Consider the following 144,179-nt stretch of genomic DNA (forward strand, 5'->3'; position numbering starts at 1 on the left):
ATTTCAAACGCAGTTCTGTAATATCATTCCCTTGCTTGAACATGTGGATGGTTTCTGCCCTGATCCACTCATACTGCCATAGCAAAATATCACAGGCTGATGGCTTAAATAACAGAAATCCATTTTCTCACAGTTCTGGAGGCTGGAAGTCTAAGATCAGGATGCCAGCATGGCCAAGTTTTAGTGAGGGTTCTCTTCCTGGCTTGTGGATGGCCACCTTTTGCTGTGTCCTCACATGGCCTGTCCTCAAATGGGAGACATCGCTCTGTCCTCCTCTTCTCATAAGGACACCAATCCTATTGGATTAGGACCCCACCATATGACCACATTTAACCTTAATCACCTCCTAAAAGCCCTAGGTCCAAATACAGTCACATTGGAGGTTAGGGCTTTAACCTACGACTTTCAGGAGGATACAATTCAGTCCATAGTAGTCACCAAGATAGAGCATAAACCTGTTATCATGATATATAGGGAGAGTCAAAGCAGCATAGCTTTCCTGTCCCATTGCCAGTTCCCTCCTTCACAGCCTGAACCTCGGTCTTGCCAAATGCCTCTTTATTGATTAGAGACAGCAGACACTGTTACTTTTCCAGACCTTTTGTATACTTGTTTCCTCATCCTGGTGTGTCTTTCTCCCTTCGTGTGTCTTTTTGCCTAAAGACACTCATTGCTCAAGAATCAGCTGGAATGTCATCCATGAGAAGTTCGCTTCACTTCTTCCTCCCCGCAGTCAAAAATGAACAGCTTATTCATCTAGGTTTCCACAGTATTCTTATGAACTCTTATTATAGAACTGTCAATATTCTAACTATTTATTTATATGTTTACCCTCCAAACTAGATATGAGATTTTTAAGGCCAAGGACCATCTTTTCGAATTTATTTTTGCCTGTTTGAGTGTATATATGGCCCAATTCCTGGCATATAGTAATTGCTTGCTAATGGTGTTTAAATAAAGCAAAATTCAGCAAAAACTCCTGGTGTCCTTCCTGTGACCAGCCAAGCCCAAGCTTGAACTTTTCTTTCTTCATCATCTGATGCCTTTAGATCAAACTAGATCTAGGAAATTTCATAGCCATCTTCTGGATATGCAACTGAAGGACTGCAGAGGAACATTTCTGACTATACATTTTGAATCCGACCCACGTTCAGACAAATGTGGGTAGTGGCGCCATCAATCTGTATAAATCACAAGATTTATACAAAGGCCTAACTCCAGGTCTTGCATTAAAACAATGACAACAACAAACAAACAAGAAACCCAGCTTATTCATATTTCTTAACTGCACAATTCTAAATCAGTCGAGAAGCTATCATACTCTATAACAATTATGCAGACATAGGTTCAAAGTAAAGAGGAAAGCCAACATTAATTTTTTCCATATTCAGTCCAATTTGAATTGAATTGATGGTTCAGTGTTTTTCTGAGGTCTGCATCTCTTCTTTGTCTTCTTCAGCTGCTGTCTGCCTGAGATTGGGAGCAGGCAGAGGCAGAGACTCCTCCTTCATCGTGTTTTGTTGTGCTAGCTCTTATTGGCACAACAAAAGAGCTTTTTTTTTAAATTTTTTTATTTTTTTTTATCAAGTAAAAATAGAGGATATAGAATAACACAGTGGTTCCCAGCAAGGGGTCCCTGGGCCAGCAGCCTCACGTCCCCTGAGAATTGCAAATTTTTAGGCACCACCCTGGGACCTCCTGAATCAAAACCTTTGAGGTGGGACCCAGATACCTGATTTCTAACAAAACTTCTAGATAATTCTGATGCTTCATATTACATTTGAGAATCACTGTTATTGGAACCACCATGAGCCATCACTTGACCCCAACAATAACCAAGCTATGGCAAATACTGTTCTCTCTATCTTCCCCGCTTCCTTCTATCTCACTGGATTATTCTGAAGCACACTCAGATATCATATCCTTTCATTCGTATTTCCACATGCGATAAGGGCTTTAATATGGATGGAGATAATACTTCATCGTATACAGTTGTTAAATATCTGATTTATCCTTAGACCATTCATCCTTAGAATACTCAGCAGCCTTAATATGGTAGTTTTGGGTCAAAAAAGACAGTTCAACTGGATAATAGTGAAAAAGGACCTCTTTTTTGGAGGATTAAAAGTTTATTATTTTAAAAAGGGTGAGTTTGATCCTTATTAAAAGATGAATCTGACAGTCTTAGTCTGTTCAGGCTGCTACAATGGAATATCATGGACTGGGTGGCTTAAACAACAAATTTATTTTTAGTGTGTTGGAGGCTGGAAGTCCAAGATCAAAGTGCCTTCAGATCCAGTGTCTGGTGAGGGCTTCCTGGTTTGCAAGTGGCCATCTGGATCCTCATGCTGCAGAGAGAAGAGAGAGGAAGCTCTCCCGTCTGTTCTCATAAGGGCACTAATCCTATCTGTAAGGCTCCGCCCTCATGACCTATTTACCTCCCAAAGGCTCCACTTCCTAATACCATCCCACTGGGGTTTAGGATTTCAACACATACAGTTGGGGAAACACGAACATCTAGTCCAAAACAATGGGGAAGAAAAATGAACCCACAAGAAGCAAGTCCTCAGTTGAGACCCTGGCAAGATAATGCATGTCTTCACCTTGAACGAGACCGACTCCTTACCGTTTATAAAGGTATTGCACTACCTCCTATGCATAGAGTACGTCAGCTGATTGTTTCCCCAGAACTGTGATAGATTCACAGTCCTTATCTATACTCTTCTGCCTGATCTTCTGTCTGATCCATTTGCATTTGTATAAAAAGTGGTTAGAGTTAAAATGCAACCCATGACTTGACCTAATCTTACCTGAAGAATCCAGGGGTAAACCCATGACCCTCTTCTCATAGGCTGAGTGTGCAGAGATTACAAGGTAGCCAGTTAGGCTCATCACAGGCCTATGTCACTCCCTGGTCTGCTCATGTCCTATTATAGTCTACTAGTACTTACTACACTCTGAGAAACTCAAGAGAATATTTGCTCTCTTCTTCAGATGTCTGTGGCAAAAACTGACACTTGCACGGAGCATGATTTGATAGCAATATCTGCAAAGTGTCAGAAAGGGGAGGGGATCAATACACTTAATTTACTTGGAATAATTCATTGCCTAACTGGAGTTTTCAGTGAGGGCAGACAAATTCCACACTAAACTAACTCACCCACCTGGATCGGGAGGAGGGCAGTGAATCCATCTTTTGAATGAGATGTAAAGCTGAGTTTCTTGCTTTCATTAATGACTCCCTTGGTCCTTCCTTCCTTTCTTGAGAAGAGGTGTTCATCCAGTCAGCCATGTTTCAAAATGGGGGATGGATGCTACTGACTGACAGCTTCCTTGCTTTTCCCCTGAGCTGATTACTTTTGCAATCTGCCCTGATATTTGGGTACGTTGCTTGCTCAGAGGCTGTCAGTTTGGAGCTACATTCCACCTCAAGAGGAAGGAAAAGTGTAGAAAGATTTTCTGTGCTGGGGAGTGATGGTGATTTTTCTTTCCTTTTAAGGCTAAATAATAGAAAGCCCATTTTTCATGAGATGGGAAGTTAGAAATAATGAAGAACTGTGTATGACAGCAAGGGGAATCCTTGGGATGGTTTAGTGAAGTCATCGAGTCCCTTTGTGATAAGTATTCCAGAGGCACCTGGGTTAAATTGCTCCAAGGTGATCTCTCAACTTCCCATCTCATTGATCTGGCCAGTGTGTAAGATGATTTGAACTAGAGTTTTCTGTGTGGTGGCAATGATAGACCATGAGTTCTGAGTTTTTGAGAGACAATCCATTGGAGTGTTTCTCCCTTATTAAGATACAACCATCTCCGGTAAATGCCTGGCCCAGGCATTGCGTTGACATGGGACCGGCTGTGGACAGGAACTTGAGATCCCAGTCAAGGCAGCTAAGGAGCTTGGGGAGGAGGCATGTAATTAAAGGCACTTCCAAATAATTATGCTATTACTACCTAATTAAGAAGTGCCACTTTCCACTTTAACTACCTGAAATTCTGAGATCATCTAGCAATGGACCCTCTACTGAACTTTGGCCAGCTCCTCATGGGAGAGGAAAAGGCGCATAGTCAGAAAACATTGGGCTCTTGAGGGGGCCACAAAGGTCCCCAGAGAGTAACCTGAAATGGTCAGGAGGTGAATCTCCCTTCTCTTCATTTGTCAAACGTCTTACCTTTCTGTGCCTCATTTGAATTTGAATTATCTGCAAAATGAGGGAAAGAATGCTTCTCTCCCTGGCTTGTGTGTCAGTAGGCTGGTAAACAAATCAAAATATAAATCTCTGTGAACATGTTTTATCATCTGTTAAAATAGGGAAATTGATCAACAAACATTTGTTGAATTTTTACTTTCTCAAAGTACCGTAGGGGATGCGGGAAGTTCAAGACATATAGTCCTCTGACTTCAAGTACCTTTCAACCCAGTTGAAGACCCAATACAGAGGCATTGATCGTTAGATTCAGCCAGCCATTTATTGATTCATTCAAATGTTCATGCTACAAATATTTCTTGAGCACCCACTTTGTGTAAGGTGCTTCATATAGGCACTTGCAACACAGAGATGAAAAAGATATCTATTCTGTCCTCAAGGAATCTGTTATGGTCCGGTGAGCTACAAAATACAACAGTGTAAGCTTTTAAGGGAAACGAAAAGTGATCCAGTGACACAGATATTCTGAAAAGGAAGCATTTTCTGTGTTTGGACAGAAGAATTTCACCAAGGGCCTCAGAGCAGAAAGAAACAGGATTCAAATCTGACATTAGTCCCAGTTAAATTAAAGACCCCAATACCCACTGCCCCATGGTTCTCCATTTCATGTTCCATCTTCCAAAACGCAAGCATTAAAACCCCATGGGAGAAGCATCATTGTGGTAATAGAGGAGAAGATTAATTCCTAATTTTGATTTCCTTTGAACCATTTTTACTTGACTGAGTCAAACTTGCAATGGAAGATGATTCATTACTATCTATTTTAAATCATGATCAGGAAGCACAATGACACCCCAAAATGACAGAGGATGTGTTTCAAATGAAGAAATCTTAATTTTTAAAACTTTCTTTTTGAATAATTTGGTCCTTCCTTTTAGAACATAAGGGAAAGAAAACACTTAAAAAATTGTTAAAAAATTCACTACTGGTGATGGAATCCATATATTACTTAAGTCAGCAAAAACTTAAAAGATAATCTCATTTTGAAAAAAATCAATGATTACAAAAGAATACTGAATAAAACGTGAATGCCTTCTTTCGCTCACCCTCATTCCAAATCCACTCCCGGGGTAACCACCACCAGCACTTTGGTGTGGACATTCCTAATCTTTTGTTATGTATTTGAATTCATATATAAGAAGGAGTTTTTACATGCACGTGCATAAATAGAATCAGAAATAGGATGTATTATTCTGCAATTACATCTTCTTCAAATTTAGCATATCTCGCAGGTTTTTCTAATGATAGCCTGCTTAAATGTGCCCGAAAGAAACAGAAATTGAAGTCTTCATTTCGTTTTGTGCTCTGCTTTCCCAGGGTAGACTTGCTTCTTTCATCCATCCACATCTGATCCAGTCTCCCAAGAAAGCAGTAATTGCTGTCCAGGTCAGCAAAAGGGGGCAGAAGGGAAAAGGTGAGGGTGCAGAAAATAGTATGAGCCACAATGAGTCTCCAGCCTCCCCCAAATACAGGGAATGCAAAAAGACCAAACATTAATTCTTGAAACTTTTAGGTAAACAATGATTAGCTGGCCTCAGGGAGTAAGGCAATCCTGACCTCTAACTAATCATGATCAAGCCCACATTTGTTGGTCAGTATCTACATCCTAAAATGTGCAAGTGCTTTAATGGTATGCTGCCCATTACTGCCCCTTTGCTGACAACAAAAAGGAAGAAAGGGAGGAAGGAGGGGAGGAAGGAGGGAGAGAAGAAGGGAGGAAAGAAGGAAAAAGAAAGGAAGCAAGGAAGGAAGGAGGAAGGCAGAAAGGAAGGAGGGAAGGAAATAAGGAAGGAAGGAGTTTTAAGGTGCTCTTCTTATGGAGGGGTTGGAGGTTCCAGGAGCACACAAACAAGGCACAAAAGGTTTTATTCTGAGTTTATGGTATGATCATCTGATGTTTATTAGGTAAATGCTCTATACTCAAATTATTCCACTCTGGAGTGAGATGGTCTTTGAGGAAGCATTTTTTTATTTGGTTTCAGACCCAATGAATCAGATACCTTGTCATCCACTGGGTCCTTATCTACTATCCTCCTCCCCATCTTCCAAAACATAAGCAATAAAATTATACAGGAGAAATGTTATTTTTGTATCAGAGAAGGAGATTCCTAAATGTACAAGACTTTTTGATGCAGTTGTAGGAACAATCAAGTCTTTGCTGACGATTCACTCAGTCCTGGGAGAACACAAGAAAATCACTACTCAGGGCTTCTCTGGAAACCATCATAGGGTATGTGCTTATGGAGCCAGTTCAAAAATTCGGAATGATTCTCATCATGTGTCATCCAGACGTAAGTCTGGAGCAAAAGCCTTGGTGGCCATGTCAGTCTGCTTCCTGGCATAAAATAAGGTGTGCTCAGATGAGATTCTGAATAACATTTCATAAGGTGACTCTTTATAGAGGTGTGGGCAGGGTTAGAGTGGGTGTCGAGGCACTCAGGGATGAGGAACAATCGTAAGCCCTGGAGTAGTGAGGGAGGAATGAGTGTTATTGGAGCCTGTTGAGACTGTGGCCACTGGGGAAGGGCCACCGGCCAGGAGCTATAGTCCTGGAGGGACAGAATGCAGCCAATGGCAGAACTCTGCACTGAAGCAGGAGGGGAGCAGCGGGGAGAAATACTCCTGCCTCCTCCTCCTCTGGCATTCCTATCTCGCTTTGTGACTGATGGCTGAGCCCAACTGGAAATCAGACAGAAAGGAAATCTGGAGCTAATTCCACAGGATCAGCACCTCAGGGCACAGAGCCAAGTGGAGAAGGTCAGATAATGAATTTTGGTGGTGGTAGTGATGGTGTGATGGTGGGGTTGGATACAGAGAATAGCCATCATTTCAGCCTAATAGAGATTCAGACTAGAGATGAAAACAGATCGGGAAACGAAACCTTGGCAGAGTTTCATTAGGCTCAGGATTAAATCAAAAGGGCAAAGAAGGTGTTGTCTGTGTCGCCCTCATGTCCTTAGGGCTTGAAGGGTGGAGAGTAAAGTACCAGTCACTGAACCTGGAGAGTCCTGCTCTTTTGGGTGTTGACACCATCGTAGACTCCCTGGGCTGGGAGAGAATCCCGGGGTTCATCCCCCTGCCTCTAGGAGGGCACTGATAGACTATTCCAGGGAGATGGGAGTCTCAGTCTTTTTATTCACACTATTTTATGAGCTGTACGTTTTGATTCATTATTCACCATGCAAGTAAAGTGAAAAAAATCATTTAAATTATAAACACTTGGAAATTTACTATGGGACACACAAAATTTTAGACTTTGCCCTGGATATAAACAAGATATGCTCTTTGCTTTTCTGAAGCTTATATTCTGCTGAATGAGACAGATATGTGCAAAGCAAATTATAATTTAAACTGAGATGTGATTAGTGTTGTAATGCAGGTAAATACAGTATATTACGGGAGAATAAAAAAGTGGGAGGTCACTCTTTATGGCGAATGTTAAGGAAAGCAGAGTGATATTTCAGTTGGGTCTTAAAGAAGTAGGGGCAAGGAGGTGGGCAGAAACAGAAAGGCGAAGAAGCACAGCACATGTGTGGGAGATGTGGATGGCCCTGGAATGGTTGGGATACAGAGTGAGTGACTGGGGGTGAGAAAGGGCCTGGAAAAGTCTACTGGGGTTGGACCATAAAATACTGAATATCAACGCTAAGGTATTTGGGACTGAGATTCCAGTTGCCTATTCAATATTCATTCCCTGCTTCATCCTTACTAACAGAACACCATCCATGGTTTTTCAGAGTGGCCTCATGTTCATTTAAAATGATGAACTTCCCCAGCTACCCTTGCAGGTAGGTATAGGAGTATGATGTGACCCAATTCTTACCTACAAGATATACACAGGTATCTACTAGGTAAGGTTTCTGGGAAAGCTGTAGTATGACTGCTAAAAAGGGACTCAGACAGCGCATGGCTTTTGTCCTTTGTTCCTCTTTCCATCTTTCTGTCCGGAATGCAAATCCAAGGCCTGGAGGCAGAACAGATATCCTGTGACCTTGAAACAAAGGCTCATGGTTGGGAGGGCAGGAAAGGAATGAGAAAGAACGTGTTTCCTGATGACTTCCTGTAACAACAGTATCCACCCCAAAAGGCCCACCTTCAGACTTCTTAGGTGAGAAAAGTAAAGCCCGATTTTTTCCAGCCTCTGTGGTCATATTTCTGCTATATGAAGCCGCATATAATAGCTCAGGGCTTGATTTTATGCTATAGGATGTGTGGAACCACTGAAGTCTAAGAAGTAATAGCACAGACATGGGGTCAGGGGCCTTAACCTGTAGTCCAGCTCTATCCCTAGACATAATAAGTAAAGACCTGGTGTTTGGTCATCTGGCTGCTTTGAGTTCAGCTCTATTCCAGGAGCGCCAGGTAACTCAAGGTGATTCACTTAGCTTTTCTGGGAATTGCATCCTCATTTAGAAAATACGGATTTTCTTAGAAATTCTCTGAAGGATCATCTAGCTCCATGGTTTCCTGACTGGGGCAACATATTAGGAAGATGGCAGGTGGAAATGTGGAGGCTGCCTGCGGAGAGGAGAGTTCAGAGCAGGAAAGCCAGTAATGTGGTTATTATGCTTGGATAGGTAGAAGGTGGTGAGATCTTGAATCAGGGGCATAGAAATGCAGAAAAACATGTTGGTTGTGAAATCATTGGGTCTCCAAGATTGATTGGGTGGGGGCTGTGCTGTGTAGAGAAGTTGTAGTTGACTGACCCAAAAAGTGATTAAAACATAAAGAATATAAAGACTGAGTCTTCTTCAATATTACAAAGGTTTTAAATACATTTTTGGAGATGTAGAAATTGCACATGACTTTATTTATTACTCTTAGGAAGCCATAGACGTAGAAGCGAACGACAATACAAATAACTTCAATTCATGTTAACACTTTTCCCCTCAGGAACTCCAGGCATGTTTATATAGTTGTTGCAAGTTTATCATTGCAATGCCCTTGCACTGTGAAGAAGGGAGGTGTGTGTCATCTCTTCCCATTAGCCCGACGGAGAGACCGCCATCTGAAGAAGCAGGGATCTGCCCAAAGTGTGAAGGTGAGCCGGGGCAGAGCTGGCACTAGGAATTAAGCCAGCCTCACCCCTGACCGGGTGCTCCTTGAGGCCTGTGAGACATGAGAAAACCTAGGATTTGGGAGCTCCCTCCCCCAACACATTAATAGTTACAGAGTGCATGCTCTAATAAATAATATCTTTATCTCTTTTTATGTCACTTGACACATTATGTTTCTCTCTGGTGTCAGATCTGGAGGCGCTAGGACATGAATGTCTTATTCAAAGCATCAGAGTTTATATAGAAAACAAGAGCAAAGGTGCCCTGCCTCCGTTTCCCACATTGATGAGGCGTTGTAAGGCCACCGTGACCCTTGAAGGTGTTTCTTCTTAGCTTGCTCTTTCAGTTTGCTTACCTGCCAACTTTGCCTATTCTGGGACTTCAGGTCTCTATTCCTATTTTTTTTTTAACCTACATTTCAATTTGGTACAATCTCAGACACAACTCCTTTCCCAGATCTCTCTTATAAACAATGGTGCATAACTGGTATATTTTGATCCCAAAATGGCATCCGAAAGCGTTCTGCAATGCCGCCAAGCCAGCACTTTCGGAAGCATCTGACGATATTAATTTCAGTCTATTTCCTGAGGTTTGCAGGAAACTAAAATGAAGAAAGCGCTGTGGCAAAAAATTAAAGCTTCATGGAAAAAAAAAAAAAAGAAGATTGACAGGAAACGAGGCTTCAATAGGACAGCTTGCACTGAGTAGTGCTGTCCTCCTTTCTGCATATCAACATATGCATAGGGAAAAATAGCTCTCTCTCCTACTTGCAGCACGGAGATTGGGAAGGGGCCTTGCCCACATGCTGTAGGTATGTAACAACTGGGGTAAGTATACACAAAAGACTGAACCTCGTGTCCTTTAGACGGGCTTGAAAATTATCCCTGGTGGCCAGACTTTTTCAGGAGAACCAAGATGCATTCAATGTTTGTCCAATTTTTAAAAATCTAGGGAGACAATACGATCAGTTTTGTGCTAAAATCCATAATTTTGTGGTACTTGATTTTTCTACCTTCCCTGTTTTTTATACATTTGAATCTGATGTTTCAAATTCAGGCCTTTTGGGAAAGAAATTCCTTCTAAATCTTCCACGTGCAATGATAACTCGAAGCAAATTCGACCCCCAAACACACTGTCTTTCCTTTCAGAATATCTTTCTTTGTCTGGTTTTCTTTTATTCTGATGATCCATGTCCCAGTTTTCTTGACGGTTTCCTGCATGGCATGAGCCTTCCCTCGCTGGGCTCCTTCGAGGGTCTCTTCCTGTTTCTCACCAGTAGGTGGACACAGTCCTTCTCAGCACTGTGAGATTTCTAACGTTTTTACTGATAGACCCTGCACAGTCTTAGGAATCTCCAGGAAGAATGAACAAATGAGTCATCGGTCAGTTACCCCAAAGCGTGTGAAGATAGGAGGTGGTGAGGAACAAGTGCTGTATCTTTCAAAGAAAAAAATACTTCAGGTGCTTACCTCCACTGTGACATGCATTTTTGAAAGTAGAGCCTAGTCCCTCGTGTCTTCTGCAGCTGTCTTTGCTCGTTGCGATGACACCTGCAAGAAGGAGGTGGCAAAACCTGGAGGCATGCGTGGGTCTGCAAATTCGTGGCTACGACAGGACACCTGGGATTTTAGGGAAAGACTAAGGAGTCATTGTGGATCACGCAAGGGGCATTGGACCCTACCAGGCTGGACTTTCAGAGGGGCCACACTGTCGAACAGGTGAGTTCCTAAAGCAATTTAGTCAGGGAGTGAGGGAAGAGAGAAATGTGGAAGGTGCCCAGGCTGGGCTGAACTGAGATATGACACAGCCTCGAGCTCTTCTCCGTCCAACTGTTTTACAGTCCAACTGAGACTTTCCCTTCTTTCTTTTCTTCTCAAATCTGTAAGTGCAAGACGTGCCCCAATGCCACCACGGATAGTGTTAAGCCTATTATGATTTGTTGTTATTGAGATGAGGTGAGAGATGGGGTGGTGAGAAAACAGTTCTACCTCACTCCTTGCAGTAAGTTTTAATAGAGATGGGGAATTAAATTCAGCACACGCTTATGCCTGCAGTGGCGGTTTTTTTTTTTTTTTTTTTTTTTTTTTTTTTTTTTTTTTAAGACGGAATCTTGCTCTGTCACCCAGGCTGGAGTGAGTGCTGTAGCTCTATCTTGGCTCACTGCAACCTCTCTCCTCAGTTCAAGCCATTCTCCTGCCTAAGCCTCCCAAGTAGCTGGGATTATAGGCACCTGCCACCACACCTGGCTAATTTTTGTATTTTTAGTAGAGACAAGGTTTCACTATGTTGGCCAGGCTGGTCTTGAACTCCTGACCTCAAGTGATCCACCACCTTGGCCTCTCAAAGTGCTGGGATTACAGGTGTAAGCCACAGCACCTGGCCACAGTGGCCCTTTTAAGGACGCAATATGTTATCTCTTTCAAATATTCCAATACCCATATGGGGTCTCTGACTATTATGATCCCCACAAAATGGATGAAAAATAGAGGCTGGAAGAGGGAGTGGTTTGTCCAGGGCCCAGGGTAATGGAGTAAGGAGTGGCCACTGGAATGAATTCTTAAGAAAGTGCATGGTTAAGTGTAAATCACTCTGCAAACTTTGCTTGCTCTTGTTATTCTCAGATCAGATGCCAGGATGGGTGGTAAGAAATAACAATGGCAATTGGGCCCACTGAGTGAGTAATAGGGTTAGAACAAGACTTTGGAACAGTCACCTGGATCCCTACAACCTTTGTTCCTCTATGATGTGGGCCCAGATTGTGTCACGGTGGTAATCTGGATCCTGGTACCGCCTTGGAAAGGCTTGGTGACATGCCAGACCCAAGGCAAGGGCACGGGTGGCCCCCAGCAGTGCTTTCAGGGGGAAGGAGGGAGTGGATGAGTGGCTGCATTGAGGAGTGGATATTTTGGAAGGGGAGATTTCCTCTGGGACTTCTGAACCTTTAAAACTCTGACGAGTTAGACGAAGGTGTACCCAGTCCTGTGGCCCACGTCCCACCTTCCTGCTCAAGCTCTGGGACATTTAGTCCTGGCTTGATGGTTATTGGCACAGATGTTAAAGGCCATTAGGGGGGAAAATGGAAAGCTTTTTCTGAGCTAAAAAGTAAATGTGGGTTTGGCCTATTGATCTGAGCACAACAGACAGTTTTCATAATTTGAATGCTTATGTTGTCAGACACACAAAGGCATTTGTTCAATCACAAATACAGTAAACATGATTTGCCAGTGTGTGAGTGGCAGGCATGAGCCAGAGAGAGGAGACAGGGGGTGAAAATGTAGGCTGAGCATTTGGAGAAGTAGCTCTCAAGATTCTGAACACTTTGTGACCATAGTTAATAACATTGCATTGTACCCTTAAAAATTGCCAAGAGAATTGATGTTAAGCATTCTCACCACAAAAATGATAGTATGTGAGATAAGTAATGCATATGTTAATTAGCTTAATTCGGTCATTCCACAATGAAAAACTTATTTCAAAACATCCTGTTGTACACCTTAAATGGATACAATTTCTATTTGTCAATTAAAAAAACAAATAAAAATTTAAAAAGAGAAGAGTCCAATTATTCTCCACATTTTGATCAGTTCTAAAGAAACTGGCATTTTTATAGAAGTATCATGAAAAAGAAAAGACAAAGTCTCAATGGAAAATGAGCTTTACAAAAAATATAAACAGAATATAGTCATCTTACGCTTATATATATATTTATTGTCATACAAGTAAATGTACACTTTAGAAAATGTAAAATCCAAAAAATTCTCTAAGAAAATAACTGAAAATAAGATAAGCACCTGCAATATTCATGTACCCTAATATTTTCCTATGCAAAATTTTCAACATGGCTGAGGTCAAAGAAAAATTAGTTTGCTTTCTATCATGAATGTTTACCCATACCACTAAATATTCTTCCATGTGGGGAAAAAAGGGATTCAGAACACCTGATCAAAAAGCTGGTGCTTTACAACCTGCTTTTCCAGAACAGATTTGGGCCATCCTGTCTTCTGGTTTAACCAAAAATTCAGAATCGTGGCTTCCATAAATGGCTTTGATACTGTTTTCTCTCATCGGTGAGCCTAGGGGAACGTGCTCATTTGAACAGGTTGGTCTTAGTTTCAGATGCTCTGGGAACTTGCATTTGTGAACCTTCCTTGGCATGTTCCTAATGGAATCTGGGGGCAGAATGGGAGCCTGGGATGGCAGGTGTCACTGGCTGACTGTGATTGGATTGTCCAGGCTTTGTGATCCCCTTTCGTGAGCTGTTCCTATTTGGGACCCAGGTAAAATCATTTTAAAAGTTGAAATATTTTGAGTAACAAGTGACTGCTTTTTTTTCTCTTCTCATTTCAGGCATGCTGAGTTTTAGTTCAGAGTGGTTGCACGGGGGCCTCTTCATCATGAATCTGGAAACCCTCTGTCATTAAGGATTAGTTCACAGATTTCCTGAAAGTAAAAGAAAAATGGAAAAGGTAAAAACTTGATGTTTTCCAAATGCTTGACCTTTGGAGCATATGCTATTGCTGCACTTTCTACGAGGACTATTTCCATAGAATTTTCTGCTTCCTTACTTTATATCACTCCTTAATGCCCTTCTCTGACTTCCTAATTCTCAGTCCATTCACATCCATCCACTGATTCACAATTCCGATGTGAGCTCCAAACTTCCATTCTTTTTCTTTTTTGTCATCACATGTCCCTGTTAGAAAATACGAAGACACCAGCCACCATCTTGCACAGACTCTGGGATCTAAGACCACACAAAGAAAGGGAGAAATCAGTGGCTGAAGGAGTCGCTTCATGACTGGGGAGTACAAATGATCTAGACCTGCACCGCCCGCTGCTGTAGTTACTATCCACGTGTGGCTATTTAAGTTGAAATTAATTGAAATTAAATAAAAAATACAGTTCCTCAGTCACAGTGGTCATATGTCAAGTGCTTAATAGCTGAATGTGGCTAACGGCAACTGTATTAGACAGCGCAGATTTCATAGACCATTTTATAGGCCATGTCTATCAGCACAGAAAGTGCTACGAGACAGCACTGATGTGTCTCTTTACACAATCAGGTTTAAGCTGGCACTGTCTAGGGTAATGGCTGACAATCAGGGTTTGTTCCTTCGGAATGATAGTTGGAGAACTGGTCAACCCTTGGTTTGAGAATAATAATGCCTTTGAAGGGAATAAGCCAGAGATAACTTCTTCACAAAATTAATGGTGTTCGTATCTAGGTCTGCAAGCCCCAATGAAAGGATTTAAGATTAAGAAATGTAAGCCTATTTGGAAACAAATGAACAGGCAATCATCTACCATGACCGCTACAAAAGCTGAACTGTGTCTCCCCAAACATTCCTGTGTTAAAGCCCTAACCCCCAATGTGGCCAGATTTGGAGAAAGGGCCAATGAGAAGGTCATAAAAGTTACATGACATCATAATGGTGGAACCCTGACCTAATAGGACGGGTGCTCTTAGAAGAGGAGAAGACACCAGAGCTCTCCCTCTCTCAGCTTGCACAAGGAGGAGGTCACGTGAGCACACAGTGAGAAGGCAGAGGACCATCTGCAGGCAGGAAGAGAGCACTCGCTAGAACCCCCACGGTGGCACCTGATAGCGGACTTCTAGCTTCCAGAACTGTGAGAAAATACATTTCTGTTGCTTAAGTCACCCAGTTTATGGCATTTTGTCATGACAGGCTGAGCAGACTAACACGATGAACTTGTATTTGGGTTGCTGCTACTAATAATGGCTGACATTTGTGTAGCACGTTGCAAGGTGATTTTATATCTCTGATTTACTTCTCACAAAAGCCCTTGAGGCTGGTATTAATGTTGCGATTTTACAGATGAGGAAAAAGCCTCCTAGTAACTCTCTGATAATCAGTGATCAAACTGAGATTGGAAATCGGGGCTTCTGAGCCCTACTCCTGTGCTGTAACCACTCTGCAAACTTGTTTCACAGATCTCCTGTGGTTGCCCAATACAGACTGTACCTGGGCAACGCTGAACATGAGAGTGAATCCATGGCTGCTCTCACATTTGAATCCACTCAATAGAATAATCAAAAGTTCAGGAGCATGGAAATCAATATCACAGAGTTAATAAGGGGTCTTTTCCAGAATATCAAAATTATTTGTCTACAAATGCATATTTAAATGCAAGCGTGTAATTGACACAAAACATGAATAAGAAATCTGCAGACAAGGAAGTTCAAATGGCTAATAATTACTTTTAAACGTGCAAACTTCTTAGTAAAAAGAAAGAGAGGTCATTTTTACAATTGTCTAATTAGGAAAAAAATTTAAAATCTTGTAATACCAAGCATTGAGGAGGAATCGTCATAAACTGGGGAAAGGACTATAAATTAATTCAGCCTCTTTGGAGAACAATTTGTCCATATCTAGTGAAGCTGTAGATATGCACACCCTACATTCCAGGAGTTGACTTCTAGATGTATATCGTAGAGAAAATCTTTGTGTACACAAACAGATATGATCAAAGATACTCATTGCAGTCTTCTTAGTAATCACAAAAAAATTGGAAGCAAGCTAAATGTCTATCAATGAGGTAATGGATAAACTATAGTCCATTCATATAAAGAAACATTCTCTAGTATTTAAAATTAACGGATTTTACTGCATCCATATAGATACATCACAAAAACGTGTTGAGTGAAAAGGGAAAGTTACAAAAAATTATGTGTTCTTAAAAATTATTCAGGGACCAATTGATATTATATATTGTTTGTGAATACGTAAGTAGTAAAAATATAAACATAGATATAAAGAAAAGCCACCTTTAAGGCGATGATTACCTTTGACGAGGGAGAAAAAGAAATAATAAAAGGGAAGTTCAATTTTATCTGTGACTTTTTACTTCAGACTTTTTTCTAAAGCAGATAGGAACAAACAATTAACATGTGTTAAATCTGAGTGTCACATGGGTATATGCTGAATTATTCCCTATACTCTCATGTGCATATACATTTTTTATAATTAAAAAACTCAAAACGTTTTGGATGATCAATATTCTCCTGACAATTCACTCTCAGCACTCACAGCCCACGTCCAGGTATTTATAGTCTCCAGAGCAAACAAGTGAGGACCAAAAGAGGCACTCAGAGAAAATGCCTTCTGAAGGGGTCCCAGCAAGTCCAAGGTAGATTGGAGTGTGGCAGCCTAGCCAGGATCAGGCACCATGCCCACCCTGTGCTAAACAGAGACGCTGTATGGGGCCTGAGACCCTAACTTACAATAGTGGGGAAGAGTCAGGAGCAACTTCCCTCGGCTCTGCCTGTCTTCACCCTAGATTAGAAGTCACCAATTGCCTTATGACTTGGCTCTAACACTCACGTAACAGCTTGAGAAATCCAAAACTTAAAACTATCTCTTAAAAGCAATTAATGTGAGTCTCAGGAAATTTTTTTCTTGGGTCTACATAAAGCTTAGCTTTGCTAAAAGTGGTTTGTTTGTTTTGCAGGGATAACAAGAATAAAACATTTAGTGTTTCATGAGTCACCCAGCTGACATGCACCTCTTCCTTTTAAAAACAAACTATTGAGACACCTTCACCATTCAACACCTTCCCTTTCCCTGCTGACTCCCTTTTCCGCACTCCGAATTCAAGGTTCTCCTAGACTTTCAGAAACTTTGTGTGATAATGTTCAACATTTACATCACCTTCCTAAAATACTTGTTTTCTAGATTCTTCTTGGACATCAGCTAACTTAACCATTGAGGAGATAAATGAACATCTATCAAGCACCTGTTATGTGCTGATGCTTGCTCATTACTTGTTTCATTTGGCTTTACTGGATTCTGATAACAATCCTTTAAAATGAGTGTAATCATTAACATTGTCTGCATTGCAGAACTAAGAAAACTACTCTCAGAACGAGTAAGTAACTTGTCTGCGTTTACAAAGCTAACAAATCTACTAGGTGGAGTCAGGATTTAAAAGCCACACTGGGACTCAAAGTCCTGGGTTCTGATTCTGAATCTGCCACTCATGAATGTGACCCTGTGTGGATCACTTACCTGTCAGAGCTTTAGTTTTCTCATTCCTGAAATGAAGGGATAGGACTAGATGATATCCAAGTTTCTTCCTAATTTTATGATATTTTCTGTGGCAACTGTATTATACACAAAGGACAGAAGAGACCACTTATTTTACCATCTATATTTGTTTTCCTGCTCTCTGTGGACAATGCCTCAAGGAATGAGTTTACCAGTCGAAAAGAGATCAGTGAGCCAAAAGTGTCCTGCTCAACCAAATGTTCCATTAAGCCATGATTTCTCTGGGCAGGACTCATATCCGGCTCTTTGTTCTGTGAAATACTGACACATCTGGCAATCAACCTGTGTTACTACAGTTACTGAGTGTCTAGTAAGCACAACGAATTAGAAGCTGAAAGAGACCCTGTGCACATTAAAAACTTGAAAAGCAATGCCTTGAACTGCATCCACTTGCATTACTTTGAAATCCTCTTAATTTGGAGATGAAGGTACCTGCTTGCTATTCATAGCATGGCGGTGTCACCGTTTTTCTTTTCTCCTATTTGTCCACAGTGTCAAGTTCATATCAGGTACCTGGAGCTGGATAATTCAGGACCAGGGTCAAATAAACTCTGGATATGAAAGGACAGATGTCTATTTACTCCAGTGGTAGCTCTGATTTTAGTGAGACTGAACAGGTTGAACTTGAGCTGGGTCCCAAAAGAGAAGTACAATTTGGAGATTGTGTCAGAAGGTGGTGTGTGTGTGTGTGTGTGTGTGTGTGTGTATAAGAGGGGTAGCAAATCAAAACCCAGGTGGATCTTGACAAGGGCCTGATAGTACAGAAATGAGACTCTCATGAATGAAGGAAAAGAAAATAGAACAGAGGACACAGAGGGTCTCGCATGAGGAATGATGTTAACTTTATTGAAAGGCAGCGTAGTAAAGATTCTGGCCTTACGCTACTTGGATGAAATTATGGCTCTATCATATATCAGCTTTTGGCAAATCAGTTAACCTCTAAGCTTTAGTTTCCTCATCTATGGTATCTACTTCACAGGGTTGTCATGAAGATTAAATAAGAAAATTCCTATTAAGTCTTTTAGCACACAGCACTCAATAAATGTGCATTATTACTAGCACGGGGTTAGGGATCACAGACACGGCTTTCGGAAGGAGCTACTGAACACTGGAACATTTGAACATGGGAAGGATGGTTCCAGGGCACTGGCAGAATGCAACTGAATTCAGAGGGAAGCAGGAGAATTGTTTGGAGGTCATTGCAATGATCTTGGTATGAGGTAATTGGGTCATCGCTTAGAATGATGTTAATGAGAATAAAAGGAAAGGGCAAATGTGATAGACATTTCAGTGTTTAAACATTTAGTGAATAAAGAGGACACAAGAGAGAAATGAGCCCCAAATGACTTCTAGCTGTTGGACTTGACCTACTGAAATAGGGGCATCACTGAATAAGAGGAGGAACTGGTTTCACAGGAAAAGCCAATCTGAGATTTATTTCCTAATGTTGAGGGTATGGGGGGCCATCCCACTGGATCTTTCCAGGTGACCATCAGAATTATTGATCCGCTAAAGAGAATGGACTGAGTTTACTCTTTGAAGTTTCCTTATCTCCATTTGTGTACTATTTACATTTTCCCCATCTCATACCTACTGTAGTATTGTTGATTTAATTTTTACTTTAATTCAACTTAAACTGATTTATTTGCCTTCATCTAAGCAATAATATCTGTGAAATCTCGGGCTTTATATGCTAGTTATATTTTGTCTCAGACACATTAAAATAAAATCATGACTGTTAAAATACAAATACTCATTCGTATACCTCCTGAAATCATTCCCAGTACTATCATTGTTATACATACATTTTGTGAGACAGGAATAAAAATAAAAATTAGAGCCATATAGAGCACTTACTTTCTCATGGAAATAGAACACTGAAAAGATTAGGAAGCTAAAGTGAGAGAGAAAATGTGGCCTGAGAATTACAAAGAAAGAAAGAAGAACCAGGATGAAACGATGTCATGTACATAGGTCGGGGGCAGAATAAGACGGAGTGTTGTGAGAAAGTTTCAAAGAAAGGGTGGTAAAAATGCCATTATGTAGAAAAATGAATTTTCAAAAACCTATGGTATCTAGAATTAGATAACCAAGGTGGGAGTGAGGTCAGATTCGGGATATATTTTCAAAGTAAGCCCGCATGCATGATTTACTGATGAATTCATTGTGGGGCATAAGCAAGAGAGAAGAGACAAGAATACCACTGCATTCTGAGCCTAAGCGATGAAAGTATTTTAGCTGTGATTAACTGAGATGTGGAAGATTATAGATGATCCAAGTTTGGGGGATGGGGGGAGATCAAGAATTCCATTTTGGACATGACAATTTTGAGGTGTATATTAGTGTTCCCAGAGAGGATTCAGAGAAGACAGTAGGATTAATGGGTCAGGAGTTCAGGGCCCAGGATCAACCAATAGAAACAATTTGGTAATCACGAAAATATAGATTATAACTAAATTCACAATACTAAATGTTTTTATTGTATCAGAATAAACTTGTTTATGCTATGGCAATGAATCCGCTTCAACTCTTAGTGGCCTATAACTTCAAAATCGTTCTTTCTTGTTTATACTGTATGTCCACCTGGTTTGACTAGAGCTCTGCCCCACTTTCCTCACTCCAGGACTCAGGTAGATAAGACAAGGAGAGGGAAGAGAACTTGGGAGGGTTTGCTTCAGCAATGAAATTCTAGTTCAGAAGAGACGTGTGTCACTTTTGCTCACAATCATTGACAAAACCAGCCACATGGCCCTAGCCAAGTATAAGAGGTGTCGGGAGATAAAGGAAACAGGACCCAACCATGCACTTGGAAGCCAGAGAGGGAGATACATTTGGTGTACTGGGCAGTAGTAGTCACCACGGTCACCAAGGGAGAAGGCAGGGTGGCCAAAGGGTAGTCCTGGGGCACTTGCACATTCAGAGGTTGAGAAAGTGAGGAGGAGGCAGCTGAGATGGAAGGCAAATGACAATGTAGTTCCCTGCAAGTCAAGCGAAGTTTTTGTCACTTGGATTGAGAAATTGAAGAGAATGAAAAGGATTGGCAGGGGTGAGTAAAGCCATCAAACCCTACAGAATGAAATAAAGCAGAAGGAAGAGAGAAAGGAGCTCAGGAGTTAGATGAAGAATAAGGTGTATTCAGCACCTTACACCAAATCAAAACATCTGGGGGGCCGTGAACACAGGGATTAAGAGATCCAGCTTTCCAGGGACAAGGGCCCAGGTTGCAGCTGCAGCTGTTACCTGGTATTATCTTTGATGCATCCCCTAGCCTCAGCTTCCTCATCTGAAAAAGGGTCTGCTGTGAAGATGAATGCCTGAAGTGTTCAAGTGGTAGCTGGCGTCACCATGCCTGTCGAAGTGTGAATTGCTACAGCCACTTTGGAAAGCTGTATGACAGCATCAGTGAAAGCTGAAGATAGGAGTTACCTATGAACCAGTAACTACCACCCTATGTAGGTACCCAACAGACCTGTGAACATAACTCACCAAAAGACATGTTCTAGAATGTTAATGGGAGCACTACTTACAAGAATCCCAAACAGGAAACAAGTGAAATGCCAACCGCAGCCCTGATAAATGAATTGTGGTACAGTCGGGCAGTAAGACTGCACAGCAGTGGGAGTGAATGAAGTAACACACAACAGCAGGCATAGACCTCACCATGTCATGCTGAGTGACAGAGGACACACATTTAAAGAGCACATTCTGTATGATTCCATTCACATAAAGGACAAAAACAGTCCAAACCGAATCGTTCTAACAGAAGTTAGGATAGTTGTTACCCTTGGGAGGAGAAGGGCCAGTTCCTGGAAAGGGAGAGAGGTGGACTTGTGAGGTGCTAATAAATGAGTGTATTCAATTTGGAAAAATTGATTGAGCCATATATTATGGTATGTGCCTTTTTTATTAAAAAGACAAATTTTTTTTTGAAAAAAAAAAAGAATCAAATGTATTTTAGCCTCTAAGTAAAGCAAAGTCACTTTACTTTGTTTGTGGAGACACCTGATCCCACCTGTTTTTTAATTACCAGTTGCTGTCTCCCCTGCCAAAATGGCTGGTTCGAGCCACGAGGAGTAAATATTTGCATAAATAGGAGGCATATCATTTTGGTGTGATTGGCAGTTTAATTAGGTACATGTCCTCTCACTGCCATTGTAATTAGATTGGTGGAGAATCCAGAAATTCCAGGTCGTTATATTTGTCTCTTTATTGCTGGATTTTTAGACAAGTACTTATTGTACTTATGAACATGATTGGTGGTCTTGGCATGGGGGAAGTCACACTTCCACTGCAGAATGAAGTTAATCTCATTATGTTAACCACGGAATTCACATGCTAAACAAGGAAGTAAAATGGGGAAAAATTGCCCCCTGAACTCCTTGCCGATTCCACTGAGTGTCAGTCAATAGTAAAATAGGGCTCCTGGAACATTAAAACAAGCCTTGAATTTAAGCGCGCCAGCAAAAACCAAGTGAAAGTCCTTGCCAGTTTTACAAGGCAATCTCCATTTCCCTATCGCTTGCTTTTTTTCCTTGTTTTACTGTAGCTAGTTTAACGTGATGCTGTAACTCTACCAGGAATGAACACAAACCAGGTTCAATGCTCATTCAACAAGAGTGAATGTAGATGCAGATGAAATATTGAAGGGCCATGTGGTTTATGCCCCCATCTCTGGGCAGGATTGCTTGAACATCACCACTCAGGAAGCCAGTCACCTGAATCCAATGGCAGTGTCATGACAAGGATTTGCTCTCTTCCTTTGCTCATCCTGACCTTTCTGGATTCAGCCTAGGTGATCTCAGCTAGTTAATTTTAATTTTGCATGCACAGGAATTAGGCAATGTCTTTTTTTTTTAAATATTTTTTTCTTAGATATTTTTACTTAATTTAGAGTAAGTAATTAGAATCTCATTTTCTCCTAGAATGAACTAGAAGATGTTTGGGTATATGTATGTGTGTTTTTGAAATTTTTATGCAGATTTCAACTCAAACCTACACGCTTTAAAAATACATGCTTTTTAGATATTAGTCACAATATATTACTTCCAATGCAAAAGCGAAATATAGTAAGGCTTACATACTAAATTAGATCATCTTTTGGAGAAGACAACATGTGGATAAACTTTTATCACTAATTCTTAGTTATTATCCATTCCATCCTTACCTAATTCTGATCTGATCTTAGATTGCTAGAATGCTCCTTTCTAAATTGTCCCTAATACTGACTTGGAGACAGAGGCAAGTAACTTCATTCATTGAACATTTACTGAGTGCTTACTATATGTCAGGCACTATGCTCAGTACTAGAGATGGGGAAATAAATAAGAAACTGTCTCTATCTTAAAGGGGCTCAAATTTAGACAAAAGGACAAACATATAACAACAGAATGTTAGGGAATAAAACTCTATGTAGAAATTACCAATGAAGTACAGACGAGGGGAGATTAACTTTAAGGGTAGAGGGATTCAAGGAAAGGCTTCCTAAAGAAGGAATGTCTGACTGTGTTTTTTAAGGTGAAGAGGAATTTTCCTAGCGGGCTTCTAGACAGTAAGGATGCAATGACCATAGGCACAGATACTTGAAACAGCCTAGCACATTCTGGGAACTGGATGTAGAGGTTTGATAGATAGATAGAGGTAGAATAAATATACCTTGGCAGAAATCATAGACCTTATTCTGTGGGTGAGGGGACAAATATGAAGGTTTCTACATTGGTAGTGTGATTGGCTCACTCTGGCAGTAGTGTGGAGGAAGGACTGAGGGTGTGCCTGGAGGCGGAAATGCTATTCCTTCAGAGTCGGAAGAATAATTGAAAGGTTTTTACATTAGTTTAAGCTAGCCACGATGAGAATTTGGACAAAAATGTGAGGATGTTTGGAAATGAGAGAACAATTTGAGAGACGCTTAGAAGAAGGACCAGCAATACTTGGTGAAGAGATAGCCTTAGTTTAACAATCTGTCTTCTAGCTCAATTCACAATCTTCGCAGCATTTCACTGGCTCCTCTTCGTCTGTGATTCCCAATCACGCAGCAATGCTACCCAGAAAGTGAAAGCTCCCAGCCCACTCTCTTCAAACCTAGAAGGTTTCTCAAGTTTTTGTTAGAAGGCGAATAGAACAACCTGGAATCTTTCTCTCCATATGCTCTCTGAGCTCTGGCTGGCAGCTGCTAACTAGGTGTAGCACCATTTAAATAATTTTTCTTAAGAACATATTGAGCTCGTGATCTGATTTACTTTACAGAATACCATTTATACACCTCAAAACATTAGAATAGAATCTCTACAAAACGTATTTTTGTAAAACAGGAAACAGAGCATTTCATGAACAGATATTAATGGGCTTATTTATATTTCAATCACAAAAGCAAATACTCCAGAAAAATCCATTTTAGGTCTAGCAGTTAGGACTCTTTGAGTTGCAAATAACAGAATAGCTCACTCAAACTGGATTAGGCCCCAAAGGGAATTTATTAGTCTGTGTAGCAAAGATAGAGGCATGGTTTCATCTGGGCAAATAGTGTCATCAGATGCAGTCTCTGCTTCCTGGCTCTCTCTTTCACGCTGGCTTCATTCTTACCCTCCATCCATTGGTCACAAGATAGCCAATAATTCCATCCCTACATACATACCTGGTTTAATTCCCAAGATATGAAAGGAGTCAAGCAGACTTGATAGACTGGAGAAAATAGAGGAGATTCCCCAGACAACACGGACTGTGGACAAGTTGTTTTGCAATTCTGAGAACTGGTACCAGAAGTAAAAACGAATAACAAGCAGGTAAAGACAAGAAATATCTACTCTACTAGAAAGTTCAAAAATTCTGAGCGGAGCATGAGGTTCTGTGTTTACTGAGTCTGCTGCTTCATTTGTAATTTACTCAGCAGTTAGCTCAGTGGTGGGTGCATGACACCCATGCTCATTAAATATTTTTTGAATGAATGAATAAAAAATGAATGAGTGAACACAATATGCGCTTCATGTCAGAACTCCCACCCGATTTCCTGAATCTGAGACACGTAATTGCATGCAAGACTTACGGCTCTGTGCCCATCCCTCGTATGTCCCACAGCACTATCATAGAACGATTACACTGTGCCTTGGTTATCTGTTTACCCATCTGCATCTCCTCTCCTAGACTAGAAACCCTATGAGAGCAGGGGCCGTGCTATTCCTCTTTGAGTCTTATGGACCTAGCATAGCACTGGCACAGTCTGTCCTTAGTAATTATACACACATGAATAAATAAATAAATAAATAATCAATTGAGAGGTGGCTCACGTGAATTCTTCAAAATACAACAGTTTCTCTCCCACCTCATTGCCGGCACTCAATCAATATAGCCTATACCAGTGATTTCCAAACTTGCTGGCACTTTACAATCACCTGAGGGTCTTTAAAAAGAAAGTCTAAAGCCCAGGACACACACCCAGACCAATTAAATCACAATATTTGGGATACCAGACATTACTAATTTTTGAAGCTCTGCAGGTGACCCCGTGTACAGACAAGTTGGGGAAGCACCACTCTATAGGCTTATCAGAAACTCTGTGAAATAGAAAGGATATTATGGTTGCCTTTACCGGTGGGCATCATGGGTAGTGGTAGGGGCTTGTGATTCTACATTTTCAGGAAGCTCCCGGGTGTTGCTGCTGCTGCTGCTGCTGCTGCTGCTGCTGTTGGTGTGTCAAAGGTCCTCAAGGTGCGTCTCGGGACTGGCATCATCAGGGAGCTTGTTTTAAATGCACGTTCTCATGTCCCACTGCTGATTTACTGAATCAGAAGCTCTGGCCATGAGGCTGAGCAATCTGTGTTTTAGTAAGTCTCCAATGTGATTCTGATGCAAGCTCAATTTTTTACTCTACAAAAATTTTCCTTACAAAATTTAGCCAGGCATGTTGGTGCATGCCTGTACTTCTAGCTGCTTGGGAGGCTGAGGTGGGAGGATCACTTAAGCCTAGGAAGTCAAGGCTGCAGTGAGCCCTGATCATGCCGCTGCACTCCAGCCTGGGCAACGGAGTGGGATCCTGTCTTTGTTCTGTCTCAGAACCACCTGATGGCCTTGTTGAAAATGCAGACCAACTGAATCAGAATCTGTGGTGACTGAGTGCATATGTGTTTGGGGGTGAATGTGAGGAAAATAAATATCTATTTTTCTGAAAAAACACTCCAGGTCATATTGCTGGGCAGCTAGGTTTGAGAAGCACTATTCTTGAATGTCCCTTAGAATCATCCAGGTTGAAATCAATCATTGCAAAATGTTCCATTTATAGCCAGCTGTCCAGTGAGCATTTTGATTAACTAAGAACTTCATTTTTTTCCTCCCTTCCGCACTCTTTACATCCCCAACCAACTGGGTCATTCTGGACTTCATATACTACTTGCCATTAGCAGAATGTCATTGAGCTGAATTTCATTATGTCCTGACACATTTGCCCTGCAAGTCTGTGATGTTCTGTGGCTCATCTTTATGCTAAATGAGTGCTCATTCACCTGAGCTGTTGACAGCTTGTCGTTTTACATTAACTTTTTCCTTTACCATCTTGAATAACCCCCCTCCCACATGTACCTGAGCTCTATGGTTTGCAGGCTAGGTCACATTATACTTAGGATAGCTCGCTTACAAGGCATCCAGTTGTGGCACATCATAATGAAGGCTGAGACAACATCAGAAAGATAAAGATTAAAAAGTTTGATAATACTCAGTGTTGGTGAGGATACAGGGAAACTGGCATTCTTATGTACCATCAGAAGTCTAAATTGGCACAGCTTATTTGGAGGGCAATTGGATGATATCAATGCCCCAATTTTTTTTTTTTTTAAATCACATACTGGGCTGGGCACAGTGGCTCATGCCTGTAATCCTAGCACTTTGGGTGGCCAAGGTGGGTGGGTCACGAGGTCAGGAGATTGAGACCATCCTGGCTAACATGATGAAACCCTGTCTCTACTAAAAAATACAAAAAAATTAGCCAGGTGTGGTGGCAGGCCCCTGCAGTCCCAGCTACTTGGGAGGCTGAGGCAGAAGAATAGCATGAACCCAGGAGGCAGAGCTTGCAGTGAGCTGAGATCGTGCCACTGTATTCCAGCCTGGGCAACAGAGCAAGACTCCATCACAAAAATAAATAAATAAATAAATAAATATAAAAAAATCTCATACTATTTGGTTCAGCAATGTTATTTCTGGGAGTTTGTCCTGCAGAAGTACTTACATAATGCACAAAAATGTATGGAGAAGAATGTTCATTGCTGCATTATTGATAATGGCACAAAACTGAAAGCTACTATAATATTTATCATTAGAAGAGTGTTTAGATAGATTGTGGTATATTTGTGTAATGGAATATGTTAACTAAGATAAGTAGCTCTACAAGTGCTGGGGTTGAAAGGCTGGACCCAGCGTGCCAGAATGTAGCCTCTCCAACAAGGCTGAGTTTTTTATATGGCAACTCAACGTTCTCAGAGAGTGCGTTGGGTGAACAAGGTAGATGCTTCGTGGTCTTTCATGACTTAGATTTGGAAGACACAGCATCACTTCTACACTACTCCATGCGTTGAAGCAGTGTAAGGCTACACAGATTCAACGGGAGGGAAATAAACTTTGCCTTTCAGAGACAGAAGGGTCAAGTACTTGTGTCCATGTTTTATATCTGTGACACAATCCTTACCTCTAGGGAGTAGGAGGTGGAGAAAGAAGATTTTGCTTTTCATTTTATACCTTTCTATATATTATTTGATTATTTAAAAATTGCCTGCATTGGTTTTGAGATTACAAGAGAGATAAAATAAGGAGAAAAGAATTGGAGGAAAAGAGAGGCCGGGGGTAGATTTGCAAGTGGAAGAACAGGTAGAAACAAGGAAGAAAGGCAGATAGACCTGGCAGGGAGTGGTAGAGGAGATAGATATGGGATTGATAAATGTGGAGGGTGGTAGCAATTTGGTTTCGTGTTCATGCTGGGCACACATGGAATAGTCTTCTACCACTGCCCCCCATTGTCTATCTATCCTGCCCTTGGAAATGCTGCTCATCTTTTTAGGAACAACTTAAATGCCATCTCCTCTGTGCAATCTTCTCAGTCCTCTCAGAGCCCGAGCAGTCTCACCCTACTCTGTATTTTCATCGCATTTGTGTGAGTAGACCTGCATAGAGCTCATGCCAGCTTGGCTCCTTCAGTTATTTGAGTGTTCTTCTCTCCCTCTCTAGAAGCTGTCCTCAATGGCTGACATATGTTTTGTCAATTTCTTACATTTTCACAGTGCCTAACACTATGTCACACAGTGGGCAGTGGTATTTTGTAAAATATTTTTCAAATTTAAAAATTTCTTATTTAGAAACATTTATACAGTATTTAGTACCTGCTAGGTAATGTCCTCAAATATTGGCTCATTTACTCTCTCATAACAACCCCCATAAGACAGGTACCATCATAGTCCCATTTTACAGAGGACAAAATTCGTGCATAGAGAGGTCAAGGAACAAGGTCATAAACCTAGTAAATGGTAGAGCTTAGAGTCAACCCCAAATACTTGGCTCTAGTCCTCTTATCACTGCTCTTCCCTTCATCAGGACATAATGCAGCATATTTCTACATTTTCACATCTGCAAGTCAAGAGGAATTGTTTCATTATATTTTGTAAAATGTACCAGCAACCAATCAGAATTGAAATTCCATATACAAACCACTCTCTGGATGGACATGCAGTAAAATAGGTAGAACAGCATTTGGGCTACTTGATTAGAGCTTTAGTATTTAACTTTCTCTTTCTCTTCATTGACACCAACCTGGACTAGACAAGGTCTCCCAGGCAGTGCGGAAAGATCCCAGAACATGATCAATGCCTTAGAAGGTCTACAGAGGGAATATTAGAGAAATATCAGAAGAAACCACTAAAAGAAGGGAACAGAGGTTCAGGAAAGGGCTGGATGTGGGTAGGAAGTAACTTGAAAAAATATTCATTAGGTATTGTATGAAGCAGTCTTGTGGTTGAAAACTCCAAAATAATGAGGTCACACATTTATTTTTACCAACCTACCTTCCCAATGATTGCAGAGATACTATTATACAAAGAAGGAGAAGAATTAATCAATTTCCATGTTTGTTATCATGGCTGGTGTTAAAATAGAGCAGGGACCTTGGACAAGCTACTATCAGACAAAGTGTTACAAAGTTGGAAGGAAATAGGGGAGTCAGACAGTTTCATCAAGGCTATTTCCACTTTATTTAGAAGGGGGTTTAATTTAGAGGCAGGGATTGGCATGAAGGTTATGTCAAATACAGAAGTGCTTTGTATCAAGTTTTAGTTCCACTTTGCTTTGAGGTTGCACAGATAGACAATGAAAATATAGGAGTGTTGAGTATTAGTCCTCTTGCTTGCTTATTGCTTTTTATTATCTGAATGACTTGGTGCTAATTTCTAACATTCAACATTTATGGACTTCCAGGAACTCATAAATGTCACATCAGGCTGCCTCTTGGTGAATTTTTAATCAAGGGGGAGAATTTCAGCTACAAATAGACCAAGAATCAAGAGGCCCGCTATTGATCGGTCAAAGTGGCACTTATGAGCCTGAGGTGGAAGCAGTTTGGATAAAAGGATTCTGGCCTTTCTATGGCCCCAGAGACATCTCTTTCCATCAAGTCCACGTTAGTATCAGATACCCCTTCCAAGTTATTGAATAGTAGCAAATAATATGAGGTCTCCTAAAGGCCCATACGAATAGATATAAATATGAGAAGAAAAGTCAAATGTCTGGCTCAAGCCAAATATCATCTCGGCCAGACAGCCTCTGGATGTTACACTCCAATCCCCAAGCAAATGGTCCCGTTCTTCCTTCCATAGGGCAGAATGTCTCCTTGGGTAGTGGGTCAAGGCTCAGATGCTCTGGCTAGTCTGTGCTGGACAGGGGCGGACCTCTAAGTCTGAGGCCTTGAGTCGTCCCTGCAGAGATACAGAGTGGTGCTTGTTATGTCAGGGATCACTCAGCCCAGTGAATGATGTCTCTCACTAATGCCAAGCCATGAATCATTGGTCTGTGGTACTGTAAAATTAACATGCACCACTATAAATAACTCCTCTGTAATGGGCTGTCATTGATGGCTTTTTGGAAAGGTTTGACTCAGGAGTAAGGGTTTTAATGACTGTAATTGAAATTAGATGAAAAGCATCAGTATTGTGCTTTTATCCTGACCCATGCGAGGACAAATTCCATCATATGTCAAAACAATTATGCTGTGTCAAACCTGAGGGGCAGGATGCCGCGTCTCTTCTCCTCAGCACCTTGGACTGCTGTCTCCTGAGATGTCACCTGGTGAGTGACAGGGCACATGCGAGTCACTCCTCGGTGCTGTTTCTTCACAAAGGGCTCCGCTGTAACGGAGACGGGCACTGCTGGAAAAGCAACCCCACTCCAACTCCCAGATGAGAGCTATTATCAGCAGGAAGGGCCGTTATTATTAATAACAAGGACAGTCCTTTGTATAGAGGAATATGGTTTACAAAGCTCTTTCACTTCCATGATCACATTTAATCTTTACCAAGGCCCCAGAGGTAGGTCAGATGCTATTGCTATTATCATCCTCAGATGTACGAAGGGATGGAGACTCAGAGAGCTAGGTGACTTGCCCAAGGTCACATAGCTAGTGAGTGATCAAGTAGGAACCAGGAACCTTTGATCTGAAGCCTTTCTACACCCTAGTGCCCCCTAATGATGGCCTGGTGGTTGCTGTTGAACGTCTTTCTCCTCCAGTCCCACCAGCATGCTTCTGGCTTCTGTAAAACACTAGATCCTAAGTGATTCTGGGAGACCCTTCTTCTTGATCATTAACAGGAAAATCAAAACAGCCGAGGGAAAAAGTAAACATAGTATATTTTTCACTGACTGGCTGTAATGCTAAACAGCTTTTTCTAGTACAATTTGAGTCATGAGTGGAGGTTCCAAGCAAGTCAGTGAAGAGTTTTTGAAACAGGCTGCAGTGCTTCAGTCCTCTCTTTTCATTTTGCTTCTGGTGTAATAGAGTGCTTCAAGAGTTTCATTTCAGGGGATGCTGAGTATTAGGAGGGAGCTGAACTGTCATAAGGAGAAGTGCCAGGATCAGGGAGCAAGGCCCTCAGGGACACTCCTTCAAAGCCCAGCCCCCTCCACTTTCCCTAAAATCAGAGGCAGCTCTACATAGAGATTTTCCAGCCTCCTGCCTGTATCCCAGGAAGGCTGGTGCCCAAGTCACTGCCAGGCCCTTCAGCCCTGTGGTGACTGTTCCTGGCCTTGATCTCAGGAGACAGACAACCTTAGAAGCAGGAGAAGCCATATGCTTCAGCCATTATCTTCTGAACCTCTGGCCCCCAGACAATTAATAGGTGGAGCTGAGCTCACGTGTGTCTACAGCCCTAACATCTCCCCAACAGAGCCCGTGCCACTCTGGTGGAGGTTTGCAAATGAACACACAGCATACCTTTGTTCATATAGCATGTCACCATTCCCCACCTGGAGACAGCTCTGTAATCCTCCTGTGCAAAAATAACAAGTCCCACGTAGGACTGCGTACATGGTCTAATTACACGTAACAAAACATCTTGTCTCAGGAGAGAAGGAGTGTTTGGTAGTAAATTAAGAGATGCAAAAGCCACTGCGAGCCATGCTGATTAATCCAGCTCTCTAGCAATGGGGAAGGATCCTTGAGAAATGGGTTTGCAGTTGGATGATAATTATATGCCCACTATGGGGGCTTTTCATGTACCACTAGCTTTTGTGTGAAGGGGAGGGAATGTGACTGAGATGGAGACTGCATAGCTGATTTATTCAGTGCTGTGTTGACAGAATGGAAATTGCTTCAGAAAACGCTAATACTTATTAAATGGGTAAAATACCAGGGAGCCCACCTGCACTGGCTCAAGATGCCTCACGCTCCCATTTCAGATGGGACTGCATCTGTGCACACTGAAACCTTTATCCAACTTTGCCCATAAGAATTGTGGATTTATTTGACTTTCCTTACCCCTTTCAGCACCAAGCTCACAGAGCCACTCTGAGCTCCAGTCCATGGGGACCTTATCGATTAAAGGGAAAACAGAACAAACACTTTAGAAAAACAGAGAAAAACATGCTTACAACTAATGAAAACTATAAAAATAGATGGTGCGTGTCAGGTAGGGGCTGGGGGGAGGGGCACATGCATAATGCTTTATGGTTAATACCCAGTGCCTAAGTTTTAAACAAGATGTGTGTTTGAAATTTTGGCTTTGCCACTTCCTGGCAGCCATCGGACTCTCTGGGCTTTAGCTTTCTAATCTGCAATATGGGATTAGTAATTATTTCTGCCCTTCCTACCTTAGGGGTTGTTGTGGAGATCAAGGAGGAAAAGTGATGTGAAAATGCCTTCCGAACTGGAAAGCACTGTACAAATGTCACTTTCCCTGATATTAGCACAATGTCTAGCACATAGCAAGTGTCTAATAAATATGCTAGTTGATGGATTGATAGACAGTTGCTAAGGGGTGAGAATGGAGTTATTTGAAACATTTGGAAAATTCAAGGGATATTTGCTATAAGGCATGGATTTTTAACAAAATTTTTAAATGGGAAGGAGGGGTGGAACCTTGCTAGGAAGAACAGAGAAATACTGACTGTAGAGATAAGAAGATCTAAGTGAGAAGAGCATATTTCATTGGCTAGAATCTGAGTTGAGAAGAAGTTGAAGGAAATTAGGTAAAGGATGGAGAAAAGGAAGGCTGAGGGGTCAGAGGGTAAATGCTGGGGTGGAGCCTGTCCTTGAGAAAACAGCTGATTGCATGGAGATCTATGCAAAGACGGGCATCCATGCAAAAAATATGGGCAACTGTGCAAAAAGATGAGCATACATGAGAAGGTGGGCATCCATGCAGAAAGATGGGTATCCATGCAAAGATGAGCACCTATGCAAAATGATGGGCATCCATGCAAAAAGATGAGTATCCATGCAAAGATGGGTGTCTAGGCAAACATAGACATCCAGGCAAAGGTGGGCATCCATGCAAAGATGGGCATCCATGCGAGGCAAGAGAAATGCAGGTTGCAGTTGGGGAACAGAAGAGATGGAATGAAGACATGTAGTACTCAGGGACAGAATCTTGAATTCGATTGCTTCCACAATCTTTTGTGGTGGTGACAGTTGGGGATTGGTAGATAGGGGATGGGATGGGAATAGATAGGACGGTCATGAACTTGATCTCTGACGTTCCCCAATAAAGTGCTTATTGGAAAGTCCCATCCCAATAAAGCATTCCAGTATTTTAGGGAATGAAGTAGTTCAAGGATCTTAGTCTACACCAATAAAATTCCCAGGGAGCCGAAAACAGCCTGTGAACTTTCCAGGGGAGGTGCACCCCCTACACTCCATAACGCCTGCTTTTAACACATACTTTTCTACAGAGTCTGTAATTCATAAGGATAAGAAAGAAAATACATTTTCACTACAATAGAGAGAAGTTCTGTGAGAATGGAACCGTGTTTTGAATGTTGTAATATACAGAAATTGACACCCGTCTACTTCCTATTCAAAAATCCTCTCTCTGGAATAGCATAACAATGCTTTCTCCTCTATATTTTCCTTGCATGCTGCCACGAACTGCTGTTGTGAAGCAAATCCTTCTGTTGCAATCTTTTATTTTTACCTCCCCCTACCACTTTGTAAATCTCTTTCTTTCTCTAAAATATTAAAGTGTGGCAAAAGCTGCTAAGTGACTAAGAAATGGACCCTTCTGAGTCAACAGATCTGCCCCCCTATAAATCTTTGAGTCATAGCTGCTAACATTTCTTGACACAATCCAGTATTTCTTTTGATTTTTTTTTCTCTCCTGGTAGCAAGGCTTACAAAAATTTCAAAGTGTTTGAGGATGGGAGGTTTCAGGCCACCCTTACCATCATCAAGAGCTCCTGACAAGTAGCACAAGAATATGAAATATGTTAATTTCTTGGCACAGCTCGGATACCCTTTTCCTCCTACTGACAAATCGTTTTGGGGGGCTGTAAACACTGCTCTTAGTGTGCCTCCAAGAGTTCCAAATAGCCATTTCCATGTGGTGACCACCCACTCCCTGCATGTTCACATCATGGTGCAGAGAAGACAGTGGAAATTCAAATCTGCATCCTATACTTACTAGCTGAGATCTCTGAACAAGTCACTTTACCTCTCTGAACCTCAATTCCTCATCTGTGAGATGGAATAAAAACATAGAACCCAGAGGACCATTGTGAGATAAAGCGTGACAATGTGTGTGTGCTTAGAACCCAAGGGTCTCTCATTAGGTATGAATTAATTCATTTGTCTCCTTTTTCATTTAAAGTCTCTCTCTCTCTGTCATTTTCTCTCTCTCTGCAAAGGCATATATCATATTTGGATGGATGCATAAGAAACTGACAACAGTGGTTGCTTCTAGAGAGGCTGTACTCTGATATAGAAAGATGATTTTATCTTTCACTGTACAACTTTCATACTATTTGAAATCTTTGCCATGATCATGTATTGCTTAAAAATATTAAGCAAAATATGTACATTTAGAAATACTGAGTTCCAAACTCTTGGTCCCTTTTTATCAGTATCCTCTCTTCCTTTCAGTTTGGATGTTTCATATTGAACAGCCACAGAAAGAAAATCCCATATGTGTTTGTTCCTGTTTTGACATGCCAAATATTCACTGTAGGACTTACCTTGTAGTGTAGAAGGCCTCCAAATTTAAGAAGTACTGGGAAATAGATGGACTTTAAGTAATAAAGGGTTGGACAACTGGATAGCCATTTGGGAAAAGATAAAAATGGATTTATATCTTACATCCTCACCCAAAATAAACTCCAAACAGATCAGAGAGTTAATGTTAAAAAAAAAAAAAAAGGAGCCTTGAATGTACTAAAGAAAACATGGGTGAATTACTTTATGTACTAGAAGAAAACATGGATGAATTACTTTATGTGTATGGAGAAAGCTTTGCTAATCCTGATTCAAAATCCAGATTTAATATATGAAAAGATTGACAAATTTCATTCTATTAAAACTCAAAATTTTTGGTATGGTACAGTGGCTCACACCTATAATCCCAGCACTTTGGGAGGCCGAGGCGGGTGGACCACCTGAGGTCGGGAGTTTGAGACCAGCCTGACCAACATGGTGAAACCCCATCTCTACTAAAAATACAAAAATTAGCCAGGGGTGGTGGCACGCGCCTGTAATCCCAGCTACTCAGGAGGCTGAGGCAGGAGAATCGTTTGAACCCAGGAGGCGGAGATTGCGATGAGCCGAGATTGTGCCACTGCGCTCCAGCCTGGGCAACAAGAGCAAAACTCTGTCTCAAAAAAAAAAAAAAAAAAAAAAAACAAAACCCAAATTTTTGCATGGCAAAAACATCACAAATTCAAAAGACAAGTAACTAAATTGAAAAGAGTATATGCAATAGACATTACAGAGAAAGGGCTAATATCCCCCTAATACATATAGAATATTTGAAAATCAAGAGATGAAAGTCCAAAAACTTGAAAGCAACATGAGCAAAATAAATAGATGTTTCACAGAAAAATATATGCAAATGGCTTTTAAACATACAAAGAATTACTCACTTACTTACAATAAGAGAAACAAAAACAAAATTACACTTAAGATACTATTTTTTACCTCTTAGATTGGCAGAATTCTAAAGGTTGACAACACACACTTTCAGTGAGTCTGTCAGGAAAGAGATACACTCATAAATTGCTGGAGAGAGTGTAAAATGATCAGTCTCCAGGGAGAAGAATGTGGTATATCTAGGAAAAGTATGCATTTACCCTTTGACTTAGCAGTTCTTCTTGTTGAGATTTACTCTGAGATACATTTTCACAAACATGAACCACTAGTGATAAGGTAATTTTTTGAGACGTTATTTATTGTAACAAAATGTTGGAATTATTGTTGCCCTTGTGTAGTAGATAAGTTGCATTATCTGTGGTACATCCATACAACACAATGCACACAATGTAAAAAAGAATAAAGCAGCTCTATGAATGGATAAGAAATGACTTCCAGGATATGTTGTTAAGGGCAGGAAGAAAGATGTGAAAGAATGCATACAGTATGTTATCCTTTGTATAAGAAAAAAGGAAGAAAAAACCCTCCAAACCCATGTACTTCTTTGCTTATTTTTGCAAAAAAAAAAAAAAAAAAAAAAAAAAAAAAGAAAAGAAAAAAAGTAGGATGCATGACAGAATCTGATGAAAATGGTTGCCTATTTGGGGTGTGTGGGAAAAGGGTGGCAGGGTTAGGGATGGTACTGAGACTTCTTTGAATATATCTTTTAATATAACTTTGACATATAAATCATATAAATTTTTTATATACTGTATGTTAAAGTAAAATTAAATCAAATCAGTAAGGGTGAATACAAAGCAAATCTTAAAGCTCAATATAAAATGAAACAAAGAAAGCCAACTACATATCAAATTGACAACCTAACTGTACAGAAAGTAAATAACTAATTCAAAAACTTTTCAATGCAGCATTCTGACTGTACATTCTTAGTGGGTGATAGTCTAAAAAAAAGATCTGTAACGGCATCTTAAACGTATTTAGTCGGCTTGTTGCTGGTGGTTGTTTTGGTACAGTAATCCCCAAACTATTCTGAATATGTTGTAGGACTGAGCCAATGAGTTAAACATATTGATGGTGTTAGGAATCAGGGAGGAGTATGCAAACATAGCACAGGGAAAGATGAGGAAGAATCCTGGATGTTTAATTCCAGTGAAAGGAGTCAGTCTAAACTCAGATGTGTCCACTGAAATGTCCTAGAAGCAACAAACTCCAGTAACAATCAGCTCACTTAACACCCAGACTCGGTTTCTTGTTTTTAATTGGCTTAAAACAACAATAAACATGTATTACCCTCATAGTCTCTGTGTAGCTAACATCTGGGAGTGGCATAGATGGACAGCTCTGGCACAGGATCTCTTGTGATGTCATCTGAAGGCTGACCTGGAGCTAGCTGGATCTACTTCCAAGATGGCTCATCCCCATGGCTGGCAAGATGATGCAGGTTGCTGCACCGAGACCAGTGTCTGCCTACGTGCCCTTCTCCACAGGCTGCTTGAGTGCCCTCACAGCATGGCGGCTGGCATCCCCCCACTGAGTGAGCAGCACAAGAGAGGCTAAAGCTGAGATGGGGATGTCTTTTACGACCTAGCCTCAGCAATCCCACACTGTCACTTTCACAGTATTCTGTTGATCACACAGAACAGCCATGATTCAGTGAGACAGGACTACATGAGGGTATGAACAGTAGGCAGCAAGGATCATTTAAGCTGAGAACTAAAGGCTGAGTAAAGCAGCTAGTCGAGTGAAGAGAATGCAAGAAGTACACTTCTTATAAGTCATGGGACAGAACTTTGAAATAAGTTTATACGACTAGGGAGTAAAGATGAGTAAAGTTCTTGCAAGTTTTGTTAAGAAGCTTAGTTTTTACAATAAAGCCAATAAACCAACAAAGTGTTTATATTTTAGTAAGATCACTCTGGTTATTACATGGAGGGTGGACTGAAGGAACAAGGATAGGGAACAGGAATAGCAGTAAGGAAACTAGGAGACTATTGAGATGATCCTGACAAGAAATGGCAACTTTGACTATGGTGGTGGCAATAGAGGTGAGAAAAGTGGGCAAGTGCTGAGAGACTTAGGAGACAAACACACATGACCCAATGTTTGGACATATGGATCAGACATTAGAGAGGAATCAAGGTTGGCTGTGAGGTTTTTGACTTGTGCACATAAAAGGAACAGCAAGTTTGGGAATTAGAAAAAAGTGTATTTAAGATGTTGAGTTTGTAGTGCTTACACACATGGAAATGTCCAGTAGGCAGTGGGCATATGGGACCTGGGATCAGGAGATACATCTGGACATCGAAACTTACGGTTACCAGAATATCCAGATCTTAGTTCCTAAATACCATTCCCTGCTAAAAGAAACCAACACTTCTTAGAGACACGGCTAGTTACAGGTCTGCAGCCTCGAACATCTTCTTGTTCCAGAAAGCAAAGGAGAGCTGAAAGATGGATGGTGGCTTATCAGAAAATGTCATGAGCTGGCTTGAAGGAGTCCTCCCTAGTTAAACTTCAGACAATGTGAGCATCAAAGAGAATAATGATGGTAATAGAGTATAACATAATAAACATAGAGTCCAACATGATACTAAGAAATTAAAATTAAAGTTAGCATTTTATAAAGTGGTGAAATCCAAGTAAGATCTGTAGTCTAGTTCATCATGTTGTGCCACAGTCAATTTCCTGGTTTTGATAACATAATATGGAAGGTGTTATTATCACTAGGGGAAGATAAGTTTTGGGTACACTGGATCTCTCTGTAATATTTTTGTGACTTCTTGTGGACTTGTTGTTATTTCAAGATAAAAAGTTAACAAACAAACAAAAAAAGGTATGTGTGTGTGTGCATTGGGGGTGATATTCTTCATGGAAAGATTTCTGCCTGTATTTGCAGCAATCAATGGAATCATTGATTCATGCAAAGGTCATTAATGCATGACAAAAACCACTGGGTGAATGCTATTAGAGAATGGGATGTTCCCATGGTCTCACTCCCTGGATTATTCATTACATACAAAGGGTAAAGGAGCATTTATGGTGGAGAACTCTGGCTAACATCACCCTAACCAAGTAACAGAAGGAAATGACTGCCTCTCTAGTTCTTGCTCCTGAACTTTTGACACCAGTGCAGGATTGTTATCAATATTGACACAAAATGACATTTTGAACTTCCTGATATGCTGGGATGAAATATATCCAGCACCACCTAGGTAGCATTTATGCCAAACATGTCTAATCTGAATTCAATAATGAAGAAACAAACATACAAATTTAGGTTATAGGACATTTTACCAGACAACTACCCTGAACTCCAAAATTATCAGCCACGAAAGATAAAGTGAAATAAAAAAATAAGTAATAGACCGTTGTAGATTACATAGACTAAGGAGACTGAAGAAAGTGACATGCAATGGATGATTTTTTTTTTACTGGATTCTGGGTCAGAAAAAAAGTTACAAAGAACATTAATAAGAAAATTAGAAAGTGTATATATAGACAGTATTTTAGATAATATTACTGTATTAATATCTTGGGAAGTAAATGTCTTGGTAATGCAAAAAAACACCATGCTTATGTAGGATAACACCCTAGTTCTTAGAAAATTTAAGATATCTGTAACTAATTTTCAAATGGCTTAGCAAAAATATTCAATTGAGGGAGACACACACACACACAGAGAACACAAACAAACAGATCAAAATGTTAGCATAAAGGAAATAGAAAAATGAGTTTTCACCTTGTTTTCAACTTTCTGCAGGTTTAAAATTTTTCCAAATGAAAACTTGGGGAAAATAAGATAAACTGGCATTAGTTTATAAATTATGTCATTATCCTGCATCTAAACTGGAATTCCTTCCCTTTCAGCTCATCCTTTTCCCCACATCTCAGCATGATACAGCAAGAGTTGCCTGGGGCCTCATGGCCCAATGGGGCCCAGGCCTCGAACAAATTTGCAGAGAAGTTTTGCAGCCTTCTGCCACCTCTGGACTCTGCTGCTGCACCAGCAGGGACTATTCGTGGAAGCTGTTTGACTCATCACTGAACCTAAAAGAGTGTCTGGGGAGCTGCAGGGCCTCAGTGGCCTAAGGCTTCACGAGCCCTTCTGCTTAGAGAGTTAATGCCTGAGACTAAAATTTGGGGTAACAGGACAGATTTCTGCTCAGCAGCAAAAGCTGCCCCAGCCTTTCTTATAAAATGGAGAGTGCAAATAAAGAAGTTGATTGTTTCTAGGAGAAAGGTGTATACACCAACCACTGTATTTTTTTTTTTTTTTTTTGAGACAGAGTCTCGCTTTGTTACCCAGGCTGGACTGCAGTGGCAGAATCTCAGGTCACTACAACCTCCGCCTCCCAGGTTCAAGTGATTCTCCTGCCTCAGCCTCCTGAGTAGCTGGGATTACAGGCATGTGCCACCATGCCCAGCTAATTTTTTTATTTTTAGTAAAGATGTGGTTTCACCATGTTGGTCAGGCTGGTCTTGAGCTCCTGACCTCAAGCAATTCACTCCCCTCGGCCTCCCAAAGTGCTGGGATTACAGGCATGAGCCACTGCGCCTGGCCCACCAGCTGCTTTTGGATGGATCCACTATTACTGTGGAATATTCAAATAACCAGCCATGACCATCTAACCAGCCAATAAACCAACCAATAAATGCATCTACTCATTCAACACATACGTACTGGGCTGCTTGCTTTGTACTGTATATTGGAGCTGCAAAGATAAAACACGGTCTATTCTACTGAAGAGTGGATTGGCCGGGCGCGGTGGCTCATGCCTGTAATCCCAGCACTTTGGGAGGCCAAGGCGGGTGGATCACCTGAGGTCAGGAGTTTGAGACCAGCCTGACAGACATGGAGAAACCCCGTCTCTACTAAAAATACAAAATTAGCCGGGTGTGGTGGCGCATGCCTGTAATCACAGCTACTCCAGAGGCTGAGGCAGGAGAATCGCTTGAACCCAGGAGGCGGAGGTTGCGGTGAGCCGAGATCACGCCATTGCATTACAGCCTAGGCAACAAAAGTGAAACTCCATCTCAAAAAAAAAAAAAAAAAAAAAAAGAGAGAGAGAGAGAGTGGTTTGTGTATTATTATTGCCACACAATAATTAGTAAATGCATGACAGCAATTTTCATATTGTAGCAGTGAGGTAGTGCACTTAACCTAAATTAGGAGGAGAAGGCATGAGAGAAAACTTCTTGGAGAGAAAGAATATTTTCTTTCACTTTTAAAATTATTTCCTTTTGTCCTCAAAGTTAAAAATAAATCAGGAACTAGGGCCCACAGTAGGGGAGGGGTGAAAAGCGGTTTTAAAAGTTTAATCAGGCTTCTTTCATTTTTTTCCCATCTCTGCAACTGGGCTAGGGTGACCATCTCATCCTCATTTGCCTGGGACTTGCCTGGTTTTAGCATTGAAAAGTCTTGAGTCCCAGAAAACCCTTATTCCTGGCCAAACTGGGACCATGGGTCACCCTATGACCCTCCCACCTTACCACAGCATCTTTCTGTTATGAAGAATCGTATGTGAAGAAAGAATTAGATAACGTGCTAGCTCTGAGAATTCTGAAGTAGATGAAGAGAAATGAGAAGGGTAAAAAAGCCAACTTCATTTCTTCATTTTCCATACAAATCAGATAGTGAACAAGCATGGTGCCTGGAGGGCTTGCTTCTCCTGCCTACTGTATTTTGTTGCTGCACTCCATTCCTCCTCAAATGTTTTCCCTTCTTCATAAGTATATCCCAATCTTCCCCGTCCAGGCCTAGCTGAAACCTTTCCCAACTGTTCTAGCTGAAAATGGCCTCCTCCACCCGCTACCCCGTGAAATGTGGGTGTTTGTTGTCTGTGTGCTCTTGTGGTACATGGCAACTCTTAGAGTTAGAAAGCCATAGAGAACTCGAAAGGAGTTCAGAAATTTATGTGCTCATGTATAGTTTCATTCATTCTTTCATTTGCTCATAACTAGTTCTTAGAAAATTTAAGATATTTGTAACTAATTTTCAAATGGTTTAGCAAAAATATTCAACTGAGGGAGATAAACACACAGACCCAGAGAGAAAGAGAGAACACAAACAGATCAAAACGTTAGCAATCAAGGGGAACGAAATATGAGTTTTCATATTTTCAACTTTCCACAGGTTTAAAAATTTTCAAAATAAAAACTTGGGGAAAATATGATGAACTGACATGAGTTTATCCATAAATTATGTCATTATCCAGCATCTAAATTGGAATTCCTTCCCTTTCAGCTCATCCCTTCCCCACATCTCAGCATGATATATCAAGAGTTGCCTGGGGCCTCGTGGCCCAATGGGGCCCAGGCCTCAAACAAATCTGCAGAGAAATCTTGCAGCCCTCTGCCACCTGGGCACTGGAGATTCCAAGGTGAATCGGGTCCTGTCCTTGAGGAGCCCCTACATGTTAGGGAGGTGGTTGGATACATGAGCAGATACAACACATGGCAGAACGTGTTGGATGGAGGCTGAGCACCGGTGAGCAGTTGTTACTGGAGCAGGTACTGAGAGCGGTAGATACTGTGCTATGTGATAAAGAGGTACAAAGACCTTTAAGATGGTACAATCAGTGTAGGGTCAGCAGCAGATCCGAAAACACATGATTTTAATACCATATGGTAAGTGCTACAGAAAACATAAGCCTAAGGTTCTCTGAGGATGCAGACAGGAATATTGAACAAAGCAGGGGACTGAGTCAGGGCCATGGGGACTGAGGATGTGGCATCCAAGGTCACCGGTTGGAGGTCTGGAAAAAAGATGATAAGGGCAATAGGCACAGTGAGGGATTGGCAGATTAGGGACAACTTTAGCAGAGGAAATCAGTGGGGCTTCGTGACTGATTATAAGCGCAGGGAAAATCGTATGCCTTCTTGTGCTGTGTCTTCTGGGATGTCTCGTACAGTACGCTGCACATGGTAGGCGTTTAGCATATCTCTGTTGATTGAGTTAGTTGAGACATTAGGCAGAGTCTGAAAACCCCCCAGACCGAGAAATGGCATTTAAATTGTGTGTGCATCTGTGTGTGTGTGTGCAAGAATTATAAAATGCAACAAATTTTAGGAAATGCCGTAATGCTGTTGTGGACTCTTCTTGGAAAGTAGTTATGGCATGAAGAAAAGCGAGAGAGCCCAGTAGAAGAAATATTTCTCTTTATGTATTTGTCGTGTTTCTTCACTATCTGTAAGTCCCATCCTTACTCATTTAGAACTGATTAAGAAGTAAAATAAAATTGAAATATGTAAGTGTCCTATCTCCCTATCCCTTCTATGTCAACGTATGCATGAGCTTGTGTACACACACACACACACACACACACACAGATTTTTGTTGTTGTTGAGATGGAGTGTCATTCTGTAGCCCAAGCTGGAGTGCAGTGGTGCCATCTCGGCTCACTGAAACCTCTGTCTCCAAGGCTCAAGCAGTTCTCGTGCCTCAGCCTCCCGAGTAGCTGGGACTACAGGCACACACCACAACACTTGCTAATTTTTTTGTGTTTTAGTAGAGATGGGGTTTTACCATGCTGCCCAGGGTGGTCTCGAACTCCTGAGCTCAGGTTATCCGCCCGCCTCGGCCTCCCAAAGTGCTGAGATTACAGGTGTGAGCCACAGCACCCGGCCACACACATAGATTTATTGTTTATTTTTTCTTCTGTGCTGAGTTAATATATTCCCTCGATAGTCAAAATATAAATTTATGTGGTTGGGAGTGGCGTGGACCTTTACACCTGGGCTTTAATAAACATGCTTTGATGTTGACCTCCAGGGCCACATTATCATTTGCCTGGATTTGAAGAGGAGACACAGGACATTGCTGGATTCAGATGAACAGCTCCAATCTCCAGTCTATCACCCGTCTCCTTGAATTGCTAGGACAGTGGGAAGAAGGAGCACAGAGAAAAGTTCCCCTTCTGCCTTTGCATCTGTGCCAGAGACTTCCCAAAGCACTTCTCAATCTGTTCTCTCCTGTGTGTTCCTCTCGCACACCTGCCTGCCGGGTGCTGCTGCAGCATCAGCGGCTCCAGTGGCTGGTCTGCTGCAGATGGACCCGGCACAGCAGCTCCTGTTCCTCTGAGTTCCCGTGGCCAGAGGCAGGGAGAGAAAAGCCAAGGTTAGAGGTGGGGACAGAAGATTGGCTCTGGATCCTCCAACAGAAGTTGGGTGCTGCAAGGAGGGCAACTGCTTTTGTCTGGTTGTCTTGGCTTCTACTTGGAGAAATGCAGAATTCTTCAGTTGTCAACGTTGTTACTATAACATTTGCATCTTGGGATACTGTGGCTAGGACTCAGGTACCATCTAGGAATCAAAGGAGGCCAAGTCCTCCCCTCTTTTCAGCCCCTGAGTCACTGGATGCTTTCCACTACACCCTTAGTCGTAAGTGCCATCAGTAACACACGTGGTGTGTTAATAGCTATTGAACGCTGCCAGTGTGGGGGCGCTAGGCTATGCACCCTGTATGTATCATGGTATTTCATTTAATTACACCAGCATTTTTTTTTTTTTTTTTTTGAGACGGAGTCTCGCTCTGTCGCCCAGGCTGGAGTGCAGTGGCTGGATCTCAGCTCACTGCAAGCTCCGCCTCCCGGGTTTACGCCATTCTCCTGCCTCAGCCTCCCGAGTAGCTGGGATTACAGGCACCCGCCACCTCGCCCGGCTAGTTTTTCGTACTTTTTAGTAGAGACGGGGTTTCACCATGTTAGCCAGGATGGTCTCGATCTCCTGACCTCGTGATCCACCCGTCTCGGCCTCCCAGAGTGCTGGGATTACAGGCTTGAGCCACCGCGCCCGGCTACACCAGCATTTTAAGGCGGGCATTGCTATCCTTGCTTTACAGTTGAGGAAATCCAGGTCCTCAAGGCCAGTAAGTAGTAGAGTCAGGATTTAATCCCAGGGTGGCCTGGCTGCGAAGCCCCTGCCGCGCTGTCTCCCAGCAGGTACAGAACACCACGTTAGCAGTGGGCCGAGCAGGGCAGCTCTTTGTATCACAGGCCTGTCTTCGGACCCTGTTAGGTCATAAATTGGTGCAGAGTACAGACCATGCCTTCTAATTGTTTTATGACACAGCCTCATCACCTGTGAAAAACAGAGCTAATCTTTCTGTTTATTCTCCAGTGAGTCAAACCAAATAATGTCCATGTGAGCCTTTGAAACATGGGGAAGAAAGAGGGATTAGGGCGTCTGGCACGAAGAAGAGCCCACGTAGCTCCTCTGGAAGCCCACCCTCTGCCTTCTCAGTGCGCCATTAGAGCTCGCTCAGTTCTTCCGCAGATTCCTCCTGGTGTTCGGTGCCGGATAAACAGTCTCTCAAATTTCTCACATGTTATGAGGCATTGCAGATGACTCTGTATAATCAAATGTGCCATTCCACATCTCATTTGTAATTTCACAATTTAGCTCTCTGCGCCATTTAAGCACATATAGAGCCTCTAGAGAAATCCTTATTTTTTTGCTAAAGCTTTTATATGTGAGTTTTGTGCTGATTTTGGTCTTTGCTATATCTAATAAGATTCTCCCAAAGTTTTCTCACCACGAAAGGCTTTATAAAATTTAAGGAACCATGGAAATAAACCCCGGCCTATTACAAATCAAGTAGGCCAAGGAAGTATCAGGTAAGAGGCCCCAGATTAGAAGCTGAATTTTCATTTCCTCTTGTGTCTATTGTCCTATTCCCTCTGCTTCATTTTTTTCTCTGATCATGTTTAATAATTTTGGAGCAATTTGTAACCAGCTCCCCCCAAACACTTATTTATAACTTATAATTATCATCAGTAGTAGTAATGTTTATTTTTTCAGCATGGCTTAGAGTTTATAAAATGTCAATATTACTTCTGATGAGTAGCATAATAACTGTGGTGGGCAGGGATCAGATTTATCAATGGAGGCACTGAGTCTTGAGGATGTTAAAGACCTTACCCACCTTCATGTCCTGAGTAAGTATTAGACTCAGCATTTCGGAATCAAGTCTTGAGAATGTAGTTCAAGCAACATCATGCAACCTGTCCGCCTTGTTTATTAGCTTCTATAAAGCATTTTTAGGCAGACACTATAAGGCGCCATGGAAAACTGGGCTGCATTTCATGGACTAGAAAGATTTACATGAGAAGTGTTCCCAGGCAGAAGGATGAGAGGCACAAAGAAAGGGTGAGAAACAATGGTCTGAAACAGCCAGCACATGGGCTCATTAACCTCTTCTAAACAATCGCTCATCTCTCCTAGCTCCCTGCTGACCAGAAATAAGTCAGAGGGGAATTTGTGTGGTAAACTTTCACCTACAGGGACCTGATCTCTGGAGAGAAAAAGACATCACCAGTGGACAGAGTTTGCTTTCTGTGCTGAGTCATGGGGGTAGTTCTTCTTTCTTGGAATAATTGGGAATCATACTCCTGGGGAAAATACCTGTGTCCCCAGCAGTGTTGCTTAAATGACATGAATGCTAAGGGCAATGTATCTCCTGTTAAAATGTCTAACTTCCTAATGGCCTTTTCCAACTCACTTAGCATTCATTTATCACATTCTCATGTTACCCACTCAGTAATAATAAAATAATAATAATAATAATAATAATAATAATAATAATAAATAATACTCTGGAGCAGAGTCAGGGAAAGTTGGGACATAGCCCTGCAGGTTAATAGTAAACCATTTAAAAGGAGGAGGAAAAGTACCCAAGCAGGGGTAATGGCAGAAGCATTGTGTGAAGACCCCAAAGTAGTCAAAAACATGGCAGATTCTCAGCAATTTAGAAGATGCAAGTCCCAGGACTTACAAGTTGGTTGACCTGGCAGAGGATGAGGGAGGGATGAGCGCCAATGGCTCCCAGGGGTCTGGCAGAGCAGCTGCATGGGCCACTGAGTCATTTCACAAGGTGGGGGATGAAAAAGCGAGTTCTTTCTTTCCTTCTTGCTTTCCTTTCTTCTCTTTGTTCTTTCAGGCTTGCTGATCGGTGCAGCTGAGAACATGTCGAATTTGATGTGTCTGTGGATATTTGAGTCTGGAACATTGAAGACAGGTTTGGTCTGGAGATGTAGACTGCGGATATCTCAGCACACAGATGATCACTGAAACGATGGAGCGGATGATATCACCTGGAGAGAGTCTAGTGTGGGAAGATTCTTCCCTGAGGTGGTTGAAGGATGTACTTTTTACTCCAAAGACTGAAACAGAGACAAGAGAACCTGAAGTTTCAGGGTTTTGTCACTGGGAAGGCAGTAGAGTGTGTCATATCCCAAGAGTGAAGCAAGGACAAACCAAAGAACAACTGGGAAGATCTGAGAGAGAAAGGGTGAAGGCAGTGGCTAGGAGAAGTGAGAGAAGGTTATGTGAGGAGCAAAAAAACTGGGAGGACTGAGTGGCTCTGGATATTGTCCTTAAAGAAGCTCCACACTCGAGAGGCCCTTTCACATGACGGCTGATGTGTGCTTGGAAGGTGGTCGTGGGCATTTGAAAGGGAGTACTGGGCTGGGTGCTATTATTCCTAACATTACCATGTGATCCTTGTGAGGCTAGCTTACATGGAAAAGACCTTCAGATTTGTGCTTTGTTGAGCACATTGTGTCCTGCCTTAGTTTCCCCAAGGTCCTCATTTTTTTTTTCTTTTTTTCAAGAGACAGGGTCTTACTTTGTTTGGCTGGCTTCAAACTCCTGACTTCAAGAGATCCTCCCACCCATCCCACCCAAAGTGCTGGGATTACAGGCATGTGCCACTGTGCCTAGCGGGTCATCAGTCTTTGGGATGCTGTTGACAAAGCCATTTGATGATATCAAAGAGAGAATGAAGCAGAAGGTTTTTTGGCCCCTCTGCTTGGGATGCCACTTGCAGACAGAACTCTCCACAGGTTTACCATCCAGTAAAGGATCACCTGTTTATAGCCTGTGTAATGTCAATGATGATTCTTGGAAACAATTCCATTCTCATATACATCTTGACGTTTCATGGCTGAGCCATTTGTCAGAGTGCTCTGGCTTCAAATATACCTTCAAGTCTTAAGACATGAACTTTTGAGGTGCAGGAATCAGCAATTCTAAAAGTCACAGGTCTTCCATCCAATGTCCTGGTTGCCTTCTAGATCCTGTTCTAACAAACGTATCTCCAAATCTCAGTTGCTTAACCCCATACAAGTTTATGTGCCGAGAACATCAAGATGAAGGTATGGTCCATGAACTAGCAGCATTGGCATTACCTGGGAGCTTGTTAGATAGAATTCAGAATCTCAGACCTGCCTCAGACCTACTGAATCAGAATTTCATTTTAACAAGATCTCCAAGTGGTGTGTAAGCACATTAAAATTTTGGAAGTGCTGCCCTAGATTACCAAAGTATCCTTGATGGTTCTCATAGCTGAGGGATAAAAGGAAATCAGACACAATAAAATAGAAATAGGAGAAAACAGAGGCAGTTCAACCTGCTGGCAAATCTTGAATTATGCCAAACTATGTAAAGTCTATGCCTGAAATCTCAGCATACGAGTGCCCAGAGCATGAGCTATTGGAGCCAGCCTTGGCTCATGACCAGTGCATTGTTCAGTTAGATGGTCCTTCTTCTTCTATGCTTGATTACCTGGAGGACAGATGCCAGGACAGGCTGATTTCCATTTCTTCAGCTTACCTCTTTGCCATTACTGCCTGGGTGTGCAGGTGGGAAGAAGAGGAACTAATTGAGTTCATTTGATTATAAATGGAAAATACAGCACAGCTTTTCCCCCATGTGGCACCCCAAAGAGCTAACATTAAGGGGGTGATCACTGGCCCTTTATTATTTTTGTTTTGGTAAATCTGGTTTTCCTGCACCCCCACACCTATGTTCAAGGTTAATTCTGTGTTATTTTCTCCCTGCAGGCCTGTGCTGAGTGCCACAGGGAACAGCATTTAGCAACATCAAGCAGGAGAGGCAGAGAAAGCAGCAATAACTCCACATATGACTTGGAAATTGGCTCAGTCTCATGGCAGGAGATGTGTGTTTTTATGGTGTTAAGTGTGAAGGAGTGAAAGCAGCCAGCGATCAGGAGCGCCAACGCAGCTCCTTCCCAGGAGCCTTCCCGGCTGCTTCCCCTTTGTGGGAGATGTGCTGGAAGGAGTACTAAGAGGAGAGGTGCTTTGCTTTAGTAGGATGGCAGCTTTGGGAAAGGGACGTGAGAGTGAGTGTGCAGAGAGCTTGGGCTGAGTGCAAGAGATAAGTGGGATGCATCGTGTCTTAGAGGCGATCAAGCAAGAGAGGATGGGGTGGCAGACGCTTCAACTCTCTAGCCCCTCCTTCCAGGGCAGAGCCATTTTCGAGACCCACGCCTTTTCCCATCCATAGGCTGCTGAAGGCAGAAACAGCCCAGCACTTAAGAGGGGAGCAGACAGTTACATCACCGGTCTGGGCAGTATCTTCTCAGCCTCAACCATTATTTCCTCCCTTCCTTTAACAAAGACTCCTAGTTTCCCCACCCAATATCCAGTCTCCATTTTCTTCCTAACTGAATGTTGACTTCTTCCCCCCGGGGAACAAGATATCAAGGAAAATGATGCACCTTGCTTGCCTCCCTTGCAAGTGGGCCTGGCTCATCCATCAGAGGTAAGCAGAAGTCAGCAGGTGGAACTTCCAGGCAAGTCCTTCAATGCAGCTGACTCCGCTGGGGGATGCTTTTTCTCTTTCTTCTTCTTTCTGCCTAATATGTGGACATCTGTTCGGATCTTGAGGCAAATTTGATGACAGAATCACATCCTAGAGGTAATAAAGCAGACATTTAGGAGGACACTGGTATCTGATGACTGCTATATCTGCCTACGACTGGATTTCAGTGTAAGAAGCCACTTGTTTGAATTTTCTGTGCATGCAGGGAACTCCATTCTCAGTGCTATATCTCTTGCCTATGCTGCCTATATTAGGTAGGGAAAGTAAATTTATCTGCTGTAACAAACAACTTCCAAATCTTAGTAGCTTAACCCAACAAAAGTTTGTTATTTATGTTGAGACAAATGCATCCATAACTGGTTGGCCAGCAGCTTCCCTGGGACCCAGGGACACGTGGTCCTTCTGTCTGTGTCTCTACTGAACCATATGCCCTTCACATCTTCTATGTGGCCGCAGCTGGAGAAAGTAAGCAGGACGAGAACATGAGTGGTTTTATGGGCCATGCTCTGATGAGGCATAGTCAGTGTTCACTGAGATTTCATTGACTGGAATTCAGTCACATGGTCACAGAGGGTGCTGGGAAGTGTAGTTTGGGTATATGCTCAGGAGGAAAAGGAAATTAATTTTGGTGAATACATCATAGTTTGCCAACCACACCTAGAAGAAAGGAAGAGGAAAGGAAAACAAAGGAAGGAAAAAGAAAGAGAGAGGAAGGAAAGAATGAAGGAAGAAGGAAAAAAGGAAAGAAAGAAGCAAAAAGAAAATAAAGAGAAAGAAAAGGAAAGAAAAAAAGAGAAAAGGCCAGCAAATGCTCAATTGCTCTCTAGAGGTAATTAAAACATGTTTTCTGAGGCCCAGAATATGTCAATTGGTAGAAGAATGGAATCAATGAATGTCATTGATTCCAAATGGATTTATGTGTTATCCCGCGTTCCCTTCCTTCAGAAGGGTCTTGTTCAGCACCTCCATGTACAGAACACTGTGGCTACAGTTCACTGGGGATGAGGGGAAGGCTCTCTATGAAAGCCAGTGTGGATTCACAGCCCCAGCAGAGGCCAGACTAGTGGAGCCTATTCTGTTCAGGAAGGCTAGTGGCCCAGGAGCTAGATAGATCTTGGTCAGAATCTGGGTTCTTTGTTGTAACCAAACCTGAGGCTTACCCTGAGCAGGCAACTCTCCTTTTATGGGCTTTGTTTTCTCTATTTCCTGATTTGTAAAGTAGGAATAATAATAACTGCCCTATGTGTGTCCCTCTCTCGTTAGGAGTAAGTAATGTAATAAAGCTCTTGCCCCAGAGTAGAGGCTCAGTAATTGCCAACTGTTGTTCTCACCTACTTCGGCCTTCTCTTTAGTTGGCCTCTTGTTGCCTATGGAGCAAAACGTCACAGCCTGGTGAATGAGACGGTTCTCTCTCTGGCTCTACCTATATTTCCAGCCTCATCTCCCGCCACATTGTTCGTTTATAGTTCTGCTTCACACCTGAACTTCTACTGTTCCCTAGGCCTGCCAGGCCCTTCTGACCTGCCAGGCCAGTTCTGCAACCTGACGCCTCTGTTCCTGTCACTCCCTTTACTTCTAAAGTGGGGTCTCTCGTTCTTAGCACTACTGCTGACATTTTGGCCCAGGTCATTGTTGAGGAACTGTTCTGTGCATTCTAGGATGTTTAACAACATCTCTGACCTCTACCTACTAGAAGCCAGTAGCACTCTCCTGCCCATAGTCATGACAACCAAAAATGTCTCCAGACATTGCCACATGCCCCTGGGGGCACAATCACTGCCTGTTGAGGACCCCTGTTCTAATGTCTTGCACTCCCTCCTCTGGAAGGTACTAAGAAGAGAGATGCTTTGCTTTAGCAGGAGGGCAGCTTTGGGAAAGAGCCTACACATATTTGAATCCGTACCTATAATGTCAGTCCCCACTGTAAAACTTCCCCTGTCTTCTCCAAAAATAATCAAATAGGAATCGCCTTGTCCTCTGTGGCCTCATGGCGTTTCATTTGGTTTTTTTTGTTTGTTTGTTTAGCATTCACTTCTCTTGTTCTCATTTATCTGTCCACTAGACTTGCTGCTATCTTGTTCATCTCTTTATCCTCAGCATCTAGCATAGTTTCCAGATGCTTTTTTTAAATCACAAAGTAAATTAAAAAATATTTAAAGTTAAATGAATAAATTAATGACTGCTGAGTAAATAAATGCCTTCTCGAAAGACAGATTGCTGTTTACGATTAATTTGAACAGTGGAGCTACCGTCTGATTAAAATGAAAGCTGAAAGTATGAGTGCTGCTGAGCGCTTGGGTGGGTTCAAGGAACCATAGAACTCAGGAGGTGTGCTTTGTCCGTAACATCTGGATTCCAGGAGGCGATGGAAAGAAGCTTGGGAAGTTAGAAAGGAGGGAGGGTTGGGATGACCATGGGGCTTGAAAAAGATCTGCTAGGAAATCTGGGGAAACTTCAACTGCTTTGGGGAAACAAAGCACAAGGGTATGAAATGGTGAAGCAGGTGACAGACAAGGTCCAAATGAACCACTTGGGGCAGGGCTAATAAGGGAGTTCAAAGAAGGGTGTCAGTCACGGCTAGAGAAGAAAGGGCTTCTGGTCAGAGGCCCCCCTCCCTCTCTGGCCACATCTATTACCATGACAACACACTTCCCGCAAGGGCTCCAGTCCAGCCCAGCTGGCCTCCTTGCTGTTTCTCCACACCTGCTGTGCTCCCACCTCAGGGTCTTTATGCAAAGAGACCCTGGTCTCCTGCTTATCTTGCTCCCTCATTTTATTCAGATTTCTGCTCAGATCTCAAGCCTTCTGACCTCTAGATCTACAATATTATCCCTCTCTACCCCTTACCCATATTTATTTTTACTCATAGCATTAAATATTTAACTGCCTGTGATCTACCTCCTAATTGAATGAGTTACATGAGGACAGAGATTTTTTTTTTTTTTCCACTGCTGTATCTTTGATGCCTGAAGCAATGCCTGGTGTACAGTAAGTGCTCCACAGGTATTTGCTGAATGAATAAATAGATGCATGATTGGAGGGAGTTTGGTTTCAGCTGGCCTTGAAAGAGCGGAAGAAGAGGTGGGTGTGGAGCCAGCCAGTGAATGGGGATGGAGGAGGCTGCAGATTCAGGGCCCCTTCCAGTTGTGGCCTCTACTCATCCCCTCTTACAATGTGCCAGGGAACCAGGATGCCTTCCTCAAAAGCTGGCAGGAAGAAGGGAGGGCAGAAGGATTCGCATTTGGCCTGCTTCTTCTGCTAAGGCAGACGTGTTAGAAAAGATAATTGCAAAATATCAAGTGCCATGGAAACACTTATTAATACCAGGGGCTGGTGCTTCGATGGAGCCGGAGGCTTGCTCTGGCTCCAATGAACAGCCAGCAGTTCCGAAGCTCATCCAAAGTACTTGGTTTCTTGGACCCAAAATCACAATGCTCAGTACACAGTGATTTAGTGCCTTCTGTCAGAGCTTCTCAGAGCATGTCACCAGCACTCACCCTGCCCACGTCCTCGGGAGGAGGTGGCACTGAGCAGCGGGTGCGCGGTCCAGTTTGTTTGTGACTAATGTGTTTTTGGAAGCTTATACCCCCTCTTCAGCTACCCAGTTTTCCTTTTGCTTTGCGTGTCTCTGAGCTGTCCATTTGTTCTTCACAGCCAGGAATAATAACCTCTCTAACCTCCAGCATCAAAAACCTGCTCCCCAGCCAGTTGTTTTAGAGGCTCACAGCCTCAATGGGGTATGGAAGGAGGGTATGGGAGGCAGCTATAGGGACACTCTGTCTCTGTGTTGCCCACAGGAGGAATCTGAGTGGTAGCTTCCCTAATCCCATGACTCAGCTAGGGACAGAGGAAGGAGAAGGGAACAGGGAGACACACTGGGGGTTCAGTTTGCTCCTGGGTGGTGCTATGTGGGATCCATACACACTTACTCCATTTCCGGGGAGGCTGAGCTTCTCTGAGTGGAACAGCAGAGGGGCTGGCGCGTGGGAGACAGAGATGGGTAGGTGATGCCATGGGATGCCAGAAATAGGAAACACTCAGGACAGCCGTGAGTCACACCGGCCTCTCATATTTTTTCCTAAGTGTGGGGAGGGGAGGCAAGTTCATGTAGACTGTGCACTCAGAAAGCAGAAATATCTAAATATCTTAGCCATTCCCCAAGGATGCTGGTTTCTCTTAAGGTAATCCCTATGTTTTCTTGATTTGATGGTTCAGGAGTGAGCAAATCTGTTGTCTTGCATGAAAACATTTTAGAGTCCCATAATGGGTACATCTTTCCTCCTTCATAGCCATTCTTGTTTTCAAAAAATTTTCTTAATCACATCATATTTTCTCTAGCTGACTTTATTGTAAGAATGTAGTATATAACACATATAACATACAAAATGTGTGTATACCAGTGCTGTGGGCCAGTGCTAGCTGAGAGGTAGCATTGTTATAATTCTTTTCTTCATCTTGGTTTTAATTTTAGAGGCCAAAGTCATGTGCTTATGTTATTAGTAAGGCTTCCGGTCAGTAGTATCCTATTAGCAGTGAAGTGTTAGGAAAGTCAAGTTATAAGTGAATTGTTGACTGAGCAGGGATTCAATGCACCTAACTCCCATATTGTTCAAGGGCTATTGTGATTCCTTTTGTTTTTTCTTTCAGGATGCCCTCAATGTTTATAATAACCAGAATTTGCCTGTTAAAAAATTAGGTAGCTTTGGAGACAGAAGCGTATGATGTGATTTGTCTTATGCCTTGCCCCATTTATTTTTATTATTTTTTATTTTTAAAGATTTAGTGACTACAAGTGCAGTCTCCTTGCGTGGATATATTGCATGGGCTTTTAGTGTAACCATCACCCAAATCATGTACATTTTACCCAATAGGTAATTTTTCATCCCTCACCCGCTTCCCGCCTCAAATCCATTCTAAGCATATGTGAACCATCTCTCCAGTCCATGCAGGGCTGGGTAGCTGTGTGGCCACAAGGCTTGGCAGAAGAGCTCCAAAACTTCTCCTTGATTTGCTTTGGCTCCTGACTAGGTTGCATTACCTGCAGGGGCATTAGCTTCTGCCCTGTTCATATTTGTTGGGCATTCAGCCACGAGCAGAGGAGCTGGAGGCTGTTGCTCAGTGAACAGTGGAATCAGGTGCAGGGAACCGAGACCCCTTGTTGGCTGGGACTGATTTAGGTGAGCAGCTGCTCTTACCAGGGGCCACTGGGCATGCTAGCCACGGGCCAGTGCTGGCTGGGAGGTGGCATTGTTATACTTCTTTTTATCATCTTAGTTTAAATTTTAGAGGCCAAAGGTGGGTGGTGGAGGGAGGAGAGACTGAAGACAATGAGGGTATGCCGAAAGCTTACTGGAGAGTGCATGGGAGGTGGATTATCTGCTTTGCCCAGTACACTTCCCTATTCTGTGGATTATCTGCTTTGCCCAGTACACTTCCCTATTCTGAGCCTGCCCCCATCTTCTTTATCCCAGGCCATCTCCTTCTGGCCTGAAGACAATTCCCCTGTCCCATCCTCCTCACCCTCCCTACCTGCTCCCAAACCCGTCTGCTGTTATGCCTTTTGATGACTTCTCCTTAGTTGCCACGAAGAAGTGCTCATATCAGCAAACAGATGGCGGCTGAGGCATGTAGCATAAAATATATTTATCAAGGCAAACAGCTGTAGCCCATTTCATTCGGCAGAATTCTATTAAAAGTTCTCCAGAGCTACAAGCCGCTCGGAGATGGCAACCTGAACGCAGCCCGGAGAGCGGCGGCTTTGTGCCACTTTCCTCCCCCTGCTCCTTTCTTTGCGAGGCCAAAGAGAAGGCAGCCAGTCTCTTGTATTCTTCCTTGCAGGCTTCAATTAAAATGCCACAATTGCATTGGCAGCCTCGACTCTCCTGCCTCCTTGGGCTGCTGGGGGGCCCTTCCTAAGTGCTCCCACTTTCCAGGCAGACAATAATGACTCCCAGCTGCACCATTACAATTACTGGGCACTGTCTGGGGCAAGTGGCTGCTCTCTGGGCTCCTGTCCTCTCCTGTCCTCCATCAGAGTGAACAAAAGTTTACTCACTGGGGACCAGGAAATGCTCCCTGTCCCGTCTTCAGCTCTCATCACACTTTCTTGCTGTGCTTCCTGTGTTTGGGGGGATAGCCAGGAAACTGCCATGATTTCCCCCGTCATGGTTTGGAAGAACACTGATCTAAGAGTTGGGAGACTGGGATCTATTCCAGATTCAGCCATTAATTTGCTTTGAAATTGGGCAATCCTTCTCATTTGTCTGAGCTCTTTGTTTCCTCTTTGAGGGGTGCGACTAGATTAAAGGAGCACATTCAAGTATGTTTAGGAGCCAGACAAGTGTGAAATGTCCAGGTGTAGAAAATGCCACAGTGCATAGTGTGTGCTTTTCTGAAAGGCAGGTGCTATTCTAAAAACAAGAGCTGTACCAATTTGTAGGAGCACGTTTGGTACATGGGACTCTAGTTTGAGACCCACCAAGACTAAATATTTGCTAACATTCCATTAAGATTCAATATTTTTTTTTTTTTTAAGATGGAGTCTCGCTCTGTCATCCAGGCTAGAGTGCAGTGGCACGAACTCTGCTCATTGCAACCTCCGCCTCCCAGGTTCAAGCAGTTCTCTGCTTCAGCCTCCAGAGTAGCTGGGATTACAGGCACCCACCATCACGCCTGGATAATTTTTGTATTTTTAATAGAGACAAGGTTTCACCATCTTCGCCAGGCTGGTCTTGAACTCCTGACCTTGTGATCTACCTGCCTCAGCCTCCCAAAGTGTTAGGATTACAGATGTGAGTCACCATGCCCGGCCAAGATCCAATATTCTGTAATAGCTACTAAGTTACACTTGGGAGAAAAACTGAACTCCAGAGAAGGCAAATGGATATGAATTGGTAGTCTATAGGAAATTACCACCTTTTGCATTTTTTTTAGAGGAGTAATGAAAGAGATGATTGGAGACCTCGGACATTCTACCCATCCTTGTGGGGAGTATCCATCACCTTGACAAATCACCTTGGTTTCATGGGACTGAAATAGGGGCTCTGGTGCCAGACAGGGTTCAAAGCCTCACTTTGCTCCTCGACAGCTGTGCAGCCTCTCATAGGTCGTTGAGCTATGCCTCAGTTTTACCTCAGGCAGGTTATTTAACTGCACCCGAGTTACAGCTTAGTTTCACCAATTGTGAAATGTCAGTGAAAGTAGTACTTTTTCTTCACAGAGCTTATATGAGGATGAAATTGATGAATCTGAATAACTAATCCAGAATCATGCCTGTTGTAGAGTAAGTGCTCAATAAATGCTAATTGTTATTTATGGAGATGACCTTCCAGCTTTGTTGTGTTGGCACAAAATTGGACAAGTGTGCAATGAGTGGTTCTGTGGAGCTAATATTTACAAATCCCTGGCAACTGTGGTGGGGTTTATCTCATCTCCTCCACCAAACACATCATCGTATGGCTTCTGCTGGCAGCCAAGACTACTGCACACTGACAATTCCTCCCATAGATGATACACTTTTACATGCATCTTCTAATTAGATTCCTTGGAGAGAAAGAGGCAAGTAATGCCTTCCTCATTTGACAAAGGCAGAAGTACAAGTTCACAGAGGTTACGTAATTTGCTCAAAGTCACCCAGCCGGTGAGTATTAGAGTCAGGATCTGAGTCTATGACATCTAATTCTCTTGACAGTTGTCTTTCCATGTTATGGGACTACTTTTACACACATTAACTACTTGCTCATGATTGGGGTTAATTAACATGTTATAGCCAGAATAGCTCTGTTCAGTTGCAGGGTTCTCTAAACTTACACAAAGCGTCACTTTGGGTGCTTGTTTCGAACTCTTGATTTCTGGGCCCCCATCCAAGCCTACTGAATCAGGATTTCCAAAGGTGAGACTCAGTAATCTGCATGTTTACCAGGCTCCCCAGGTGATTCCCATGATCACGAATGTCTAGGAAACCTTGGGCCAGAAAATTCTGCCCAGGAAACTCACCAATCAACTTTCACCTGGTCAGATATTAGAACAGCTATATAGAAACATCTAGTAATTAGCTACTAGATGTAGCTAATTTTCCCACAGGAAGTGGGAAAAGAGTGTGACTAGCTCGAAGAACTAAAAGAACAAACAAAGCAAAGTCCATGGCTTGTTAATTTAATTTGCAACATTGGTATTGCATTCTTATTTACAAGCAAGGTGCCTTGTTAGGTCTTGCATGGTGAGTCAGGAGTATCATCTTGGAAAATAAGACACTTACCAGAGCCAAAGAGCATTTAGTGGTTGAAAACAACTAATGTGCTCACTTGCCTGCTCTACTTCCAAGGAAAGGTTCTGACACAAGATGAGGTTGTTGTCTTGCAACGTCTATTAGATTGTGTTCAGTTGAACACTGCAATGAGCTTTAAGCCACTTTGTGATCAATGAGTCTTTTGGGAACATCCGCAGAATACAGGACAATATGCCAAGAGCTGGGGGTACAGAGTAAAGGCTATGCCTAACCTCAAGAAGCCTTCTGTTCAGTAGGTGAGAAAATAATTGAAATATGTCATTGAAAGATGTAATTCAAGCAGTTATAATCTGATCATAATAACACTCCAGGTAATGGTTAGCCCCCTCTTCAGTTAATGGCTTATTGACATTTTGCAAGAGAGAGACAAAATCCTCTTTGAGTTCCACACTCAGTGTTAGCTTACCAGTAGTACTTTCCAGCTTCTGCCTTTTTGCTCCTGCTTTGTTTAGTTGGCATGCTATCCTTCATTCGCTACTTTCACTCATGGAAACTCCACCAACATGTCAAGGCTTAAATTAAATCCCACTGTAACAAAATGATTTTTCAGTACAACAGGACTTGCTCATCCCGAGGACCATCCAGTGGTTCCCCCGTCATGGTCCCATGTTCTGCACTAGCTTGTTTTCTGTGTTCTTTCCCTGTCACCTTGCCAGACTTTACACTTCTAGAAGCCTGGAGCTGGAATTACTGAAGTTTCACTAGCACATTTTAGCATCGAATCCCACTCACAGCAGGTGTTAGATGATCACATAGTTTGTCCGTAGCCTATTTGTGGATGACACAGCTATGACAAGCCTAAACCTCTGATCCTTGAAGCTGGTCTGTGTGAGCTGGACATTTTTGATTGCACCAAATGGAAATCAAATTCAAATCATTTCAAGTAATAACAGGGATTTCATGGGTCACATAACTGCAAAATCTGTGGGGGTAGTTTTGCTAGCTTTAGGCACAGGTAGATCAGAGTTTATAAAAGTTGTGAGGAGTCTATTTATCTCCATTTGTTAGCTCTGCTTTTGTTGAGGTTGATTTGGTTCTTGTGTAGACTCTTTACATGTGGGGGCAGAGATGGTTCCCAGCATTGCTGGGCTTATGTTCCACCTGATTAATAATCTCAGAGGAAAGAGAGCCTCTGTCCTATTCTCGACAAAATTCCAAGGCCCACCCTTCACTGTGACCTGATTAGCTACTTCCTTACACAAAGGTGAGGGCTCATTAGACTCCACTGGAACTGCAAGAATGCAGAGTGGGGAGAGGTGTACACTCTTTTTTTTTTTTTTTTTTTTGGAGACAGAGTCTCACTATGTCACCCAGGCTGGAGTGCAGTGGCACAATCTCAGTTCATTGCAACCTCCGCCTCCCGGGTTTAAGCGATTCTCCTGACTCAGCCTCCTGAGTAGCTGGGATTACAGGTGTGTGTCACCACACCCAGCTAATTTTGTATTTTTAATAGAGACGGGGTTTCGCCATGTTGTTCAGGCTGGTCTTGAACTCCTGACCTCGTAATCCGCCCACCTCGGCCTCCCAAAGTGCTGGAATTACAGGCGTGAGCCACCGAGCCCTGCCGAAGTGTACACTCTTAAACAGAAATGAGGGGGATGGAGGCTGAGCAGGCAAGAACAACAGATATCTCACCCAGGGTTATTTAGCTTTTCATGGGAAAATATTCCACAAACTACTTTCTTTAACACTGACATCACTTCTGATGCTAAGCAGGCATTGTAAAAAATGCACACATTAATCATAAGATGAACCAATCCTGCAGCATGTAAAAAGCTCAGGGCACCTTGTCTTCTCTATGGAATGTCACAACCCATGCAAACTTATCCTAAAAAAGTAATCTCAGATGCAAACCAAGAGTCAAGGCTGTTAAATGCAGCAATATTTAAATATAGATAGCAATAAAATATTGGAAATAACATAAATATCCCAAATAGAGAAATGGTTAAATACCTTATAGTTTTTTGCTATTAAAAGTGCTGTTCCTAAAATGTACTTGATATAGAAAAATGTTCAGGAAATTATGATACAATGTTCCACAAAAATGCCAAGATGCAAAAGTATTTCTATTTGATGATCCCAGATTTGTGTGAATATACACAGTTTCACTAAAGGCTGGAAGGAAATACTCTTTGGTGTTAAGAGTTCTCTGAATGGTAAAATTGCCAGTGAATTTTTTCTTCCTTTCCACTTTTCCACAAAAATTTGTTCTTCCCAAATTTTTGCACAAGAACGGTATCATTTCATGATTGAAAAAACACACTCAATATTTTTAAATACATACTTCAGTGTCAGTGCAACGGAAAACACATCCCATTGGATTTACGGTGATTGCAAGTGGGAGGACCCATTCTTTCTGGGGCAGAGGCCAGAATACACACAGAGAGGAGCTTTTTGGCTTGCACTGCCCCAGGCTAGGCAAGAGGGCATCACTGGCTTCTATTTCTCATGGGCCAGGGTTCCTGTTATTTCCATATGGGTGGTTTCTTCATTTGCTGCTCACTCAGGCTGCCGGGGAGATATCCACCCCCCTCCTTATTTACTAAGTGGGGGAGGCAGAGCAGGAGGAAGACGGAGAGAGAGAAGAGAGAGTGCCGCAATCTTTCCCCCCAAAGGACTGCAATAAAGGAGCATATGTATCAACTAAAAAAATTCCTTGGCAACAAAAGCTTTTTAATTGAACACAGTCTCTTCAGCCAACTTATGTAAATTCTATCCCAATTTTGGGCATCTATTTTGAGCACAGAGAGAAGCGGTATGAATCTTGCCCTAAAATTGTGCTCAACAGAAGGGGTGACGCCATATGGATGCCATATTATGGGAGCCTGTCACCTGCTAACCGAGATGAGAAATTACAGGTTATAATCCCCTTCCTGCTGTCTGAGGAGCCTAGGTGGGTGTAGAGCGCTTTGGGTATCAGGTACTGGGTGATCCCTTGATACTTGCCTGGGACCTTCCCACAGGTGTCTGAGAGGTCACAGGGTGAAGGGTAAGAGAAGCAGTGCCTCTAGATGGGGCGGCAGGGTCGGGGGCGGAAAGGGCTTGCTTCTGAACCCAAAGGAGCTGGATTTCCTTCTCCTCAGCCTAAATGGGAACCTGGCTGATCCTATAAAACTAACCAGCTGAGAGTTAGCGAGTGGCTCTTTGGGGACTAGACCAACTGTGAGGAATGGCCTCGCGTGGAAGTTGGGAACTGGGAGGAGGGTGATACACCTGTTGCATTGTACTATTAGTGGAAAAGATGGACAAAGAGATCCAGGGAGGACTGTGGGACCACTCTGAGTATTCTCCTCCATGGGGAGTTGTGAGTACCGCCCACATTTCCCTCTGTGTCTTAGGGACATGACGAGTTTTGGGATCTGCAGGAGGTTGGCTACAAGTCAGATAACAAAATGTGGGTAGTAGGAACTGCAAGTTGCCTGGTTTTTGTAAATGGCTTCTAAGAAATCTGGAGATTTTCTCTGGAAATGCATTTATCATAGATAAAATGATTGTTTAATATGACGTGGGAAAAATCATGTGGACACGTGTTACATTTATTTGTCTATGCCTAACTTGTTTTCCCCCAAAGTCATTCCAAATCACAGGCTAAAATCCCAGGCCAATTCAATTTCAGGCGTTTATTCTTTCTCTTTCCTTGCTTCTTAAGTAGGTTTAAAAGCTTTATTGGCTACCTGAGCACACAGGTGGTTCCACCATTAACACCATGTGCTAACTTTGGATGGTCTGAATCGTAGGCTGCACGAAAATGGTGTATAATTGCCTTTCTGGAAAGCTCTTACAGGACTGCACCCTGTGTCCCCAGTGCCTGGTAGAGGACCTGGAACAGAATTGATAGTAAGAAATGTTATTAAATAAATAGATACATACACAATTTCCATTGGTCCTGCCCACTTTTGCTTGGAGAGATAAGGCATGCAAGAGACCAGTGGGGTTGTCAGTGAGAAGTATTGTATCCAAGAGTTAAAGCAATAGGATAGAAGTAAAAGAGTTCTTTGTCTAAGGTCAATTGAGAATATGATGGTTGTTTCACTAAGATTCCCTAGTTTTTTTCTCTGTAAAATGAGGATGATTGTCATGTAGCAAGTGATTGATAACTCACTAGTTATAAATGTCCAGATTTATTAGAAGCTACCTATAAAGACACAAATATGCCCACTGATCTTGCTGTTTTTCCTTTGCTTGACTGTTATCCATGAACCAACTCACCTGGTCCATGGAAAATATTGTTCTTTCTCTCTTATTTCCTCTCTTCCGTTCTTCCTTTCTTCTTTCCTTTTACCATACATATTTATTTAACACTTATTATATTATAGGCACCATGACAGTCATTTGGGATAAAAAAGGGAAGGGGCCATGCCTGACTTCAAGGAATTTCTAAAGAAGGAAGCAAACAACCAAATCAATAGTTATACTAGACTAAGATGCACTTACATGGACATATGCAGGGTACAGTGGGAATACAGAAGTGAGATAGCTAAGTCAGATTATGAACCCCTAAAAAGAGTAAATGAGGTTCCGAGATGGCTTATAAGATTGCATGGATGTGTACGAGAGAGAGAGAGAGAAGTGGAAGAGAGTAATAATTTATACAATACATTATCTGTGAAAGATAACGGACTAGAGATGACATCTATGATACTTCCACATTGTTTTGAGGAAAAACTGAAGAAATACACATGAGGCACTTATCATAATGCCTGGCTAATGAAAATTCCAAAAATAGTAGTAATTAGTGGTGGTCATAGTAATATTACTATTGTATCTTATACACATCAATGAACATTTAAGAATATCTATTATAGGTTAGGTACTGTATTAGGCCCTGAAGAAACATATGGTGTGGTAAAGAATGTGGATACACAAATAATTCATTAGCTTATAGAACATCATGTGTGAAAATAGAAATATGGAAAAGTAAATCAATAGTATAGAAAAGAGAATGCTTAAAATGGTTGGAATAGTCAGCTGGGCATGGTGGTTCACACCTGTAATCTCAGCACTTTGGGAGGCCTAGATGGGTGGATAACGAGTTCAAGAGATCAAAACCATCCTGGCCAAAATGGTGAAACCCCGTCTCTACTAAAAATACAAAAAAATTAGCTGGGCATGGTGTTGCGAGCCTGTAGTCCCAGCTACTCAAGAACCTAAGGCAGGAGAATCGCTTGAACCCAGGAGGCAGAGGTTGCAGTAAGCCAAGATTGTGCCATTGCCCTCCAGCCTGGGCAACAGAGCCAGAATCCATGTGAAAAAAAAAAGGTTGGAATAGTCTGAAAAGGGTTTTAAAGGATGAATAGGAGTTTGCTATATGGACAAGGAGCAGTAGAGAAGGGCATGGCAGGTGAAGGAATTAACCAATATGGCATATCCAGGGAATTGCCAGAGAAGATGGGTAGCAGCAGTAGTTGAGGATGAAAAGCCTGTCAACAATGGGATAACATTTTAAACAAATTACCCTGCAACAAGGAGCCACTAGATGCATATTTCTATTATCAAACTCATTCAACTGTATTGTAAGTTGTCTACATTTGTCTTCCCTTCAGGAATGTGAGCTACTTGAAGAAATGTTTATTATTTTTTTCATCCCCTAGTGCCTAGCATATACTATGTACTCGATATTTGTTGAATGCTGAATCAATTAAAATCAATTCCTAAGAGGAATTCCAGACTTTCTTGAGGCGATGTATGGTTGGCATTTCAGAAGTCTGGGCACTCCTCCCAGGGGCATTCACTGGAGGGGGCTGAGTGACTATTCTCCATGTATTATGAAAAGGAGATGGTGAAATGTTTTAGCTGCAGTGGAGAGACTGATCTTTTAGCATCAAGCATCACCTAATAATAAGATTTTATGGGGTACCAAAAATGGGGTGACTGAGAGTGGCCATGGGATCATTTTCTCGATTTTTTTTTAGGGACAAAGGACAATGTATTAGGGTTCTCTAGAGGGACAGAACTAACAGGATATACGTATAAATGAAAGAGAATTTGTTAAGAAAAATTGACTCACATGATCACAAGGTCAAGTCCCACAGTAGGGTGTCTGCAAGCTGAGGAGCAAGAAAACCAGTATTGGTTTAGAAGCCAGTCCAAGCCCCAAAACCTCAAAAGTAGGGAAGCTGACAGTGCAGCCTTCAATCTCTGGCCAAACCCCTGAGAGCACCTGGCAAGCCACTGGTATAAGTCCATAAGTCCAAAAGCCAAAGAACTTGGAGTCTGATGTTCGACATCCAGCATAAGAGAAAGATGAAGGCTGGAAGACTCTGCAAGTCTGCCCCTTCCACCTTCTTCTGCTTGCTTTTTCTAGCCATGCTGGCAGCTGATTGGATGGTGCCCACCCACATTGAGGGTGGGTCTGTCTCTTCCAGTCCACTGACTCAAATGTTAATCTTCTCTGGCCACACCTAGAAACAATACTTTTCATCCTTCAATCCAATACAGTTGACAATATTAACTCTCACAGACAATTTTGCTGAAAGGGTCATTTTGGGGATTAATTCTACCTGGAAAGACTCTGCTAGGAGACAAAATCTGGGGGACTTACAAAAATGGTTTTTCCGTAGATAAACATGAGGTTGAAGAAACGTGGGATAGGCTTTTAGTCTAGGGGACCAGCTTTGACGTCTGGTTGCCTTGGTAAGCTCAAAGGAAGGCTCAGAGGGTGCCTCCCTTCCCCTGCCTCTCAAGCAGCAGGTCAGTTTGAGCTAACTCTCAACTCGGGAAGTGGGAAATTGAATGACTGCTCTTCTCACTTCACAGGGCAGGTTTTTATCCTCTGGGGAAGTCTCTGTGAATGCCCACAGATTCTGTCCATAGAGTCTAAGTTCCTTGAGGGCTAGGAGGAAGCAGGCCGCCATTGTCCACTGTTATGTATTCAATGCCTGGTACATTTCCCAACACTTTGTAAGTGCTCCCTACATACTCATTGCAGTGAATAAATACAAATAACAACTAATACTTTTATACCACTTACTATGTACCAGACACTGTTGTAGGAGCTTTGCGGGTATTAATTTATTTAATCCCCACTACAAACCTATCCAGATGAATGGGACTAGTGTGAATAGAAGAAATGCTGATGATGTGATGGTAGACAGAGCAATCTGAGCATTGTCCGAGCCCAGCCACAATGATGGTGCCGGCAAACAGGGACCTTCTCTTCAGTAAATAAAGGGCAGCCTAGAGTAGATGTGAGATCTCAGTGGTAGCTCCCTGACTCTAACAACAAGTAAGGAGGGTTATCTGATGACTCTCCATGATCTAGTCCAGACAGAAAAGTTTATGACAATGATATTCGCAGCTGCAGCAAAGTCAGTCCCTCTGTGAATGATCGCACTGATGATGCAGGTCTCAGGCTCCCTGTGCGTGAACACATAGGTGGTAAACATGCTGCTTTCCTTGAAAGTGAAGCTCTCTCTGAGCGGGGCTGTGGGGCTGAGTGCATGCGGGAGCCCCTGGGGAGGGCAGGTCCCCCTAGACAGTTAATGCAACCACAGCTGCTATCCCTGTGGAGAATGGTCTCTTAGTAGCAATTGCTGGGCCCACAGTCGAATCAATGTTGTGCAGTGTAGCTGATGGGAGGTGTTAGTTCTCTTAAGTCTTTCCTTTTCCAGCATAATCCCCTCACTGGACCTGAGGAGCAGAGAAGAGCTGGCCTCTGAGCAGGGTGCTGGGGAAAAGTGCAGGTTACATGTCCTGCACCTGCTTCTCCCTCCCCAGGAGACTGAGGAGCTTAGGGAGGCTTGAACCATCTGTATTTGACACGAATGTTTTCTCCCTAGCTGACCTCACCACTGTGACCTCACCTTGGTGGAGAGCAGCAACAAACTCATAGCTGCTGATAATTGAAACTCAAGGAGGGAAGCAGAAATGTGTGCTATTTGGTAGAATGGGCAATTCAAGACCAATTTGGTTTTGGGATGCATTAGCTGTCTTATTTCACATATGTAACACAGATGTTTAGAGATGGATGGGACCATATAGGTGATTCATTCCAAAATCTTCATTTTGCAATGGGGAAAAGGAAGCATCAGGAAAGAATTGATTAAATAATGCCGTTTTATTGGGTAGTAGCTGACTCCCAGTCCATTGCTTATTCCAGTAAACAAAATTGTTTCCCAGATATAAACAACTATGTCTACAGAAAACAAACAAATGTTTTCGGGAATCACTGCCATAGATAATCAAGGTGAAGAAAGATTTCTGAATTCTTCAGCCAGCAGGACCCAAAAGTCTAAGTTTTCCTGGAGAGGAGGTGCCTTTGCCTTGGGTTTGCCATTTCAGCAGAGATCAGCTAGTGAGTTGTATGTCTGGTCTGCAGAGCTTGTGAATGGCACAGAAAATGAGAAGGGTTTTGAAGCCAGCTGAGGCCAGGTTTGTATTCTAGTTCTGCCATTTTCCTATCTACTGTGCAACTCCGGGCAAGTCAGTTCGCTTTTCTGAGCTCAGTCTCTTCTTTGGAAAAAGTCAATGACATATGCTATGTACCTGTTCCTTCTGTCTTGTCAACAATGGTCACGTACCAGGCACAAGATGCTCAGGTTTGCTGTCTCTATGTAATGTCTCACTACATCCTCACAGTTTTTTAAATGAGGCAGCAGTTAATATTATAATGTCTATTTTACAGGAGAGGAAAGCCTGAGGTTTCAAGAACTCAAGGTTCAGTACTAGGTTGTAGAGGAAGACTTTGTTTTAGCTTTGATGCTCTCTGCTAGGCACGGAGACCCCTGAGCAGAGTGACAAGACCTTCTGTTTGAGTAACTCATGTTCTGACCAGAGAGACAGACGTGTCAGCAAGAGGTCACAATACAGTGCGCTCAGATTCTTCAGCACTTGGAGCACTTGTTCCAGAATGGAAGGCCAGGGAAGTCTTCCAGGAGTAGGTGGCGCCTCTGCCGACCTGAAGGGTGAGGAAAAAGTGTCCAGTTGCAGAAGGTACGATACTGATAATATAGAGATAAGATAGCTTTTAAAGACCTAGATGTGTAGACTAGTTTGAAACAGATTGAGGACCTACAGGTAGTTGTGTGTGACTAGAGTCGGGTTGGGGTGTGTGAGGAGAATTAGAATTAGGCGGCAATCCGACCGCCAAGTGCCACACATACCATGTGGGGGAAGGATCTTGACCCTAAAGCATGGGGAATCCGGGAAGAGTTTCAGTAGGGAGTGACATCATCAGATGCGAGTTTTGGCACGATCACTACCTATCTCACAAGATTTCTGTAGGAACAGTACAGTCTACTGTAAAACTGTTTCAGATTGTGGCTGAGCAAGAAGCCAAAATAACATACAAGGCAGCTAATTAACAGCGTTTTCCAAACCTCCGACCTAGGTGTTTCTACCTCAGCTACCTTGCATTCCTTCCTGACCTCATCACAGACACTAAGCCCAGTCTGAGTGCTATTGTAGAAGTCCAAGGCTGGCAAGAAACAGAGCAGGAGAATGGGAAACCACAGGGTGGACGGTTGCATCTCTGCAGCTCCTCCCCTTCTGGCTTAGAGAAACCTGGGTGCACTGACTGGCAGGCAAGGGTATCCTGCTCCTGGGCTCTCATCCACCCTTCAGGGAACAGCCTGGTTGGTCTACTTGCTGCAGGAGCATCTGCATCTCTGCTTAATTGGATTCTCATCTTTTTAAAAATATATTTTTGTGCAGTTGCCTAGAGGCATTCAGATAATGGGTGCATTTTTAATAGACCCAATAAGTAAATAACTGTTATTTTCTCCTCAAGAAATCCAGGGGGGACTAGAGTTCTATTGCAGCTTTGAAAACAATCACACCAGAAATTGGACTAGGAGACATTCTTGCACAGACTGGGTGATTCTCATTGTTGTTGTCAGGACAGATGAGACCCAGGTGTCACCAGACACAAGTATGAATCAGCTTGGGAGTGTGTGGCGCTGGGGCAGCTGCCCTGCCGCAGACACCTGAGGGTTCACATGCTGGCGGCTAACCCCCTCTAGTGTTGATTAGAATAGACTATTTGCAGCTGTGGGAACAGACTTGCATGTTGAGGCGGTAAATCTGTGAGTAGATGCCCCACCCCATACCCCACTCTGCGTCTCAGGCCCACAGAACTGAGACCAATGGTTTAGGGTTTCTAACTTTGTGTTGCATGGTGACTCCATGACCCTTTTGGTAGTCTGCCCTGATTGCTCCCCCACAACCAAGGCCTCTCTCATTCTAGGCTGCACTGCCCTCCCCATGTCTCCCTGAGGTGTGACGCTCATTCTTATCGCCACACTGTGTTCATGCCACGCTTTCTACCTGAAATGCCCTCCCCTACTTCCACTCTAATTCTTTACACTTCAGATTTCAGATCAGGTTTCACTTCCTCTTTCCCTCCCCCACTACAAGTTCTTCTCTGCAAATCTTGCAGCACTTAAGCACCAATGTCTTGCATTTGAGATAAGCCACCTCATGCTTTTATTTAGCTCTTAATGGTTACAGAAGCTCTTGCGGGGGCAGAATGTTGACAGGCATCTTGCATGTAGCAGTTAACCCCACTTTGTTTATCCCAGGAAGCTGATGGACTACAGCAACCATCATTTAACTCTTGCGTAGGAGCAGCTTAGACATAAGGTAGTTTCTCTGCCTGCCCTCTTCAGCTTGTTGTCTCTGTCACACCAAACCCAAATCTTCTCTGACAACTTTCCAAAAAATTCTGGGTTACCAGCACTGCCAAACCCAGTGTGAATTCTATGCCTGAGCCTAAAGTATTCCAGCCTAGTTCCAGACTTATTTTGAATTTGTGGTGAGCGTGCAACTTAAGTGACATAAAGGGTGGTGGTTTGAGAGCTATGTCCTGTGCTGTGTATTGATTGTTTTATGCTGTATCCAGCCACATTCTTCCTCAGAAAAAGAAAGGAGGTGAGCTTGGCCCTAATAAACAGCAAAGCTCTCATTAGAGGGAAACTCTCCAGGCCTGACCCCTTATTAAATTGATTGGATCCGTTTTACAGATTTGTCCACTGAGGCAGCCATGCCCTGATTGCATTTTAGGAGGACCACAGAAGTCAAGAAGTTCAGCTTCTGAACTAGCCAGACTATCACCGGTTCGTTCTGCACCCTGAACTTTTACCCCTCCTGTTTTGCTAATGGAAATAGGTTAATTCAAAGTCACAAGAGCAACTTTGAAGTGGAGGCTTGCTTGAGATGAGGATTATAGACTTTATTTCTAATGAACCCTAATGGAACCTTTCTTCCCGGGAAGATGTAGAGCAGCCCTTCTGTAACTCTCCATTCAAACCTCTGCAAATGCTATCAGCCATTGCTAAAGCAGATCTCAGCAAGTTTCTTTGGGGCCTTATGCCTCATATGTGCTCTCCTTCCTTTCCTCCCTCCTTCCACCTATGGTCTCTATTCCACTTTAACCACCTCTAATTCCTTCTTGTCCAGATCTAACAAGGTCCCTCTCAACCCCTCTCTCAGAGAACAGAAGTTAGTGGAGGGAATGCCACAGGGTCCCACTGCCTGCAGAACCTCTTCAGCTGAATCCCAAAGGAAGCTCAGCAGCTGATGGGGAAGTGATTTATAATCCTAAACACAGTTCTTTCACTGTTGGTTCTGGCTTCTTGCATCGCAAATCGCTTTGCATATTAGCATTACATTGATGACATTCAAAACAGGTGCAACTGCCTATAGAACAGCTGCCGCGGCCCACTGAAAGCTTCAAGCCGAGACCCGAGGTGCATGAACCCTCCTTCTGATAAGCTTCAAAGCGGGTAAAATCATCATTAAAGGAAAATTGACTTGTAAGTACGTGAAAGATTGTAGTTATTGCATCTAACCAGAAAGAAAAGCAAGGAGCCAGCAGCCAAGGGAATCTTCTTTAAAAATGTATTCAACTGAACAACAGAAAAGAAATTGCCATCTCAAGAATGTTATGACACAACTTTAAGATGCCAAGACAGCAGACTGTTTGTATTTTCCTGGAATAGAGGGGTCACAGCCTGGAACTGGGGCCTGGGAGGCAGCATGGTATGGAAGGCCAGGGAGCACAGGGTACAAGGTCCTACTTTAGAAGATATGGAGCAAGAGGTTGTATTACGGGAAAAAAAATGCAACCCAAAGAAGTCTGTGAATATCAGATTTGGAGCCAGCCTAGCTAATGCTGGACCCTAATATGTCACCCATGATAATTTTGATCCTGAAGGATAATTTCTAAGATGTATTCCATTTAAAAGAAAGTGACCTAAAATTTTTCACAAAAACAGGCTGAAACTCAGAAGGAGGGTAAAACTGAAGGTGGCCCTGGTCTGACTTCCACATGCAATTCTGGCTTCTACTTTTATCCCTATACTACCATTTACTGAGCACTTACAATATGCTGGGGGCCAAGTGTGTGGTTGTGAAGACCACAACCATATCTGATAGGTATAAATGTCATCTAACAAATGAGTTTAACAAATGAATAAACAAATGAGTAAACTGAGGATCAGGGCAATTGTTACCTGTCCCAAATCACACATCTCGAAAGAGGCAAAATCAGGATTTAAACACCAGCTGCCAACCCTAAAAGGGGTTGACCCTCTTTTTTCAGAGTATCATGTAATTTATTTCACAGCCATAACGAAGCAAGAGAATGTGAGCGTAGATAAAGCCTCCTCCACAATCCTCTCCTTCCTCTGGCCTGTATACAAATAGCAAAGTGATATTGCAAAAATGATGGGGAAGGCCAGGAGTGATGGCTCACGCCTATAGTCCTAGCGCTTTAGGAAGCTGAGGAGGGCAGATCACTTGAGGTCAGGAGTTCAAGAGCAGCCCGGCCAATGTGGTGAAACCTGTTTCTATTAAAAATATAAAAATTAGCCAGGAGTGGTGGTGGGCACCTGTAATCCCAGCTACCTGGGAGGCTGAGGGAAGAGAATCGCTTGAACCTAGGTGGCAGAGGTTGCAGTGAACTGAGATCACACCACTTCACTCAAGCCTGGGTGACAACGAGACTCCTTCTCAAAAAAAAAAAAAAGATGGAAAATAAGTAATAAACAGATGTTCTCTTAGCACAACTTCATAAGTAGCACTTTTTCAGATTTCAGCAGTGTTACTGATGGTTAATTGACACAATAAAGGGCATGTGTGTAAACCAATGTATAAGACATCAGTTGGTTGGAATGGTCTTTTGATAGACTGGCCAGGGCAGCCCCTCTTCCCAGCACCATGGCTCTGTGGGATTTAAATCCAACTGCTCAGCTGTAGTCACACCTTCATTGCTGCCTGAGCTGTTTTTGCCCATGGTTAGGAAAGGGACTGGGATGGAGAATTCTGCAGAAATAAAGCCCCAACGTGTGGGGACAGACTCGGTTTAACCCAGGTTCACGTCACTTCTGGCTGCCCTCCCATCTTCCTTGGTGAGTCAAGGAATCTTAGAAGTGGGAGGAACTGCAGGGATCACCTGGCTTACATCCTTCATTTTATAGATGAGGAAGTTAAGACTCAGAGAGATGAAGAGAATGATCCATAGTGATACAGAGATCATGACCCAGGTCAGCTGACCTGAGGCCACATCTTTCAATGACCACTTCCTCATACGTCCACACTGCAAAGCTCTGTCCTAGTTGTTTCTCTGGAGGGTGTGGATGGGTGGGGGAAAGGGATCACTTCCTTCAGGAGAAGAGGACCTCTGTGCCCGTGCACAGCCACTGCCCAATCTCCTGCCCCAAGCCCAGCCTTTGTAGCGATGGACCAGAAGCATCTTGGTAAGGGCATTGGGTCAAGCTTTCCACGAGGTTCTTCAGGCAAGGAGCTACAGCAAAGCAGATCATAGGAAACGGAGAGGCCAGAGCATCCTTATACAGTCAGGCACTGCGAGAATGAAGGAGAACAGCTCAGGCTATTGGCTAATATCTGCGTTTTAGACTACTATATGCATCAGGCCATGCACTTGGTGTCACAGGGGCATTCAGACACGAAGAAATGAACAGCATACAGCAGACAGAGGCTCAGAGATCTTACTGCATATGAGAGGTAAAAAGACATCTACACAGAAGAAAGAAAACAGACCACTTGCAATGAGTGGGGGCAGAGCTCCCTGTGGACTGGGGTCCTCAGGGCAGCATCAGGGAAGGGCGAGCTTAGGAAGGTCTCTGTGGGGACAGCATCTTCATTGTCAGGAAAAAGGGCTAGTCTGGCTTGGTCTGGGACTGTCTCTAGTCCCACACTTGTACAGCTGTCACTAGAGAAATTAGTGTTCACCTGACCTCCACTTTAGACAGAGACTCTCCCCTTCCACTCTACCAAGACTTCCACTGGGCTCCATGGCGTTGCAGGATCGATTTTCCCCACCTTCTGTGTCTCCAAGTACCATCCAAATAATCACATCTGTGCAATGCTTTGGGGTTTAAAGACTCTTCAGCACCCATTGCCACAGTTCTTCCCATTACCTGTAAGGTGCATGGGGCAGTGTCATTATTATTATAACAGTGGAGGACATTCAGTTTAGGTACCTTGACTAGTAGAAGAGAAAGCTGGCCTTACGATTGTGTTTTCCGGATTCCTGCGTGAGACCATACCACCTCTTTGCCACCTGTCTCTGTGCTGATTGTAGCTGCACCCTCCATGATCTGAGACCAGCTGAAACGTGGGCCAGGTCCTTAGGTGGCAGGTTAGCTGGAGTGACAGGCCTGGCGTGGAGACTGCGGACCATGTGAGGTGCTTCTTTTGTCAGACAGCTGTCCCAGCACAAGCGGCTGCCAAAGCCCATGTGGAAATACGGGGGTGTCTGGGAGAACATTTAGGATTTTAATCAAGGAGCCGAAGTGCATTTGCTTTTTCATTAATCCCCACATTAATTAGTGTCATTTGCAAAAAGAGCCTGATGCACACTTGTGTCTGCTGGAGCCTCAATTGACAATCCTGGGAGGCTGTGATGCAGCCTCATTCCTGCATGCTGAGTCGGCCCTGTGCAGGAAAAAAATAATTTTGTTTCAAAACCTAGGGAGGTCTCAAGGTCTCTCTAATGGAGACAAAAACAACAACAACAAGAAAAATATGAGGTACAAGCTTCCTCCCGACTTATGCCTTGGCCCAACAGCAGTAATTACACAGATTAGAAGTTGTGCTTAAAAAATCATCTTTCCCATGTGCCCCCACCTCACTTCCTAGTGCCCCTCATGGCTCCTACTTACCTTCCTGACAGATAAATACCTGGGATCCCCTCATTCACGCCTCAGTGTGGCTCCTTGGCACTCAACCAATTCAGCTTCTGTATCTCCCCTGGAATATTCCCCTGTCTCCCTTCCTCAGGGGCTGATGCAGCATTTTGGAGACTTCCAAGGGAGAGGAGCAAGATAAAAACTGGGGGTCTGGGGGAGAAGTTCTAACAATAACAGCTACATGAAAATAATATTAATATCATTTGCTTATTAAGGGCAAGCCACGGGCCCCACTGTTTTCAGCACTTCACCTGTACTAACACATTTAGGTGATGAGATCCTTCTCATTTTAGAAATGATGCAACCGAGTCACAGAGAAGTTAAGTAATCTGCCCGCCAACACTCGGGTCGATGCGGTCTCATTCCATCACTCGGGTGATGGAGCCAAAGGCCACGTTCACAGCCACTAGGCTGTCCCGGCCCCTTGGTATGATTTGTCCCCTCCTAGGGTATGCTTCTCTCATCTCTGGTCTTATTTCTAGTTGTTTCTTGACCCTTCACCATTTCCCCGTTGGCCCACGACCTTCATCATCCTGGCAGGTGGCAGGGCCTTGCCCTTTGACCTCCTCCTACCGTCACAGGAATCAGCGTTTCAACATTTGCCTTTCCTAGTCTTTGGATATCAAAACTCATCAATTCCATAGCTCTCCCCCCGTGCCCTGCTACAAGCTTAGACTGCATGGTTGTCAGGCCAGAACCCCAGCAGCCTCCCCGATTGGAAGTGCCCGGGGTGGGGTGGGGTGAGGTGGGAGCTGAGTGGGCAGAGTTTCATCCGCAGCGCCATGTACCCACTGTCTTCTGCCGTGCGGTTCACAGAAAAGAATGTTTATTTCACTCCTAAAAGCCAACGTGAAAACATTGGTCTCAGAATACCATGAGTTAACCTAACCGACTGTTAATGTTAATGATGAAACCCCTCCCAAATCTCCCAAATAATGCTTGGCTTCAGTGGAGACCTTTGTTTAATGAGTTAGGACAAAGGGATGTTTCATTTGTAAATTTCAGATGCTGCAGTAAAGCCCATAGAGTGTGACGTTCATGGTTTTGGGGAGTCTGGGGGATCCTGAAAATCATGCCACCCTCAGTGAAGCTAGTGTGGTGGCCCTTTCATTTTAACTCTGGGTGGGCAGAAGGAGTGTGTGTGTGCGTGTGTGTGTGCAGGAGGTGGGCAGATAGGGCTGAATAGCTCCTTCCTGCCTGCTCACAGCATGCCACAGCCTCAGCCTCTGTTCTAGGTCCTCAAGCTTCCTGGGCGCTCTGGGTACACATTTGTTTATCCATCTTTCTCCTCCACCCCAAGCAGCTTCCCGTAGGCCACCTGAACTCCGCCTCTCCAACTTGTCAAAGAAGAAAGCTGCAACCATGTAATTATGACATCCTGGGGGTAATTTTAACTATAAGTCATTATTCTCAAACAGCCGATGCAATCCCTATTTGCCAGCACAAAGAGATGATTCTCACTAGCCTGAACTCACTGTCAAACATGCCAGGAGAAATAAAAAGGTGCTAATGCAATATAGCCCAGAAATAGAAAATAAGATTAGAGGCGACGCTTGAGATTTCAGGCTGTTGGGCGGGGGAAATAGCACAGGGTTTAGTTACTAGCAGAACTGTCAGACAAAAAGCCTCCGAGGTCATTAATACCAGAACCTTCATTAAGGCAAGTGGATAAAATTAAAGGGTGTTTTGTGAGGATTTAATTTTTCCTGGAGGTTCGCAGTCTCTGAAGGGCATCTGGGGCTGGCTCTGAGGCCAAGGCAGTGGGCCCTGGAGTGGGGAATCAGGATGTTGGAGTTCTCATTCTTCGTCTTCTCAGTGGGCCCGCTGAGAACAGGCTGCATGAGGGGTGCCTGTGCAGTGCTGAGCTGCAGCATCAGGGAACTGCATCTCCTCATTCCCAAGCCACGTGCTTTGAAACAGCAGGGAGTCTCCTGCACAGCTGGAACAAGCATAGCTCATCCTTATCATGGGTGGGGCGGGGCAGAAGAAAGGCTGTGGCTGAACAGGGCATCTCTGTGAATTCTGAAGACCATCCAGAGACTCAGGGCTTCTCGGGCAGTATTGGTGGAAACGTAGAAACAGGTCTGGTTTTATGCAAAGCGGAGAAGTAGGCAATGGTAGTCTTTGGTGACTTCTCATGGGTGCTTTTAGGGGTCCGCTCTTACTGCTTGTACCTGTCCCTCACCCTGTTCTGGGAATGTCTTTGTGTCAGCTGGTTGTTACAAGAAATCTAATACATAAATTCCCTTGATCTTGTTAAATGATTAAGGTTCAAAGGTATTAAACAGTCCTCCCAGGAATGTTTATAGTTGGAGAAAGACATTTCTGAGGGCGAAAAGGACTTAGTAGAATATGCTTTAATGTGGAATGCAAGCATTGTGCTTAGTCAGTCAGGGGGCTAGATGGGAACTGGCCTTTCCTCTGTACTCTTCTTTCTTAAAAAATTATACTTAAGTTCTTGGATACATGTGAAGAATATGAAGGTTTGTTATACAAGTGTACACATGCCATCGTGGTTGGCTGCACCCATCAATCCATCATCTAAATTAGGCATTTCTCCTAGTGCTGTCCCTCCCCTAGTCCCCCGTCAGCTGACAGACCCCAGTGTGTGATGTTCCCCTCCCTGTGTCCATGTGTTCTCATGGTTCAGCTCCCACTTATGAGTAAGAACATGCAGTGTTTGGTTTTCTGTTCCTGTGTTAGTTTGCTGAGAATGATGGCTTCTATCTTCGTCCATGTCCCTGCAAAGGACATGAACTCATCATTTTGTATGGTGCGTAGTATTTCATGGTGTAGATGTACTACATTTTCTTTATCCAGTCTGTCATTGATGGGGATTTGGGTTGGTTCCAAGCCTTTGCTATTGTGAATAGTGCTGCAATAAACATACGTGTGCCATGTGTCTTTATAGTAGGATGATTTATAATCCTTTGGGTATATACTCAGTAATGGGATTGCTGGGTCAATTGGTATTTCTGGTTCTAGATCCTTAAGGAATCACCACACTGTCTTCCACAATGGTTGAACTAATTTACACTCCCACCAACAGTGTAGAAGTGTTCCTATTTCTCCACATCCTCTCTAGAATCTGTTGGTTCCTGACTTTTTAATGATTGCCATTCTAACTGGCATGAGATGATATCTCATCGTGGTTTTGAGCCCATCTCCCAGCACAGCACTCGAGCTCTGCTAAGGGACAGACTGCCTCCTCAAGTAGGCCCCTGATCCCTGTGCCTCCAGACTGGGGGACACCTCCCAGCAGGGGTTGACAGACACCTCATACAGGAGAGCTCCGGCTGGCACCTAGTGGGTGCCCCTCTGGGATGAAGCTTCCAGAGGAAGGATCAGGCAGCAAAGCTTTGCTGTTCTGCAGCCTTCCCTGGTGATACCCAGGCAAACAGGGTCTGGAGTGGACCTTCTCTGTACTCTTAATGCTATTGTGTAGGGTCACAAATCAGGGCATTGGGATTGATCTTTACCTTGCTCTGGGATGCCGAGTAAGATCCTCCTTTGGCATTCCGTAATTCTTGGGAAAGACTGGATGGTGGTAACGTGCCTGTTCTCCCACCCTGGGTGGGGGGCAAAGATGGTGATGGAGTATGTTGAGGTTCTTCACGTTTTCCTTGTATGTTGATGGGAATGAACTCTCTATGGAGTCTCAGTGTTCCAGGACCTTTTGGGGGGCTTCATCGCAGTCAAATAAATCCAAACAAGAAATCCTCTCTGGGCTTCTTCATGTGGGGCCTAGGAGAGGATGTGCTTTGATTTTGTACAAATGGAGAAATGGAAATCCAGAGAGGGGCTGGGACTTTTCCAGGGTCCTAAGTTGGGATTGGGAAGGTGTCTCCCGCAGGTGATTATGCATCTGGGAGCTAAAGACCACTCAGTCCTGACTGGAATCTACTTGTGACATCTGGCCTAGGATTTTAGTAGCTTAAAAAATGTCTGGCCAAATGAAGAGCTTATAACCTGACTTTTATGGAAACCCAGCACTCATGGATATGGTGTCCAAAGCTACATGATTCCACACCTATAAGGGGCTCATTTGGGAGCATGTTAGAATGCAGAATCCCAGGCCCTATCCCACACTTGTGGAGTTGGAATCTGAATTTCAATATGTGCATACTCCAGGTGATGTTTACATAAAAGCTTGAGAAGCACTGCCCTGAAGTCACAGACTGGTCATAATGGAGATGGATTCCAGGCTGGGGGGATATTGGGCACCGGCTAAATTCCATGGCAGAGGAGTAACAGCCCCAGTACTGCTTACTCACCTTGGTGCTTGGAAGATCAAACGGCACAATAAATGGGAAAGCACACGGAGGAGCACATAGTGCTTGGAAAACGCACAGCATTTTCATGCTCATTGGCAGCTGGCCGGGCCCCACCCTGTTAGCCAGGGAGTCCTCTTCATCTCCACAGCCAAAATTAATCTATTTCTCTGCTCTGGAGCCTCTAGTCTTTTTGAAACAACATCAATTTTGGTTGCTTTCATCCAAACTGCAAAGAATATTTGAATTCACATAACTGCCTTTAGTGAGATTCTCTTTTTTCCCTCCTTTTTTTTTTTTTTTTTTTTTGACACACATTTGCCGCGGTGCCTGGGACCCAGTGCAGAGGAGATTAGCTCTGTGCTCAGCCACTGGCCATGCCTCTGAGGAGCAGAGCTTTCTGTTTATCTCTTAGAAGCAGATGCTTTGGATTTTATCCCTGGGGGAATTTATCAGGGTGCCCTGAATTCTTTCATTCATTCATTCTCGTATTCCTCTCCGCCCTGAATACACACACACACACACACACACACACACACACACACACAAGCACACACACACAGCTCTACACATCAGCCATGTCACTGTTGTTTGCTGTATATTTGGGAGGATGTTTGCCATTTAGAGTCATTCTGGAATTGTCTGTAGTTTACTTCTCTTCCCTCTAAGCACATTCCTAGCTTGGGTTTCTTTACCCCATCAGTGGCAGCCTGTCTTGGCCCCAGTCCTCAGATGTAGCCAGTGCATATGGATTTCTTCCAGTCCCAGCAGCTCTTTCATCTGACCTGGCCTTTTCAGAGCAACACCAGGGTTTTCATTTTCTTTCATAGAGGCGCCCGTGTTAGGATGACTTGAAGCACTCAGAGAGAGAGAGAGAGTCATTGCCCATTTGTTCAAAGGGTTCATTTTTCTTTTTTTTCAAGCATCAATACACATGGGCATGCAGTTACAAATGCACGGCTCTTACCATGAGCACATTGTAAATGCATGGTTAAGTGATTGATTTATATGGTGATTTATTTATGCTTTTGTCTCCATGAATGACTGTATGTTTAGTGAGCAAGGTATGGTACTCATACAAGTATATGAGTCCATGCATGCATTAGTATGTGCTCATTCAGTACATATTAAGCACTAATGTGTTCAAGTGTTGTGTGTCACATACAGATACAGGCTCTGCTTTCAAGGGCTTTCAGTCTCCTAAAGGGGATGAGATAATACCATGCAACTTTCATACAAAGTTGAGGTTTTTTCCTCCCAAGGTTGTGGTTTAGAGGCTTTTAGCATGCCTCAGCCACTTGGAAATAGCAAGAAAGTACATAAAGATCAGCCATGTGAGCTTTAATTCAAGACAGAAAATGAGAATCCACTGGAATCATGAAGGACATCCCAGATCCCAGGGAGGAGAACACTGGCAAACAGCCCCCAAAATAAAAGTGACTGGCTGATAAAAGTGGATGAAGCCTAGTACACAAGAGAGGAAAAGAGCCTCCATCTGTGACTCACCTTCCCACTGGGGATCCAAGGAACCCAGGCTAAGGGGTTGGGGGGGCACTTTTGTTTCTTCCAAGCCCTGGAACTAACTTGGGGAGAGGCTTGGAGAGGCTGTGAGGGAAAGACACTGGGAAAAGCTGCAGGCATTTTTCCAGAGCGGGACTGAGAGCAGTATGCCATTTTTAATCCAGGAGCATAACAAGTCAGTCATTCTTTGGTGACCTAGCAGCAAGGCCATGCAGGCATTTTAGTCTCGGGCCAGAGACTGGATCACCTGCTCTTTAGCAGGATAGGAGGCTCCACAGCCAGAACTGTGGAAGGTGCTTCAGCAGTAGGTGCTAGAGTTGTCCTCTTCTCCCATAGCAACTGGGGGTGGAAGGAGAGCTACTAGAGCTGCAGTTTCTCCTGGGTGGTGCGACTTGCAGCCAGGGCCAGTTTGGCAACCTGGAACCAGTCTGCATGTGACATTGCTAGGTGCCCCAGCCTACTCCCCTAAGATCGTGGTGCATGGGGCCCTCTCCACCTCACCCTCAGGCAGATCTCCAGGCATTTGGAACACCCACTTGCTTGGACCAGCAGCCTGAACCACTCTACCATTCCTGGGCATGGATCACGGTGCAGCAGGGCTTTCTCTGCCCCATGCCCAGGCAGATCTCCAGGCATTTGAAGCACCCCCTCACCTAGATCAGCAGCCTGACCCATCCTTCCCTTCCTGTGTGGTGATCTTGGTATAGGGTGGGGTGTCCCTCTCTGCTCCACATCCAGGCAGATCTCCAGGCATTTGAAACATCTGCTTGACTGCATCAGCAGCCTGAGTCGCTCCAACCCTTCAGTGCAGAGATCTTGCTGCAGGGACACTCTGTGCTCCATGTCCAGGCAGATCCCCAGGCATCTGGATCACCTACTCTCATGGGGTTTAGGCTGCCCCCATCCCCATGCAGAGACCTTGGTGCTGAGGAGGTTTCTCAGCTCCAAGCATAGGTACACCTCTAGGCATTTAGTGGCCACCCACTGGATTCTCCCTCAGTGCTGGTGCTTGTGCCTGCCATCAGGAGACCTGATGTAGGTGGACCTGCCCAGTCTGGCCCTGTCTTTTGTGGCCCCTGCCCTCCCTGGGGTTGAGTAGGGGGCTCAGACCACTGTGCATTCCATGAGTCAGCCCAGAGGCAACAGAGATCTTCTGTCAGAAAACAAGAATAAAGTATATCCCCAGCCATATTGGCCATAGCAGGCTCATATCTATAAGTGCCGTATATTGGCTTATAGGTTAAATGGCATAGCCCAATACAAAACCTGCCAAAAGAAATATGTAGGGCTATAGAAGCAAAGCCAAAAGACCCTACCCAGCATTCTCTACAGTCACACCCCCTAGGAGGGGGGAAAAGGAAAAGGAAGGAAAAAAAATAATACTCTAGGGAAAGAAAGAAAAAGAAAAAACAATCCTATCTGCACAAAAATAATTACAAAAATTAGAAGTACCAGTATCTGCAGATGAGAAGAAGCCAGTGCAAGAATTCGGGCATCATGAAAACTCTGAATGTAGTAACACCACCAAAGAATCACACTATCTATCTCTCCAGCAATGATTCCAAACCAAATGGAAACTCAGAAATGACAGATAAACGATTCAAAGCATAGATTGCAAGAAAGATCAATGAGATACAAGACAAGGTTGAAAATCAACACAAAGAAACTTCCAAAGCAATCCAGCAAAGGAAAGAAGAGATAAACATGTGAAAAATCAATCAGAGCTTCTGGAATAGAAAAACTAAAGGAATTTTGAAATACAATGTAAAGCTTTATCAATAGAAAGGACTAAGCAGAAGAAAGAATTTCAGACCTTGAAGACCAGTCTTTTGAACTAACTCAGCCAGACAAAAATACAGAGAATTTTTTTAAAACAAAATCTTTGAGAGAGAAGGAGAAAAAGCAAATAACCTTGAAAACATATTTGAGAAAATAATTGAAGAAAATTTTCCTAATCTTGCTAAAGAGGTAGACATCTAGATACAAGAAATCCAGAGAAGACTTATGAGATGCAACACAAAATGAACATCGCTAAGGCATATAGTCACCAGGTTAATGCTAAAGGAAAAAATCTGAAAGGCAACTACAGATAAAGGTCAGATCACATGGAAAAAGAACCCCAGCAGGATAACAGTTGACTTCTCAACAGAAACCTTGCAAGTCAGGAGAGATGGGAGGCCTATTTTTAGCTTTCTAAAGAAAAGAAATTCCAATCAAGAATTTTTGATTCTTGGAGAAATAAAAGTGTATCCAGACAAGCAAGCACTAAGGGAATTTGTTACCACTAGACTAGTCTAACAAGAGATCCCTAAGGGAGTTCTAAATATAAAAAGAAAAGAAATCTGCTACCACAAAAACACACTTAGTGCATAGCTTGCAGACCCTATAAAGAAACCACACAACAGAAACTACAAAGCAATCAGTTAATAACTTTATAAGACCAAAACCTCACATATCAACATTAACCTTGAAAGTAAACAATCTAAACACCTAATTCAAAAGGCACAGAGTGGCAAGTTGGCTAAAAAAACATGACCTGTTCATCTGCTGTCTTCAGGACAGCCATCTCACAAGTACTGACACCCCACAGGCTCAAAGTAAGGGTTGAAGAAAGCTCTATCATGCAAAAAGAAAAAAAAAATTACAAGGGGTCTATTCTTATATCAGATAAAACAGCCTTTAAAGTGACCACATTAAAAAAGGACAGTGAGATCAGGGACCCATAATGATAAATGGTTACATTTAACAAGAACACATAACTATTACAAATATATATGTACCCAACATTGGAGCATTCACATTTTTTTTTTAAATACAAAGAGGTGGTTCTTTGAAAAGATAAATAAAATTGGTAGACTATTAGTGAGATTAACTAAGAAAAGAAGAGAGAAGACTCAAATAAACTCAATTAAAAATGAAAGAAGAGATATTACTACTGATACCACCAAAATACAAAAGATTATTCAAGGCTACCATGAACACCTTTATGTACATAAACTACAAAACCTAGAGGAGATGGATAAACTCCTGGAAGTATACAACCATCCTAGATTAAACCAGGAATACGTAGAAAGTTGGAAGAGACCAACAATAAGCAGCAAAATTGAAATTGTAATTGAAAAATTGCCAACAAAAGAAGTCTAGAACCAGACGGATTCACAGTTAAATTCTATCAGACATTCAAAGAAGAATTAGTACCAATCCTATTGACACTATTCCACAGGGTAGAGAAAACCAGGGAAGGACATAACAAAAAAAGAAAACTACAGACCCATATCTCTGAAGAACATAGATGCAAAAATCCTCAACAAAATACTAGTTAACTGAATCCAACAGCATATCAAAAAGAAAATCCACCACGATCAATTGGGTTTCATAACAGTGATGCAGTAATGGTTTAACATCTGCAAGTCAATAAATATAATATGCCACATAAGCAGAATTAAAAACAAAAATCACATGATCATCCCAATACATGCAGAAAAAGAATCTGACAAAATCTAGCCTCCCTTTATGATTAAAACCCTCAGCAAAATCAGCATAGAAGGGACATACCTTAAGGTAATAAAAGACATCTGTGGCAAACCCACAACCAACACTATACTGAACAGGGAAATGTTGAAAACATTCCCCCTGAGAACTGGAACAAGACAAGGATGCTCACTTTCACCACTTCTATTCAACATATTACTGGAAGACTCAGCCAGAGCAATCAGACAAGAGAATGAAATAAAGAGTATCTAAATTAGTAAAGAGGAAGTCAAACTGTCGCTGTTTGCTGATGATATGTTTGTATACCCAGAAAACATTAATGACTCATCCATAAAGCTTCTAGAACTGGTAAATGAATTCAGCAAAGTTTTAGGATACAAAATTAATGTACACGGAACAGTAGCTCTGCTATACCCCATTAACAACCAAGCTGAGAATCAAATCAAGAACTTGACCCCTTTTATAATAGCTGCAAATAAAAACCCACCAAAAAACAAAAACAAAAAAGCTTAGGAATATACCTAACCAAGGAGGTGAAAGACCTCTAGAAAGAATACTACAAAACCCTGCTGAAAGAAATCATAGACAATACAAACAAATGGAAACACATCCTATGCTCATGGATGAATAGAATTAATATTGTGAAAAGGACCATACAGTACTGTGAAAATAAATCTACAAACTAAATGCAATTCCCATCAAAATACCACCATCATTCTTCACAGAACTAGAAAAAAAATCCTAAAATTTATATGGAACCAAAAAAGATCCTGCATAGCCAAAACAAGACTAAACAAAAAGAAAAAAACCTAGAGGCATCACATTACCAGACTTCAGACTCTACTATAAGGCCATAGTCACCAAAACAGCGTGGTACTGGGATAAAAACAGGCACATAGACCAATGGAACAGAATAGAGAACCCAGAAATAAAGCCAAACACAGCCAACTAATCTTTGACAAAGAAAACAAAAACATAAAGTGGGGAAAGGACACCCTATTCAATAAATGATGCTCGGATAGTTGGCAAGCCACATATAGAAGAATAAAACTGGATCCTCATCTCTCACCTTATACAATAATCAACTCAAGCTGGATCAAAGACTTAAATCTAAGACCTGAAACCATAAAAATTCTAGAAGATAACATCAAAAAAACCCTTCTAGACATTGGCTTAGGTAAAGACTTCATGACCAAGAACACAAAAGCAAATGCAACAAAAACAAAGATAAATAGGTGGAACTTAATTAAACTAAAAAGCTCCTGCACAGCAAAAGTGTCAGCAGAGTTAACAGACAACCCAAAGAATGGGAGAAAAATATTCACAATCTATACATCCAACGAAGGACTAATTTCCAGAATCGACAAAGAACTCAAATAAATTAGCAAGAAACAAAACCGAAGGGTCCTACCAAATAGTGGGCTAAGGGCATGAATAAATACTTCTCAAAAAAAGATATATAAATGGCCAAGAAGCATATGGAAAAATGTCCAACATCACTAATTATAAGGGAAATGCAAATCAAAACTATAATGCGATACCACCTCACTCCTGCAAGAATGGCCATAATCAAAAAATAAAAAAATAGTAGATATTGGTGTGGGTGTGGTGAAAAGGAACACTTTTACACTGTTTGTGGCAAAGTAAACTAGTATAACCACTATAGCAAACGGCGTGGAGATTCCTTAAAGAACCAAAAGTAATTCTACCATTTGATCCAGCAATCCCACTACTGGGTATCTATTTACCCAGAGGAAAAGAAGTCATTATATGAAAAAGATACTTGCACATGCATGTTTATGGTAGCACAATTTGCAATTGCAAAAATATGGAACCAGCCCTAATGCCCATCAATCAAAGCATGGATAAAGAAAATGTGACACACACACACACACACAAACACACACACACACCATGAAATACTACTCAGCCATAAAAAAGAAACAAAATAATGGCATTCACGGGAAGATGGATGGAATTAGAGACTATTATTTTAAGTGACGTAACTCAGGAATGGAAAACCAAACATTATATGTTCTCACTCATAATTGGGAGCTAAGCTCTGAGGACGTGAAGGCATAAGAATGACACAGTGGACTTTGGGGACTTCGGGGAAAGGAGAGGAGAGGGTAAGAGATAAAAGACTACACACTGGGTACAGTATACACTATGTGGGTGATGGGTGCATCAAAATCTCAGAAATCACCACTAAAGAACTTATTCATGCAACCAAACACCACCTGTTCCCCCAAAACTACTGAAATAAAAAATAGAAAATAAAAAACTTATAGACTTACGAAAAGACTTAGATAGCCACACAATAATAGTGGGAGACTTCAACACCCTGCTGACAGCATTAGACATATTATTGAGACAAGAAACTAACAAAGAAATTCTAAACTTGACACTTGACCAGTTGTACATAATAGACACCTACAGAATACTCCACCCATCAACTACATAATATATATTTCTCTCATCTGCACACAGAACATACTGCAAGGTTGACCACAGGCTTGGCCATAAAGCAGTCACAAAAAATTTAAAAAATCACACCAACTCTACTCGTGGACCACAGTGGAATAAAAATAGAAACCAATACCAAGAATATCTCTCAAAACTATACAAGTATCTGGAAATTAAACAACTTACTCCTGAATGACTTTTGGGTAAACAATGTAATTAAGATAGAAATTTAAAAAAAAACTTTGAAATAAATAAAAACAGAGATACAACAAACCAAAATCTCTGGGATGCAGCAAATGCAGTTTGGAAAGAAGAATAAGTGCCTACTTCAAAAAGCTAGAAAAATCTCAAATTAACAATCTAACATCACACCTAGAGACACTGGAAAAACAAGAACAAACTAACCCCAAAGCTAGCAAGGAAAATTAGTGAAACCAAAAGTTATTTTTTTTTTTTTGTAAAGATAAGCCAAACCACTAGACCAATAGCTAGATTAACAAAGAAAAAAGGAGAGAAGATCCAAATAAGCTCAAATGGAAACACAAAGGTGATAATACAACTGATCCCACGGACATACTAAAGATACTCAGAGAGTCCTATGAACATCTCTAAGCAGAGAGATTAAAAAATCTAGAGGAAATCAATAAATTCCTGGAAACACATACTCTACCAAGATGGAATCAGGAATAAATTAAAACATTGAACAGATTAACATGGAGCTCCAAAATGGAATCAGTATTTAAAAACCTACCAGTGAAAAGTCTTGGACCAGATGGATTTATAGCCTAATTCTATCAGACATAGAAAGAAAATCTGGTACCAATTCTATTGCAACTATTTCAAGAAATCAATGAGGAGGTGCTCCACCCTAATTCTATAAAGCTGACATCACCCTGATATCAAAACCTGGAAAAGAAACAACAACAACAACAACAAACTACAATATCCCTGATGAACATGGATGTAGATATGATCAACAAAATACTAGCAAACTGAATTCAACAGCATACCAAGAAGTTAATTTACCATGATCAAGTAGGCTTTATTTCTGGTATGCAAGGTCAGTTCAATATACATAAATCAATAAGTGTGATTCACTAAATAAAAAGAATTAAAAACAAAAACCATATGATCATCTCAATAGATATGGAAAAAACTCTCAATAAAATCCAGCATCCCATCATGATAAAAACCCTCAAGAAACGAGGCGTTGAAGAAACTTACCTCACCATCATAAGAGCCGTCAATGAAAAACCCACAGCCAACATCGTACTGAATGGGCAAAACCTGGAAGCATTCCCCTTGAGAACTGGAACAAGACAAGAATGCCTACTTCACCACTCCTATTCAACATAGCACTGGAAGTGCTAGCCAGTGCAATCAGGCAAGAGAAAGAAAGAAAAGGCATCCAAATAAGAAAAAGAAGTCAAGCTATCTCTCCTCATGGATGATATAATCCTATACCTAGAAAACCCTGAAGACTTTGTCAAAGATCTCCAGGAACTAATAAATGCCATCAATAAAGTTTCAGGATACAAAATCCATGTACAAAAATCAGTAGCATTTCTATACATCAATAACATTCAAGATGAAAACCAAATCAAGAATGCAATGTAATTTACAATAGCCACACAAAAAATAAAATACCTAGAAATGTAACTAATCAAGGAGATAAAATATCCATAACACTGCTGAAATAAATCATAGATGACACAAACAAATGGAAAAACATTACATTCCATGTTCATGAATTGGAAGAATCAGTATCATTAAAATGGACATCCTGCCCAAAGTGAAATACAGATGCAATGCTATTCCTATCAAACTACTAACGTTTTTTACAGCACTAGAAAAAAACTATCCTAAAATTGATATGGAACCAAAAAAAGGGCCTGAATAGCCAAAGCTACCCTAAGTAAAAAGAACAAAGCCAGAGGCATCATATTAGTCTACTTCAAACTATACTATAAAGCTACAGTAATTAAAACAGCATAATACTGGTACAAAAACAGACACATAGACCAATGAAACAGAAGAGAGAACCTGGAAATAAAGCCACACACCTACATCAATCTGTTATTAACAAAAATAAACAGTAAGAAAAGGACTCTCCTCTTTTAGGAGACACTCAATAAATGGTGCTGAGATAGCTGGCTAGGCATATACAAAAGAATGAAACTGGACCCTTACTTTTCACCATCTACAAAAATCAACACATGATGGATTAAAGATTTAAATGTAAGACCTCAAACTATGAGAATCCTAAAAGAAAACCTAGGAAACACCATTCTAGACATTGGCCTTGGGAAAGAGTTTAAGTCCTCAAAAGTAATTTCAATGAAAACAAAAGTTGACAAGTGGCACCCAATTAAACAAAATAACTTCTGCACACCAAGAGAAACTATTAACAGAATAAACAGACAACCTAAAGAATGAGAGAAAATACTTGCAGACTATGCATCTGACAAAGGTCTAACATCCTGAATCTATAAGGAACTTAATTCAACAAGCAAAAAAACAAAACAAAACAAAACAAATAATATCATGGAAAAATGGGCAAATGACATAAACAGACACTTCTCAAAAGAAAACATGTAAGTGGTTGAGAAACATATGAAAAAAAAGTGCTGTACAGCACTAATCATCAGAGGAACACAAATCAAAATCACAATGAGATGTTATTTCATACAAGTCAGAATGGCTATTATTGAAAAGTCAAGGCCAGGTGCAGTGGCTCATGCCTGTAAACCCAGCACTTTGGGAGGCAGAGGCAAGAGGGTCACCTGATTCCAGAAGTTCAAAACCACCCTGGGCAACATGATGAGACTTAATCTTTCCAATAAAAGAAAAAATATATAAAAATTGACCAAAAAAAATAGCCAGGTGTGGTGGCACATGCCTATAGTCCAAGCTACACAAGAAACTGAGACAGGAAAGTTGCTTGAGGCCAGTGGGGTCAAGGCTGTAGTAAGCAATGTTCATGCTGCTGCACTCAGCCTGGGTGACAGAGCAAGATCTATCTCAAAAAAAAAAAAAAAAAAAAAAATGATCTAAAAACAATAGATTCTGGTGAGTCAGTAGAGAAAAGGGAATGCTTATACATTGTTAGTGGGAATGTAAATTAGTTCAACCACGGTGAAAAGCAGTTTGGAGATTTCTCAAAGAACTTAAAACAGAACAAACATTTGACCCAGCAATCCCATTACTGAGTATGTATCCAAAAGAATACAATTATTTATACCAAAAAGACACATGCACTTATATGTTCATCACCACACTACTCACAATAGTAAAGTCATGAAATCAACCTAGGTGCCAATCGATGATGTACTGCATAAGGAAAATATGGTGCATATACACCATGGAATACTATGCAGACATAAAAAATGAAACCACATCCTTTGCAGCAACATGGATGCAACTGGAGGTTATTATCCTAAGTGAATTAATGCAGAAACAGGAAACCAAATACACGTATTCTCCCTTATCAGAAGGAGCTAAACATTAGGTACCCATGGACACAAATGTGGCAACAACAGAAATTGGGGACTATGAAAAGGGGGAGGGCAAGATGGACAGAAGGTTGAAAAACTAACTAGTGGGCACTATGCACAGTACCTGGGTAATGGGATCATTTGTACCCCAAACCTCAGCATCACTCAATATGTCCAGGTAAAAAACCTGCACATGTACCCACTTAATCTAAAATAAAAGTTGAAAAAACAAGAAAATGATTAGGGTCAGGAAAGGAATAAATACAATGAGAGCAGAGGGATATAACCTTGCTTTCAGCTGGATATCAGGGATAACTCCTAGGAGTAGATGGAATTTGAGCAAAGGATTTGAACCTGTGGAAATGGACACTGCTTTCCAGGTTGAGTGAACCTGAAGGACAATGGCACCTAACTGGAAATGCTGATATACAGTGAATGGCAAGCAGTTCCGTCCGGCCAAAACACCTGGGCTGGGTGAAGGGATGGGGAGAGATGTAGTCTGTCTATGTTAGATTGTGGGGAACTCTGGGTTCAAATTCAGGAAGCTTAAATTTTGGACCTAGAGTAACAGGAGATGGGACGGTTTTGAGACAGATGAATAAGATAATCAGAGTAGTGCTTTAGGAAGATCACTCTGTAGGGATCTGTAAAACAAATTAGAGATGTAGAAGACTAGAGGCATCAAAAGCAGTTTAGAAGCTATTACAGTAATCCAGATGATGACTAAGGATTGTGTGAATTAGGGTAGTGGCAGAGGTAGGTAAAGGAAATATGAAAGACCCAACATTGACAAAGCTCAAAAAAGGGAAAGACGATGACAAGCATTTGGGGCTTGAGATGAGATGATGGAGATGTCATGACACACAGAAGGAACACAGCCTGGAAAGCTTATTTCTTTTTTGATTGGGGTAAAGGATGAAAGGTGACTTTAGTTTGGCATGTGTTGAGTTTACCGTGCTGGTGGGAACATTTAGATGGAAAACTTCAGCAAAGAATTGAACGTTTGGAAGTGGCACTCGGGACTGATTTCAGAACTGAAGTTAAATTTGATGATCGTATTTATAGAGGGGCTAATGGAAGCCTTAAAAGTGAATGCCTTGTTATGAGAAAAGTTACAGAGGAAGGATTAAAGGACTGGCAGAGTTAAATATCTATGTTCAGGATGAGGGAAAAGAGGAAGGAGAACAAAGAGGTAGAAACACATCTGTATATTGTCTCTCGCTAGCCTGAGCACGAACACACACACACACACACACAATTTAGACTAAAATTCACACATAGTAAGATTACTGTATATTCAATTCCACATAGTTGGAAGAAAACAGAAGAGCAATAGTGTCTCAGTAACCAAAGAGGTGAGGATAATTGATAGTGTCAAACATGGATAGAAGAGCAATACACGAAGAGAAACAGCTGGTTTTGTGCATGAAGATGGTATGTTTACATGGGCACAAGCACATGCATGCCTGTGGGTGTATATCTGAGTGTTTTGAGGGGGAAGGTATTATATAAGTAGAGACTAGAAAAGAAATGAGATGAAGTTGTCAATCAGGAGACAGCAATAAAAAGAATCATCATATATCAGAACAAATGGATATCCAACAAAACGTTTTCTTGATTGTTATTTTGATTCCTTAAACCCTGAACTTGGATTCTGAACCTTGATTTGATTCTGTGTGGTATGTTCAGCTAATCCTGCTTCATTTTAGGCCTCAAGTCTTTCAATAGGTGTGGAATTACTAGGTGACTTGCTTTGCTCCAGTTCTTCCTCATGTCAATGAGGGCCTTTAAGTAATTAGCCTCTTGATTATGAAATGCATTTTGAGCAGGAGCCTGGTCAGATTATTTAGTTTGTTCCAGCATATACTATACCGAATGGTGGAGATGGCACTTTATTACCCATCTGAATTATTCTTTTTAAATAGGATGGGCTGTGTACTGCTTACTTTTCTGGGTTTGGAATCCCCTTACCTAAATTTAGTCAAATACACAACTCACACTGAATGTGGAGAGGAACTAATTTGGGACAAGAAACCAAGGCAAAGAATCTTAATTAGCAACAAATAGGATAATGGACTTAATTCTTAATAGTGTCTCATCATTTTTCTCCATTATATTGCATTTGATTTCACTTCTATTTCAGGCTCTCATTTCCTTAAAGTTTAGTTAACATTACACTCTCAGAACCCAATCCCAGTGAGGAATGGCTCAGGGGATGTAACTCCAGTCAATATTTAAATGCCACTCCTCCAAAGACGATGAGACAGGCAAAGAGGATGAGATGATTTGGCCTATGTGTTGGTCATGCGCACTTTATTCCCGTAATTATCATTTTTCATTTAACAGTTATTGAATGAGGCACACTCCTCTGTGACTGCAAGAGTCCTCCCTTCCTCCCAATTTTCCTCCCTCCCTTTCCCTTCCCTCCCTCTCCTCACCTTGCCTGCCTTCCTGCCTTCCTTCTTTAATTATAAAACAACATGTTAAAGATTCTGGTCCTGAAATCTCATTCGAGTTCATAAAAAAACTAAATTCAAAGAATCTTGATTTTTTTCCCTCTTCAGGGACTTTGTCATGAATTCTTAGCTGATTTCCCTTGTGGCATACCCAGGTCACATGAGAGAGAGAGAGTGTGTGTGTGTGTGTGTGTAAGGGATGGAAACGGGCCTGTCTTTATGGAACAGGTACAGTATTTCACAGACGGCTGGCTAGTAATGGAATTCTTCTATCAAAAGCTTCTTTTCTGGATCCTTAACTGATTAGCAGATGCAAATTCTACACTGAATGCTGATAAGACCAAACCACACATATTTGTGTATCTGTGCACACACACACACTATTTTTATTAAAATGCAGACACATCTATATTACTGCTACATTCACTTCTACATAGTAGAATCTCCTTCTTCTTGCAGCTTCAAAAGATAGCCAGGCAGGAATTATTTTATAGAATGGAAGTAATTTCTATGGGGCCAAACAATAATAAGGAAATTGGAAGTCAAGGGCTATCATCCGAATGGAGCTGGAGAAGAAGCTCCATCAACCATGGAAGGAAATTCTGATCACTCCTGTCTTCCTGCTCCTTTGTGTATCCAGGTGTCCTCTATCAAGAGCACGTGTTTCCCTAGGCCTAGAATGGGCCTTTCTTACGTCACTGTGGCCCACTCCATTCTCCAACAGAATTCTTAGCAGCTTAAACTTCAATAACGATTCTCTAATAATTTGGTTGTGTGGCTATTTCCACCACCTCCTGCCCACCTTGGAAAGGTGTATTTCCAGAGGTTAGGTCCTGGCAGCAACTTCCATGGACCCTCTGTGCTCAGAGGTGAGGGCTGAGTCAGCACTTTCCTGGCTGGACAGTTCCTCGCCCAAGCCTCTGACTTCGCCTTCCCTGGCCTTCCACTCCCTTCCTCTGGTAAGGCTCTGGCATCAGATGGAAGGACCCCAGTGGCTACAGAGGCTGGTGAATGAACAGTGAGCCTGCTGCAGAGCCTTCATTTCTCATTGTCTCTTCATCCAGACCAATTAGCCCTTCCACTACCCCCTAGTGAAAAAAAGAAATGATGCATGTGAACTTGGCATTATGGGGAGGCCCCTGAGGTATAGATATTAAGTACATATGAGATTTCCTCTTTTATCATTGTCATGTATTTTTCACAGACATTCATCTCAGGACTTCCCAGAAGACAGACCCACCCCAATTTTCCTGTCCCTTCTTGTTTCAGTCACTGCTCTCTTACCTTGTCTTCCTTCTCTTCCCAGGATGAAGGGGAGAATTGGAGTCTTGCACAATGAAAGGACAACATTGCTGCCAAAAGAACCATCGTGACTGTAGGCATATTTTCCACCCCCATCCTGCAGGTTTTCTGCCTCCTGTTGGCCCCTGACTAATTTTGCTCCTGGGCAGTCTGAGGTGGAACATAATTTGTATAAAACAAATTATGCTCAACCTCACTTATAATCAGGGAAATGTGAGTCAAAACCACAATGAAATATCACCTCATGCTATTTAGGATGGCTGTTATCAAGTAGACAAGAAAGAAGTGTTGGTGAGGGTAAGGAGAAAATACAATCGTGGCAAACTGTTGGTGGGAATGTAAGTTGGTAAAGCCATTATAAAAGGCACTATGAAGGAATTTCAAAAAATTAAAAATAAAACTGCCAAATGTTCCATCAATTGGTCTTCTGGACACATAATCAAAGGAAATGAAGTCAGTATCTCAAATAGATATTTGCACCCCATATTCGTTGCATCATTTTTTGTAATAGCCAAGATATGTGAGCAATCGAAGTGTCCATCAACAAATGAATGGATAAGGAATCATGGTACATATATACAGTGGAATATTATTCAGACATAAAAAGGAAGGAAATCCTGTCATTTCTGAAGACATTAATGAACCCAGAGGACATCATACTAAGTGAAATAAGCTAGAAACAGGAAGACAAAAACCACACGATCTCACTTACATGTGGAATTTTAAAAAGTCAAACTCATAGAAGCAGAGAGTAGAATAGTGGTTGTCAGGGGCTTGGGATAATTGAGGAGATGTTGGTTAAAGGGTACAAACTTTAAGTTATAAGATGAACAAGTTCTGGCACTCTACTGTACAGTATGGGTGGTGACAGATGTGTAATTAATTTGATGGTGGCATTCATTACACAATGTATATGTGTATCAAATCATCACATTGTACACCTTGGATAAAATCTACCTTTATTTATCAATTAAATATTTCAAAAATTTTTTAAAAATGGAAGGCCAAATGGGCCAAATGGAGAAACTTCTTTGTGTAGAGCTGATGTCCAAGCTAGAATTTCTAAACTTTTTCTGTAACCTAGAGTCTCTTTTATACTTTTGACTTACCCATCATTCATAACAGATCTCAGGAATGCTCATCACACTGCCTATTGCTAAAAACTCAAATAAGTTATTGTTATATGAACAACCCAAGTTAATGCAGTCATTAAAGGAAATACAGAGTCTTGACTGAAAGAGGTCATTTCTATTTTTCGTTGTGATACTCAGATCATAACCCATCACATGTTTTAGGGAGAATGAAAATAGGCTGGAGTTCCTTCAGCAAACAGCATGCTGTGGAATAAAACGTTCTACATGAGAATACTTAAACAAATTGGAGTGCCTGGTGCCACCATGTAAATTGTGAGGTGTCATACAGGCTGGTCTTTAGATTAGAGATTGGACTTAGTCTCTGTAGTCCTATGAGTAGAGCAGGTCGGGGTGGGGCTGGGCAGGGAGGAAGATCATCTTAAAGTGATAGACTTAGGCTCAGTGTGAGGAAGGATTTCTAAGAGTTGGAGCTGCTCAGAGGTGAAATATCAAGAGAGTGCCCTTCAGGAGCAGTGTCTGAAGACAGACCACATGGCCAATAGGGAGAGATAAGAAAGCTGGGTGGCCCTTAGCGCTTTGCTTCCAGTCCTGGGAATCTCGCTGAGATATCTAGTGACCACTCAACCCAAAGAACAGACACATGTCTGCCGTGTCTCTCTGGGCTCATCCTGCTTATTGCAAGTGAGGCCCAAAGCTGGGGCTGTTATTCCCTGATGTTTCAGGTCCACATGCAACTTATTCTCAGATCTTTTCTGAACAAAACAGAGAGACTGTTTGCCAGATAGCTGGACCAGAATGAGGGGAAAGAAGATAAGGCCCAACCGAGAAGTCAGAAAAGCTTCACTTTTCATTAGCTCCACATTCCAAAGTGAGAAATCAATGTGCTTAGCTGCAATTTGAAGCAATTAGTCTTTGTTCTCACACATTCTCAAAGAATGACTTAAAGAAGCCCAAATAAATATTTTCAGAAAAGAGAGTAAATTTGTATTACTTAACCCAAGGAATGCAAACAAGTGTAATTAAAGTGAATACCCATAAATAAAGTAAATACATTAGTTAGGAAATGAATTAATTAGTGTTTAATTACTATCAATTACTAAAATCACTACAGAATCACTTGTAGAATGGATTGAATCTCTTGCTCCTATTAATAATTTCCATTGCTAATTGTATGCACTTGTATTTTCTTTTCTTTGGGTGCATCTTAGCAGAGCTAATAGGAGGAAGCAACAGCACAGTGAACAATGACAGGGACATTTTTTTTTCTTTGTTCAGTAAAAAACAAAAGTGGTTTGAAATATATCTGCCGGGTTGTCAAAAGCCAATGCAGGTAAGGAAGAGATGCAGGAAGGAAGGTGGTCCTCGTGACACAGGGTGACCCTTGCCATTCCCTGCTGAGGGGAAGCAGCTGATGTTTGTGGCAGAGTCGTAAGGTGAGGGGTGTGTGTGTGTGTGTGTGTGTGTGTGTGTGTGTAGGGAGGAGAAAGGTGGGGACTGGGAGGCTCAATGCCTGAGCTCACTTCCAGCATGCTCTGTGGAACGCATATGTAGACTGGCAGCCAGGCATCTCTACCCACTGGTCTTGGCAGGCGGGGGAATAGGTTTGATGTTTACCTGGAGAACAGAGTACGTCATTTGCTGCCTTGCAGGTGGAGAGAACACATCTGACATCATGCTCCCTAAGAGGCAACACACTAGCTAGTGCGAGAAACAGATGTATGCAAATGACAGGCTGAGGGTAAGGAGTGCCTTCCTGGGATCCGCTCTGCCTGCTCACCAGCATTCTCATTTTCCTGTTTACACAACATCCCCTTTCCCCTTCCCTGCCCTCTCCTCCTCTCCCTCATGCACACAGACTCTCAAGCCAGACCGCCTAGGTTTGATTCCAAGCTTCCTCACCTGAAAGGCCTTGGGCAAATTACTTAACCTCTGTGAGTCTCGATTTCCTCACCTGTAAAATGGGGAGAATGACAGTACCTACCTCTCATGGTTCTGGTGAGAGCTCAGATCAGTGGGTGACACATCACAATCTCTGCTTTATTCATTTTCTTGGTATTTCCGCCACATATTTCTTGTGGAGTAGTTGAGGGGGTCATATGATGTGGAGATAAACTAGCTGGGAGGATGGGAGGAGTGATTTGGGAGGGAAATGAAGTTGAGGAGGAGAAACTGGTCCTTAAGTGGTTGTTCTGTTGATTAGTTAGGGTTCTCCAGAGAAATGGCACCCATAGGAGGTTTATTATGAGGGATTGGCTCACATGATTATGGAGGTGGAAAAGTCCCATGACCTGTTATCTGCAAACTGGAGGCCCATGAAAGCCGGTGGTGTAGTTCAGTTGAAGCCCAAAGGCCAGGAGTGCCACTGTCGGGGGGCAGCAAAATATGGGCATCCCAGCTGAAGGAGGAGAGAGCAAACTCACCCTTCTTTTGCTTTTCTGTCCTATTCAGGCCCTTTAAGGAATAGATAATGCTCGCCCACATTGGTGGGGGCAGATCTTCTTTGCTCAGTTTGTTTATTTAAATGCTAATCTCTTCCAGAAACACTGTCACAGGTATACCCAGAGATAATGTTTTTTCACCTATCTTGGCATTCCTTAGCCTAGTCAAGTTAACACATAGGAACCTAAAAAACAAAAAAGTCAGAACCTCAAAAGGAGAGTAAATGGTGATCACTAGGGCTTGGGGTTTGGGGGAAATGGGGAGAAGTAGGTTAAAGGGCAAGTACCTTCAGCTATAAGATGAATAAGTTCTGAGGATCTAATGTATAGCACGTTGACTCTAGTTAATAATACAATACTATTTATTTGAAACTTGGTAAGAGAGTAGCTGCTAAGTGTGTTTTATGTGTGCACACGCACACACACACACACACGGTGACTATGTGTTGTGATGAAAGTGTTGATTAATTTGATTGTGGTAACAATTACACAATGAATATGTATATCAACTCATCATGCTGTACACTTTGAATATATACAAATTTTATGTGTCAAATACACCTCAATAAAGCTGGACATTAAAAAAAAGAAAGCTAAGGGAGAGACCAGGAGTGAAAAGAGGTCTGCCATTGCTTGACACTGGTCCCGAATTCATTTTATCATTCTGACGCATCCATTCCTGACTTTCTGGGTAACCATCAGCCTGTTAATTATCCCAGCTTAATCCCAGGATTTTCATTTGTAAAAAAGAATAATATAAATATTTGCTTCATGGCATTGCTGTAGGGCCTACCACTGGAAGTTTTTGAGTCACCCGCTGTAGTGCGAGGTGCAAAGGTTAGACTGAATAAATAATAACTGGTATAATTGGCACTAAAATTAAAAAGCTGAAACATAACATTAAGCATTGCACTCTGTTGGTGTGAAGATAACAGGGACTCTTGCGTAAGGGCAGTGGTAACAGAGCCTGTCTCTGTCCTGTCCCTCCATCCCCACTCACCTCCCCCACACCTTCCTGGGATGCTATTTGTAGGCTCTTCCTTTTCAGAAAGTGTCAGGGCCTAGGGCTCACAGCTCCATGAATCAGATCCTTCCCACAAACTCACCTGCTCTTTACCATCGGGCTGGGCTGTAGTTATTCTAGTCACAGCTGAGCTGTGGTCACTCACCTCTGCTGCCATGGCCTCAGCACTGGTTCAGAATGAGATTATCATCCTGGTGGGCACGTACAATGACTAAGGAGGAATGCCGCCTCTTCAGGTCAACTTACCATTCACCCACGACTGGGAAGTGCAAGGCTGAAGAAGACGCTGGCTGCCTTTGAGAAGCTCAACATTTTGAGCACCCCATTGTCACTGCACAATTCTGCCCTAGACCAAAAATCAGAGTCCCCAACACTGGGAAATATCTTTTAAAAGTCTCTTTGTCCTAGATGGCTGTTATTTCACCTTCGGGAGGCACTCAGCAGTGATTCCGTTGAGGCTGACCTCTTGCCAAGGGAGTGAATGACGCTAATCTCTTGGATGTCTTCTGTGTCCCATGTTATTTTAGTTCTCATTGTAAGCTCATTCATTCATTCTTTCATTCATTCATTCAATGTTCATGAGATCCAGAATGCATAACAGTAGAGAAGACTCATTCCCTGCCTCTAAAGGTACAATTGAGTATGTACTGAAATACAGTGTGATATACACCATGAGCTTTTTAGGAGAGAGTAAAAAGAGGTGAAAGGTCAGGGAGGCTTCTGAGAGAAAGCAACCCTTACGCAGAGGTTTACGTGTCAATTATACCTCAATAAAGCTGGACCAAAAAGAAAGAAAGAAAGAAAGAAAGAAAGAAAGAAAGAAAGAAAGAAAGAAAGAAAGAAAGAAAGAAAGAAAGAAAGAAAGAAAGAGAAAGAAAGAAAAAGAAAGAAAGAAAGAAAGAAAGAAAGAAAGAAAGAAAGAAAGAAAGAAAGAAAGAAAGAAAGAAAGAAAGCAAGCTAAGGGAGAGATCAGGAAGAGTGGGTTGAGATCTGCCATTGCTTGACACTGGTCTTGAATTCATTTTATCATTATGATAAATCTATTCCTCACTTTCTGGGTAACTATCCGCCTGTTCATTATCCCAGCTTAATCTCAGGATCCTTGTTTCAGAAACTGGAATAATATCATATTTGCTTCCCAGCATTGATGTGGGACCAGCAGCGGGAGTGTTTTTGAGCCACCTTCTGTAGTGCTAAGGGAAAGGGGGACCATGATAAGGTAAGTGACAATCAGAGACAAGTGAATTACAGCCTAAGCTCCCACAGAGCAGGGAGGACTTTTTCCATTTGAGGTATGAACAAGGGTCTGTGTGACTCTAAGGACATTAACTGTTCAACCACATCAAGCTATCTTTTGTTCCTTCCCGTCTCCCCTTGAAGCAAAATCTTCCTTCCTCTTCTGTTTCTTTCTCCTAATTTTTGCTGCAACCCTAAGCACCTGTAGGAAAGGGTGAGGGGGGCCGACTGCCTGGGTTGGACTCCTGACTCTGCATTTATTTGGTGTGTAACTCCAGATGCATTGCTAAACCTTTCTGAATGTAAAATGGAATACCTGCCTCAGAGCTGTGTGAGGATTAAAAGGAAAGAAAAAAAGGAAAGAAAGATATTGTTTGTAGAGAGCTTAGCATAGCGCCTGGTACATAGTAATTATTCAACAGATCATAGATAATATCATTATTGTGGATGCTAAGCTTCATTTTTTGTCTCAGTTGATTGTTATTAAGCCAGGCTAATGTGTTGCTTGATGAGGCATTGGCCTAAGTTGTATTTGCATTTCAGATGGAGAAACCTGAAGACCAAAATTTATACCACCCCTAAGGAGAGCAGCCATCTTCCTCCCTGTCCTGAGCAGGAATAAACAAAGACTGAACAAACTCTTGCAGCGGGGCGGGTGGCAGGAGATGTTTCCAAGCTTTACTCAAAGAAAACGGAGATGCCTTTGTACATGTAAGTGATTTGCCACCTGTGCAAAGTCTGCAAGATAGCCCTAGGGGGAGAGTTCCGGAGACACCCGAGCTCGTGTCTGCAACCCTCATCTCCTTTCTGTGCCGACTCAGGAAGAAAATAAGCCCCAGCAGGAAACTCACCCTTTGAAATGTCAGAGTCCACGAAGTAAGGGCGAGGTGCCCTAAAGCAAATGGCATCTTCTGCCCCAAGAACTTATCCAAGCCCTCATCCTGACACTGGGGAGGCTGAGTTACCTCGGTAGGTGCCCCCCACAAGTGGGAGACAAGCAGCGGTCATTGGTTTTCATTTGCTGAAATCAGCAACTTAATCCTAACTTAACCAGAGCCTGAATCTCCCCCTTCCAAGGCAAGGCCTTCCCTGGGAATGATTGAATTTCGCAGGGTGCAATAAAACAAAGGGCTTCTGCTGAATCAGGCGCCAGACCCATAAGCCTGTAAATCTCCTGCTTACTCTTCAAGGCGGGGATGTTATCTCCACCCCAGCCATCCCCGTCATGTCATGGCGCCTGCTGTTTCCACAACCTCTCCTGCTAAGAAGATGACCCTAGGTAAGGCATTCTCTCCAAATCGAAGCTATGCATGGCCCTGAGTCCTCATTCAGGAAGCTGGTGGCAGTGGGGAGCTCATGTTACAGACACGCTCTCTAGATTGCCAGATCCGGCTAGTTTCAAAATATGCCCAGGTGCTTATTGCTGCATGTTCATTGATGGGGTTGAGAAGAGGGAAAGTGGAAACCAGACCATCTAGGGGAATTCCAGTCCAGGTGTTCCCAGAGACCTAGGCCGTGAATAGGAGAGCAAGGATTGTACAATCGATTCTCCAGAGACCTTCAGCTTAGCAGAGTGTGTTCAATAAAGACTGTTGGTTAGGATAAAGCAGAGAGCTAATCAGCCGAGGGAGATCTCCTTTAAGTGAGAGTTTTCAGAATCTGGTTTTAGCAAGTGTCAGGCTTGGGAAGAGACAAGATTGACAAGAGCTCAGACCCCTGAATCACTGCTTGTTGCCCGGTTTGACTTAGTAGATAGCACACATAAAAGCCAGTCACTCCCATCTCTTGAGATGTCCGACTTCGTATTAAGACTTCTCTGGTGAGCTCCAGGTGGGGGTTTATCAGAGGGTTGGGGCCCAGGACCCGGGGCTAGAGGTCCTGCCTTGCCTCTGACTATGGCCCATGGTGAGCTCACTTGAGTCTCAATCTCCTTTCCTGGGAACTAGGGGATGGGAGTGAATTACTTGACTAGGTTCTCTCTAAGGCCTCCCCCAGTTGAAATGTTTATCTCCCCTTTAGGAGGCAGAGAGCTTGGGGTATCTGGGAAGCCAGGGAGTGAAAAATATGTCCTGTTCTTGGACACAGGGGCCAATCCAAATGGCGTGTCTTTTTGTCCCTGTTTGTAAGCTGGCCCAGGAAAGCTGCCAGGTGCTTTTGGTGGAGCAGCCAGAAACAGCTCTCCAAAGCCCTCTGACAGAGACTGTGGCAGCAGAAGTGACGAGTGACAGGTCTTTTCTCTGAATGGGCACAGCCCTCTGTGGACATCTGATCCCACTCCTACCCCACTGTCTGTGTTCAGTGATGGCTAAGAGCACGAGCTCTTTGGGCAGAGAACCAGCTTCCAACCTTAGTGTTGGCAAACCGTGCAACCCTGGACCACTCAGTCCTTGTCTCGTGGATCTGCTTGGAGTCAGGACATAATATCTGTGAAGCAGGAACTACCGTGCCCAGAGCTTGCTCTATGAAGATCAGCTCCAGGAGGGAGACGGTGATGTCATGGCTTCTGTTAGGTAGTAAACTTCTAGGGGGCAGGGTCTTCATCCTGTTTATCTCTGCATTCCCTGCTGGACCCAAATGGTTGGCCCAGACTTGCTCAACACAAACCGATGGATGAATAAGTGAGTAAACACAGTCGGTTCATGGCCATGGGTTTCTGGCACCTGTATCAAGATAGAGATGACTTGTAGAGGAATTACCTCTGCAAAATGCCTTTCTCCAAGAAAAGCTGTTTCGGAAGCTCCATTATGCTTCTAAAACAGGGATCTCCAATCCCTTGGGGCCATGGACTGCTACTGGTCCATGGCCTGTTAGGAACCAGGCTGCACAGCAGGAGGTGAGGGGTAGGTGGGCAAGCAGTGAAGCTTCATCTGAATTTACAGCAGGACCCTATCACTTGCATTACTGCCTGAGCTCTGCCTCCTATCAGATCAACAGAGACATTAGATTCTCATAGGAGCTCAAGCCCAGTTGTGAATAATGCGAACCAGGGATCTAGGTTGCCTGCTCATTATAAGAATCTGCTTATTATAAGAATCCAATGATCTGCCACTGTGTCCATCACCCCAGATGGGACCATCTAGTTGCAGGAAAACAAGCTCAGGGCTCACACGGATTCTACGTTATGATAAGTTGTATAATTACTTCATTGTATGTTACAATGTAACAATGATAGAAATAAAGTGCACAATAAATGTAATGCAGTTGAATCATCCTGAAACCATTGACTCCTCGTAATGGTGACAACCATCACCACCACACCAGTCCATAGAAAAATTGTCTTCCACAAAACCGGTCCCTGTTGCCAAAAATGTTGGCTGCTCTAAAATAAGGCTGACCCTTCCAAAATTCTACTGATCTACCTGGCAACTTCTCAGTTCTTGCAATGCCTCAGTTCTTGCAATGCCCCACTAGACAGTCAGGGGAAAGGATTGTTATGCCCAGACCGTTTATTCCCCGAAGAAGACCACCAGAGTCCAGAGTCAAAGCTAAGCAGCAAGGATCTTTATTACAGGTTCGAACCTGGAACTCTCACTCGCTCGCGAAACGAGACGGGCAGGAGAGCTCCCCCACTGAGCTCCGAGCAGTGTTATATAGTCTAAGAAAAGTGGGCATAGAGTTATTATACAAATCAGATATATGATTGGCTAGTGTTTGAACAAGGCGATTTGGCTAACTATGATTGGTTCCCGCCATTTCTGATATTTCGGTTCAACCTTTGAGGCGGGAGAGCAGGTTTATGGCAGCAAGAGTTTATCTTACTTAAACACGTCTTGTGACCTTGCCTCAGAATTTACAAAATCTCTGGTATGTGCAAAACAAAATCTCTGGTACGTGCAGAAAAACAGGTACTCACAGAACTTACGAAATCTCTGGTATGTGCAAAGATTAGAGAGCAGAACAAAGGGTGTAGCGGGGGCGGGGGGGCGGGTACACATCTATCTTTGTGTCCTTTCAGGATAACAACCTTCCTGGGACATGCCAAGTGGACTCTTGATGCCAATGCTCTGCCATCCCCTGACAAGGAGCTTTTTCCTATGGAAGAGTCTCTAACACCTCTGGAAGTTTCTAAGTCCTGTACAGCAAAGCCAGAACTCAGAATACATCTCTCAGAAGAAATGGAATAAGGAGCTTTCCTATGGGGCCAATGCAGTGACATGAGAAGCTAAGATGTGCTGCTGTGGTGGTGAGTTTTGCAGACTGTTGAGGACCTGAGGCGCCCCCTCCTCCCACACACACTGTGGGCCGTGATTCATCTCTTCTGGAAGCCCAGAACAGGAGGCTCCCCAGGGTTCTTTCACACGGACCCTCTCTGTGAAAGAGAGGCGTGTGCCTTTCCCCACAAGCCCCCACTCATCCTCACCTTCAAGGCCTTTCTATGCATTTCCAGGAGACGTTTCGAGGGTTCACGGGGTGCCCTGGCTCCCAGGCTGTGCAGGCTGTCGTGTTGCAGCTCCAGAAGTAATTATGAAGGCAGAATGGGCAGCGGGAGGACCATCAGTCAACTCTGGACAGAGGCGCCTGTCCTGTGACCCACCTAGGGGCCTGTCAGAAATAGAAATAATTTTAATGAAAAGGCACAGTCCTCAGTTCTTCTAATGCTGACCAAGCAAAATGGAGGGGAGATTTTCGTAAGAGGACAGGACTCTGCTTTTAGCAGCAAAGCAGCCCTGAGAGGTGGGAGTGTAAGAAATTTAGGGGGAAAAATCCTGGTGTATGTTAACAGTTTCTTTCCCCTTCTGCCTTTCTCTATCTCAAGTGACAGTAGGGATAAGAACAGAGGTGCTTTACATCCTCGGAAGTCAAACAAAGAGGGAGCCATTTGTCAGGAATGGGACCAGTTTGCGACACAAATGGAAAAGCACAGAAATGTCATAGAAGTGTATCTTCCAGCTAGGTGTGGTGGCTTATGCCTTTAATCTCAGCACTTTGGGGAGGCCAAGGTGGGAGGATTGCTTGAACCCAGAACTTTGAGACCGGCCTGGGCAACATAGCAAGACCTTGTCTCAAAAAAAAAAAAAAAAGAAAAAAAAAGAGCGTATCTTTGGTGCTCTTCTGCTTCCTGTTTTTGCTCCTTCCATCCTTCCGTAGAGCTCAAATTTTCTGTTTCTCCACTTGGCGCCCCTTCCCTTTCCCTGAGCAGCAAAACCCACTGACTGTGAACCTCTTTAGGCCAGGACTTCTCCTTGTTCTGGCCTCCCCAGAACCAAGCACGATGCCTGCCTGGCAGCTGCTGCTTTTACAGTATTTGTTAAAGGAATGAAAACCTCTTCTCAAAGCTCCCAATCACACCTCGATGTAGAGGACTGATAACAGCTGAGAGCTTTGCCTCTTCTCCTGGGACATCAGTATTTTAAAAACAGATCAAAGCGACCTGGAAAAAGTTCAATTACATTCAATGGTAGAGTTCCAGACAGCATTTGATCCTTTCCTTTGAGCAAAGGACCTTCTCCATCCCTAAAACCAAATCACAGAAGCCTGTGGCCTGTCAGGGCCACTGGAAATGGGTGAGTGTAGCCTTTTGCATTTGCAAAGAACAGCTGTCAATTTTAATGCATTCATGGCCTTCTCCTGAAGGGGGAGGGGTGAAAAGCCTACTCTCTGTTCGGTGCTCCCTGAAATCATTCCATTTAAATGCAGATTGGGAGCCTTCCTTCCTCTAAGTGGTCACAGAGAAGACTGAGCAAAGTTGAAATGATAATTTTCCTTAAGAAGAAAGAGAACAGTTTGATTCATTTCCCCATGGCACCCACTGTCATTTCTTTTTACTGTAGCACTCTTCTCTTTCTGTCCCCCCCCAACACCCCTTAGGTGGCCTTTCTCATCCCCAATCACCCCAGTTTTTGCATCGATAGGCTCCTTTAATTATGCAAATCTTCCAAGCCGTTAGTATCTTCCTAGTTTAAATGGAAAAAATCCAGCCCCAAGTCCTGCGGTTATCTCCTTCCTCCTATTATTTCTCCACCAGATCCGGGCCCTTTTATATTGAACCCGAGGAAAGATGAAAGGCCACATTGCTGGGAAATTAACAGGAGGGGGCCTAGATCATTAAAAAGAAGACCTTTCCCAACTTTTGATTTTCAAGAGACATTTGAAAATCTCTCCGTTCTGAGCAGCTGACTAAGGCAAAGACAACCTCTCCCAGAACAAAGCCAGAGCTTGCTCTGGTGGCCTGAGAATCCGGGCCCTTGGGGCTCTGCTCCTGACTCTTTCATGATCTTGTCCTGGAGAAGGAACTAACTGGTTTCTACTGTCTGTTCTCACAATATTTAGGGGCTAGTTGGGTAGTTTGGCCCCAAGTCTGCCAGGAAGTAATGAGCAAATGAGAATTGGGAAGCAAGCCAGGCTCTGGCTGAAATGTCCGTTGACTTGCCTCTTCTACACGAAGCTCACTGAGGGTTACGATGTGAGAACTGGACAGGCGTCCAAGATCAGAGTCAGATTAGAGTCCCTTTTAGATGCGTGTCTGCTGCCAAATGCTACCTGTGGGAGGAAGATAGTGCATTTCCTGGGAAATGCTAACAAAGGGCCTGCCCTGAAGCCCCTCCCAAAACAAAGTCCTTCGCCTTTAGATCTCTCTCCTAAGTTGTAAGGCCCCTGACTCCCTCAGGAGGAAAGAGGTCAAGGATCTGAGAATGCACAAAAATAAACCCCTTCACATTCTTATCTTCCTCCATCTCAGTGGTTTCAGAGTCTTGCTTGGGAGCATGACACTGAAAACAGAAATAGCTTCAAGAAGACTTCAGATAAGTTCATGGATAATAGAGCCAAAAATGATCACTAAAAGGGAAGTCAGAAAGATTCAGAGCTCCATCTTTAGACAGGTCAGTAGAAAAAATTCCGAAATGTGGGGGGTCAGGATGCTCGGATTCTAGTTCCAGTTTACCCATTGGTTGGTTTTATGATCTTAACAAGCTACTTTGCTTCTCCGGGTCTTAGTTTCTGCATCACTGAAATGAATGGTCTGGTCTATATGACTTTGTGCCTACCCAACACGGATATTCTCAGTCTGAAATGCGTGTGGGTGTGCAAGTGTGTGTGTACACAAAAACAGTGAATTGTTTTCCAATTCTTCCCTCCCCTCAAACAAAACCAAAAACAAAACGAAGGCCTGAGTAACCTGCGGACTGGACAAGGGCTTGCTCTCTGCCTGTCTGACCTTTCTGCAAACCTCCTCTTTCTTTTCTTCTCCCTTTAGCTGGAAACCCAACCACCAGGTCTGTGAAACAAAAACAGGGGAAGGAAGATGCTCTGAAATGCTTATTTAGACAGTGCCAACAAATCAAAAGAACAGTTGACACAAATGGGGTATCTAGTTACCATAGATCTTATGAAGCTCATTCAAAGAATGTAATGAAAAAAAATCAAATAATGAATCATTCAGGGAGATGCAAAGGATGGCTCCCATTCTTTTCTTCTCCTTCGCATTTCAGAAGAGAAAAATAGAAAGGAAATTAGAGCAAGAAGTTGGGGGATATTTCAGAAAGCAAAAGGGGCAATGATGAGAAGGATACAAAAAAGATCCAAGGTTAGGAGAAGAGCAGAAACAACGACTAAGTATGTCTAACAAAATAAAACATTGATGAAAATCACACAGGTGAAGAATTTTCTCAGGATGGATCTTTAAAACAATCACGGGAGGGGAAAACAGAGGGAAAGAGACAGTAGCGTGTCGGGTGGAAGGATGAACCAAGGTCAAGCTTTCCTGCTTCGTTGTCTTGCTGAAGGCACAAAGACCTGAGCCCTGGGCTAGAGAAGGATCAGTGTGATTCAACAGGGCACCAGAATGTTCCTAGGACCCTGCTGAAGCCGGGCACTCTACTCTGTGCCACACTCTCAGCTCAGGGCCAGTTCTGCCTCCACAATCCTGAATTGACCTGTGCTGAATGCTTGATTCATCAAACTCCCACTTACCCAGACATCCCTTTTCCAAAGCGCTTTGCCTGACATCTGCAATGCCTTTCTTTTGGCCAACTCTGTTCTGGCATCAGTTTTTGTCTTCACAGCATGCTGTGGTGGAAGCGGTCTGGGGCATGGATCACACTGATGTGCCCTTGACTCAAACCCCTATTGGCTGTTTGATTTTAGGCAAGGTAGTTTCTTCCTTGATAAAGTAAGGCTGATAATAATATTATCTACCCTGAAGGCTTGCTGTAAGGATTAAGTGAGATCACAAATATGGAAGGATTTAGTACAGAGAGGTACTCAGAAAACCTGGGTGGCCTTCTCTCCCCAAGCCAAATCTAGCTACAGAGATGAGGAAGTAGCAAGAAGCCCTAGGAAGATAAGAAATGTGTCTAAATATGCCGGTATCCAGAGCTCCCCATTCTGGTCACCAGTGTGCTAATGGCTTTCTGTAGGATTTGGATCCATAATCTCTGAGTGTGTCTGATTATGCTTGTGTGATATGAGAAGATTAAAGGCAACTCCCCTCAAGTAGTGGGAGGCTTCTTGATGAAAGTTTTAAAGCTCTGTGAGCCCTCAGGTACATCTGCTGATCATAAAAAAGGAGTTGTTTCCAAGGAGAGTGAGAAGAGCTATCCCAAAGTTGCAGTGATCTCTATCCTCCCGGGAGCCCAGGCATCAGGGGCAAACACCACTGCTCACAGAATGCAGAGCCCAGTCAGCATCCATCCTCCCCTTCCAAAGGCTGTCACTACCTGTTTTCACTCCCTTCATCAGAGGTGACAGGTTGGAGCAGGAGAGTGAGAGAAGCATAGGCAGATATTATAACATTTCTTCCTTTCATCTTTCACCCTTTTCCAGGTGGGAGTCAGTACATTGATAACTTCCAAAGAAGTGTTAGGTTAGAAAGATGTGCCCTGCGTGTATCTCCTGTAGGGATCTCCTGGGTCTGACCTGGGCTAAGAAGCCAGATAAGGAAGCCAAAGAAGGGCAGAAGCCCAGCATTTGTCCTGGGTCTCTTTCCTTCCTCAGTAGAGGAGTCCTTTCCCCTGGGAGGTGGTAGGAAAGAAAAAGTTCGTGTAGAACACAAAACTTAGCAGTGCATTTTATGGGATGTCTTATATTGTTTGCTTTACTTTTGTTCTCTTTTTTGAAGCATGGATTATTTATTGTCCTCAGATAAATTGTAAACATATCAAAACTCATGTTCTGTAGTCAGCCTGATTCACTACTACTTGATGATTACTTCTCATGGTGAGAATGTGCTTTTTTATCTTTTCTCTCCTCCTTTCAAAATCTGCATATAACTCGTTTTCCTCCACCGGTAAAACTTCTTCAAATAATTTTGAATGGCTACCATTCCTCCATATTGTTCCATCTCCTTAGCACATCTTTACATTTTTATGCTATAATAATGACTTCTATTAATACATATCATATATGGGTATTATATATATGTATATATGTACGTGTGTGTGTGTATATATATGTATTCCTTATATGCACTGATACCTCATTGGATTGTATGTGCTTGCCTGCCCATTAAACCATACATAGAGCCATTCCTAGCAGGATATAAGAGGCCTAGGAAATTACCCCATGATTTTTTTTTACGGGTAAAATCTGATTGAACAACAGCGGCTGCCTTCATCAAGGGAGCCTGGAGAGCAAACAGCAGAAAAACAGTCATCTGGCAACATGTTGCAGGAAAAAGACATTGCAAAAGAATAACAAGCTTGAGGTATGCCAGGAGGGACGGGGTTGCTGCCACAGCTTGTAGCCTACTTGCTAGTTGACCCTTCCTCTTCTCTATGAGGAAGTGCCGTGGGAGCCGGAATGTGCCAAACCCTGCCCATTACTCACATTGGCTTTTCTGGGATGGATTTGATAATAAGTTATTTGTGATGAGGGATGGCAGCCACTGGGGCCTGAGTATTACACCAAGTATTACCTGTAGACTGTAAACAGGAAAACGCAACTACTTTTCTGCACAATTTGTAGATTTCTTTGGCCATTTCTAGATTTTTTTGGGGCTTATATTTGAAAATAATAGTGAGAATTATTTAGTAAGTAAAAAAGTAAAGCCAGGTGCAGTGGTTCATGCTTGTAATCCCAGCACTTTGGGAGGCTGAGGCGGGCAGATCACGAGGTCAGGAATTCAAGACCACCTTGGCCAACACAGTAAAACCCTCGTCTCTACTAAAAATACAAAAATTAGCCGGGCATGGTGGCAGGAACCTGTAATCCCAGCTACTTGGGAGGCTGAGGCAGGAGAATTGCTTGAACCCGGGAGGTGGAGGTTGCAGTGAGCCAAGATTGCACCACTGCACTCCAACTTGGGCGACAAAGCTAGACTCCGTCTCAAAAAAAAAAAAAAAAAAAAAAAAGAGAGAAAGAGAGAAAGAAAGAAGAAGAATAAAACCTCTGTAATTATGCTTATTTGAGGTGAATTCCAGGTCTTGCTCTTTCTAACCATATGACTTCAATCAAGTTACTTCACTTTTCTGACACTTCGGGCAAAATGGGTTTAAACAATGCCTATTTTGAGGGGTTGTTGAGAGAATTATATATAACCTACAAAAGTGTATAGCACATCCTTGGTGTATAGTAAATGCTCAATGATAGCTATTGGTATTAATATTTCCCCACTGTACAATACCCACAGTATCCAGCAATGGTATTGATGACCTGCCATCACGCTAACATATTAATGATAGTAACACATGCAAACATCACTGGCATTAAAACCATGGTCCACCCTGAGTCCTTGTCCTTGCCCTTGCCCTCATTGTGTTGTTGTCCCCCTGATTTCTCTACAGGCTTTCTATGTGCTCCTGCATCCCTCTAGCTACCTTCTGTGAAACTGAACCTCGCCCGGTCTTAAGAGCAAAGACGTGAACCCTGGAACCACTTGAGGAGCCAGAACGAGGGAGCCCCATATCCTTCTTAGACCTTGGTTATTCTCTCCATGACACCTATTCATTCACATATTGTGGGATTTCCCCATTGTCTCTTTCTCATTTAAAAGTCATGTATAACATGAATCAAAATAAGAAAACAGGGACAGTCAATAACAAAGTGTGTGGAGAACAAGGGACATAAGAGAGCACTCTGGTTCTCCAGGCTATCCGACTGGCCATACTGCTTAAGTCCTATCTTGTACCCACTGCAGTGAGTAAATTGGATTGCTGAGCGAGAAAAAAAAAATGGCATATTTTCCTTGTAGTGGAAGAACCTAAAAGGCTCTTTTCCGATTTTCAGATTCAGGTCACACAGTCCAAAACTCTTCTTATCTGCTTTCAGTATATATATATTTAACATCTTATGATGAGGTTTGATCTTCTTTAAGGCTTTGATTAAATAGTCTTTGCACTTCCTGATGTGCAAGTTCATCATTTTCTATCAGAAGATGCCTTGATGCCTCACATGGATGTTAGAATGAAAATGTTATTTTCACCCTCAAGCCATAATGGATTTTTCATCATCGACATTATTATTATTATTATTATTTTATTTTTTGACAGAGAGACAGGGGGGAACGCCTCTTCCCGCCCAGCTGGGCCCTGTGGGCTCCCCTCCGCAACCCTAAGGCGGGAGGCCGAGAGCGGCGGGGAGTCGCGCTTCATCTTCGCCCCTCGTTTGACCCATGGACTCATTAATGGAAGAACCGAGGCAAGCAAGTTCACGGGAAGAAATGCGCCCTCCCAACTGGAGGCCATCAGCTGCCCACTCGGGAACATCTCAGGGTGCCAACTGCGTCTCTGCGGGGTCACCAACCATTTCTAGGACATATGTTTGTCCTTGTGGTATTTGGGCTGGAGGACTCCAACAGAGATCAGGTGTGGAGAGCAGTTCCACAGTCTCAAAAAGAAAACCGCGGAAGTCTTGCTCTCATAGAAGTCATGACAGCAGTCCTTTAAAGAAGCTCGTACCTGTCAAATGTGTTTGTGGCATTAACAAAAAAGGATCACAACAGTCTTCTATTGAGGTGTGGCAGTGGGTTATGTTGCACTATTTTCTTCTCTAATTGCTTTACATATGTATATTGCTTTATTTCCCCACCTAAGAGTGTTAGATCCTCAAGAAGAAAAACTGTATCTCCCATTTTCCCAGTATGTCATTTCCACTCAGAACAATTTGATGCACACAGTTGGAATTTAATCCATATTTGCCAGTGAGATCTTAGAGTATCAAGGAAAACGATTCCTTCAGTTCTGTGACTTTCTCCGAGGTTTGCATGGATACACTTCCGTTGTTGACATTCGATGCATGTGAAATAGGCATCAGAGCTTTTTACCTGCCTCACCGGGGACTGGGAGGCTGCATGAGCTAATGTCTAGGAAGAACTCAGCGCAGTTAACACACGCACACACACATACACACACCCACACACACATGGCGGGAGGCTTATTCTCACCTCTCAGGCTTGCTAAAGTGGAAGTTTAACAAACTCCTGGCACTTTCTCCCGGAAATTGTGTGAGAATGTGCTCCGGGCCCTTCCTTCAGTTTTTGGTTCCCTATTCTATTGTCCAAAGTTGGAAAGTAGGGGTCAGAAATAATGAAGAGAAGGTTAACCAGAGTTCATTGTATCTCAGATAATTAAGAGACCCAAGTACAAGGAATTATTCATCTCTCTGGTCTCCATCAAATGCCGGGCTATATGTTTTGCTGTAAGCCTTCCACTATAATTGGCTAAGCAGGGATAGCTCTGTTCTTAACCTGCAACAACTGCCCCCAAAACAGAGGCTGATTCAACTGTGGTAATGGGAGGAAGCTAATGGCCAGGCAAGTCTACTCCTCTGACAGCCATGGACTCTCTGGACATATGTCTTGAGGCCTGAACTTTATCTCTGATGTTCAAACACAGGCTCACATTTGGGTGAGGCACTGAAACCTCGCAGCTTGATTTTCCAAACCGTGAGCGTGTACGATCAATGATGGGGTCACGGGGAGACACATACCTGATTGATCCATCAGGCTACTCGTTTTTCCAGATGTTTTCTGACTTGGATTTCAGACCTGACTTGGCATTTGAAGAAGGTCGAGAGCATAGGTTTGCCAACTCACGTGCTTTTAAAGCACATATCATTCAGCATAATGACAGCCCCTGAGATAGTTCAATTCACCTCCAGTGTGTGTGCGTGCACGCATGTGCACGTGATTGATTGATTGCTGGTTTTGAAGCTATACAATACTATGGCCTTTTATCCTGGCCTATGTTTCATAGCACATTCCAGCTGTTCAGAGCCACAAGTTGAAAAGATGTGCTGATTGAAATGCTGACTGTACACTAGACATGCAGTCAGCCCCGTACAATTAACAAAAAAAAGGGCCCCTCCCTGCTTTTCCCACTGTTCTTATTTTTCCCAAAACTATTTCTTTCCTTCCACAGAAAAGGGGAATGTGCAGAGAAGCAATTAGTTATAATTATACATGTGCTGGAGTATAGGAAAACCAGTCAAAAAGAATTTTCAAGTCCCAAAATTGTCTAATAAAAACTACCCAACAACATCATAATTTTTGGAGGAAGTTAAATTTTTATGGAGTTTGGTGATAAGAAAAATTTGCTAAAAGAGAGTGCTCTTAATCATTACACTGTCACTTTGCAAAGTAATTGTGGAATTAGGAATAATTACACTCTAAAGAAGGAAAATGAAACAATCTGCCTTATGATCTTTTAAAATAGAATTATGATTTGGGCTTTCTCCATAAATCGAAAAGAAGAAAGGCATGAACTTGTGGGTGAGGTAATAACCTGGGGTCTTGGAAACCTAGGTTTAAAGCTTTAAGTAGTCAATGCTGGGACTTTACCTACTCAGCAATGGGTAGCTATACTTGAGATAATAGGTGGGATTTTATGTGCAGCAATGTAGAGGACGCAGGGGCCCGGGATGGGCTGCCAGGTCTTCCAGCAAGTGCTAAGGCATCCACCAAGGATCATGAATGTGAACAGGATAATGAATCACTGTCTACTTCCTCTTTTGGAAAAACTGTCATATCTCTGCCAACTGAATCACACTATAACCAGTCCCAGGCAATTCAAGATGACAAGTTCCACTTCGAACAGCATTGGGAGTCATTCTGAGGGTCCCCATGTATAGACATAAAAAGTTCCATTTGTTCTTACACTGTGAAAATGACAGAACAAATATTATGGGGATTATGCCTGGGGAAAAAGAAATCTATCTCTAGATATTCCTGCCACCATGGAGAGAAAATCAGCAAAATTTAGAATCTTGGATCTGTTCCACTCACACTAGGATGTTGTTTCTAGAAATCTCCCGAAAGTATGGTACTGACTCTTGGTGGTAAAAGTGGAGAGGCTTAGAACTGAAATCTGGTCAGTAGAAGACTGAGGGTTAAAAGTGGACGGTCAACCCATTGAATGAAGGCCTAGCAGGAAACAGAGAGACAAAAATATAGGCATTAACGGAATAATAGCTGAATAGTAATAATAATACATTATGTCAACAGCGGTGACAAAGGAAACACTCAATGTATTTATAGAGCTAAATAAACGACAGATCTAGGTCCCTCGTTTTGACTCTGCACAACCTTCTCAGTTGGATTTTGCTTCTGCCTAAGGATTATTTTGGAAAGAGCTATTATTATCCATGATTTATCACGCTGCACTGGGGGGAACTCGTACTTTCCACAGAGACAATTATTGAATTCTCACTGGAGGCTCTTAAAGGAGCCAGGACCTGTTCTGAGGGTTCAGGTGGGAAAGGTGTGCCAGCAGGGGGCTGCAGCCTGGCACCGTGAGACACATGTGCTGTTGACCACTTCTGTGCCCAGATGCCTCAGATGCTTTCTCATTAGGTGCACCCTTTAATCTCCTGGTTACTATAACAGGACTGGGGAGAGGAATTCACATCTATGGTTAGTCCATGCAAGAAGTTCCTCTGCCAGGTGCCCATCACTCCCAAGGAGTCACTGGTTGCAGCCTGTTCCAAGGCGTCATTGAAATAGAAACCAAGTCAAAGCCATGGCCTAGAAAGACAGTCTGGGCAGAGTTCTGCAAGCAGATTCTTTATTTGAGTAAGTATTCCTTGAAGAAGCCCAATTGTGCAGCTGTGTTTGGGTGGAGGTCATCAGAGGTTTAGAAAAAGAGAGAAGTCATGGGTAATATTAGAAAAGAGCTCTGAGAATCTGTAGGAAGGAAAATGCATTACTAGTTCTAAGCAACAACTGCGAAAATAAACAATGATAAACACCTTATTAAATCGAAAGAGTTACGTTAATAGCTAATAACAAGTAGGAGAGCTAATAGCTAGCCGTTAATACAGGCCAATTTATTATTTAAAACATTTATTAAGATTTAACAATAGTCAAATAATTTTTTGTGAAACAGTTATTAAACTGAAGCTCTGCATACATTAATCAACTGATATTTATCATTCAGAATGTATCTCATTATATCCAGAAGGGTGTGTGCATATGCTTCCAAAACAAACTGGGAGATTTAAAATGAACTGTAGTTCATTTTTGCAAAGTGTACATGTGTAAAGATTATTATGTTTGCCAGCTGGGTAGCCAGACAGCGAAGTGGACTTGTCTAATTAGGAACAATTGCTGATAAATCAATTCTTTCCTTTTATAGGACAATTACAATTTGTGTGTATATGTGATTGTGTTTTAAATTCTAATTTGATTTTTTGCATTGTTCTGCAACCAAGTTAATTCTTTGAAGTCCTTTTAAATGGTACAAATTTTCCGTAAAATATAAATAGGTTTATTGCTGTTTTATCAGTCACGCAAATAATCCAAGATCCATCTATTCACATAATTCAGGCATTAACTGTGTATAATTACTCACACGAAGCCTTCAATCTGGCTTACTATACAGAACCCCAAATACGACTTTAAATTGCTTGCCTACTATTTTCCTCTGTTATTTCTCTCCTTCTCTTTTCAACTTTACCTATTAAAATTCTTCCTACTCTTTAAGCACAGCTCAAAGATCACTTCCTTGGTTTCTCTCATTTAGAAGGGATCTTTCTAGCACTTGCCTCTCCACTTTTATCTCTCATTGCATCTAGCATAGTGCTCTGCATTGGGACATTAAAACGATAATTTTTATTATTTTGTATTTATTTAGTTTTTTATTTTTTGAGACGGAGTCTTGCTCTGTCGCCCAGGCTAGAGTGCAGTGGCGTGATCTCAGCTCACTGCAACCTCCGCCTCCCAGGTTCAAGCAACTCGCCTGCCTCAGACTCCCGAGTAGCTGGGACTACAGGTGCACACCATCACGCCCAGGTAATTTTTGTATTTTTAGTAGAGACAGAGTCTCACCATGTTGGCCAGGATGGTCTTGAAATCCTGACCTCAAGTGATCCACCTGCCTTGGCCTCCCAAAGTGCTGGGATTATAGGCGTGAGCCACCACACCCAGCTACTATATATATATATATATATATATATATATATATATATATACACATACACACACACATATTTGAATAAATGAGTTTCCTGAGGACAGAAGTGCCTAGTCACCCTGTTCTGGCTGACACCACAGCTCCTGGAATAGACACATGGAAAGAAGATGGACACTGAAGGAAACTCAAATCCACATGAGGCCAAATGAATTCAGGGGAGTGCAATTTACTTACAAGGAGAGGGAGGATGTACAGCACATCCTAGAATAACATAGGTTCTTTCAATATCATTTTGTTATAGTGTTGAAATCCATCCTGTGTGGAGTTGGCATGTTCTCCCCATGTCTGCAAGGGTTTTCTCTGGGTACTTCGACTTCCTCTCAAATCCCAGAGATGTGCCTGATAGCCTCACTGGTGTGTCTATGTGGTCTCAGCATGTGTGTGTGTGTGTGTGTGTATGTGTAAGTGCACACCCTGCCATGGGACAACATTCTGTCTGGGGCTGGCTCCCACCTGGTGCCTTGGACTGGATGGACTGAACTAGGTGGGTTGGGAAATGAATGAATGAATGAATGAATGAATACAATGATTATACAATAAAAATTTATAAAGTCTATGATAGTAATACAAATACATGACAATAAAACGATGCTGTATAAAAGTGTTCAGCGAGCTCACCATGTTTCTGATCTTTTTTGAACTGCATGATGGTAGGAGGTTCTCTGACAATTTCCCCTTTGCAAACATTTATTTATTCCTGGATTTAACTCACCACCACTATGACTGCCGACTCACTGATTCACCAAAAGGTGGGTAAATACGTATCTTACTTGTTTGTACTAATCTTTCTGAAATGCATAGATCACATGTATTTCAATGTTTACTATTAGAAGTGTTTTGGGTCTTTCTTTAGAAGTTCAGTGACGTTTTTGTGACTAGAAATATGCCGTAGGAACTTTGCTCTTGTTTATATCAATTGGCCTACAGTAAAATTGGTTTTGTTAGATGGTGTTTTGCCTAAAGTTGTAGTTTCTGAGAACTTATCGACAAAGTTAAGTGAGGAATTGCTGTAGTAGTCATCATCTTTCTTCCCAAAGTCTGTGATTTGATTGGCCATAATTGCCTGGGGGAAGTATTTTTACTTTTTGGTTTGCAAATCTTAATCTTCAACAATTAAGCAGGAAAACATCTGCCACCCACAGTATGGGGCAGCAAGGTTTCCATCTGGTGGATGAAGTACGAGGCCTCTCTGTTCACGCATACTCAGCAGAGGCAGCAGTGGGTGACAACCTCTGGGCTGTGCAGTCCGGGTCAGGAGACCTGAGAGAGCCTGCTGCCCCTCTGAACAATTGCACTCACACACCACACGCTGTACCTTGTCCAATTAGTCTGCAAGGGAGCAGAGACCCGGGGCTTGCATTGTTCTAACGGCCTGTTTGTGTACGGTGTGGGGAGCAGTTTTAAATATGGTTTCAGTGTTGCAGAACCTTGAATTCTAAGTGACCGATGTTTCGGTGCTCCTCACAGGTCCGAACAGCCGAAGGTGTTAAGAAAGAGAAATGCGTATTGAATTTCAGCTCTACCTTCTGGTCAATTTTACCTATAAATCACCTTTTGGGGATCAGAGGAGTCTGTCATCATCTGATCAGACAGTGTCACTGGCTCTTTCAGTGAAGTCTTCTATTGTAAGAATTTAAATGCCTATCCATGAGTAACTTGATCAAATTCCCTTAGTTGACATCACACTGGCAGAGAATAACATATGTTGGGTTCAACCTCCTAAACTTGGTAAGTACAACTTGACCACTTACAACTATAAGAAGATGTCATCAATAGGATAAAACGTACAGAAGATTTCAAATCACTGAAGATTTTATCTCTAAAATATTTCTCTCTGAAATGTTTTGGTCCCCATTATGTAGCTGTCACCACTTTGGTTCAGGACAGATGACTTCTTGCTGAGGTTAAGATAATCTTTGCTTGGTTTCTTCACTTCTTAATTTTCCCCAGTCCAATCTAGTCTTTCCATTTTGTCAGAATTTTCTTCCTGAAGTTCTGATCAGCTCTCCCAGTTACTTCCAATGACTCTGCTGTGGGTTTCATGCTGTTACACACCATGGCTCACTCTTTCTCTCAGACTTTATCTCCCCCATATTGACTGCAAGTATTTTATGAGTTAGTCTGATGGAGCCAACCCACTGTTCCACACTCTTGGCCTCGTGCCTCTCCCGGTCTGTGTTAGCCTTGCTACAAGGCATTCTCATGCCTGGGTATCAATAGCACAACATTTGATCCATCTGTTAAGGCCCATCTCAAACCATGTCTCCCCCGACACCTTTCCAGAATCTTACTAACTAGGATATTTGCTGTTTCTACTGAGCTCTTATTACATACCGAACTTCACTCAATCTGTCCTAGAGTCATTTGTGTATTTATTTTAGTTATGTACTCCATTGTTTCCCGAAGTGTTTTCCTGGAACCCTAGACCTATGAGATACGATGTTAGAAGAGTTCAAAACTTAAACAAGGCCGGGCGATGTGGCTCAAGCCTGTAATCCCACCACTTTGGGAGGCCGAGGCGGGCGGATCACGAAGCCAAGAGATCAGGACCATCCTGGCCAACATGGTGAAACCCTGTCTTTCCTAAAAATATAAAAATTAACTGGGGGTGGTGGCACGTGCCTGTAATCCCAGCTACTAGGGAGGCTGAGGTACGAGAATCACTTAAACCCAGGAAGCGGAGGTTGCAGTGGGCAGAGATCGTGCCACTGCACTCCAGCCTGGCGACAGAGTGAGACTCCATCTCAAAAAAACAAACAAACAAAAACAACAAAAGAAACTTAAACAAATTTGCAAAGTGCTGTAGTCATTTTTCTCTTCTTAGAGCTTTGCAAGGCGTATCAGCATGGCAATGGTTATGAGAGGCTGGATAGTGAAAAAACCTGTATACTTGTGTTCAATCTGAAGCTTCTGAAATTTAATTTGTTCACGAAATACCTGTTTAATGTAACATCTCTTAACTAGTATTCCACGGAAAGAACTCATTCTGGGAAATCTTTTCTAGTGTATTATAAAGTCTTTGAGAGTAGGGAATCTCTTTTATCTTTGACTGTCCCATAGTGTCTAGCAAAGTTCTTGTATGTAATAAGTGCTCACTGAATATAAGCTGAAATAAGTTTTATTGGCACCATGAACCATTTGGGCTCCCTAGGAATATAATTTATTATTCTGATTTTATAATTTGTTTTTTTGTGTGTCAACATGGGCAAGACATTTTTTGTTTCTTTTCTTAATTCCATGGTATATTATTCTATTTATAAGATAGTCATGAGGTTATAATAACTATGATGTACTGATAAAAGACATGAGAAGGGTTGGGGGCAAAGGAGTAATAATATAAGGTGCTAAGTAAAATATCATATGGTATGTCGCATTTCTCTGAGATGATCTTATTTTTGTCTTGTCTAGTTTAGTGATGATTGCAGATGCTCTTGTTTATAGACAATTATATATATCTGTGCCAGATACCACATTGAGCATTTTACACATATTATCTCATTTTGTCTTTGTAAAACCCCCAAGAAGTAAGCGTTCTCATTCTTATTTTTTAAAATAAGGAAACTGAGACTTCAGTAACAAGGCACAGGGTTCCAGACTTGGTAAGCAGTAAGGCTGTTTCACACCGAGCCCACTTTCTTCACCATCGTGCTAGGCCCACTCACGGGGCTGAACTTGGGACCTCGTGGGCATCTCTCTCCCCATTCTTCACTGTCTCTGCTCAGTTGGACCATATTTCCCACCTGCTTACTAACGACAGTCTGTCGCTATGGGCAGCCTTCAGCGTTAAACTGTTTAGGTAACTGAAGCTCCTCTTCTCATTCCATTCCTTGACTACTTGGTGAGGTTGTGGGGAAGGCAGAGGAAACAGATCTGGAGCAGAAGCCTGTGCAATGCACTGAAGGTTTGTGTTTCTCCAGATTCATGTGCTGAAACTTAACCCTCAATTGAATGGCATTTGGAGGTGGGGTCTTTGGGAAGATTCGGGAAGCTCTGCACTCATGAATGAGATTAGTGCCCTGATAAAACAGGCTCAAAGGAACTCATTCTACATGTGAGGACCCAGCGAGAAGGCACCAGCTGTGACAGTAAGTGAGACCTCACCAGATACCAAATCTGCCAGTGCTTCATTCTTTGCCTTGCAACCTCCAGAAGTGTGAGAACTAAATTTCTGTTGTTTATAAGCCACCCAGTCTAGGGGACTTTGTTATATCAGCCTGAATAAATGAAGGGAGCCTATATCCTGGGCTTTTGCTATTTAAACATAGTTGAAATATAAACCCTACCCCGACAAACAGTCTGAAATATTTAGATTTACACACCAGGTAGATTCAGTGTGTAATGGATGTGATGTCTAAAATTTATACAGTTTGGGGGACTCTTTTTAAAAATGCAAAATTACCAACATAAAGTCCGTTATGGAGCATAGGAATAGATTCTTGCGAGACGCACTGAAGTTCACTCAAGTTCAAGATTTAGTAACTTCTGGTTATAGTCCCACCGTCTACCCCAAAGGTAGAGTCCTACACCAGGGACTCTGCAAGTTTTGAAAAGTAGAAGACACTTTCCTTGTCCATAGTGAATTTAGCATTCTTATGCAAACATGGTTTGAGAAGAGTTACAAAGTAAATTGTCAGTGAGTGGCCATCGACTCAGTGCCCTGAAGAGATGCTGAGTGAAAATTGAGTAATTTACCAGATTAGATCATCTCTCTGCTAAGAATACCGCGAAGTCCCTTTAGACATGGGTGGTCACTTGTCCAAGTTAGAACGTAAGGAAAAGATGCCATAACTATATTAAGAATTGATAGACTTATGTTAATCTCCATATTTGTAATTATGACATCTGGTATCACAAATGGAAATGCAGAGACTTGACTTTACATGGTCCTTACAGAGCAGTTTTGCTGTTTCAGGACAGAGGCAGTGGGTCTGGCTTTCCATGACCCACCTGCAAGTACACTCCTGTGGAAGATGACCTCATGCCTGTAGGAGATCTGTGACCTATTTGTGGGGCATCTCTGAAATGTCATGCTCTGACCTCTCAGGGTTTTCTTTCTAAGCCATTTACATTTATGCTCATCTAGCAAGCAGGATACCCATTACAGGACACTCCAACTCTCATTTCGAGAATGCTCCAGTGGCAATGTCCTCCAGGGATGCCTCAAAAGCAGATTATCTGCCCATATTCAAAGCTTTGCCCAGCCTCTTTCTAAATCTCCATGACCTTCAGAAAGGTCAAGGAAATGTTACAGAAGATGGATCAGATGCAACTGGAGGGTACAAGTAACTGTTCCCACTCCAGAGGGCATCACTGCAATTGTGCTATACTTTGCTCATTTCACTCCCTCCACCAGAGTTTTCTTAAACCGTGAGTCTCCCAGGCTTGGCATGTATTCTGTGGACCTTTATTCATATTTGTAGGATTAATTTAATATTAAAAGAGGGGAGATAGAGAGATTGACATCAAGATTGTAGGCTCATAAAACATTCATCAAAACTTGGAGATTGCCTGGTTCACCTTCCATTTTACTTTATTTTTAAAAATTTTATTTGATTGCTTTTATGCTAAAAAGATGTAAGTCCAATCTGGCCATATTTTAGAACTTCGGAAAATGGAGAAAATCAAAAGAATATCATGCATCATCCTAATGTCCTATTATAGCCAATGTTATCAATTACCATATGCATGTTTTACCTACCTGTAATGGTAGCAATGAGAGAGCATTGTTCACTTTTATTCTTGTTTTTAAACTTAACAAGACAGATGAGGTCACTGAGGCCCTGGATCACACAACTGTGTAATATCCACCATACACAGTGGATAATATTGTTATCTTAACCAAAAATATGCATCTCAATTTCTTTTCTTTTTCTCCTGGGTCTCCCTTTCTTGAGCTCACTCAGTGGACAGGCTCTGAAATAAAACTACCTGAGTTTGACTACCCACCCATTCCCAAACAGTGTGGCATGAGGCAAGTTACTTAAACTTAGGCTGACTCTTTCCTCATCTGTAGTACAGGGTTGGTGTCAGAATCAATCAATACAATGAAAGTAAATACACCAATACTGGATTCATCCCTTGTTCCCACGGCCTTTGGTTTGAGCAGTTAGTCAGTAGGGAGCTCTGGCAGGTAATGGAAGGAGGAAGAAGAGTGAGGTCAGGGAGTTAATACCCTGGCCTCTCTTCCTGGCAAGTACCCTGGAGCTGGTTGTGTCCTCTGATTAAAGATCACTGCTTCTTTCAAGGCAGCCAACTCTAAAGAATTCTTTCTCACCAGGCTTAATAACTGCTTCTTCCCTTCCTTGTTCCTTGTGGCCTAGGGGTGCTATCAGCTTAACTGCAATTAAGCCCCAGCTTACTGTACTGTCCCTTGTGGTTCCCCCAACACCCACACAGTGTAAACAGTCCCTTTGTTATAAACCCTCCTAGAATGTTCCTATTTTGAGTATACCATCTGTTTTCTGTTGGGACCCTGACTGATACAACATGTTAGTGTTACTTCATCGCCTTTTCAATGAAAAATGAAAGTACAGGTTTTAAAAGACACAAAATTAAGATGGTCTATTTAACCCTTGCACGATCTGGTATGAAAACTGCTAAGAAAACAAAGCTGGGCCTGCCGAGAGCAGGATGCAAACAGCCACAACGGTGCTTCCCATGTTCCGGATAAGAGCCTACGGACTTGGCATGTGTCGTACTATTCATCTTCATGGAAAGTCTGCAAGGTAGATATTAATGTTGTGGGACTTTTCCTTAGTTCAACTAAAGGCGGGGTCCTTGTCACACGGCCATGCAAAGTTAGGCTCACAGACAATTTGAAGAGTGAGAAAAATGGATTTATTGGGCAAAAAGGAAAAAACAGGGAAACAGAGACTCTTAGCGAGCGAGAGAGCGTGCTTCCTGCCCGTGGACTTCCCACCTCGCAAACTGAATTCCAGGTACCACACAGGAAGAGGAGGGGCCAGGCTCCTCCCCACCGCAAATGGTGCGGACTTCTGTGGCTCCTTCCCGGTGTGCTCCCCAGTCCACAGGCCAGTTGGAGTTTTGCGAGGGAACTCTTCCCACCTGGCTGTCTCAGTGACAGTATTTACATTTTGGAGGTGAGAAGAATTAAGATGCAAGCAAACTCATTAAGTCAGCAGGGGCGGGCCTGACTTCTGAGCTCCCTCAGAAGCTTTGCACCACTATACCAGCGGCTCTCAAAATGTGGTCCAGGCCAGCAGCACTGACTCCATCTGAGAAAGTGTTAGAAATGCAAATTTGGGGGCCCCACCCCAGGCTGACTGCAACATAAACTTTGGGCTTGGGGTCCAGTAGTTTTGTTTCCGCGATTCCTGCAGGTGATTTGGAGACATGCTAAAGTGAGAACAACTGCACTAGTTGGTGGTTTAATGGTTCCCCCTTCTCTACTGGATTTGTTTTGAGGTCACTTTGAGAGCTGGGAATTATACTCGGGATGTCACATCTTGATAAGACAATACAAGTAACCATTATTGTGCAGTCCCTTAGAATTTACAAAATGCTTTCATGTCCGTTACCTTTTTTGAGGCAGTGAATTCCATGGCTAAGTGAACGGAACTCTCCTAAACCGTGTCAGTTGGAAAACCAACTCTGTTCTCTTGAAAGTCAGTTCTCTAAGCTGTAAACTTCAGCTTCCTCGTCTGGAAAGTGAGGATCATCATAGTGGGCGCCTACTAGGATTGCTGGGAGGATTAAAGAAGAAACTCACATGCAACACAATGCTGGACACATAATAGACACCCGATCAATACTGCGATTATTTTCATGAAAATCTTGAGAAGTGGGGATTCTTAAAGGTGAGAAAACACCTGCTCAGGCATGCCGACCTGTCTAAAGTGGAGCTGAGAGTCAAAATCAGATCTCCTGAATGTAAGTCCTTCTTCTTTTTTCATACTCCTTCTGAAGCTGCCTTGAAAGTCTAGTTCTTGCAATGTCCTAGTTAACTGATGGATGATGACTCTGAAAGATAATATGCCCGAGGAGTATTTGAGGACTCAACTATGTCTTCAGCCCATACGAGTAACATTCCCCTCAGAGTCTCCAACCAGATTCTGTCCAGTCCACCTCCCTCCCAGGTGTCTGGTGAGCCTCAGAGCATCATTTCTGAGGTTTGCCCTTTTCCCGTCCTGCTCTGCTCTCTATGGTGACTTCTCATACCCCAGGCACACTTTCTCCTGGAGAAAGTAGAGAGCTATGAGCCAACGGTCACAGAGAAAATGGTTCATTTGGCCTCTTCAGTCCAAGAGACTTCCAGAACTATTGAGAGGGGGGCCAAAAAGGAATGGAAAAGTTAATAACTTCCTTATTTTAAAGCTAAACCTTTATAAACTTATCACGTATGCTTTTCCTCATGGAGGATTAACAGCCTGACAAGGTTGAACTTTGAAAGAAAAGCTATTTGTGACTTACGGGGGAGCTAGCAGGGAAAAAAAAAAAAAGGTCTTGACTTTAAAAACAAAACAAAACAAAAAATGCCCAAGCAAACCCAAACACGTTAATTTTTCTCAGGCCTGTAACTCAGAAAGGGCACTTCCACTTTGGTTGAAACTTTGCAAATGACTCTCCTCTGAGTCAAAGTGAGGTGGGAGCAAGAGGCCTCCTGCAAAGAATTGGTCCAGCAATATTTATAAGACTTGGAAATAAAGGTCCAGAGGGGAATTGTTCTCAAAGCCTGAAATGATGGAACTGTTCCTGGTAATTCCTTCCTTTATTTCCAATATCCCAAGGCAATTATGGTAACGTTTCACCAAATCTGACCAACCTCTTTTCAAATTCCCAGTGATTTACATAAGAGTTTGAAATTGAGCTTACTTTTATAGGGATTTCAAAGCAAGTTAATAACATAAATAAGGCGTTAGGAAGTGGTGTTAAGGACAGAAGTGCCTCTGACATTAGAGTTTGTGTCCCAGAATTTATTAGCTGTACGCCTCTGGGCAGATTACTTCTTAAGATGTCAGTTGCCTCCTTTGTAAAGTGGGATAATTACAATGCACTGTTGTTAGACTCAAATGGGAACAGTCTGATCTGATAAAAGTTAGTTATTCCCATTACTATTCGTAAAAACAAGCATTGGAAATTGTTTTGGAATCAACAGTGAAATGCTAGGTACATAGCATTATTTCTGTGAAAGCAAGCCCCTCAGGAGCTCTATTCAACAACAATTTTTAAACCTGAATTTCGTGGTTAATCATACTTAAAAGAAACTATTTTTATCCAGCAGAACTACTTTATTATATATGTTCAGATTTTAAAGTTTCATTAATTTATTAATTCAGATTTTAGAGAATGCAGAATTCCTTCCCCCACTTCCTCTGGTCTACAATAATGAGAATTTTTGTATGTACTATTTTTGTCATCTTGGGACCTCCCAAGGTGCTGGAAGAGGGAGCAACATGAATTCAATGTATCACCATCACTATTAGCATTTCTGGTATTATTTGTCAAGGTGGGGTTATTGTTTCTGGCCCCATAAACTTTACAACAGGAGGGGCAGATGGAAGAATCAAACCTGAGCGGTCAGATGGGCACAGCTAACAGCACACAAGGGCACAAGGGAGACTTTGCATGGGAGGCAAAAAGGAAAGATTTGTGGTCAGGGTAGTTGGTTTGGATGGAGTTTGTTAGGCTAAAAATTAAGTAGGGTTCTAGAGGAGATGAGTGACATCAGAAGGGGTACTGCCTATTTTACAGAAATGACTCGTCCATGAGAAAAGGCAAAGAACCTCGGTAGAAAACCTGAATCGTTTATTATAGTGTTATGTCTACAATTTATGGTCAGAGTCAGTTTGACTCTCGTCTTTACAGAGAAAATAACACTTGATAACTCTGAATCCAAACTGAAGGGGGAAATGTAGTAAGTAGCAGGGAAATAGTGGTGGGGCACAGGAAAATTGTAAGTGAGCTTCTAAACATAATCGTGCTCCAAACTGTCAAACATCATAACTAGTGTGTTTTTTATCCAAAGTGCTTGAAGCTGTTTCATAAATTCCCTAGCACCTCATTATTTGGGTAGAGTTTCTAAATTTTGGATTTTTTAAAATGCAGTTTTGTTTTTTTTAAGTGCTTGAGATACCTGGGAAGAAACTGATCCCTCCAGGTTGTGACTTAGTATTTTTCAAACCTCAGAATACATCTCGTTAGTGGGTCACGAAATCAGTATGTATGGGTTGGGCTCGACTATTTTTTGTATTCTTAATTTGGGACATTTTTCATGTATTATTTGTTATTTGATCATATCAATATCATTTTGATACTTATTGCATCATCGACTATACAAGTATTATGTTGTGAATTTTTCAATTTGCTTATATACGTGCAGTTTCACACATCTGTGTATTGTGTGTGCATACCAGAATGTAATGTAAAATATACTTCTTACCATAGGTCATGGTAAAAACAAGTTTGACTTTCTTTATGCAAAGAATACTTGAACATTAATTTATTAGTGGTTTGAATAAACAGTTCTAAAAATAGACTGTATTATTTAGTTTAAACAGTGCCACTACAAACTCATTTACACTCTTATTATGTGTACTTGGCCCAGCCCAATGCTGTGCAGCTGGCATAAGAACCACCTGGGGAATGTTTCCAAAGCCTGTGTTCTAAGGCTCTGCCTAGCTCAGTAGGTCTGGGGTGATTTCCAGGAATCCGTAGTTTTAAAAACAAGTACCTCAGGTGACTCTGACAGATTGCTTGGGTAGTACATCACTAGTGCAGGAAACAATTTCTTTGGTTGATGGGGGGCGGTGATAAAGTAAGCATTATCCTGGTGCCCTTCCAAATTTTTTTTAAGTTGATTTGAGAATGTCCAAGTTAATAAGCTTCAACTCTAAAAGTGATGCCATTTACAGATAAATGAAGCAAAACCTGAAGAGAAGGACTTAGGTTTAAGACCAAGGACTTGAGACCAAGCACTCTAGTTATGCCCAGGGAATTTTGCAAACCTGCCCACAATCTCTACCCCTTGATAAATCTTTTCACGTTTTACTTTAGCCAACACATTTTCAGTTAGTTTGCATTTTGAATGATTTATATTTTTTCGTAAGTTTCATGGGAGAGAAAGATGATGGAAAAGAAACAGGAAAGAGTATAAAACAGCAGTTTGTGCAGACAATGTAATGCAAGTAAATTTGAAAAGCATTGTAGAAAAATGCCGAAAAACCCAACCAGGCTGTAAATGACAAACTGTGATCTTTCTGTATTTCTAAATCTACATCTGTTAAAAGTTGTTTTCTTACTGAAGCCTAACATTGGCTATCATGGGCTTTCATTTAGTTTTCTTTTTTCTTCCTCCTTCCCTCTCCTCCGTCCCTCCCTCCCTCCCCTTGTTCCCTCCCTCCTTCCCCTTGTTCCCTCCCTCCCTCCCTTCCTTTCTCCCTCCCTCCCTCCCCCCCTTCCTTTCTCTCTCTCTCTCTCTCTTTTGTAAACTAGTTCAACCATTGTGGAAAACAGTATGGCGATTCCTCAAGGATCTAGAACTAGAAATAATATATGACCCAGCCACCCCATTACTGGGTATATACCCAAAGCATTATAAATCATGCTGCTATAAAGACACATGCACACGTATGTTTATTGCAGCACTATTCACAATAGCAAAGACTTGGAATCAACCCAAATGTCCATCATTGACAGAGTGGATTAAGAAAATGTGGCACATATACACCATGGAACACTATGCAGCCATAAAAACGGATGAGTTCGTGTCCTTTGTAGGGACATGGGTGCAGCTGGAAACCATCATTCTCAGCAAACTATCGCAAGAACAGAAAACCAAACACCGCATGTTCCCACTCACAGGTGGGAATTGAACAATGAGATCACTTGGACACGGGAAGGGGAACATCACACACCGGGGCCTATCATGGGGAGGGGGAAAGGGGGAGGGATGGCATTGGGAATTATACCTGATGTAAATGACGAGTTGATGGGTGCTGACGAGTTGATGGGTGCCGCACACCAACATGGCACGTGTATACATATGTAACAAACCTGCACGTTATGCACATGTACCTTAGAACTTAAAGTATAATAAAAATAAATAAATAAATAAATAAAATAAAATAAAATAAAAAGATTTGTAGGCCAGGTACAGTGACTCAAGCCTATAATCCTAGCACATTGGGAGGCCGAGATGGGTGGGTCACCTGAGGTCAGAAGTTCGAGATCAGTCTGGCCAACATGGTGAAACCCCGTCTCTACTAAAAATACAAAAAAAATAGCTGAGTGTGGTGGTGCGTGCCTGTAACCCCAGCTACTTGGGAGGCTGAGGCAGGAGAATCACTTGCACCTGAGAGGCAGAGGTTGCAATGAGCCAAGATTGTGCCACTGCAGTCCAGTCTGGGTGACAGAGGGAGACTCCGTTTCCAAAAAAAAAAAAAAGATTTGTGGTCAGGGTAGTTGGTCTGGATGGAGTTTTTTAGGCTAAAAATTAAGTAGGGTTCTAGAGGAGATGAGTAACATCAGAAGGGGTACTGCCTATTTTACAGAAATGACTCACAATGAGAAAAGGTAAAGAACATCAGGAGAAAGCCGAAATCATTTATTATAGTGTTATGTCTACAATCTATGGTCAGAGTCATTTCAAAATAACATTTCAAATAATACTAATTACATATCTAGTGGCTGTCTGCATTGATACAAGAAAACCAATAATCTTAATAACATTCCTACTTGCTGCTAATCTGCAGTGAATTTTTATTAGGCATGTGCTTTGGATCGTATACTGTTCTTAGGATGCGGTGGTAAATAAGATGAGCAAGGTCTCTGTCGGCATGGCATTTACTGTCTAAGTGGGGAGACTGATAACGGACAGTCAAGATAGCAGCAGATAATGGTGACCACTTTGAAGATGACAAAATAGGATAATGCCATAGAGTGTTGGGGAGTCATTAGGGAAACCTTCTGCCCGGGGGACAATGTCATAGTGAGGACAATACCACAAATGAGGACTGGGCAGAAGGACCTGTGTAAAAGCAGCTGTCACATTAGTCAGGCTTCCCACTTCCTTGTTTAGTTTATCCAGTACATACTTGCAGGGTGTAACAGTTGGCCTGGTCCAGCTGTTGGGGCAACTTTCAACACGGCAGGGTGAGAAGGCATCAAATAAATAGTCATTTGAACACTCTTGCAAACAGTGCGAGTGAGATGTGGATGATGCACTTAAAGGTTAGAACTCAGGAACCCAGTTGACACTGAAGGATTAGTGAGATTTCAAATGAAGTTAAGAGTTTAACAAATGAGCAAATGGATTTTAGGTAATGGGTGCCAGATTCCTCACTGTCAGAGAAAAAAGTTATCAATAAGTAACTTTTTTAAGTGGAAGAAAGCTAGAATAAATCCCGTGGTGCTGGATTCATGCCAGGACAAGAGGCAGTATTAACTCATGTTTGTGTATAGACATGTATATGTATGCACACATACCTATAGATAGATACAGATATGTGTCCATACATGGGTTCACTTTTTACATATGCTGTAGCTGAGTTTGCTGAGGTGGTCTAGAAGCAGTGACACCTCAGTAGCAAGGAGTACAGCCAGTATCCAGATCTTGGTTACTATTAATATATATCATTCTCCAATGAAAGGAACTACAGCTCCTTGGAGACATGTCTGCTGATAGGGCTGGGGCAAGATGAGCTTGGAGTATAATGTACTGCCAGAAAGCCTGAAAGCACTAAAAGATTTAAAAAGAAAGAAAGGAAGAAAAGAAGAAAGGGAAAGAGGGCAGTAGGAAAGAAGAAAACTAGAGACATGTTAAAAGGACACGGGTCAATCTGAAAGAACTTCCAATGGCCAAAATTGAAGCACTCTGAGCAAGAAAGAAATAACATAGCATTGAATTATAACCCAAAGTCTAAAAAATATATACATGGAAATCCATATTGATATAAATAAATATAAGGTGGGGAAGGGGCCTATCTTTCTTACAGGAGCATTCCAAATAATATACATAGACACCCTCTTCAGGAGATGGAGCTTAATTCCCCTCCTCTTGTGGCTTGAACCTAGTGACTGCCTTCTAAAAAATAGAATATGAACATGGAACTGTTGTAACTTTACGGTGGTGAAAGCTGGAAATCAATACCTTAACCATGTAAGTGATCAATGTTAACATTGCCAGTGGTAAGTCATGCTGAGACCATATGTATTCATCTGTTCTCACCCTGCTAAGAAAGACATACCTGAGAATGGGTAATTTATAACGGAAAGAGGTTTAATGGACTCACAGTTCCACATGGCTGGGGGCATCTCACAATCATGAAGGAAGGTGAATGAGGAGCAAAGTCATGTTTTACATGGCGGCAGGCAAGAGAGCTTGGGTAGGGGGACTCCCTTTTATAAAACCATCAGATCTCATGAGACTTATTCCTTATCACCAGAACAGCATAAGAAAGACCCACCCCCATGATTCAGTTACTTCCTACAGGGTCTCTCGCACTACACGTGGGAATTATGGGAGATACAATTCAAGATGAGATTTGGGTGGGGACATAGCCAAACCATTTCACCACATATCTGCAGATATGTGATAAGAAGGCACTTCTCTTGTGATAGTCATTCCCCAAACCTATAACTCTAGTCTAATAATGTGGAAAACATCAGATAAATCCAAATTGAGGGACATTCTATAAAATCCCTCATTAGTACTTTTAAGAACTGTCAGGGTTATGAAAAACAAAGAAAGACTGAGAAACTGCTCCAGATTGAAAGAGACTAAGGAAACAGGATAACTAAATGCAATGTGGTATCTTCAAGCAGAAATAGAATATGAATGGGAAAACTGGTGAAATAGCAATGAAGTCTATGGCTTAGTTAACAGTGAGGGTAAAAAATCAAGAAAAAAACCCCAAAAGATTAAGAAGGAGAGGCATCTTAGAAAGTGGATAACACCATATTTCCTTTCAAAAGGAAACTGACCTCCAGCAGATACTTGCAAGTTGTTAGGGGGCTGAACCACCCTTATGTTCTATTTACCCACGGAATATGCCAGCCTTTGGAATAGAGATCGGGCAGAGGCAGGCTGCTCCTCAGAATACTCAGGGGGCCTCTGAGTCTGCCTTGTACAGGTGTAAGACACGTCCCTAGGCCAAGCTCACTGTTACCGAGCTACACAGGGAAGGACATGAAGTTTTAATGCATGTGAGCGGTGTGTGACAGTGTGTATCTGGAAATGAGGAGTTCTGGGCTGATGAGCTGCTGCGTCCAGCCCTGCTGGGTCTTTCCTATTCAATATCTTCCTGCATACACAGACACCACAGGGCTGTACTTATTTGCAAATAAATAGCCTAATGTTATTTAGCCTTTCCTGTTTGCCTGTTCATTTCTCTCTTTGCAAATAAGCGAATAGCTCCTACAGGGCAGGAAAAGTATACATACAGCCTTGGATCTCCTTTAATATGGAGAAACCAGTGCCTGTGAATTTCCTGACCACACCCATAGTCTTGGCTTCAGCAAGTTGACCACTAGCTAGATTTTTCTAAGATCAACATTTTTCTCTCTGAGTTTATTAAAATACAAAAGTTCATTATGTTATTTATATTTAAAATAGTACATTGGAGAAATTGGAACTTTAAAGACAAGAGCCTTGTTGAGGGTCACAGAGAGAGTCCACAAATGAGTAAGGAACACATTTCCTGAATGCTGAATCCACTCTCCAAACCCCTACTCCACCTTTCTTTGCATTTGTAGGTGAGGATTATCCATCTTTCCTGGGGTTTCTATGACTTGCTTTTCCCAGTGGCTTTTCAAAGATACATGTTCAGTAGGAAGAGATTATATGTTTCAGGTCCCCAGCCCTATGGTAGGGCTCCTTGGGTGTCAAATGCTATTAGATGCAACAATAATAATAATGATGACGATGGTGCTGGTGGTGGTAATGATGATGGTGATAATGGAGCCCACAGAACTTTGTTACAAAGCCATTGCTGTTATTATTATCACATTGGCTGCAGCACAAAGAATGATTTCAAGTGCTGCAGCCCAGGAAGAATTTCATTCCCTTCCCACTTTGAGGAGCCAGAGAGAAGACTAACAAAAAGATGTTGAAAGCAACCCCTCCATGTGGTCCCACATCACAATACAGGCTGCAGAGCTCTAAAAGGAAGTCATCTCAGCAATTTGTCACTGTCATCATGTCTCCATGGCCAGTGTAGCGCTTGATCATTTGCAAAGCTCTTAAGGCTGCAGGGCAGAAATGAAGGAAGGGGCAAAGGGAATGGCCATACTCAGGAAAAGCTGGAGGTTCAAGACTCCAGATTGAGATCTAACAATAGTTGTAGAGTTTTCAGCAATAACTACAACTTCTCTTCCTATGTGTTTTGTGAGGGTACTTTGTTATTCTGTGATAACAAGAACTGCCCTAAATCTCACTCATGCTGCAGGTCCACTGGGTACCATCAGGGGACTCTGCTCCATTTCATCCTCACCCCCAGATCTGGGCTGATGGGGGGTCCACCATCTGGAACATCTCTAGATGAAGAAGTAGAGAGATGAGAAGACACCAAGAAGTGCGCACTGGCTCATAAATGTTTTCATCATCTGCAGCTGACACACGTTACTTCTGCATGCGTGGTACTGGCCACTGTACCTGGCTTCATGTGGTGGGGAAGTGCTGTCTCTACTATGGCAGATGGAGAGAAGAACAGCAAATGTCCTCTTATCCTGTGTGTGTGAGACAGGTAGCGCAATAGGCAAGCTGGGGTGCAGATACCGCATGTTGAATTGGCACCCAGTCTTAGAACGTTTCTACTTCGGCTCCTTTTCTACAGAGTCTGGAAAACTAAACAATGGACTTTCCAGCGAATCTTGTATCACAGGTTGCCAAATGCAGGTTCTGGAGACATAAAATGTAGGCAGCAGTATGATGGGTGGGCATCTCTTACTTAAGAAAGACAAAGGCTGGGAGGCTGAGGCGGGCGGATCATGAGGTCAGGAGATCAAGACCATCCTGGCGAATACGGTGAAACCCCATCTCTACTAAAAATACAAAAAAATTAGCTGGGCGTGGTGGCGGGCGCCTGTAGTTCCAGCTTCTAGGGAGGCTGAGGCAGGAGAATGGCGTGAACCCGGGAGGTGGCAGAGCTTGCAGTGAGCCAAGATTGCGCCACTGCACTCCAGCCTGGGTGACAGAGCGAGACTCTGTCTCAAAAAAAAAAAAAAAAAAAGAGAAAGACAAAGACTCAGGAGGAGGAGTCCTTACTTGTCCATTTGTTCTTGTAGGAAACACGGATGCCACACCTGAAAGGCAGTAGTCATTTTGTTAATCACCCGAGGCAAGATCAGAAAAAAACTAAAAGAATTGCAGAGATGCTGACGTTGATAACTTCAAGCTACTGAACCAAGGTCAATAGCCGCTTCTCTCTAGATTTCTTGTAATGTGATACAAAGAAACCCATTTGTTCTGTTACTTGGAGTAAAATGTATTCCTAACCGTTAGAGAAGCAGGAAGAACTGGAGATCACAAGGCTGTCATTTAGCAGATTAGAAAACTGAGGCCTAAGAAGTTAAATGACATACACAAGTCTCCCAGAAAAATGAGCAGACATGCTGGTCTAGGGACTGGAAATATGTGGTTCTTTGATGGCACTTGTTTTTGTTGCTATTGTTGTTGTTTTGTTTTGTTTTACTTTCTCTGGGTCCAAACCAACTCTGCCATAACACTGACAGACATATTTTATGTAATTTTTGCATTAATTTTCCCATCCCTAATCTCTGTAGCCCGTTCTAGCCTTCCCCTCACACCAGAATCTTTCCAATCAGATTGAAAATCCACCTACAGAAGAAACACCATCTTCCCAGTCAGAAACCAAGCCAGCTATGGCTACCTTCCCATCAGGCAAACGTGATCAGTCTGAGACAGGATGTGTCGTATCCCCTGAGAAGTTTTCCACTTTCAAATTACCACTCGGATGTCAAGGGCAAGAAGAAAAGGCATCTGAAGTCAGCGTGCTGAGGTGTAGCTCTGCCACGACAGCGCATGCAATATAGCGGGGAATCATAATTGATTTCTAATGGCAGAGAACATTTAACCCGGCGGCGCGCAGAGAGAGGAACGGAACGAGGAGGAGAAAAGAAGCTGAGCTCCAACTCCCACTTAAAAACTTCTTGAAGTCTAAATTAATTTGGTCCTATCTCACTTACAGGGAAAGTATCTATTTCACTTGCAGCTAAAGTGAGCGTTTGCTTAACCTCTTGGGGGATAGGCTATAGCTGCACGTAGACCTTTGCAAGAAGTGGCACGGTTATCCAATTTCCCTCTAATTGCTCTAACAAGGATGAATTAGGACTTTCATCAGCAGGACTGAGTGATCAGTTTGGAGTCAGCCATGGGCGGTGAAGCTGGTTATTAAACAAAACTACAGTGTTAACTCCTAATAATACACAGTGAGGGCAAATTAAGCAGAAGACAAATATGCCACACTGGTGACACTGGAGAATATGTTCTCTCAACTTTATATTTTAAAGTGATGCTATTATTAGTGCCGTCTAAGTTCATTTCTGAGGCATAATAGGGAAGTAAATGTTCACTTGAGCTTTCTATGTAGTTAAAAAGAAACCATCTGACAAGGGAACACGGTAGACTGTTTAAATGCCCACTCGGACTAGGCTCCACTTTGAGATACATTAATTATTCCAATAACATCGCCTTAGGAGAGCGGACAGAAAGCCTGGGCAACACTGTAGTCCCCTGATAATTGTTGCTGGCTGAGGAGGATTGTGGCTACCACTGGCTTTGCTGTCTTTGCTCAAAATGTCACTGTGCTTATCTAAGGTAGCATAAAATAAAACACTTCTATTTCCACCCAGTTTATCTCCAGCTATACTACCCTGTCACTGACTCCCTTTCGCAAGTATAAGTTACAGCAGACATGCTGACTCTGGAAAGACAGGGCTATTGAAAATGCAATTTGAGTTAAATAAATTGATCATATATCATGAGAGTGGAGGAGGAGAGAGAGAACTATTTTCGCGTCTCATCAAAACCTCAGAAGCCTATTCTGGTAGAACCTTGTTAATTTGCAGTAAGGGCTAGGATCGACTTGACTAATTACTGAGCAGTGAGCAGCCTGGATTAGAGGCTATAGGAGCAAACACAATTTAGTAAGTTGGGATCGTGCATCAAACAAATGGACTTTATTGTACAATTAAAAACCTACTTGAACACTGCCTGGAATGAAATCCAATGGCGGAATAAGTGCTTTCGCAATAACACTTTCCAGGGTGTGGTCTCGTGACGAGCACAGTGCCCTTGAAAGCCAGAGTCTCTGCAGGCTAGACTTGGCCCAAGCATTGAATCCCTGTTGACCTTCCAAAAATGACATACCTCTTTGAGGCCCTTCCATTTTACTCACTGAGGGAGAGCAAGTGGGTGCAAACCCTTTTTTCTCCCTACTAGCTCCACAGTCATCATGAGTAAACGTAGGGAGAACATTTTGAATTTAGCTAAGTTGAGTATATGCAGAAGCCCATCCTCAGAGCATGTGTTTTCTTTCCCTCTTTTTATTTTTTATAGTCCCAGGGAAATCAGGATTATAGTTGTTGGACTGTTTCAGACACACCTGCTGGTCATTCACCGCCTGAACCCACAATCGGGTATTTGGACTCAGCAGTGAGTCCTGCCATGGAGGCGGCTCTGATGCGACTGGCAGAGGATTAGCACTTCAGGTGGGAAGACGCAGCAGGAACGAACGAAAATCTTGAGTAGCAAAGATCTTGTTTTCATCTCCAGAACTCCAGTAATAATGGCCGGTGGCAAGGCTCTCACTAGTACCAACGTCTTGAATTGCTTTCCCCAAAGACTTTTCAGCCAGATTTCAGCACTGGCTTTCTGCTTTCTCCTCCACCTGCTTGCCCCATTTTTGTATACCCACCAGGCTGGGGGAACGTCAAGAGCTAGGCTGTGCTACACACACGGTCACTTACTGGGCCCTGCTCGTTTGCTTGTGTGTTGAGCTCTCAAACTCCAGAATTGTGCTGGGCCAAGGCCAGGCAGTGAGCACCACAGTTAAGCTTCCTGGGGGTGGGTGCCGCCTCCTCTGACCTCCCTGGATACCTATTTAAGCACCGTGGGAAGCTGTCGGGCTGTAGGGGTGTGGTAAATAGAATAAAGTTATGCATCCACAAGACTTTGCAGTGCAAAGTAGATGTTCTCTCTCTACTGACTTCAGGCTTTGTTATGTGCCAAGCTTTGCCCAGCGGCATAGGATGTGACATGGCCCAGGCTTTCGATGTACTTGATGGTGTGGTCTGACCTCTTGCTTTCCTGCTATTGGCACAGGAAGAGCCTGCTCCAGGCGGCTGCTGCTGCTTTATCCTGGGTCCCAGGTTGAGAGATCTGTGGAGCAGACCTGAACTCAGCTCAGCTGATTTTCAAACCCAAGTCAGGAAAATCACTGTTGTGCTTGTGAGCAAGGGAAGCTTTGGGCATATTCATTATATACCATTAGAACAACAAACCAACCACCAAAACACCTGACTAACACAGGAGGATCCCAAATAAATCAGATTATAAACCCTGCACTCAAAGAACTTGGACATGAGCTGGGGAAATAAAGCCAATACACTCAATGAAAAACATATGAGATAAAACATGATAAGTACCCCAAGAGAAGTAATATTAATAAAAGTTTCCTTCCAGCGTGAGAGTGGGGATGAGCGGGAGGGAGGAGCAGAAAGAATGCTTCATGGTGGATGTGGTATTTGTGCTGGATCTTAAAGCGCTGTGAATCTTGAAGCTCTCATGGAGGGATGAAAACACGTGAAAGGCGAGGAATGCATGCACCTGTAGTTCTAGCTACTCAAGAGGCTGAGGTAGGAGGATGGCCTGAGTCCAGGAGTTCAAGACCAGCCTGGACAACGTAGGGAGAACCCATTTCTACAAAAACAGCCTGGACAACATAGGGAGAACCCATTTCTACAAAAAGTGAACAACAACAAAAAAGCCAGGCATGGTGGCACATGCCTATATTCCAAGCTACTCTGGAGGCTGAGGTGGGAGGATCACTTGAGCCCAGAAGTTCAAGGTTGCAGTGAACTATGATCGCACCACTGCACTCCAGCATGGGTGACAGAGTGAAGTGCTGTCCTTAAAAAAAAAAAAGGGGGGGGGGGAAAAAGGAAAGGCAAGGAATAGCATCTCTGGCACCCTGGTGGATGGAACAGCATGCATGCAGAGAAAGTCAACAAGTGTAAGGGGTAGGGAATTCCTGAGACTACCAGCTCCATTTTGATGATCTCAAAAGGCAATGGTTTGCCTATTGCTTTCTATTCATGGATGCATACCTCCCTTGCCATTCAGATTTCCTAAATTATTTCCCAAATTTGAGCCTGAATCTTGCTGAATTGGAGAAGTGGGACAGACACGGTACATTTTGAAACCTAGCCATTATATCTGTAAAGAGAAGTACATTTCTCCCTTCCACTTTGTTCAGTGTATGGAATATGAAATTCATCTCCAAAAGCCCCAGAGATGACTCTATCGACTGTCCTTTAAATAGAATTAAAATTGACTCAAGACATATCTGCGAATCTATTGAATTACATAGTCCACAATTGAGCTGCAGCTGGTCTTGCAGGAGGAAATTAAACAGACGAGGAGAGAAATAAAGTGGACAGACTGCCACTGGATGCTGAGGTTTCTTGGAGAGGGCACGGAAGGAACAGGTTGTGTCAAATGTGAAACTTGTATCATACCATGAGATTTTTAGCTGATCCACTGAACTGATGGGGCCAGGTAATTTTCTTCATTTATGTGAGGAAACACAGCATTCGGGGTTTTGTTTTCTTCCTCTCTGACTTCAGGAAGGTGTGGAGTTTTGAATGGAAAATTCCAATATTCCATTTGTGTCATTGAACACTTACCATGTGCTGTTTCCTATTCAAGGACTGGAGACAAAGTAAGCCCGAGGTGCTCTCCGTTATCATTCATTTACTTATTGCCCCAATCAGCATCTTTTCTTACACCTTCCCACTTACCACCAACAGACATTTCTCCAACACTGTACTCCTGCTCAGTGCTGACCAGTCCTCTAGGCTTTGGAGTTGCTGGTACAGCAAATGCCCCATCTGAGAAGAGCTCAGCCTCCAGAGTCAGACGCAGGCCTGGACTTGGACGCCCTGCATTTTATAATAGAGTAATGATGGCTTTTAGCCCCTTGCATTGAATCCGGCCTGTCCCTTCCAGAGACTAATAGCACGGTGGAGAGGTGACAAGTCTGCCCCAAATATCCTTTGCCACAAGAGTGGTGACTCTGCTCTGAGACAGGATGAGGACTCTACCTTATAATTTATTGCCATGTAGAAAACCAACAACTTTCTTTTTATAGTTACGTTTTTACTCTTAGAATAAAGAGTGGCAATCACAGTAAACAAAGATTGATATTGGGGTTGAAGGGTGGGATGGGGGCAGTTTTAGCCTGTGAAGGAGCAACTATGGACTCTCTGGGTTTGTTTTCATTTGTAGAGAGAGAGGGAACGCTTTAAAAAAACTGAGGGAGGGCTCAGTTTAAACTCTCTGCACACCACACCACAACTCTCACAGACTTTTCTTCTGAATTTGTTCATTCAATTCACAAATATTTGTGGAATGCTTCTGGTGAGTCAGGCACTGTTTCAGGCATTGAGTATTAAGTAACGAACAAATCTGTGATCACAACCTTGCCGTCATGAAGCTTACGGCAGCAAGTGACAGATACTAAGCAAGCAATTGATTAAATAGATTGTTAATTACAACTCTAATAAGTGCTTTCATGATCTGATTTATGCAAGAACAGGTAGAAATTCATATGGTGTCTGCATTTTGTGCTTTTAGCTCCAAAAGGAACCCAACTTAGGTAATAGGACTGTGTTTCCCACGAACAGGACTTTGTGGGCATCACGCTTCCTTGGAAGGGGCTCTAATGTTAGCTTTTTAGATTCCGTAGATTTCATTGCAGGCGTAGGTATATTAGGGTGACCTGGTTTTCCCAGGTCTGAGAGGTTTCTCAGGACATAGAACTTTTAGTACTAAAATTGGAACACTGAGACAGTTGGTCACCCTAGCATGATGTGTGTGCGTGTGCATGTATACGTGTTTATGCATACAATGAGAAGTCTCATACATACGTTGGGAAATGGTCAAACGAAGCTTACTTCCAGCTGTAAATGTCCCTGCTTCCTTACAAGTACTTGAAGAGTCTGTATATTCCGTAGGCTGGTTGCGAGAGCGTCTCTGTAGCTTTTAGTGTGTAAGGTTGAGGGTTGGGTATGGTCTGCATCCACAGTGGATGTGTGGTATCCAGTGTATGTGACATAAAACACAGCCCCTCCCCATCATTTTCTGTGAATTGCGATTGAATGTAATTTCTATGGGAGCTTTGAGCCTGATGCTAAACAGTTTAGCTGCCTTTGTGCCTTACTAATCTACTGTACTTGATTGCAAACGGGCTGCCATTAGCCTTGTTTTTAGAGCTGGAAAATCTGTGTAATTGCTTAGTAATTTATTTTAAACTTTTGAATGGCGTGTATGCATGTGTGACTGTTCAGCGCCCATCTATCTATAGGCCATCTAATGGGTTCCAACGGGAGCGTGCACAGCATACTTCCAGCCTGGCGACTTGCAAACTCATCAGTGCTTCAGGCGTGAGTGGCATTTTAAAGGACCTTTACCATCAGCGGAATTAGCATGCACTATCCCTCTGGAGCCTGTTAGCTTTTCGATTCTGACCCCCATGGTGAAAAACAAACACATGTAGTTTATTTGGAAAAAAATGTCTTCAGGGCATTTGTGCTACTCTTGGTTTTGCTTTATAGGACAGATACTTTTTTGTTTTTATCAAGTCTCCAAATGGCAGTGGCCAAAACTAATATAGGTCACTCTCATCCAGGAGGATAAGAATCATGGCAGCACTGACCTGCTCTCTCTGCCAGGGCACTTAACAATAGCCCTTGGGTTTCTGTCACCCAGCTTCCGCAGCTTTGGTCCTCTGCTGATGCCCTCCTGTATGTGATCACAAATCTATAGCTGGTTCCAACTGACGAGGAATGAATAAAATTTGTGAAGATCAAACATTGCAGGAGTATGCTTAGCTTTTAAAAACAAATTATTTCCGAGAATGCTAAGGCCAGGAGTGGGGACTATGCTTTACTGGACTGGGACTTCCTGGTACTACTTAGAACGTCACTCAATTTCCATTTTTTTCCAGTTGGGCTGTGGCTCATGCCTGTAATTCCAATACTTTGGGAGGCTGAAGTGGGAGGATCACTTGAGCCCAGGAGTTGGAGACCAGCCTAGACAACATAGTGGGATCCAGTCTCTACAAAAAATAAAAAAGAAATTAGCTGGGCATGGTCGCACGCACTTGTGTCCCAGATACTCTAGAGACTGAGGTGGGAGGTTCACTTGAACCCACGAGGTCAAGGCTCAGACACAGTGAGTGTGTGCAGTGAGCTGTGATTGCACTACTGCACTCGAACCTCTGCAATAGAGTGAGATTCTGTGTCAAAAAAAAAAAATCACTTTCTCCTGCCAACTCACAATGCATCTTCCTCCTCTGAATTCCTAAAGTGATTGTGCTACTTACTGAGAACATTTTCACATAGTACCTTGTGTTAACTCTATTTAACTACTGGAATCTATGCCATACCTCAGAGCCAGAGTGATTCTAAAACTGCTTGTCACCTGCCCTACCCTCAGTCTTCTTGAGCACTAGGGTCATCCTATGTATTACAGACCTGGGCCTGATGCATGTCAGTTTCATTTCTAACTTTTCATTCTGTTATTCATACTTCCTTGAGTGATGAAATGATGGAGGTGAGGGGACTTATCAGATGGCAAATGTTTAAATAGTTTTGGAATCTCTTACTTACCCTGGGACAAATTCTTTACAGAATATATTTTCTCTACAACCTTCTATGGCATTAAAAAATATAAGTTACCACCAAGCTATGATTGTATAGAATCTTTGTTATCCCAGAATTCATTAGTACACTAACCAAGATGGGACTTACACATGATATCTTAGAGATTTTTGCACAGATTATAACGAAACACTCTTTCATGATTTAGTATTTTTGAATGCATTTTATCAATAATTTTATTCCTCTTCCCCTTCAAGCCCCAGTGCCCCATCTGGCCTTTAGTGGAGAGAAACAGGGCTAAGATTACAATGCATCCAGATTTATATCCAAACGCAATCTAGTTGCATTTGGAGCTCCAGAGAGTCAGTCAGTCAAGGCTATTATTGGCTGCCAGGATTTTTAGAAAATACATAAATCTCCCTTTGTGCCATAAATACATTTCTGCATTCAGAGCTCAGAGAGAGACCTCATTATACCACATCCTGAGAGAGGGAGAGGCACATCTCATTCCGAGTGACAGGTGACATGTTCTCTGGAAACACGCAAAAAGATTGCAAGCTAATTTAATTCCTTTCTCATTTTTAACCACGGTTGAAGTAATTGCAGCTGTGCAAATGATGCTCCGTAGCCTGGAACACAGGAGCTTGGGCTAGGTTATGTCTAAAGTGCAGGTTCACTTTGTGACCAAACCTCAGTGGCATAGGCCTTTGACAACATGTCCCTCTTTGCAAATGGCCTACTGATTCATGGATGAAAGTTTGCTTACGAATAAATGAGAGCAAGATTTATAAAAGTAAAATTATTCAGCATTGAGGTTCTCAATTATTGGCTGCATATTAGAACCACCTAGTAGACTTTAAAAACTACTGAGAAGCTTGGTCCTCAACCCCCTGGGTTGTGTTTTAATTGGTCTAAGGTGGGCCTTGCATTGGTGTTTGTTGTGTGCTCCTTGAGTGATTCTAATGAGCATCTAGGCTTGAGAACCAGTGATTTAGCAAAGTGGTTCTCAAATTTATCATGCGTGAGAATTCTCTGGAGGGTTTGGTAAAACATAGATGGCTGGACCTTGCTTCTGGAGATTTTGACCATGTACATATGTAGTGGGGTCTGAGAATTTGTGTTTCTGGCAGGTTTCTGAGTGATGATACTGCTGCAAGTCTAGGAGTCATACTTTGAGAACCATTGATGTGGTGGGTTAGGATTTGAGGCAGTCATTCCGGTGCACATTTGGGCTGAATTATAAATTAACTTGAAAATTCCCTGCTTTCCACTTTATGTTAACCTGTTTTAGTAGTAATAATGCTAATCAAATAATTAGTCATTTTCCTAAAAATGGACCTCTGGAACATGTCTTCCCACTCTAAACATCAAAACAAAATTTCAGTCTTCCAAATGTCTCTATTTGGTTATGAGTTAGAAAATGAAGATGGCAAATCCTGTGCTTTCGGGAAAATGTATACATGAATTTCTCATAAAAGATGATAATGCTGAAATGCCAAAAACAGTCTTTCTGCCTTACCTAGAGCTGAAGGGATATCCCTGGAGAAGAAGATAATTTTCGAAGACCTGAGGTCGATTCCTTTTGATCCTTCAGAAAACCTTAGCATCAAGCATTTAATAAGTTGAAAGAAATCTTTCTAAACTAGAGAGTCTTCTAAGTCAGGGTCTTCCTCATCTTACGTGGTGTCTGCCCTCTCTACCTGTTCCCATTGAGGGATCTGTGTATCAGAGTCATGACAGTCAGGGGAGCTGTTTCGTGTCTTAGGGGCTCTTAATATCTGTTTAAAGTCCCTCTAGCACTCTTAATGCTGCCTAGCAGCAGGGCCCTCCAATAATAGACATCCTTTAGCTCAAAATCATAGCTCTGATCAATGTTGTAATGTTTTCAGTAACTGGAGTCCAGGGACTATGACTCAAGGATATTTTGGAATAAAGTAGTAGGACTCCCTCTACCTGTACCTACCAAAAGAAATTAAATAGGAAAAAAATAAACCTGCATTTGCAAACCATTATAGGATATCTGGGAACTGAGTCTCAGTTTAAAACACATTGATTATTTTTGAGTTTCTTGACCTACTTTCATTGGAGTAACAAAAATCATAGCAAAGAGGGCGTGTTCTTTGATATTGAAGTTGTGTTTCTTGTGATCATCTGTGGTGCTCTCTCACATCCATTCAAGGGGCAGGAAGATGGACTTGAAATAACTGGGTAGCCTCAGTTGGGGCTGAATGATTCACAGCCAAAATCAGATTGATCGTTAGCCACCAAACATCAGGAGGGGGAGGTTAGGCACCAGGAAGCATCCCAGGTCATTGGTTTTGTACTCTGTGTACATCTTTAGGGCAGTGACAGAGGCCCAGGCTGCTTACGGCCAATATTGTCCCTAGATGCAGGTAAGACAGACCTCTGTGGGGCTCCACACTTCACAGCAGCACTTCTTTTTATATTTCTCTGGAATTTATTTATTTATTTTTTAAAATTTGTCTTTCAATAGTTTTCGGGGTACAGGTGGTTTTTGGTTACATGGATAAGTTCTTTAGTGGTGATTTCTGAGATTTTAGTGCACCTGTCACCTGAGCAGTGTACACCGTCCACAAAATATAGTCTTTTATCCCTCACTCCACTCCCAGCTTCACTCCCACAAGTCCCCAAAGTCCATTATATCATTCTTATACCTTTGTGTCCTCATAGCTTAGCTCCCACTTAGAAATGAGAACATACGATGTTTGGTTTTCCATTCCTGACCTACTTCACTTACAATAATAGTCTCTAATTCCATCCATGTTGCTGTGAATGCCATTATTTCATTCCTTTTTATGGCTGAGTAGTATTCCGTGGTGTATATATACCACATTTTCTTTATCTACTCATTGGTTGACGGGTACTTGGGTTGGTTCCATGTCTTTGCAATTGCAAATAGCAGAACAGCACTTATTAACCATCATTGTACACTGAATTCACCTGGGGATTTTGTTAAAAATGTAAGTTCTGAATCTCTCGGGTGATGTGAATGATGCTAATCTATGGACTACTTTTTGAGGAGGTAGCGAGTCCTACTTCTCTTTGTGGAGTCTGTGGGGCAAGGGACTGAGCATACCCTGAGCCTGTACCCCTCTTTATAGATTTTTCTATGGGTACTGAGGACTTGAAAAGTCTCTGCTCAGCAGCCTTTTAGCCCACTTACTGCACCTGAAAGGGCCTCTTCCTTGGTGTGTGTTTTGAGGATGTACTATGCCGCTGATCCGCACACTGCTAGGCCTGCTGGTGACCAAGGAAGGCTTTAGGCAGTGAGTGTGAATGGAACTTTGGTGTGCAGGCTAGGGGAGCCATAGACTTGTGCATGAGGTGCTTCATGTGGATCAAAGCCAGAGGTACGAAGAGAAGGGGTATGGGCTAGGTGCCAGCTCTCCCTCAGTGCCAGGTTGCAACAGTGGACTCAGAGAAGTCCCACAATTCTAAGTCTGAATCTGACATTTCAGGTCACTGTAAATTATGTTTATTAAGGTAGCAGAAAGAAACAGATTTTAACTAATTGTTCATTATTTTGTTTAAAGCTTTTAAATATTGAGACATATATGTGGTTCTCTTCTTGCATAGGGCCCCAAAATACTTAGGGTAAGTCTACTTCTGGCTGGTATATGTGTGTGTGTGTGTGTGTGTATGTGTGTGTGTGTTTGTGTGTGTGTGTATGTGTGTGTATATGTGTGTGTGTATGTGTGTGTGTATGTGTGTGTATGTGTGTGTGTGTTTGTGTGTGTATGTGTGTGTGTGTGTGTGTGTGTGTGTGTGTGTGTGTGTGTGTAGTTGACATATATCCAACTGGTATTTTCCAATTCAAGAAACTAAAATAAATCCAACTGGTATTTTCTAACCTGCATACACATCTCACATTCATTGGTAAAATGTAAGCTCATATTATTTTTTCCCTCTTCAAAATTATCCTTCTTAATTGGTCTTTAAGACTCTTATCTGAGTCACTGGCTTAAGATAACAGACTTTCTTTGTTCTACTAAACCTCATTCTTTATTAGCTTTGTTTATTTCATATTCAGAAATTTGAATCATGTGTAGGCACAACACAAACCCAAGTTAAAACAACTGCAAAGGAAAAGTAAATCCAGGTCCTTCTGTTCTTTTTAGGGAGACAGAGAGAGAGGGAGGGAGGCGGAGAGAGAGAGAGGGAGAAACCATTAAAGGTTAAAGAACCACTGTACTCTGGTTATCTGTGTTTGCAATGCTAAGCAAGTATGCATAGCAAATAGAAGAGCTGACAAACCATTATGAACAAGGTAGAGGAAAGACCAGGCAGAAAACAGCTGGGAAATACCAGTGTACCATGTTGAGATATATCCCAAACACTTAGGAATATGTCTTGTTCATCCTTGGTGCACAGATCTTGTGACCATTTTAAACAGGTTTGTTTATTCTCTTGTCACCGAAAGTTAAGCTAGGAAGCAAATTATAATTACCACATCAGCAACCCATTTCGTTTCTCATAAATATGGTAGAATTCTTGTTTACACAAGAATTCAGCAAGTCAACAAAGCAGCAATATTTACTCGTTGTGTGATGATGACCAGCCTTAGCTGTGTTCTCACCATATGTTAGGTATTTGATATGCATTATGTTGTTTGATCCAGACAATCATGTAGAGGCAGGTGATATTTATTCACTCTGTATGAAACAGGCTCAGAGAGGTAGACTACCTTCAGGAAGAAGCCTCTCTTCCCCCCACTCTAAACTATCAAGCTTCTTGAGGACAGGGACTTCTTCTACTTTTGTATCCTGAAGACTGTGTTAGACTCAATAAATACTTGCTGAATTAAATTGAATTGAGGTAGAATTTGTCTCTACTTTTTCCCTCTGGGCTTACTGACAGAGCTAATGCTTCTTCTAAATTCCTCTGAGATCTTTCTTTCTAAAGGCAGTTCCCAGGAGGGAATCAGTGACTCAAGTCCCCGTGGGGAATTGATGATTTCCTAAGGATTTCTAGCACTGAGAGCTGTCCATGCTTCATCGGCATTCTGTTGTGTCTTATGCAAGACTATGCTAAGGGAGAGGTCTTGTCAAAGGCAAATAAACCCTAAATGGAAGATAAGCAGATTTAAAAAAAAATCTCTCTTGCAATGGCTATACAATAGATTATAATCACCCCAAGTATGAAATACCTACTGCCACTCTCCTCTACCTAAATATAGCTGGTTTCTGCTTTTTCTGGTATGTGTCCTTACAGCTACAGCCTGCATGAGATACAGAACATCATCACAAAATTTGCAATTTATTTACAGTCTGTGTAAGACACAGAACATCACCATCACAAAATTTGCAATTTATTTAAGATGTGCCAAAAAAAAAAAAAAAAAAAAAAAAGAACGAAAACAGGCTGATGCTTATCACAGAGTGGTGTTGTAAAGATTTCATGAGCTCAAGTATCAGAAACTGTCTAGCTTAGAGTCAGGCTTATAGAAAACATCATTTAATATCTAACTGCAAGTGTTCATTAATCAGAAAGGAAGCTAGACATTACCAATTAGCATAGCTCTATCAATGCACACCCATGATCATCAGCCCTGGATTTTACCAGAGTCTCAGGTCTTTGCTAGTTTATTCATATTACTTGGTTTCAATGGTTACTAAGACAAGACTAGTTAGCAATTTAAATATTTTATTGATGTAATTCAGCTTAGCATCAAGACAGGCATAAAGGTTACTATTAATCTAGAATATTTGTAATGCATATACTGTCATTCTGAATCATTTAGGTTTCTTTTACCATCACCATTACTCTCCCACACTGCCTGATATAGAACCATCTGAAAATTTCAGGCCAAAACAGCTTAGGATAGATTCCAATATATTAAAATAAAATCTGGCTTCAAGATTCTGTTCTTCCATGTTTTAGCTGTGCAATTCTTGTTGAGCCTGATCTTTAGTTTTCTCATCATAAAATGAGAAGAATAACAGGATCAAACTCATAGAATTGTTTAAAGAGGACATAAATAAAATGTATTGGGTGAGAAAGCATTTTGTAAACTTTGGTAAAGGTGATAGTGTCAAATTATTGTTGTAAATGACATTTGACAGAAATGATTATGCTTTTAAAAGACCTTCCTATTGTTGGAGAAGAAGTTCCAATTAAACACACACTCTTTACCTTCAGTTCTTGAGTTTGGGTCAGAAATTCATTGGATCTAAAGTTTATTTGGGGGCT

General features: G+C 42.4%; 2 long non-coding RNA genes across 5 annotated transcripts; both read left to right on the forward strand.

Moving 5' to 3' along the window:
- Window positions 1-9,974: 9,974 nt before the first annotated feature.
- Window positions 9,975-19,055, forward strand: LOC123568672 (uncharacterized). Of its 2 annotated transcripts, none has more exons than XR_006692100.2 (3): window positions 9,975-10,073; window positions 13,610-13,728; window positions 13,963-19,055. It is a non-coding gene; the product is annotated as an uncharacterized lncRNA (long non-coding RNA). The 2 variants fall into 2 exon arrangements; XR_010581070.1 differs by lacking the exon at window positions 9,975-10,073 and adding an exon at window positions 10,680-10,980.
- A 29,206-nt stretch (window positions 19,056-48,261) lies between these two features.
- On the forward strand, window positions 48,262-112,626 carry LOC123568671 (uncharacterized). Of its 3 annotated transcripts, none has more exons than XR_006692097.3 (4): window positions 48,262-48,478; window positions 97,312-97,479; window positions 100,724-100,951; window positions 108,195-112,626. It is a non-coding gene; the product is annotated as an uncharacterized lncRNA (long non-coding RNA). The 3 variants fall into 3 exon arrangements; XR_006692099.3 differs by having other exon boundaries at window positions 107,490-110,001; XR_006692098.3 differs by lacking the exon at window positions 108,195-112,626 and adding an exon at window positions 101,525-101,802.
- Window positions 112,627-144,179: the final 31,553 nt, after the last annotated feature.

The sequence above is a fragment of the Macaca fascicularis genome, chromosome 14 (genome assembly GCF_037993035.2).
Source record: "Macaca fascicularis isolate 582-1 chromosome 14, T2T-MFA8v1.1".
Taxonomy (NCBI): Eukaryota; Metazoa; Chordata; class Mammalia; order Primates; family Cercopithecidae; genus Macaca; species Macaca fascicularis.